Consider the following 119685-nt stretch of genomic DNA (forward strand, 5'->3'; position numbering starts at 1 on the left):
ATAAATAAAATTACATCCAATTAAATCAATTTGAATCTAATTACTAAAATTAAAAAAAATAGATAAAATTATAAATTCATAAAAAAATTAAATTATTTTCATGATTAACCCTATTTTTAATATAATAAAACTCTGTATTTTCACTACCAGAGTATTGATTATGAATTATGAATTATTATTTTAGATGAGAAATATGATTTTAATAAAATTTTATTTTATTTAAAAAAGGAGAAGATATTTTAATTTAATTTCCACCCACCCACTGTATTTAAACCAATTCCTTTCCTTATTTATTTTTATTTTATTATTCCAAACAAAGCCCAAGGGATTCCCCTGCGATGGCTCACTTCTGAGGTCTTCGGTTTTGAGTCCCCCTCTCTCTCTCCTCCATCTCCGATGAGAGAGAAAGAGAAATAACAAAAAAGAGGAAGTGAAAAAGCAGTTGAGAGGGAGGACCTTCTTCTCAGTTGGTTTACCAATCTATATATGGTGGAAAATCCACTACCATTGGAAGGGGCATACCTGTCATTCTCTCCATGCTCTTTCCCTTCTTCATCTCCGCCGCGAATGGTGTCACCGGAGGCGGGGGGTTCTGGCTCGACAAGGCGGTTTCCAATTCCGGAGTAGCTATCGCCGTCACGGCCTTGGCCGGACTCGTCTTGGCGGCCGCCGTGTTCTACACTACTAGGTAACACACAAAAACAACGAGAACAAAATTGGCCTAGGTAACCACAGCATTTGAATCCCTAGAAATCGATCGATTTTTTTGCAGTAAACAGTAGCTTTATATATTAATCGATAGATGAGAGCCCTCCGGCGAAGTCACACTTCGTCTTCTTCGTCGTCTTCTTCAAATTCTTCTTCACCGTCTTCGTCTTCGTCTTCGTCCTCGTCCTCATGGATTCATTTGAGATCGGTTTTGTTCGTCGTTGCGTCCTCCTCACCGGCTTCTTCTTCTTCTGATCGGTGAGTTTCTCCCTCTATTTCTCCTTCCTTCGCTCCTTTACATTGATTCAGCTCTTAATTTAGTATGTTCACTGTTTTCAAATTTAGATCTCGCTCTCAGACTTGTCGGACTCGTTTTCTGTTGGATCAATCGTTAGCTCAATACAATAATACTGTACAGCTTCACTTCGTTCTCTCCTCGGATTTTACTTGTTTCCTATCCTTCAATAGTGGTTTCTGATATATGGAGGTTTGACAAGGTCGAACAGCTGAATGGTTTGACGGAGTTGCGCTCGTCTTATTCTGTTTATTATTATTATTTTATGAGTTCATAACTTGTGTATTTCGCTGTTAACAATTTCAATAGTAGTCAATTTCTTTGTATCACTTAGTTGCTTCTAGATGTGTCTGATCAATTTCACTCTGCTGCGTACTGATGTTTTTTTCTTCTTTTTTTTTTTGGTGTTGAATATGTGATCAACTGATTCAGCTCTTCCCCTGCGGAATTAGTACTTTTTCTTTGCAAAGTAATGACATAAGATGTAGGTTTTCCAGATTGACACAATGATATTAGTGTTCTTTTGGAACTAGACAAAGAAAAGGGTAATTTTATAAAGCTGTATTGTTTCTTTACAAGTTTAAGCTAAGAGCAATTTCCAATTGTTTACTCTCAGTTTGATGACTGGAATTTATATATACCATATGATGTTCAGTACGCTGGTGGGACTCCTGTGTTTAATGTGAAGATATGTCAATAGTTTTAACCTGTGTGCCTGGATTTCATAAGATAGACTAACACTGTAAGCAGCCTCTGATGCCCAATGTGTTTCAGTTGCCTTGGTTTTACGAAGAGTATTTATGCATTCAATTTGGGGCATGGGGTGCAGAATTTGTATTAAAAACTATTTGGGTAGACTTTGATGGAGTTGACCCCAGTATTTTATTTGAAAAACAAAATGTTTGACCGGGATAATTTGAGGTATTATTTATAGCTCTAGTCCTCATTGATTTGCAGTAATGTAAACAGGAATGTTTCCAAATCCTGACTGTAGAGACTGGTACATGGTGGTGAAGTATGACCATGACTTGTCTTTGTCAACTAAAGGAGTACTCATCCTACTTGACATGGCACACACGTAGTCCTAATATGCATCCTCTGCATTCCGTTTTTGCTCTTTTACCCCTTTTGAACTTCTTTTTCCTCCAAGATTATTATTCATTGTAGTTGCCAGTTTGAATTGCAATCAAAGAGTTTTCAGCCAAAGAATCCAATGTTCGCAAGCAATATCGATTTTAGATTTCTAAGGCAACTGGAGCACTGCATAAGAAAAGGTTGAAGGATGCACAGGTCAAATTCTATAATCAAAATGTTTTATTTGAACAGTAAATTTTATGTTTGCTATAAATACCGACTCTCCCTAAAAGAAAATGTAGGATGAAACTGGATGGTGAGAACCAGAAATCTAAAATATGTGATTGGATTTCCTTAGTTCTAGTGGGATCAATTATGTTGTAGTTGTACTAAATGTATTTCTACCCTGGCTCTTAAGAATAGGGGTGTATCGTGAAGAAGGTTGTTGAGTAGCATTGTAATGTAATTTTAAGAATAGGGGTGTATCGTGAAGAAGGTTGTTGAGTAGCATTGTAATGTAATTTGTTTTTCCATGAATTTACAATTATCATCAGTACATTTGTCTTTGTTGGAGTTTTGGGGCTATGGAACTTGTTAGGAGATTTTGGACATGCTTCTCCCCAATTCATTTCTATGTCTTATTGATACTTCACATTCCTCTTCTCTATGTTAAAGTTACATGTGATCATTTAGTTAATTTAGTGTTATATCAATACCTGCTTCTTGCTTATAATGATAATTAATAGTGCCTGTTTCTTTGTTTCCAGGGGCCATCTAAAATCACCATGGTCTCGCCGGAAAAGGAAACATGCCCTTTCACCTCAGCAATGGAGGAGGTTGTTTACTGCTGATGGAAAGCTCCGTGATGGAGTGAAATTCTTGAAAAAAGTTCGAAGTGGGGTGAGATACCATTTCATGAAAACTTAAAAGAGTTTGTGTTACTCCATTTTGAAAATTTATAGTTATCCCTATTCATGTTCATGTCCTTCATTTTGTTGTCTTTGAAAATATTGGAATTTTTTTTTTCTGTAACTAAAATATTGGAATTTTATCTGTGCAATTTCTTGTGTAGGGCGTTGATCCCAGTATCAGGTCTGAGGTTTGGCCTTTCCTTCTTGGAGTGTAAGCATTTCCACTATTCATTTGTCCCATGAATACCTGGAGTATCTGATATGGACTCTTAAACTTTGATTGCTGCTGAATTCCAGATATCAACTGTGATTCTGTTTGTCCCATGCTTTGAAATTCTTGACTCATTTTTCTCTTGGGTAAATTACAAAAAAAAAATAATAATAATAATACTGAACTTTTAGGTTTGTTATAAGTTTAGAATGAACTTTTAATTTTTACAATTCACTAACTAAACTTTTAAGTTTGTTACAATTTTATAACGAACTTTTAATTTTGCAATTCACTTACTGAATTTGTAAATTTGTTAGAAATTGTACAGTGTTTGAAAAAAGTTAGTTTTTACCTTAGAAAAAACACGAAGATAAGTGAAGAAAAAAACAAACAAAGCTTAAAATCATATCACTGTTTGCGACATGTTTAGTTCTTTTTTTTTTACCAATAAAAGCTATGGGTTTCTAGTGATGTTCTATGATTGTAACAAACTTGCAAATTCAGTTGGTGAAGTGAAAAATTTAAAAGTTCGTTATAAATTTGTAATAAATCTAAAAAGTTTGGTTAATGAATTGCAAAAATTAAAAGTTTGTTAAAAAATTGTAACAAACCTAAAAGTTCAGTAATTTTTTTTTTTGTAATTTACCCTCTCTTTTTTTTGTAGGATTTATTTCTTATGAACTTTTATCCAATTAATTACCCTTGATTGCATTATTTGCATATTTATTCTTATGGAATCACAATCCTCCTTTATCAATTTCTATTTTCTTTAATTGTCTGTGCTGTTTCTTTTTCTGTTTATTTGTTTATTTATGTTTTGATGAGGGCGGAAGATATGACAAATGTGTTAAGGTATTACTAGGAATGAGAAGAGGGGGGTGGAGAACTGATAGATTTTCTTTTAGATTGCCCTTGTTATTTTCTCCCTATGCTGCAAAATTTTGACAAGTCCCCTTAACATTTGTGGTAGATTAATTGATGGCATCATTGTTTTCAAGGAATACCTGGTAGAGCTTCTAGTATAACAAGAACGCTAAGTAGTCTTCTTAAGATGTTGATATCTGTTACATTATTTTGGATTAATAACATCCTCTTGCACTTTGAGCTGTGGTTTTGCTCATCTATCTTTATAAATTATTGGCATTGTTGATGAGTTTTTCTGGTTTCAATTTCAATCTTCACTGGGCTGCTGACATGAATTTTTATCCAAATTATTGTTATATGCTCGGTGATTTGAATAATCTTGAGGAAAAGTTCAACTTTGGGATATATTTCCCATTCTTGCTCAATATATGATTCAAGTGCTAAATGTTATATATATATATAGGATAATGCTGTATAGGATTCAATGTGTGTGTATGCTTGTGGGTTTGTGTGCAATTCAAATTTAAAATTGGTCGAATCCTGTGATGCCTAAACATATATATTGTTGCCTTCATATTGAGGTAGATGCATCAAAATTCTCTTTGATGACTTTTTTTCTTTTCCCAACAGCTACAACTTTAACAGTTCCAAAGAAGAAAGAGAAGTTATAAAAACTGAGAATAGGTGAGTTTTAGAATTCTCTTCCCAATCCTGTGGTGCTCTCTCTCTTGCACACACACACACATACACATACAGGTTGCCCATTAATGTATATTTTCCTTAATGTCATATGGATGTTTCCCAACTAGATTGTTTTTTATTTCAATATGTGATTGCAGAAAAAAGTACGAAATACTTCGCAGGAAGTGCCGGCGCCTTGTAAAACATGGCTCTGACAGTGCAAAGTTAAAGGGTACTTGTGGAACAAACAGTAAAGGGGATAGTGGGATTTCCAATCAAGACATAGATTCTCCCGACTCTGAACACGTGGTCAGTGCCAGGGAATCACTTTCTAGTGAGGAAAGGGGCCCGTCCTTTGAGTATTCCAGTAATCCCTGCAGTGCATTGTTGGATGAAGATGCTGGTTCCAGACAAGTCACAGATTCAAATTCTCCTGCATCCGTCACAGAGTCATCAGATTCAGACTCCTCTGAGGACCCAGAACTGAGTAATACATTCCCCTTTACGGAAAGCAGGGAGGAAAGTGATCCTGCCATGCTTTCTAAGGAGGATTCTACCCCCTCCGGGGAAGAAGTCCAGTCAAAACTCTGCAGCACTGAAGATTTTTCCACATGGCAACGAATCATCCGTCTTGATGCAGTTCGTGCCAACGGAGAGTGGATAGCGTTTTCTCCTTCTCAGGCTGCAGTATCAGAGGAAAAGGCAAGATGGTCTGCTGAGGTTGTTGGGCTGAGGGATTACGATCACCTTGAACCCAGCAGGATCTTCCATGCTGCTCGTCTAGTTGCCATCCTTGAAGCTTATGCACTTTTTGACCCAGAAATTGGCTACTGCCAGGGGATGAGTGATTTGCTCTCTCCAATAATCACTGTGATAACAGACGACCATGAGGCTTTCTGGTGTTTTGTTGGTTTTATGAGGAAGGCTAGGCATAACTTCCGGCTGGATGAGGTGGGAATCAGGAGGCAACTGAATATCGTTTCCAAGATAATCAAATTCAAGGATTCCCATCTTTACAGACACTTGGAGAAGCTTCAGGCAGAGGATTGCTTTTTTGTTTACAGGATGGTGGTGGTACTCTTCCGAAGGGAATTGACCTTTGAGGAGACAATGTGCCTCTGGGAAGTAATGTGGACTGATCAGGCGGCGATCAGGGCTGGAATAGGGAAATCTGCCTGGAGTAGGATAAGGCTGCGCGCCCCGCCAACCGATGATCTGTTGCTCTATGCAATTGCAGCCTCGGTGTTACAAAGGAGGAAACAAATCATAGAGAAGTATAGCAGCATGGATGAGATAATAAGAGAATGCAATAGCATGGCTGGGCATCTTGATGTGTGGAAGCTCCTCGATGATGCCCACAATTTGGTCGTCAACCTCCACGACAGGATCTCGTGAAGAACACTTCCAACGCCACCTGCTAAATTCGTTCACTAATTTATCGCCTTGGGCAGTATCATCTATGAAGCATTCATTGGTCGCAACTAGTTTACTGTACTAGTTTAGTTTTCTTAGCGCTAGACTCCTTAATTCTAAAGGTCTGCGTAGTATAGCGTTATTGAATACAAACAAGGTCGTGTCGTGCCAAATTGCTATCACCAGGACTCTCAAGTGTACCATACTGGTTCGAGAAAGATCCTTCTGTTTGGTAAGGACATTGACTAAATTATCTTCTTCCTGTATTTTCTCAGTGGGTTTGGAAACTTATTTAAGTAAGCCATTACTGATTTAAGAAGTGCCCTTCCTTCTGTGCCATGTTGATTGGTTGCATGTGTTGTAGTAATTCACTCCTGACAGTGTAGCTTGGAATAAGCAGTATGGATTAATTGTGTTGAATCAGAATGGCCCAAATTAACAATGGACAGGTGAAGAAGCCGCTTGCGAGGTAACTCATCTTGGGCTTTGTTTGGGAGAGGAGAGAAACGCAATTTTTTTTTTTTTCTTATATTCGATAAAGGAGTCTGAAGATGAAAAAATAATGGAAAGTATTTTTATTTGTTTGGAGGAGAAATGGAAAAAGTATGGAATGAGAAGATGTTAAATAGTAAATTACCACTATACCCTTTTAATAATAAATAGCATGTGATTAAGTTAAGAACAAATATGAACTTTTTAAAAAATATTAAGATTAGTGTTGTCAAAAATATGAAAACAATTTTTTTTTTTTTTCCATTCTCCGGAAATTAAAAGCTATTCTCTCATTGATGTGCTAAAGAGAATGGATGTAAAAGAGTCGAGATCAATACAAGTTTAAACGTTAAAAGGTTATATACAAGCTTAAAAAAAAGTTCATAAAGACTTGGGAGACTTTTTGATAGAAGAGGTCTTCAGGTGATAATTTTCTGGCGAGCTTGCTTTTGGGGTTGAAAGAGAGGACTCTTGAGTCTCTAAGAGACCCCTTCAAATCATATTTCATTAGGAATGCGACAATTCATCTTTAAAATTTTTGCCTTGAATATTAGAACAGACAATGACAAATCTCAATTTCAAAAGAAATGAAAACTAACTCTCACCTTTATAAGTCGTAAGTGACTCTCCTCTCTCTAAGTATGCCAAAAAATCTACAATAACTCTTTACATCCTCTTATAATTTTTGACTAAGCTGAATTATGCATGGAAAAACTTGTACAGGAGACATCTTGCGCCCTCTAATTATTTTTTATCTTGTAAGCTTATGAAGACCCAAAGACAATTCCCAACTAGAAATTTTATTGTCCTATTCAACAACACCACTCATAAATGGCAAAAACCTTCTTCCATCCATTTCCATTTCCATTTCCATTTCATGGTCTCTCAATTAATCACACGCTGGGCTCAAGAAGGGAAAACAAAAAGGAGCAAAGTTGATATATCAAGCAAAACAAAATAAACCATTATCCATACTGATGCTCAATCACGATGTGCCCAAAACGCAAAGGAACTAAAAACAACTAAATTGTTTGGAGACAATCACAATGTGCAAGAAACATAAAGCAACTAATAAGAAGGGGACTAAACCGTTCTTTTGACTCAGCCCACTGACGTTGATGACCACCTAACCAAGTAAAAACGGAGGCCCTAAAAAGATGGATTGTAATTGGCTAATTCTCTTTGGTGTAGTATCGAACAGTAACGGCCAAGGCCAGGATCAAGAGGGGCAAAAGGAACTGCAAAATCTTAATGATGACATCTGGGCTCTTATCAGAATTGTGGGCTTGGGGAGGTGGAACGTAAGTGCGCTTCAGAGGAACCGTTGATGGATCTACTTCACCAATGCAATACTTTTCCATCATTTCCCTTGCAGAATCACTGTGGCCGACATCTTCAAAATCGTTTGTCGCATCTTTCCCTGCAAAATACAAAACAGCATGCAGGCAGGCAGGCTCGTATAAGAGCATGTCATGATCCCCCTCCCTTGACCGCTCAAAGAACAGTAGAAGTGCCATTTAGCAGTAGATATGTATCGTAACATTTTATTACCTGTTGCCGCTATTAGAACTTCGTCACCACCTGGATGATCGTCCATGAATGGGGTAACGTCATACACCTGATAAACTCTCGTTGTAGTTATTTAATAGAAGAATACAGAAATGGAACAAATGCAATTATTTCTTCTTGAAACGAAAGGAAAAAGAAGATAAAAGAAGGCAAGGAGAAAAAGGAATCAATGATACATGATAAACTCTCATTGTAGGTAACAAATAGAGGAAGTTCCAACAATAACAACAGTAATCACAAACCTTAACAGGTGGAGTTGGGTACATGTTCGAGATAGAGAGAGTTCAAAAAGATAAAAGAAAAATCCAGACATTTCAATTATGTTACAAAAAAATACCTAGCTTCTAGATTGTGTAGAACAGGAGGAATCTGTGCTTTTCTGTGTTACTATTTGACATGACCAGAAAAGAAGAGAAGACTAAGGAGCACGAATAAGGGTGAGGCATTAAGATTACATAACTGATAACTTGCCAAAATTGAATGAAAAGCTCTTTTCAATTTTTAACTTTTCGTTTGGTTTTGATTTTCTTTTCTTTTTTTGTTTGTTTAGTTTTTGAACTAAATATGTTATTTGATAACTTTGTTTTACTTTCAAAACTTGATAATGAAAACATAGCATAGCATTTGATACAAATTTAACTTATTTTATGAGGTGATTAAATATATGTTATTAATATTGACAAAAGGCACTTCTATATGAAAAAAGGAATTTTCCCCTCTTCCTCATCACTTCATAAGCTACAGCAAAGTGAAGGAGAAGATGGACCGTTGCCTCCCTGCACCTTTTCCTCAAGTTGTTAGCTGTGAGAACAGTCCAAAGATCCAATCAAGTAAAGAAAGCCACTGTAAGATGAGGGCCTGCTTTCCAGGGGAAGTGAGACCCACCCACTAGCAAAACAGACTAAAACAGGTCCACACCCCAATAAAAAGTCACTTGGGTGCCAAACACATTGAGGCCCCCTCATCACCAGAAATGGAATGATTATAGAGAAAGCAATAAAAAGCTATCATGGAATCCATATCTTAATCATGGAAAATTTGCCTAAATTGTCACTCCATTGGTGATCACAAATGAAACAAATCAGACAAATGCCTCATAAGGAGGTCTAAGGCATCACCGTCTATCCAAAATTTAATTCTACTCCCCCTTCCCACTCGATAGAAATCCTTCCAATGAACTCTTCCCATAAGCACATAATGCCTATCAAAGGCTAAGCCCATAATTAAATTTACTCCTGTAGATAGACCGACCCGCTTATTTATTGCCATATTTATCCCTTCCATAACTTTCCTTCCAATTAAGTTCCCCTCCCACACAGCAAATCTCCACCACTCACCCAACAAGGCCTTGCTAAACAGACTAAACCTCTAAATGACCAAGCCACCAGTGCAATAAACCTCGCCCCAGCCAATCAAATAAAATTTGAACGGAATTCCTAGATATGGCTATAGATAGAGATGATTGGTAAGCTAGAATCCATACAGCCAACCCCACCCAATGGCATTAAGCTTGATCTATTGTGTTGCTGTTGCTATTTTCTAGATCTCCCTAGTGTTCATTGCTATTTTTTCCTAGACTTCCCTACAAGAAATCACCCAATAACACTTCTCAAGACAATTAGCAACTAAGAATGAGATAGTAAACAAATACTTCTTAAGGGTAATACAAGAGGCGGCACTTTTGGTAAGGTAAACTTTCCCTTCTAGATAAAATATTGCCTTTCCAAAAAGAGCTGTCCCCCTCCCGCCCAGCCCCCCACCACCCCCAATTTTTCCATTCGATTGCCCAAAACCGAATTGAAAGGGGATTCAAGTGGGAGACCTAAATATGAGGAAAGCAGACAACCCATTCCACAGCTAACACCTACATCACCCACAAATATAACTTTGCTTTTAGATAAACTAATTCACAAGCCAAAAATCACCTCAAAACATAAGAGAACACATCTTAGTAGCCTAAGTGTAATGGATCTTAGCCCATGTGGGATTCAGACTTATATATTTGGTCAAATTTATTTGGTTTAAAAGACCAAAAGGCCCATCAAAAGAGAGATAAGAACCGAGAAAATCAATTCAAATCAACATTAATTTAAGAATTTCAAATCCAAGTCTAGACGTCTAAGTGGTTATAAAAAAGTGAAGATAAAAAATCACATGAAAAGGAAAGCGAATGAGATAAAGGAATTGGTTGCTCTGTAGAGAGCAATCAAGTGCTCGACAAGATAGCAATTGGATGCTCCACATAAAAAAGCATATTTTGTAACAAGAGCAATTGGGGTTTCCTCCTATGTGGTTTTACAGTATATTGATCACCAATAATAATTATACTCATTATGAGAAGCAATATCTATGTTATAACTTCTTAGCCCAAAAAAAAAAAAAAATTATATGATAACTAATCATTGTAGGTCTCTAATTTCGAATAAAAACTAGACATAAATATTGGAACTTTTATTTTTATAGCCCCAGATTCTTGCAAAGTGGGGAACTACGCACAGGAGATGCCTTTGTTTTAGTGAATTTTGATACAAAGTTGTCCTGTGGTTCTTTTATCTACTTTGAGTTTTAATGTAAATTGGTGTTCCTCTTTTGCTACAATTTTCTTTTTTTGGTTGGTAATTTTGAACACAATTAGTGTTATCAAATCTTAAATCCAATCCTAAGCTCCCTACCCACTGTGACAGGAACAAATTCTGATTAGGTTTATATTTGAATAATTTTGTATTTAGGAAACATAAATGTTGCAGGATTAGGATCCCAATAGTTCGTAAATTATGTTTATCATCAACAAGGAGCAGGTGAGATGCAGATAACCACTAGGCATCAGTTATTTTTTTCTTCTTTCAAGAAAATTGCAATGGGGATTGGTTTTAGGATTAGCTTTGACAAAGTAGGCCTTCAATAGTTCTGTTTCCTGTTAAAATCAATTCATATCATAATATAAACTTTGAATGTGACTAAAATTTAGATGTTCTGCTGTCCTGCCATCAGAGAGCCGCTAACACCCAAATCCCCAACGAATTATCCTTAAGTGAATTTCAGTACAGTTTTAGTAGGCAACACACTCATTTGTCCATGTTGTGGCCTATTATGCGAGCCAAAGCTGTACATGATAGCCGTGGACTTCTTGACTTGCACAAATGATACATGATTTTTAACACTCAGAACCAACAGTAAATGCATTGCTTGACTAAACTTGTACGTTTAATGCCTAATCAGAGCATAAACAGTCTGTGTGTAGAAAAGGCCCATAATTAGTCTATCAATTGCCAGAATTACCATCAAAATTAACCATAATTCTAACAAAACCATTAAAATTCCTAAAACCTACGGAAAACGCAACTCTAAATTCCAACGGCTCCTCCAAGTAGTCAAACAAAGCAAAAGATGAGCAATCATCATCAAGAACTTGAAGCCAGAACCAAACAAACAACTAATGAATAAAAGTCAAAATAATCTTAAAGAGAACAAATGTTTATACATATGCACAAAAATAAAAATTACCAAACGGAGGTTATCAAATCAGAGAAGATCCAACCTTTCCAGATATAACAAGCCAGCAATCCTTGAGTTTGTTGTGCTTGGTGACCTCTTCAAAGGGGTGAACCTTCGGATCTGAAGCCATTTTTCTGCACGCAAAAGCACCGACAGAAAGGTAAATCATCAGAATATCGAAGCATCAGAAGTACATAGAGATTCTCAACCGGAAATCTAACAAAAGAATCGAATTTTCGTCTACCAGTTATACGGTTGCGAGAGAGAAAGTACGGCGCTTGAGCGAGACGATCCTCTCTCCCTCAATCTCCCTCTCTCGAGATTCGCTTCTTTGTCAAATCACTTCACGAGCACAAGCTAAGCCACAGCCCACGCTGGCCAAAGCGTGGGCCTTCAATTTATATACGTGCAACTCGTTGATGATTCAGCACAATGCACATTGACCCCTCAGATTTCACAAAATTACAAATTTGACCTGCTTTGAGCTGACCCGTTACTTGCCAAAAAGAAACAAAGAGACGACCCGTATACCAAATAGAATTATTTCTTCTCTTTTGCTAGGTCGCCGATATATTTATCATAATTTAATAATAATATTTTTTTTATAAAATAAAAAATTCGAGGAATCTCCCTATCAGGTTAATTTTCAATGCATATTTATCTATTTTTTTTTAAAATTTACGATTTACATACTCCACAATCTTAAATAAAATAATAGATTTATTACGAATCAAAACTTAAGAGTTTAGTCTTTTAGGTAAACATAATTAATTATATATTTTTACATAAAAATATAATTGAACCTACGATCTCTCGATAATAATTATTTTTTATTTTTTTTATATATTAAAATTTTAAATATATAGTAATTGTTAAACTTAAATTTATATTAAATTTTAAACCACTAATTGTCACATAGGATAAATAACAAAAAAAATCTAAATATTTTCATAAATTTATAAATTTATCCAAACATTTCAATTTTAACAATTATATTCCAATTGACTCAATTAAATGTAATTTTATCTAACATTGAAATTAATTTGAGAGCTATATATTATTACTGATGTAATGCACTATTTGTCATAAAAAAATATATAAATAAGACTTGCATATATACATAAAAAAATAAAAAATAAAATTATATATCTGAGTCTCACTCATATATATATATATATTATGACATGTTGCTTGTTAAGTCAATACTGACACGTGCATCATAAATTGATTTTAAGTATTGAATAAAATTGCATTCAATTGTGATATAATTGACAAAATTGAAACGTTTAATTAAATTTGTAAATTCACAAATAAGATTTTGAATTCTTTTTTTTTACTAATTGTCTCATATTTAAAATCTAAACACATAATAGATGGTTATTAAGTCATGATATTAAGTTACCATAATGAGTTGGTTTCACTATTATATTAAATACCTATTAATTACAAGGTTGCGAATCACATAATTTAGTGAATTTTTATAAGTAAAATTCATAAAATCTTATCACATGCTAAGATAGTCAACAAATTCCTTTGATATTAAAATAAAGTATATAATTTTCCCAAAGAATTTAGTCATATAGCTAAGGGGATAAAAGTAAATCTCTTTACATGTTACAATAAACGTCTTTTTAAATTTTTGTCAGTTGTTGTTAATCGAGGGACCAGAGCACGAGTTTCGATCCAAACTTACCTGGCCCGACTTGTTTGTCAGTGTGAATTTGATCCGTGGTTTATAAGAAGGTAACTATTCTTGTCAAAAATATTATTTTTTGGAACTTTTTTGATTTTTGTGTTAAAAATTTTAAAATTCTTAAAATATTTTTTTTTAAAAAAAAATATCAAATTGGTAACTGTACATCGATTTAGGATCAAATTACACATTAAACTTTAAAATGAATCAAATAAACTACTGAGGAGTCACGTTACCCAACCCATTCAATGATATATTAAAATAGAAACTTTATAGTTGACTAAAGTGGCCCCCACCTACGAAAATTTAGTGGTTTAATCGACCCATTTTTTAAAATTTAATGATGAATTTAATACCTAAGGGAAAATTCAATGTTTAATTTCACTTTTTCGTATGTGAAAAATAATACTATAATAACATACCAAATGGGCAGCCCACGTGAGCTATTTTATAACATAATGGCATAATAATAAAAATTTTCAAGCCATGAGGGTGTGACTACCAATCGGTCACAATATTCCACATGAAAGAGAGAGACAGAACAATAAATAAATAAATAAATAAAACACGAAATCAAAATCATGACTCTTTTTCTCAAAGTGGTACCATAAAAGTAAAAGACATGAACTTTACAACACTATGGTCCTGCCATTTGTTGTCACGGTTGTTGGATAATAATAATAATAAAAAAAAATCATTACCCTTCTGTATGAAATGGATAAATTTTATATTTTACTAAATCAAATTCTATCAAAAGAGGTAAAATTCAAAAATAAATTTCATAACTTGAGAATAAAATTTATTTATGACAAAAATGCCCCTTTCTCCCTCTCGGTCACTGATCTTTATATTTGTTAACAGTCGTTTTCGTCAACCCTCACCACTCCAACATCGCTATAAAAAATTAGAAGATAAATCTTTTTTAGATATAATAAAGTTTATAAAATGTAATAAGGAAGATTGAATCTATTAAAAAACTGCCGTCTAAATTAGAATGAATACAGTTGACTTGACCATCTTGATTTATCTGCCCAGATAGATAGGGGTTCTATGGTTCTCTTTCAAACTGCTTTTGCCTGTACATATTTGGGATTGCAGGGGAACCATCAATTTTTAGCTATAAGCTGCCAGATATTTGCTCCATTTACTCTCGTTCCAGGATCCAGTTCAAAATTTGGTGGGTTTGAATCTGATTGCCATAAAAAAGAAACTTTTCCTGTTAAAATTCCAATTCTCAATTAAAAACGGAGAGGAATAAAAAGAATACAAAAAAAAAAAAGCTCAAAAGAGTTTCAAATACTCAAATCTGATGATTAGGGATTCAATTCACTATTGCTAACCCAAATTCACCGTACACATTCAAAAGTTTGGATTATTGCAAAATCATAAATTTGTGTCTACTCCATGCAAGTTGTGATAATTTATGTCTATTTGAAAAATCATGTCTCAAGCTTCCACCCATAATTCACTTGCATGTCTGCTTGGATCGTGAATTTTAGAGAGAGTAAAACAATTCCAACCGAAAGATATGTGTTATTCAAATACCTTGAGTTCCCATGATAAAAAAAATATATATATATATATATATAAACTTAGTTTTGTATTAGTTTATTTTGTGATTTTTCCTTTGATTTATTCAGTTTTCTTTGTGGTTGCTTAAACTATTCCCTAATGTAAATTGTAGACACTTTACGATTTTTTCTATTAATATACACTTACTTACAGAATACATAAGAAAAAAAAACTTGATTTCTCTTTCACCTGACAAAGTCAAGATTCCTCGAAGGCCTGGCAGAACAAAACAGTAAACTGGCGATTAAGATGAGATTGAGCTCTCACTGTACTATACCATGCAAATTGCAGACAAAACAACTTTAGCCCTCTGTTTTTAGGAACATGAGCAGGGATTTTGTGTCAAATCACAACGAACAAACCCTTTGCAGGTGTCAAGTGCTCATATTTGTCTCCCCATTCATAAGGACACCAATAAGCTCACTTTACCAGAAAACTGCTAGCAGATATTCCCAAGTTTCAGTCTAGTATCTTAGTCCATTCACCAAATTCACAGCCATATCCACTGATCTAGCCAATTCAACCGCTGCTCCAACGTATGTATGTGGGGTTAACTTCAAGAGATTGGCTTTTGCCTCGGCGGGTAATTCCAAACCTTCAATGAAATCCCTAATCCTCTCCTTGGTAACCGTTCTTCCTCTTGTTAGCTCCTTCAGCTTCTCGTAAGGCTCTGGGATGCCATATCTCCGCATCACCTAGATATAAAGAGAGGAAAATTATGAGAACTATACACAAATATGGGAGATCGTACAGATAACATCTCAATTGGCGGCCACGTAATCAAATGTGGAGGCAGCTAAAAGGATGACATGCATACAACAAGGTCTCCTGCTATGCAATGCCAGAATGGAGGCCTTGGATAAGCATGTGAGAATACAACAAATAAAGCTGGTGAGGCACGGCACTAACTAGATCTGACTAAGGAGATCTTAGAATGCGGTGGCACATGCCCAGGGTCCTTTATGTTGGCCAGCAAATCCCAAGAATGGGCTTTCTCACAAGGTTGTTCCAAGAGGGAAGGAAAGATAAAGCAGGTGATGGATTAGGAATTATAAATGGTTTCACATTCAAAATAACCTCAATTCAAGTTATGCCAATCCCTAAGCCATTTGATAGTGTCCAAGAATGACTCATGAATCAAAGCACCTAACTCTTAACAATTGGAGTTATCAAACACATTAAATACTACTCAAAATTCTGTCCTTTTGGTAATTCTATGTCTGAACATTACATGTCAGCAGATGTATTCACAATCCTGAATAGTGGCGGTTTCATTACAGATGTGTAGCAAGATCTTATTTCAAATAATAGTGCACAAACGAAACGATATGAGTGATCCACCGTCTTCAAAATGGTTGAGGTGAAACTGGACTTCTACATGAAGATATGGACCACCACTAACATCATCTCCAACCCTAAATCAGCCTACAAAACATGATCTTAGAATGGCCAAATTTCAACAACTGTCAATAAAATAAAATAAAAAGAACAAACTCAGTCAACCAACTATCCCTAGCATTCATAGGACCAACACCGCATTCAGTAGGAAGATTATTTTTAGCAGCCACAGCTAATTCAGCTAAATAGAGAAAACAAAGTCAAATCAAATAAACTATTATACATAAATTAGGAGGTTGGTACGTACAGTTTGTATTGGTTCTGCAAGCACCTCCCATGTGTCATTCAAGTCTTCAAACAAAGAAGCTTCATTAACCTATTGCAAAATTAATTCAGCAAGGTTAGGTGCCCATATTATGCTCAGATAAAAAAAAGGTTAGGTGCCCACATTTAAGTAAGCTTCCTGCTCCAGACTAATATTGCTCCAGATATGAATGGTACAACTGAAAACAAGGCAGGGGCAAAAGAAAATGCTGCCTGATAAAAGTCAAGAGGGAAAAAAAAAATTCTCTTACCCATACTATTATATGTATGGAGAATAATAATTTGGTGTATCCATAACATGAAGTTGTGTCACAAATAATTTGGACAATTATTGCATTTTATTTGCTACAGTTTTGCATTTTAGTTGTTCACAACTTTACTTTTTAAATAACTGCTTTAAATTATCTTTCAATTTCTTAACTTTCTTCTTCACAAAGAGAGAAGCCTGAAATTCAAAACAAAAATGATAGTATTCAAGCACACAGAAAGTGTGTGAACAACGCCAGAGTGATTTGATGTAATACTCTAATTTAGATTATATAATCAGATAATTTCTACTACTCCTTTACCTTTGACAAAATGAAAACTAGATAGCATTATGCACCCTCAAGAGAGGAACATAATGTATTTCAAATTTGATATTTTACCTCAAGCTTTGCTATTCCTTGTAATGCACTTCTGTATGCAAGAAGGGAATGTCCAAATCCATCACCCATGTTCCTCAGAACTGTTGAATCAGTTAGGTCACGCTGCACATGACATAAAGAACAAAACAGTTAATTTGCCAAGACAGCTGGCAAGTCTCCTTCTATCCCTACTAAATCAGATGACTAGGCATTACTAGAAAAACCCATCTTTTAAGACACTACTCAGTGACATAAAATTTCATAAACTGCACTTTTGGAACATGAAAACTCACATAGCCTGAAAATGCTAGTTAGTGTGCCATGTTGTATGAAACTACATAAACATGCACGCACACACAGTAGGCAAACAGAGTAGGAGGTGTGTTTGTGTGTGCGAGAGAGAAAGAGAGGGGAGGGAGGGTGGAGGAGAGATACCTGCCAACGGGAAATAGGCAATTTCATGCTTAAATGGGATAGACCTGCATTAGCTTTCCCAAGATTGCCCTCACTGTTTTCAAAATCAATGGGATTTACTTTATGAGGCATAGTTGAGGACCCAATCTCACCAGCCTTAGTTATCTGCTTGACATTTGAATGTGAAACATCATAACTTACAGCAGAGGCAGACCAATAGTAAAATAAAGAAAAAACTCAAAAAGCTCACCTGCTTGAAGTAGCCTAAAGATATATAGCCCCATAAATCTCTATCAAAATCAATTAAAATGTTGTTAAACTGGATAATTGCATGGAAAAGTTTTGCCATGTAGTCATGAGTTTCAACCTGCACAAGATGTTCAAATAATATTAAATTTTAGAACAGATAAATGCAGCGGAATACTATTTGTAATTTTCAATCAAAAAGTACCCAGACAAGACAGCTCATTAAAACAGATTTTTGGACATTGATAATCTTGAATTCCTGAGGAGCAACCTACACTATATGGTTAAATTGTGAAATTATTTTCTTGAAGATAATGAACCTAGGTAGCAGGACTCCCCTAGTTTCCTGCTTGTTAATTTTTATGGAGTTCACCCCCTTAACAGTCTTTTGCTTTTGTACACTTGCTTATTTATCAAAAAAGAATACAACCAACCAGGATAAAACTTCCAAGTGAGGTCTTCTATCACAGTTTGATAGTTTTATAACTGTTTGAATGCAGAATACTATAATAGCAATCAAATACTATGCTACAAGCAATGAGCAAGGATTGGAGATACAAAATAGTTATGATGGGTTCAGCATTGAAAGATTATGGTCTGTAGTAGCCAACAAAGCTATGCTAAATGTGATATTAATGTAATTACAGATTTTTAAACTTAGAACTTATGCCGATAAAACTTCCTCCTCTGGCATGTGAAGAATAATAGCAGAACCTGATTAAACGGTGAAGCAAGAAAAAACTTGGTGTGTGGATGATACCTGAGTCACATAGGAATTGAAGCTTAATCCAAGAGATGTAACAAACTCCTCGGCAACTTGAGGCCAGCTAATATCAGGGTAAGCAACAATATGTGCATTGTAATTTCCAACTGCACCAGCAAACTTTCCCATTATATCAACTTGCGAAATTTCTCGCCTTTCCCTGCTTAATCTAACAGCAAAGATTGCCATTTCCTTCCCAAGGGTGGTAGGTGAAGCTGGCTAAAGAATAATAAACCAAATGAGTGATGTATTCATGAATGAATTGGTTGTAGAACCTAAACGAAGTTGATTTGTCTAATTATCTTGTTACCATTATTTGCCAGGCAGATGACAGTGTACACGTATCATTTTTCATCCAATCAACTGTAATTTATGCATTCAGTTATAATAATAGTAAAAAAAAAAGGATAGTTGCAGTGAAGTGATTATGTGCGGTCTGTAGATCATCAAATGTACGGCAAATACCAGTCAGCTGCAGCCTTTTAGTTTTCAGTGTGGGGGGTAGACTTAGAAACTTAAACCTATTGTCCTCAATGATGACGCAATTTAAAGTCTACACAAATTTTCCTCGAGAAATGTATTATAGAAAAATCTACAGATTACAGAAACAACCCATCTACCTGTCCATGTGTGCGAGATAACATGGGAACGTCAGCATTAGCTTTAGCCATGCTGCAAATGGCCTTAATTAACTCATCCATGACAGGAAATATGACGGTGTTCAAAGCTTCTTTCAGCATCAAAGCATGGGCAAGATTATTGATGTCCTCAGATGTGCAGGCAAAATGAAAAAATTCAAGCACCTACAATGAAGATAGAGAGGGTTACTAATGAAACAACAAATCAAATAAAAATAGCAATAATGGAAGTCACTGCAACCAAGATCAGAGAAAAGGGTAACGGTTCAATAACATCAACAAACTCAAGACAGTCATACTCATATATAGAGCAACTGAAGGATTAAATTCAAACCAATTATATAGAGCAAGGGACAGACAAGTTATGTGCTCAAAGGGTTTGCTCTGGCAGTATTATCATCATGAAATGCACCACAGGTAAACAAGACACTAGAAGTTGAATTATGTCAGAAGTACAAAAGCCGGTTACTTTAACATCATAAGAAGCTGCAGGAGTAAGTTCAAACCTTTGCAATCTCTGGATTTGATTGGCATTTTTGCTTCAAAAAGTACTCCACTGCTTTCACATCATGGTTCGTCACTTTCTCTATCTTTTTGACTTCCAAGGCATCATTTAAAGTAAACCCATCAATCAATCCTTGCAAATAAGACTGAGCTTCAGCACTAAAGCCTGGAACCTCAGTAACTTCAGGAATTTGTGAAAGCTTTAACAACCATTTGATCTGGAGGGGGGGTTCCCGTTGTTGAGAATGAATATTTCAAAATTTAAAAATAAACAAAAAAATAATAACAAACAAATTAAAAGGCAGAAAGTGAACAACTTCCATGTAAAACGGTAGTGGATATGAATAGTAACGACAACACGAGATCTGAGAAATAACAAAACCAAAAAGAATAACTTCTGGCAGAATTATGGGTAGCTTAATATATCAAGCTACATGATACCAGTCATGCTAGGACATTTCTCCCCAACTTATTGCATTTTGTCAACCCTTCGGCCAGTCCTATAATTGATGAAAGAAGGATTAAACTAAATAACGATTAGAAACCATACATTGCACTGAACAGTGACACTGATCAGGTATATGCATCATATCTTTCTATCCTTTTCTTCAGTCCACTCATAACTACAACTTCATAGTTTAACAAAGAAGAGAACAAAGTTAATTGGTTCAAAATGAAAACGATAGAGGAATCAGCGGTACCTCAACCATAACTCGAAAATAAATTAGGCCATATTCACTCAAACAAGGAGCCAGGTCCTTGACTTTAGCCCAATAACGACCATCCAGAGGTGACAAAGCTGTTAAACTTGAGAGCTCAAATTCACGTGAATATACTCCAGACATCTTCTTTACCTAAAAACATCCATAAACCCATCAATATAGCATAAAATCTCCTTCCCTCCCTCCCTCGCTCGCTCGATAAAAAGGAAACCAACCATGCAAGGCCAAAATGGCAAATGCACCAGAAGTTGAGAATGCTGTAGAGAGCAGAATTACAGAGATGATGAACGAGATTACCTTTTCCACGGAGATATTGCTGTCGGAGTCTTTGACGACGGCACTGCAACAACAATCTCTGGCAGGAACTGGTTTAGAAGAGAAGAAGCGAAACGAAGCATTTGAAGAAAGGTGAGACGGATTAGAGAGGCCTCTGAGTGGCTGAAACCTAATAGCTGGGCTGAAACAGGGGGCCTGATTACTGCTTAAAACCCTCGAACAAGCTCCCAACTCCATGGCTGGGCAAGTTCTATTCTTCGGAGCTGTAGCGGCGGTGTTCGCAGCGGTCTTCCCTCTCTCTCGCTCTTTCGGCGTCCGCTCAAATTGTAGCCCTAGTTTTGATTGGCGGCCCAAATGGACCGAACTCGGTGAAACAGGCAAAGCTCCGGTGGACCATGTTCTCCAACCCGGGTGGGTCTAAGCTTTTCCTCGACCCGATCCTGTTGTCGTTGTACAGCAAAAGACGGGGTCGACTCGGATTGGATCGGTTCGGTTCGATTTTGCATGCTGGGAGTTTTTTTCTCTTTGTTTTTACATTTTAGTGTTGATTTTCAATTTTTTTCGTTCATTTTAAATTAAAAAAAAACTTAACTTAGTGTTTGATTTTTATTTAAATTTTTCTAAAAATATGTTAAAATAAATTTAACAGTTTTTTTTAAGTATGCTCTTAGTATAAGTAAAATTTTAATTAAATCAAAATAATCAAATCAAAGTAACTCGTTCAACTCGATTTCTAAATTTGAGTTTTTTTTCTATTATTTTGGTTAAATTTTGTTTGATTTTCTTGTTGAAACAAATAAAAATAACCAAACTGATTGAAATTTCTATGATAGAATTATTAATCGATTAAATTTTTTTTAATCAAATAATGTTATTTTTATTCAAAAAATAAATCTCTATAATTAAATAATATTTTTAAACCGAAATCTACTTATAAAACTTAATGGAAGAAAAATTATTCTTAATTGGGTAATATTATTTTTATTCAAGTAATATTTATTTTTATTTGAGTAATATTTTTTTTTCAAATTACTTCTATCTATTTGTATTTTGTTATTTTTAATTTTTTTCGATACTTTCAATTTGAGTAATTATTTTGGTTGGTTTGGTTCAAATTTTAAAAAATATTCAATATTGGGTTCAATAAAATTTGATATGAAGTGTACGGGTTAAATAAAGATATGACAAAAAATAAAAATATATGAAAATCTAAAATTTATATAGTTGATCTTATATAATTGGATAAATACTGAATATTTTGTTATTTATATTTAATATTAGATTTAACTAATTCAGCTAATTCAGTATGCTCGCCCTATCCCTTATTAATAAAAATTCAACAAAAGATAAAAAAATATAAAATTCAAAAAAAGTAAATTATGCAAAATCCAGAATACTAGGTTTGGCAAAAATGAATAAAAATATCAAAAGAACTGGAAAAGAAATAAAAAAATACAACTTTTTCATATTCTTTGACGGAGAGTGATCACGTCTGCCAGAGACTAAGATGACAGGTGGCACAGTCCCAATTTGACACATGTCCTTTCCAACAAACTGCCTGAATAGCACGAAAATAGAAAACCATATCTTTCCCACGAAACGAAAATGCTGAAATGGTATTTTTTTAAAAGGTAAAAAATAGAAATGTGAGATAAATTATAAATTTAAAAAATAAAAAAATATATAAATATAATTTTTAATATAAAAAATTATACAAAACAATTCAAATATAATACAAATAAACATAAATAATAATCATAGATACAAATTCATATACAAACACATACAAATCCTTAAACCAAACAAAGAGCAATATAAATATGATACAAATCAAAATAGAACACACAACACGTATAGAACACAAGAACAATAATGAACACACACATAGAACACATACAAATTCAAATGATAATAAACACACAGAACACATATAAACCAAATACAAACACAAACACAAACAGTAATGAATATATATATATATAAAGAGAAAAAGAGACTTGCAACGACCTAAGAATGAATGAGCGATGGTGAACGACGACGAGAGTTCGAGGTCGACACCAAAAGAATGAGTGACGTCGGCAATCGATTGAAAGAACAACGGATGGCGGCGAAGCTAGCATGAGGAGCAACAACTTAACCAATGTGTCTGAGAGATAACAGAGGAGAAACCCCCCCCCCCAAAAAAGAAGAAGAAGAATAGAGGAAAAATGGGCATTGGGCAGAGGTATTTTCGGGATGCGAGTGTCGGGCAGTTGGCTTTTCACCTCCAGATTGTGAGGTTGCTAGTCGTCGGAAACGTATTTCTGGCTGGAACGCGTTTCCAACAAATTTAAGTAAATTACGAAACGGCTCCCATACGTTTCAAAATTTACAAAAATGCCCAAAAATTCATTTCTAGGTGTTCTCGCTGTCACTGAAACGGGAAACAGTTCGAAAACGTTGAAATAGTGTCTCGAACGCGTTTCAGTGCTACCTAGCAAACTGCAATGTGTGACCTTCTCTCTCCCCTTCTTGTGATGGCCCTTTTTGTGAGGGCTCCAATACTCAACCCTTTGATTTTATTGAAAGAGATAAATTAAATCATGGGATGTGACTAGGAGAGATTAAGATTTGAAGTCACGATCCACCAAAATGACACTTCACATATCATGATTCATTTTTTACCATCCAAACTATGTCTGAGGAGACAGTCTCTCTCCCTCTTTTGGTTGATAGGGCACATGATTTAAAATGGATTCAGAAGCATAAAACAACAATTAGTTAAGACCATACTCATAAGAAAAGATTTGGCAAGAATCATGCTTGAGTCATTTTGAATCAAATTATATATTATATAAACACTATCTTTTTTAAAGATAAGCAGGGTTAACCCTAATCTCTTTAACTCTTTCTTTTGAAAATAAAAATAATGAGAGAATTAACAGAAATGCAAGAGAGGAGTATGAGAATTTATACTTAAAAAGAATACTAGGCCTTATGCTTAAATATATATAGTCATAGTCAATGTTCACATAGTTAGGAGTCATCAACAAATTATACTTATATTTATAGATGTAATATGTGTCACTTTTGGGATTGTAATGCTTTTAAAGTAATAAAAGCGGTATGTAAAATACCTGGATCGCAGCGGAATGATTGAAACTAATTTGCCTAACAACCTCCGTGGAAGAAAACTATAAAAACTTCCTTATACGTCCACCCCTTGTTCGTCCAAGACTCGAATGATGATGCCGAAGACAGTATATGAGCGATCAGAAACTAATTCTGATTGTCGTTTTTTTCCATTAGGCTCTATGTCTATTTATAGGTATCACACAGATAAAGATAGACACGTAGGAATTTGAATCTAATTCAAATTCCAATTACTTATCCCATCATATATATTGTTAAAATTCAAATGTTAATGAATTTGAATTTGTTTCAAATTCATAACATTTATCTTATCATTAGGAACTTATCCCAATGTAACCGCAATTCTAACAATCTCCCACTCGGGTACTTGGGATAATGCTCAACTCATCTTCTCATACAGGACGTCAAGGGGTGCGACCTTGATGACAATGATAAGAGTACTATATCAAACAACCACCAATGCCAACATAGTACTGCTGCAAAAGGAAATAACCGAGGGCAATGCCATCTATGCCTTAGATGATAAATAACACATCTATCAAATGCTTCCAATCTCTCAAGATGAACTCTGAACAGCATTTGATCATCAACAGAAGTTCTTGCACTCATGATCATCACACAGATGATCGTCCGGACTATGAGTTGCAAAACTTACATGATGTGGTATAAATTATCTTTCCCAAAATTCGAAACAATCCATCTCTTGGTTCAACCACTTGCCCAGACATGGCCCGCCTAGCTGCTTTCTTGCTGGCCAATTGGGTGACATGCTAAAGTAGTGTAATTGAACCTCAACTTCATGAAACAATTTTAGGTCAGAAGGCATATGTGAATAGGGTTCCACGCAGTGACAGAGAGAGAACAATCTTGTCACTTCCCTATAGCGGTCGTACAACCGCATGCTGTATGATGTGCATGCTACGGTGGAGCTCCCACTAATCGGGGATGTCACACTCAAAACACCGTACAGATATCGGTCCAGTCACCACATAGGCACTAACCCAAGTCATTCAACTTATGAGTACTCACATCCTGCTTTTCTCAGGCTTAATATGGAATTCAGAATATATCCATATTCGACTTCTTCCAATAAGTCTCATCTTAGCCGTACTAAGGCGACAATAACAACCTTGGATACCCCTCATGTATCAAGGCACTTACACTGACCACATAGGTCCAAGAGTCAGTTGTCTCATCCTGCACACCACACAGGTGTCAGGGCGATCGTCCGCGTGATTGGACCGATCTAAGCCTGGTGACATTCACGAACATGTGTAATTATTTTCATGTTTTCCATATCAACAACACAATGTCATATAATGAAAACAGAAAGAAGATAACAAATATCCATCAAATAAGATAACAAATATCCATCAGTATAAATCAAAATGAATGTCGTAAACAGTGATCAAATGTAGAACTCAAATTCTACGTAATCCCATACGCCTCACATGGGATTCAAATACATTCCTGCTAAGTGGCTTTGTCAATGGGTCAGCCAACATTTCAGCACTAGGAATATAACTTAAAATCACTTCGTTGTCCCTGATCAATCCTCTAATGTAGTGATATCTTCTTCTTATGTGTTTTCCTCTATCATGGAATTTGGGATCATGTGCGAACTGCATCGCAGCTGTGTTGTCGATCCGAATTTCGACAGGTTCATCAGCCTGAGCTGTTACCCCAAGCTCTCGAAGGAAAGCACTAAGCTAAGATGCATGTCTTCCAGCTTCTGAGCTAGCCACATACTCTGCTTCCATGGTCGACTGAGCAACACAATCTTGCTTCTTGCTTCGCCAAGAAATAGAGCCTCCACCAAGGGTGAAAACATATGCTGATGTGGAGACGCTATCATCTTTATCTCCGCCAAAATCAGCATCAGTGTAATCATGTACTTTCATATCTCCACCTTGGAAAGCTAGGGCATAATCATGAGTACCACGTAGATACCTCATGATTCTTTTGACAACTTTCCAATGTTTCTCACCAGGATTACTTTAGTATCGGCTTACTAGCCCAACGGCGAAGCAGATATCAGGACGAGTACACTTCATAAGATACATGAGACTCCCAACAGCACTGGCGTATGGTTTCTTTTCCATTAGTTTCCTTTCTTCCTCTGATTTAGGGCACTGACTAGTACTCAAGGTGCAACCCTTATCAACTGGAGTATCAACAGGCTTTGAGTTATCCATATTAAATCGTTCAAGGACCTTACGAAGGTAAGTCTCTTGAGACAAACTCAAAAGCCTCCTTGAGCGATCCCTCGAGATCTTAACTCCGAGGATATAACTCGCTTCCCCTAAATCCTTCATCTCAAAGACAGAGGATAGCCATTCCTTAATGGTGTTGATCATCTCCAAGTTGTTTCAAACCAATAAGATGTCATCTACATATAAGGACAAAACCAAGAACCCATCTTTTGTCCGTTGGATATACACACAATGGTCTTCCTCCATCATGGTCAAACCAATGGAGGTGACGGCTTCATGAAACCGTAGATACCATTGTCTAGACGACTGCTTGAGACCATATATGGATCGTTTGAGACGGCACACTTTGCGCTCTTGCCCTTCAGTAACAAAATCGATGGGTTGATCCATATATATCTCCTCGTCTAGTTCTCCATTGAGAAATGTTGTCTTGACATCCATCTGGTGTAGCTCAAGGTCTAAATGAGCGACAATGGCTAGAATCACGCGAATAGAGTCAAATCTCACCACCGGAGAAAATGTCTCTAAGAAATCTACACCCTCTATTTGGGTGTAACCCTTCGCGACCAATCGGGCTTTATACTTGTCGATCGATCCATCAGCTCGGCGTTTGATTTTCAAGACCCACTTGTTACCAATCGCCTTTCTATTTGGTGGAAGATCAACAAGTTCCCACACCTTGTTCTTATCCATCGAGTCCATTTCCTCTTTCATAGCGATCAACCATTGATCTCGGTTTGGGGAGGTTAAGACTTCTTCGTAAGAAGTCAGCTCACTGTCATCCGACATGGCACACATAAGTAGCCTTCCCTCAATATCATCGAAATGACGACGAGGGATTAGCCCACGCTGGCTGCGTCGAATTACTTGAGTCTCCAAAGTATTGTCTATGGGTTCACTCCCACTAACTGCAGGAATTCTCCCACTGACAAAAGGAACTTCCTCTTGTAACTCATACAATTGGGAGTCCTTATCAACCTCACCAATTCTTGGGAACTCATCCTCAAGAAACTCTACATCCCGAGATTCTGTCTCAGTTAAACCCCCATTAGAATGTTCACCATACATGACGTATCCTTTTGATCCTGCAGGATACCGAATGAACACCTTCTTGCTGGCTCTTGGTCCAAGTTTTCCATACTTGTGGGACGTGCTATGAACATATCCAGCTGATCCCCAAGGCCGCAAGTGATCCAAGTTTGGACTTCTTCCAGTCCATAACTCATAAGGGGTAGAAGGCACGGACTTGCTTGGAACACGATTAAGAATGTATGCTGCAGTCAACAACGCATCTCCCCAGAAACTAATCGGGAGATTCGCCTGCGCTAACATCGATCTAACCATTTCCAACAAAGTTCTATTCCTACGTTCTGCAACACCATTTTGTTGCGGAGTGCCAGGAATAGTTAGGTGTCGAACTATACCTTTTTCCTCACATGGACTTCTAAACTGATCAGAAAGGTATTCACGGCCTCTATCGGTTCGAAGAGTTTTTAAGCTCTTATCGATCTGATTTTCAACCTCATGCACAAAGCGTCTGAAGCAATCTAAAGCTTCTGACTTATGAGAAATCAGATACACGTAACCGAAACGTGAATAATCGTCTATGAAGGTAATAAAGTATGATGCACCATGACGTGCCCTCACATTCATAGGACCGCATATGTCGGAGTGTACTAACTCCAAAGGACAAGATGCACGAGAAGCCTTACCAAAAGGTTTCCTCTTGGCCTTACCAGCTAAGCAAGGCTCACACACAGTGAGTCTCACTTTATTGAGAGATCCCAATAGACCTTCTTTCGCCAGCCTTGCCATCCTTTCTTGACCCACGTGGCCAAGTCTCTTGTGCCATAAATCACAACCAACATTTATGTTAGAAGAAGTAGAAGAAACTAAAGCAATAGAATGGTTATTAAAAACATGATCCAAATTAAGTTTGAAAAAACCATCTACTAAGAAACCACCTCCAAAGAATGTATCATCCAAATAGATGTTCACGCCAGTATCACGGAAAAGAAAAGAATAACCCTGTCCTAATAAACATGCTACTGATAATAGATTACACCGGACTCCAGGAGCATACATAACGTCCTTCAGGAGTAGAATCTTGCCATTCTTCATCTTGAGCTGGAACGAACCAACTCCAAGAACTTCTTCTTGTGTGCCATTCCCAAGCGTGACGTACTGAGTTCCCGCTGGCACCCGGTGGTAATCCACAAACCCTTTTTTCTCAACACTTATGTGTCGTGTTGCTCCTGTATCCACAATCCACTCAGGACGTGAGTATGCAACTAATGCATGTGAGCAAACATGAATCAAAGGGGAATAAGAAGAGAAATATACCTTCTTCTGCTCTGGACAATCCCGAGCGAAGTGACCTTTCTTCTTACAATTATAGCATTTCAATTTTGGACAGGTCTTTCTTTCCACGTGTCCCTCTTTTGGCCTTCTTATTCTTGCCAACATTAGGTGCAGGCCCTGATGCCTTCGATCCTTGTCTCTTGCGTTTGGGCCTGAAGCCCTCACGTCTGTCGACTTTGGCTACAAAAGCCGCCTCACGGTTCGCTTCAACGCGCTCCGCCTCAAGCTCCAAGTGACGTGAAATATCATCAAAAGTTTTGATATTTTCACTGTGTGTCATAAGGAGCTTCATCTGAGACCACTCAGGGTCAGGCAAGGATCTGATCACCCCTAGGAGTTGCTGCTCATCAGTAAGCGCTATTCCCGCACTCTGAAGATCTCTGATAAGTGAACCCATCACTCTCAAATGCTCAGCCATGCTGTGCCTCGGGTCTTTGACATACTGTTGAAATTTTAATTGCAAAGCACGAAGCTTTGTCGCAGATGTCTGACCAAAAGTGATCTTCAACTTTTGCCACATTTCCATGGCAGTCTGGCAAGACTCAAACTGGCCCATGAGATCGGCCCGCATGCTAACAAGCATCGCAAGACGAGCATAATGGTCCCTCTCAAGCCATTTGTCATAGGCCCGCTGTGTCGCCAAGGAAATATTTTCCCCTTGCGGCACGGGATGTGAAGTCTCCAATACGTCCCATACTTTCTCCATCTGAAGTAGATACTGAATCTGCTTCTCCCATGTGGAGTAGTTGGACCCATCCAACTTATCTATCTTGGTCATGCTTCCAGCAACTGAACTGGTGGCCATTGATCACTGAATCAGGGATAACAAAAGACATTCAATGCACATGTTCAAAGCAAACAATTAAATCAAACATTTAGCTATGCACTTCGGGATCAACAGATCGTCAGGCTTCAAAGTCATCACCCTTAATGCACAACTAATATGTTATGATTCAATTGTTTATGTAGAACTAATCCACAATATCCAATAATATATTAGGTCCCACACAAGGCCCAAATCGGTACTAAACCGAAATTAATTATCAATAAGCAAATAAAACTAAATATTTGCAGACAATAGATAATTAATGAAGTTAGCAAAATGCCACATCACATCTATTTATAATTTTAGACTTAAAATTAAACTCATTAATTTATGGTCTAAAAGAATAAATTAAACAAATATCATGACAATATTAAAACACAAAATAAAAGTCATGAAAACAATTTTTTTTTTTAATTCAAAAATGGATTTATTATTTAATTTATAATTTTAAGCACAAAATTAAACTAATTAATTCATGGCCCAAAACTATAATGTAAATAATTAAATAAAAAACCCAACATCATGGCCCAATACAAAATTAAGCCCAACTAATCTTAAATTAAAAAAAACATACCCAATTTAATTAAAACAAATGGCCAAGCCCAAAGCCCAATTTGAACAAATCAATTGGCCAGCTTTAGATCCACTCATGGATCTGCCTATGGATCGGGTCTGACCCAATTCGGATTTGACCCAGCACAAAATGGGTCAAGTCTTCTTCTTCCTGCACATAGGGTTTGCTGGGCTCCTTGAACCAGCGCCGCCTTCTCTTCCTTGCTTCGCCGTCGACCGCCTCTCCATCCTCTTCGCCTCTCATCGCTGCCGGCCACTTCTTCTCTTTCTTCTCCCCTCATCGCCATCTCCAATGGCAACCACAGAGGTTGCCATTTAACAGCAAGAAGAGGCCGCAACCATGGCAAACCGTCGGCCATGGCTATGGTAAAATCGATCGGCCCACGGCTGAGAGGAAAGCATCCACAGCGAGAAGAAACGCCTGAAGCGATTGGACACAGCGAACCCACGATGATGCAATCGACCCATCCCATGTCAAGCACCAAGCTTGAAGCGTCGGCCATGGCAGAAAAGAGAAGGTCTCGGCCATGGCCGATTTCAGCCTCCAGCGACGGATCTCCCACTGGTCGCGACATACGCGACCGCTAGAGATGGCTTCAGCCATCGCGAGGACGATCCTCGCTTCAAACCTTTGTCTTCGATACCACAGCATTGCCCACGAACCGCGACATACGCAGTCGTTCATCATTCTGGAGTTTTCATAGAAAACCCATGGAGAAGACCCACGAACAGCAAACCCAGCAGCTGTGACAAACACGGCTGCTTGCGATGATGCCTCATCCATCGAGAGGCTGACCGAGGAGCAGTAAGCCGAACAGCCATGACGAACATGGCCGCCAGCGACTCCCTCTGTCACGTCTGGATCGCAGTGGGCAGACAATTTTTTTTTTTTATCGCAAAAAAATTAATTACGAGTTACCAATTAAACATACTTAATCGAAGCATCCAAAGAAACTGAATTATTTCACACAGAAAAAGATCACGAGTTACCAAAACTGTGATTGTCAACCACAACGGTGTAGGCAAATAAACAATGGCTCTGATAACACTGTAATGCTTTTAAAGTAATAAAAGCGGTATGTAAAATACCTGGATCGCAGCGGAATGATTGAAACTGATTTGCCTAACAACCTCCGTGGAAGAAAACTATAAAAACTTCCTTATACGTCCACCCCTTGTTCGTCCAAGACTCGAATGATGATGCCGAAGACAGTATATGAGCGATCAGAAACTAATTCTGATTGTCGTTTTTTTCCATTAGGCTTTATGTCTATTTATAGGTATCACACAGATAAAGATAGACACGTAGGAATTTGAATCTAATTCAAATTCCAATTACTTATCCCATCATATATATTGTTAAAATTCAAATGTTAATGAATTTGAATTTGTTTCAAATTCATAACATTTATCTTATCATTAGGAACTTATCCCAATGTAACCGCAATTCTAACAGGGATGATCGCCCTTACGCGGTTCTCGTCATTTGTGTCCTTAATTTTGACAGAGAAAGTGAATAGCAGATGGAGACTTTGTCTTATTACGCAGGATAATAAATCGAAATTATGACCTAATAGTGCGAATCTCAACTTATCGTGATTCAATTACTTGACCTCTGGGGATTCAATGTGCTGGAGAACTAATATGTGTCACTCTTTATTATCTAGAAATGACGAAGTAGTAAAAACTTTATAAAGGAGATATGTTGTTTGGGCTAAATTTATATTTTTGTTTTTGTATTTTTATATTTTTTTTTATGTGTCTACTTGAATATTTCATTATTTTGATTACACTCATGTATATATATTTTTTAATCAATTTAATTTCTATAGTTTAAACTTTTTTTTCGTATAGGAACTCAAACTTTTCTTTGTCTCGATTACACTATTATACCTGTATTTTTTAGTTAATTTAACATTTATATTTTGATATGTAAAAAAAAGATTAAATTAATTAATCTTACTTTATTTTTTTTTACATTAAAATATAAGAGTTAAATTGACTCAAATATATAAATATAAGGGTATAATTGAAATAACAAAAAAATTGAGTTATCACAAAAAAAAATTATAAGAATTAAATTGAATAAAAAATATAAATTCTTAAATATAATTAAAATAAAAAAAATTCAAATGACTATACTAGAACAAAAATATGAGTTTCACAGACATAGTGTTAAGGGACCCATGTGTGGCGACCCAAGTGCAGTAGCATACCTACATGTAAGGGAGTGCAATCCAGTAACCGATTAAATTGAGTTGATAAGCAAAATTGAACCAAATGGATCAATTAATTTAAAAAATTGAAATAACTTATAGCTGAAAAAATTAAACCCCAATCATATAAATTGAAAAGAACTGATTAAATCAAAGAAACATAAAGAAAAATAAAGAAAATCAAAATAATTAATAGAAAACATACAAAATTAAAGAAAATAACATCGTTTTATAAATATCAAAACAAAATCGTTTTAAAGTTTAATCAGTTCGATTAGTTCGGTTCTTCGAACTAAAAATCAAATTTTTGAAAAAGAATAATCGAACTGAAGTGATGTAAAAAAAAAAAAAAACAAATCAAACTTATAAATTCAATTAGTTTAATTCAATTAATTCAGATAAATTGAAGTTTTACCCTCCCCTGCTTACATGTAAGATTGCTTGAGAAAATAACGGCGGGCATCCCTTTGTGTAATATATGAATGCACGAAGGAGCTATATATGGTAGGGCGACTAACCATATCTTCGGATTACAGAACACACCTGAGCCACATAAATTGAACGATGGAAACAAGCCTCACCCGGTAGCCATCTTAAGGGCCAGTAGACAACCCACAGCCACGTGGCAGGAACCCATTAACTGATCCGCCATGCCTGTCGCCTCATTCGAAGTCTTAGAAGAGCCAAGAGCGAAGCAAAAGCTCCTTCAAGTTCAAGCTCTCTGATTCAACTTCCTTTTGCAAACTTAACGAGCATGGAGACTAGCATCACGTGCTGCGCACGGGGCGCTTTCCTTCCTACTGTTTCTTCCCAACATTCCACTGCAGCTGCTCTAGTTTCTCGATCCTTCAGTTACTCAAAGGTACAGTTTAATGTCTCTCTGCCTTTGCATTTGTTCTGCTCCTAATACTTGAACTTGTACCTTTTATTGCACTCTAGAACACAACAAACTAAATATGTTGAGCCTTAATCGCATTATCTGGGATGGTCTAGCTCGCTAGTCATTTATATCTCTCATTGTGAGTCAAGATAATGTTGTAAAGATATAACGGGGATTCGCTTGTTAAATTTTAAATTGTTATTGAAATTTGGTACAAAAATGTCATTAATATTTAATTTATAATCAACACGTTACTAAATTTCAAATATATAATTTCATAACTATCGTCAATTACCATTAATGAGATTAACGAGATATTGGCATGGATAATAATGTAAAAGACTAAATAATACAAATAATCACTAAATTTTATATAAAAATACAAAATTATCCTTGAATTTTACATTAAAGTACGTAAATATTAACATTTCATTAGTCTTTTTTATTGACGTTTGACTATAGTTATAGAATTATATATTAAATTAAAGTTGAGTGACTTTTTAGTTTCAAATTAAAATTTTATAACTTTTTATATCTTAATACAAAATTTAGTAAAGCGACAATTTATGCTATTTAGCCAACTGATACTCATACTTGGAATGCATTTGCAGGGTTTGAGATTAAGCTCGTTTTATGGGGAGTCATTGAGAATCATGCCCAAGGCATCATTGAAGTCGTCAAAGACAAGGAATTCTTCTCTTATAACCAGATGTGAGATTGGGGATAGCCTTGTAAGTGGCACTTCCATTTTGGCGCTCACAATGGTTTGAATGTGAATGGGAAAACTATGGAGAGGATTTCATGAAAATGGGTTTGTAATTGCAGGAAGAGTTTCTAGCAAAAGCGACGCCGGATAAGGGACTGATTGCACTGATGATGTCCATGGGCGAAGCTCTTAGAACCATTGCCTTCAAAGTGAGAACTGCTTCTTGTGGAGGAACAGCCTGTGTCAACTCTTTCGGAGATGAGCAGCTTGCAGTTGATTTGCTTGCCAACAAGCTCCTATTCGAGGTTAGACCTTTTCTTACCTAAGCAGCTAAGCAATTAATCAAACAAGTTTATAATTGGATTTTAGGGATTTGAACAGTTTGAATGAACTTTTAGTTGTTCTCTACAACTTCTCCAAGGAGGGTTGGCCTTACAAGTATCCGAACCAGCAATGGTACTTCAAAATTTGGAACTTATAACCCTAATGCTGATTTGCTCAATGCAAATTTAGTTTCACTCAAACACTCTGATTTTAAGTAAAATCATTTGATGGTCAATGCAGGGTCTTATTTGGCTAGAAACCCTTATTGAATATTCAGCATTTGTGCTAAAGTTCATTTATAACAGCCTCTCTAAACTGTAAATTTTGTCTGCCTATTGATGCTTAGGCGTTGACGTACTCCCATGTTTGTAAATATGCTTGCTCTGAGGAAGTCCCTGAACTCCAAGACATGGGAGGTCCAGCTCAAGGTTTGCAATTACTATGCCCCTTTAGAGAGCTGAATCAATTCAGATGATAATCATCATTTGAGAATCACAAGAATAACCGTGTCAATTCTTGATCCTTTTGGCTTCTGAAAAATGAACAGGTGGATTCAGTGTTGCTTTTGATCCCTTGGATGGCTCTAGCATCGTGGACACGAATTTCACAGTCGGTACCATCTTTGGGGTGTGGCCTGGAGATAAATTAACAGGTGTAACAGGTAGAGATCAAGTTGCTGCAGCCATGGGGATTTTTGGACCTCGAACTACTTATGTTCTCGCTCTTAAGGACATCCCGGGCACCCATGAATTCCTCCTCCTTGATGAAGGTCTGCTTTGCTTTCAACAATATCATCAATTTCTATTGAGCAGCTACTTGATGATACTAATTTTTCTATCTGTCAGTATGAGATTAATGTCCTTTTGAAAGGCATTCAATTTGTGGGAAATAACATTCTATAGCTGTAGTTTTCCAAAATATTTCTCTTATTGTTCTCTCTGGACAACTTTCGCGATGTGGTCAGGAAAATGGCTGCATGTCAAAGACACAACAGAGATTGGCGAGGGAAAGATGTTCTCTCCAGGAAATTTGAGAGCCACATTCGACAACCCTGACTATGATAAGGTTTAATCTTCTTTATAAACTTGTAACATGAAAGTTTCGATCTGTTTTCTCTTTTCAAATGTTCGAGCTGTTGACACATTCTGGGATTCGACTGATAAACCAAGACCTTTTGAACTTCTAACTTGCACATATGACAGCTAATCAACTTCTACGTAAGAGAGAAATACACATTGCGGTACACTGGAGGAATGGTGCCGGATGTAAATCAGGTCATTTACAACTTCGATTTACAGTTTCTTAGGAGATCAACTATGAGTAGGGTTAGTTGCACTAAAGCTGCCATTCATGTTCTTCTTCATTGTATATGTCTTGTTCAGATCATTGTGAAAGAGAAAGGCATATTCACAAATGTGACATCCCCATCTGCCAAAGCCAAGCTCAGGCTGCTCTTTGAGGTGGCTCCTTTGGGATTCTTGATTGAGAAAGCTGGGGGATACAGCAGCGATGGGAAACAATCCGTGCTGGACAAGGTGATTGAAAATATTGATGAAAGGACTCAAGTAGCCTATGGGTCCAAGAATGAGATTATCCGATTTGAAGAAACACTATATGGCTCCTCCAGGCTGAAGGCTGGCATGCCGGTTGGAGCTGCTGCTTAAAGCTAAGCTGCCTCGGTTACATGTCTTCTCTTTCTTCAACAAACGAAATTAAGGTGGTTCCATTAGGAATTTGTATGATAGTTTCAAGGTGTATTTGGATTATCAACAATTCACAAGATTCAATTAAGCAAACAAGTTTTACTTGATTGGCATTTCTATTTCTGGTAACTATCTTACCACATATTCATCTTGTTGTGGTCTCTGCATATTGTAAATACCTAAGATGTTAGGCCTCGGAGTATCCCCTTGTAAGGCCCCACCCCCTTGTCTTACTTAGGAACTTGAGGAAAAAAGAAAAGAAGAAACAAAACAGTCTCATTTATATTCTGGAGGACACTGTTTCTTCAGAAGAAGTGCTATCAGCACCCATAGGAGGAGATGAACATGGTAAGCATCTCTAATTATAGGTTTGCTTTGTCCCCTCTGTTCAATCTATGACATATTAATCTTCTTCTACTTGCTATTCCTTCTTCTGCAGGCCTTTGATCAGGGAAACAAGAAATGGCGAGGATCGGTTGGAGGCATCGTGGAAGCACCCATAGACCAAGTCTGGGAGACGGTCTCTCAAACCGACCAGTTACCAGAATGGATGCCAATGGTTGAAAGGTGCACCAAGCTAGCCGGGGAAGAGGGCAAGCCGGGCTATGTTAGGCTGGTTTCCGGCTTCATGTACCCCCAAGACGATGGAGATAGGTCATGGGTCAAGGAGAGGCTGGTCTGCATGGACCCTTCTTCACATAGTTATGTTTACAGAATGGAAGGAAGCAATGTGGGCTTAGATGGCTCTGTAAATTCACTGAAGCTTATAGGTTATGGCGATGATTCAACTCTGGTTGACTGGAAGTTTGAAATAGATCCTGTTGAAGGTGCATCCGAGGACAGCATAATCGATTATCTTGGTTTTCTCTATAAATCTTGTATCAATAGGATTGAGGGTGCCATACAACCTTCAGCCAGAAGGGTTGAGTAACAAGGCTAGCTAGCTGCATTTTAATGTAAATAAGGCTCTTCACATCGACATATCTTTCTTGTCACAAATTATGCATAGAAATTACTGAAGAATAACATTTTGTGCAGAAATGCAGCTGGAATTATGGGATTTACAAATTAAAAAACATTTCAGTTATAAAGTACCATTGTCACATTGTTCTTTTCATAATTGGGTGTTGGCTATGTAAAGTTTCAAAAATACCCTTCTTTCAAATTTTATAAATGTGACATATATCCTTAAATATTTAGATCAAGGTTTGACACTAATTAAGATAAAAGACTCAATTCAAATAATTAATTAGATTTATTTTAATCCCTACCTCAATCTCCATTGATCTAGATGGACTTATGACTTGAGATTTGACTATTCATATGACATGATCACGACTTTTTCCTGCCGCACAATATGTTTACACAAAAATATAAATTTTAAGAGGATTTTGGCTCTAAAATCATAAAAATACACCATTTAATGAAATATTCCCGCCCGGGGGGGGGGGGGTGTTGAGGATTTTGGTGGCTATACAAATTACAAAAATACTGCTCTTTGAAAATTTATAAAGGTGACATGTGTCCATAAATATTTATATTGGAATTTAGGTGTTGATGAGAATAAAAGAAAGATTCAGCCCAAATAATTGGAATGCGATTTTGTTAACCCCCTTTAATGGGGTGAACGTAACCCCTGTCAACGGGGTGAACGTAACCCCTGTCAACGGGGTTAAAAAAATAACCCTTTAACTGAAAAAATATTGAAAAATTGTTTCAAAAAAATTAATTATGTTTAAAAAAAAAATATTTTTAGAATTTAATTGAAAATGTGACAGGATCAAAATTAGATGAATTAGAACTTATAAAAAAAATGACAGACTTATAAAAATAATTGATAGGATTAAAATTGAGTCAAAACTGGAAAGTGACTGTTTTCAACAATTAATTTGTTTGAGTGGCTGAAAACGATTTTTTTCTAAAACATGACTAAAAATAATTTTTTTTTTAAAACATAATTATTTTTTTAACCCCTATTAACAGGGTTACGTTCACCCCGTTAAAGGGGGTGAACAAAATGTGCATTTTGTTCACCCCCTTTAACGGGGGTGAACGTAACCCCGTTAGTGGGGGTTAAAAAAATAATCTCTTTATGTTTATGCTGGAAATTGTAAAAATTAATCATGTTTTAAAAAAAAATTATTTTTAGAACTTAACTGAAAATGTGTCAGGATCAAAATTTGATGGATTAGAACTTATAAAAAAATGACAGCTTTACAAAAATAATTGACAGTTAAAATTGAGTCAAAACTGAAAAGTGGCTGTTTTCAGCAATTAGTTTGTTTGAGTGGCTGAAAATGATTTTTTTTAGAAAAGTGACTAAAAACAATTTTTTTTTTGAAACATGATTAGTTTTTACAATTTTTAAGAATAAAATATTATTTTTTTAAAAAACGATTATCTTTTTAACCCCCACCGACGGGTTCCATTCGCCCCGACGAACAAAATCACACTCAAACAAAATCGCACTCAAATAATTGGATCTGCCTTCATCTCAGTTCCAACCTCCATTGGTCTACGTTGGCATATAAGTTGGGATTTGACCCTACACATAGTACGTTAGTGGCCTTCTCTTGAGTGCGATTTTGTTCACCCCCTTTAACGGGGTGAACATCACCCTCACAAAAATTGTGAGGGTGAAAAAGCAACGGAACGGCAATCAATTTTTGTGAGGGTGATGTTCACCCCGTTAAAGGGGTGAACAAAATCGCACTCCCTCTCTTGCCTCACAATATATTTACATAAAAGCCCAAATTCCAAAAGAGGTGCATCATTTATTGCATATAATTACTTTATTTCATCTTTACCATCAAAACTGACTTGATTGACCGGAAAATATACTGTGAAATTGAATTTTACTTTTACAGATTGGGTGAGTTTTAGACAATCGAAGACAACTACTCAACACGCTCGACTTTAAACAAAATTAATAATTATCGACTCCAACCATCATCAATTATGTAAACGAAGGAAGAACGTTGATTTAGATGGGAGTGTAAATCAATGAAGCTTGTGGATATTATGTGATGAACATTGCTTGCTTAGTTGGACCCATATGTTGCATAAAGGTGAACCTGCCGCATTGCCTCACCATATATGACCAGACATAACATGCCGATGCTGGTGGGGGCACAGGCATGCTTTTGGGCAATAGAATGTCACTAGCTGTGAACTTGAAAGGTTATTATTTAGGCCATGCTAAGTACATAGTGCTAAGTAACCCAAATAAACACATTGATTGAAATTTAGTGGGCTTCCAAAGGCAGCTAGGGTGCAGTAAATATTAATTGAGTTTTAATAAATTTAAGATTTATTAGACCAATTAAAATATGACACCTAAACTATCACATGGGTAAGTTTAGAAACTCACTGAGTTTTCTAATTATTATCTGACATTTAAATCTATCTTATTTTAGGAATGTCAAATTAAGTACAGTGAGTTTTCTAAAATTTGAAACAATTTTTTTTTTTTTTTTTTTGCTGTAACTGAAAATATATAAAATAGAGAAAGAAAGACTGTATATAGGCAATGTTGGGACATATCCCAAGCACAATACAAACAAATAGAAAAAAAAATATTAACTCATAATGTGGCACAGAAAATTAAGCCTTCACAACATAGAGGTTCATATTGTAGCACTTAAAAGGACTCTACTGAAGAGACTAGGGAAATATAAACTAAATCCAACATTTGAAGAGACTGGAAAAATTAGAGAGTGAAAAGGCGGTTCTAAACCATATTTTGAATCAGATGTGTCATCTAAGACTATGCACGTTTTTGTCTACGAAAGCACTTATTGTTGCGTTCACGCTATTAACTATCTGCCACGAACTCTTACTTTTCGATCCATTAGAAGCCGACAACACTCTTTGATTCCGTTGTTGCCAAGGCCAAGTGAATTTGGCAAAAATATTGGTGGTTCTTTCTTTTGAATTAGCAAACTAAAATTCACATGGCAGATTCCATAATTGAGTGGGATTAGTTAAGGCTTAGACTTAGTCGGCGGGGACCGGCAGGGAGAGTGGCGCCATGGTGAAGCTGATGGCCGAGCAAATGAGGTGAAATGTTACAGAACCGTACCAAAACACGCACGAGTTTGAAGACCATGAGGTATATTGAAAGCAGCGAAGACCAGAGAGAGAGAAGTGGCTAGCTAGGCCTGTTGTGGAGCCATCAGAGAAAAGAATATCCCAACTTAACTTGTCCAATTCCTCATTGACATTTCATCGAGTACATTGTGGACGTCTACCTACCCCCATTTCCCCATCCCTTCTTTCTCCACGCCCCCGTCCTTTCTGCAAGTGTCACATTTCTAGCTACAATGCTCCTTCACCATCAAAGTAGTGGTTTAGTGGTTGCATAATATCTCATAATTATTTATTAAGTTTAAGGGATGAAAAAAACGAATGATAGAGTTCATTTAGGCAAGATCAACACTCTAAAAAATCTCAGATCAACAGCATAATATTTTACTAGAATAATGTCGTAGTCCTTATATTCCATTACTTCAAAATAATTAATCATTAAATTTGGTCAAAATGATCATTTCCATATCTTTCTTATTTTCCATGATTTTAATACAAAATTACGGGTTAGTTGGCTACCTAAATTATATATTAAAATAAAGCATAGATGAATCCTTAAGCAACTACACGTTAATTGTGCAGTATATATGATTTAATTAAGTAGAACTTATATAGTAGCATTAATTAATGGTACCCATTAATGAAAGAGTCCTTATTATGAAAAATCAATGATACCAAAGAAAATAATTGACCAACATAAAATTCATTTAGTTTGATCATAGCATGCGGTCTATGTTTATGGGGATAGAGAAATTTAACAATCATCAAATTTTATAAAATAAAATAACAACAAAATATAATGTTCAACTTAATCTGCGTTTATTAGAAATGTTAGGCCTCGAGTTTCGAACCGTGACTCACCTCTTCGTTTGCTTAACCCAAAAATATGTCGAGACATAAGTTTTCGAAAAGACAAAATGATCTTAACAGAAGATTGTGCATTAATCGGAACCCCTCAAATTTCCCATACCAAAAAAAATTAATCACTAAATTTGGTCAAAACTATCATTAATTTCCATATCCTTCTCATGATGATTTGAGTGTATATATATATGTATGTATATCAATTGTAATGGAATAGTATTCTTTAATTGATGAAAAAAACAGATGTTATTTTCCATGATTTTTAATACGAAATTAAGGTTAGTTGGCTACCTAACTAGTTGATCTATTAAAACAAAGCATTGATAAATCCTTAAGCAACTACACATTAATTGTGCAGTGTATATGATTTAATTTAAGTAGAACATATACAATAGCATCAATGGTACCCATTAATGAAAGAGTCATTATTGTGAAAAATGAACTATGCAAAATAAAATAATCATAAAATTTATTTAGTTCCATCGTAACATGTGATTTATGTTTATGGAGAGAGACAAATAATGTTATTATACAATGGGTCTCCAACACATCCAATTACTCGATCTCTTTATCATGAAAAAAAAATTGTCTAATAGAAACATTATATATATATCTGTCCGAATTTTTCTCAAATCTCGCTACCATCAGAGCTCCTAAAAAAATTCACATTTGGATTTTCTCTCAAATTATCAGGTCGAGTTAAAATTTGATAACAAATTTAAATGGCCAAACCTATATTTTTATTCTTGTATGTTCATGTTTTTTTGTCTGCCCATTGAAATTTTTTGTTATTTTAATTAATTACACTATTGATTCTATATTTTTTAGTCAATTTAACTCTTGTACTTTGATTTTTTTCGTGTGATAATTTAAATTTTTTGTTGTTTCGATTACACTTATGTACTTGCATTTTAAAGTTAATTTAACCTCTATATGTCATGTTAAAAAAAAAATTACAATGAAATGAGTCAATTTAAATTTTTTTTTTTTTACACTTCAAAGTACATGAATATAATTAAAACAACGAAAAGTTCAGGTTGTCACATAAAAAAAATGTCAAAGTATAGAAGTTAAATTGAATCGAAAATGCATGTACATTAATGGTGTAATTGAAACAATCAAAAGTTTAAATTGACACACTACAAAAATATAGATTTGGCGAATTTAAATTTAAAAATCAAGACATAATTCAATGGTACTTATAATTTAAAATGTGCACACTAACATATGACTCAGCGTATATGAAATGAACATTACTTAAGCACAAAGTTTAGTCATAAATCTTCTTGCTGCGATCTTCTTCATCTTCTAGCTAGAGAGAGAGAGAGAGATAGATGCAGCTGAGATGTTGGTTTCAGGGTTCCAGTCAACTGAGAGAGGACAGAATTGCATGACATTAACGGTGGCTTTACTTGAAAATGTATACTTTGTGTAATAAGTAAGGAAGGTTTGGGAGATCGAGATGATCGGCAAATGGCTGGGTGGCTTTACTCACCTAACTGAGTAAAACGACTTGTCATCAAAATGCCCTCTCCTTTATAATCCTTGAGAGGTCGCTGCTTCCCCAGCTGTGTTTGCCATAAGAGAATAATCAATATACAGTCTGAGAGAGATATATATATATATATATAGAGAGAGAGAGAGAGAGAGAGAGAATGGCTTATCGGGTTGTGGCGGCGGTGTTGGTGGCAGCTTGGCTGTTTCCGGCATTGGCTGAGGGGGCCGTTCGCCATTACAAGTTCAGTGTAAGTATATTGTATATTCTTCTTCCATATTCTTTTAATTAATTAACAATGGCATGCATGGTAACCTGCGACGGATACACTTTAAGCAATGGCATGTTGGTTGGCAGCAAGCACTTAGTATGAAACTTTTTATCTCTTGCTACATTCTTGGACAGTCAAATTAACACTCGGTATTTTGACAGTGAGCAAAAAGACAAGAGTAGCGTGTAAGACCGAATGTACCTCATCCCACCTATCCTATTGAGAAAATTAGTGCTTATATATATATATATATATATAGTTCAATCCGAGTTAACTAGTCCAAACATGATTCTTACGTACTGAGACCTTTACAATGTGATCTCTGGGTATGATCTCAGGTGATACTCAATTCGTGATTTTTAAACTGTTATGATGACCATTTCTCCTGATTATCAAGGAGAAAGTATATCTCACTTGACGCTTTCTTAATAAGTACAGATAGCACCTTAAGATTAAGAACTCCTCACCACTGCTATATGTCTTATTATTAGATGGTTCTGAAAAATCTATAAAAGGATTGATAATTAAGTCTGTTTATATATCTACGTATATATATGGTATGGCTGTTGTTTTTTATTAGGTGGTAATGAAGAACATGACAAGACTCTGCGCGACGAAGCCTATTGTCACTGTGAATGGGACGTTCCCGGGGCCTCCTCTCTATGCCAGAGAAGATGATACCGTCATCCTAAGGGTTGTCAATCATGTCCAATACAACGTTACTATCCATTGGTACGTACATATGTTATCCAATCCAACGCCCGCCCAATTATACTTCACTTAGTTAGCATTCGTCAAAATGAGCAAACTAAAGTAATATTAAAATAAAATTAAAATACTTTTCAGAGTAATATGAGAAATAGTCACTATAAAACTGAGAAATATTATAATATTTTTATATAGACGGTTGAGAATTAAATTTTTTTTATATGTTTGTTAAAACACATACGATAAGTATTGAGATAAAAAAAAATTATCAAAAATTTCTCTTATTATCAAAATAAATAAATAAAATAATATAAGTGGACATACAATTTTTTTTTTCTTATTTGTAAAATCCTATATAAATTGGAGAGAGGGGAGATTTGCTTATCGAACTTTTAACATATAAGAATTTATGTGACTTAGTTTTAATGTGTTGACAAATAAATTTAATAAATATAATAAAAAATATTTTTATTTATAATATTTTTTATATTTTATTTATTTCAATTCATATCATGATTATCAAATACCGTGAATCTGCGTTATATACGCAGGCACGGGGTAAAGCAGCTACGGACGGGATGGTCAGACGGGCCGGCGTACGTCACGCAGTGCCCAATCCAGCCGGGGCAAAGCTTCATCTACAATTTCACGCTCACCGGCCAGAGAGGAACCCTTCTTTGGCACGCCCACATCAGCTGGCTGAGGGCCACCGTTCACGGCGCCATTGTCATCTTGCCCAAGCTCGGCGTTCCCTATCCTTTCCCGAAGCCTCACAAGGATGTCATCATTGTTCTAGGTGATCTTCTTTGGCATGCCCATATCACCATTATTATGAATTAAGGACTGCAAATTAAATGCAAATTCATTGGTGTTGCAGGTGAATGGTGGAAATCGGACACTGAAGTGGTAATAAACCAAGCTATGCAGTCCGGGTTGGCACCAAATGTTTCGGATTCGCATACCATCAATGGCTACCCAGGACCTTTCCCCAACTGCACTTCTCAAGGTACTGAAATGCGCTACACACGTTGATACATATATGTATATATAGTCTTGTGCCACCGATACCCAAAAGCAGAGTTCAACTTAAAAATGAGGTAATTCGTTCATGAATATCTTAGTGTTCCGTCGGGATAAAAATTGATTTGTTAAGATAAATGAGTTGAATTTAAATTTAGTTTTAAAACTTGATTTGTAAACGAAACGAAATTGAACTCAATGAAATTTAATTCTTTAAAATTCGCAAATATATTTGATTAGAGATTCATGAATACTAATAAAATCAATTAAAGACTTATAAACATACTTAATTAGAAGTTCACAAATAAAATGTAATCTATCTCGTTTATAAATATTTTAATATATTTATTAATAATTTATAAATATATTATTTAATATAAAATTATTAAATTTTAAATTATTATAATAATATAATTAATCATTTAACATAATATAATATACGAATATATAATAAAGTAAAATAATAAATTAAATTTAAGTAAAATAATATGTTCTAAGAGGCTCAAATTTCACATGAATTGAGCTTGAGCTTAAAAATTGGCCTGTAAGTTAAAAGATGAACTCAACAAAACTCATATTTGGTTTTATTAAATTAAATCTTAGCTAAATAATATTAATTGTTTTGTTTATAAAATCAAATAAATTAACTTCAATAGATTCGGTTCCATTAGTGCATTAAATTAAAAAAAAAAAACATTTTGGGTTGTTTTGATTAATTTGGATAACTCCAATTAAATCTTTTTTGAAAAATATGTAATGAATTCTATTTAATAAGATTAAGGGTTTATACGTGGCACAGGATACACGTTACACGTGGAAGCCGGCAAAACCTACAAGTTGAGGATCATCAATGCTGCAGTCAATGACGAGCTCTTCTTCAAGATCGCCGGCCACAACCTGACCGTCGTCGAAGTGGACGCCAGCTACACCAAGCCCTTCACCACCGACACCATATTCATTGGCCCCGGACAGACCACCACCGCCATCCTCACCGCCGACCAGCCTGTCGGCAAGTACCTCATCGCCATCTCCCCTTTCATGGACACCGTGGTGGCCGTGGACAACTTCACCGCCAGCGGCTTCCTTCGCTACAAAGGCACTCACGCCTTCTCCGCCACCGCCCTCACCGCCATGCCTCCGCAAAACGCCACTCCGGTGACCAACACCTTCACCGAGTCCCTCCGCAGCCTCAACTCAAAACAATACCCGGCCGCCGTCCCCTTAACCGTCGATCATTCCCTCCTCTTCGCCATCGGTGTAGGAATCAACCCTTGCGCCACGTGTGTCAACGGCTCCCGAGCTGTGGCGGATATCAACAATGTCAGCTTTGTGTTGCCCACCACTGCTCTCCTCCAAGCACATTACTACAACATCAGTGGGATCTTCACCGATGATTTTCCGGGAAACCCTCCAATCCCTTATAATTATACTGGAAACACAACGACGAATTTTCAGACTACAAATGGGACGAAGGTTTACAGGTTGGCTTTTAATTCCACGGTTCAGGTTGTTCTCCAAGGCACTGCCCTTTTGGCTCCGGAAAGTCATCCGGTTCATCTTCATGGATACAATTTCTTCGTGGTTGGAAGGGGAGTTGGGAACTATGATCCACTGAAAGATCCCAAGAAATTTAATCTTGTTGATCCCAGTGAGAGGAATACAGTAAGTGTGCCAACTGGTGGATGGACTGCTATTAGATTCAGAGCTGACAACCCAGGTAAAGGTCATGAATCATGATTCATATTCTTCTTCTTCTTCTTCTTCTTCTTCTTCTTCTTCTTATAATTGATTAGTCACCAACTCTTCTGCCCTTAATTTTGGAAAACTCATCATGGTGTGATCGAACAATTAAACCCTAATCAACTTGGCATCGGACACTCGCTATGATTACATGCACGCTTGTTGTTCTGTGCAGGGGTGTGGTTTCTGCATTGCCATCTGGAAGTACACACGACATGGGGGCTAAAGATGGCATTTTTGGTTGACAATGGAAAAGAGCCGAACCAGTCTATTCTACCGCCTCCAAGTGACCTTCCACAGTGTTAGAGAAACCCAATTTAATTATTTGATTAATTAATGGCTAGCTTTTCCACTCACGAATCTCAATCTGTGGGCTCATTGTCATGAATATGGGTTTAATTACATCAGTAATTATATATGGAACATGGAGGTAAAGAAGAAAACAGAAAAGCAAACTGTGAATGCTTCGTCGTCGACAGACAGAGAACCCACAATAAATGGAGTGAGCAGAGAGCTAGAAGGCTGATGATGATTGCTTCTTGATTATTGCAGAGCTGGTCAAGCAGATTAAACTCAATAAACATGGGAAGAAGATCATGGATATCACTCTTAGTTAATCATGTTGCAGAATTAGTTCATTTAATTTGCTTATTTTAACTCTTGTGATCAATTGTGTTTGATTATTGATTGTACACCCACTCTGTGCTTGTGCTGGTGTTGAGCCACTTTCCGCAATCAAATCAGTTTTCGCTGCAAAAGTGTTAACTTGGCTTGAAAGCAAGAACGCTGGATTAGTTTGCTTTTGATATTATTGCTTACAAAAACATGAACTATATATAATTACATAATTATTAGTGCTAATTATGTCATATAAAAAGGGAAGCGCGCCAGGTAGGGGTCGAACCTACGACTTTCTGCTTAGGAAACAGACGCTCTATCCACTGAGCTACAGGCGCCCTTAATGCTGGGTATCATAATATAAAGTATATTTTGTTTTACATTGATTAAAAAATCTAAATTAAGATGGGTTTGGCAAAAGATGAGGGGATAGATAACATCGTAATTGAACTAAATTTGGCCGAGTTTCATTAGGGAAAAAGAAAACTTGAGCTTGAGTTTGTCATAAACTTTTAAGAAAATAGAGCAATAGTACAGAGAAGGCGGATTCATACATGAGTTGTCTGGGCCTCATAATTAAAAATAATTTTTAATGTAAAAAATAATAAATTTTATTAATAATCCAGTCAAACAAAAATTCTAGCTTATCCCAAAATTTGTAATATGTAATTTTATATTTCAAAAAAAAAATTTAGCCTCCCTTTACATAAATTTCTAGATTTGCCTCTGAGTGTAGGTGGATGGTAGAGGCTACAATAAAAGTAATAGGAAGGATGACAATTGCAAAAAGAAACAAGGAAGACGAACAAAGAAGGATGCGAGAATTGTGAAGAATGATAGTATCGATGGTGAGAATGACAAGAAGAAAGTGTCAACGACAAGGAAGATGGACGATGAAAGTGACATCATTGACAAGGGGGACGGATGATGGAGATGACTAAGACAACCTAGGGTTAGATATGTTAAACAAATCAACAAACAAACAAAAAAAAAGAGGAGATTCATGATTAAACTCGAACTAAGCTTAGAGATAAATATTTTTCATCTTTAATTTTGTCTTTTAAGATAGATTTTTTTTTTTAGAAATGAAAAATTTTCGTCTTTAAATTCATTTCTAATGCATATTTAATTAACGAATAATATTTTGAATAGGAACAAAAAAAATCTTCTTTATTCGAAAAATTAATATTAAAATAATAATAAAAATATTTATTTTGCGACTTTATTTACAAACTTATTCACAAGCAAATTCACAATTTTATTCATGAGTTAAATTTAGTCGAGACTTATCTTATTCAAACTCAGCTCATCTATAACACAAGTCGAACATGAACAAACTTTTACTGAGTCAATTGTCGAATTGCTCCCGAATGACTTGACTCATTTACAATTCTAATTCTAGGAACAAACTTAGATGGTGGCCTTTTTTCTTTTTTTAATTTTGTACTACTAATAATAATGAAATTATAATTAATTGAGCTATGGTTGAAATTATAATTAATTAATCCATACTCAAATGAATGTAATTTGTACATCCATTTTTTTCAAAAACATCATTTTGCATTGACTATTAGACTAAACAAAAACAACATCGAGAGCATTCAACAATTAATTTATTTTTTGCTATATTTAGGTGCCATTAAATGAATTAATAGTATAACTAATAAGTCTCAATGGTTGCATTGCATAGTTAATCTTTTTAATTTTAAACTCGAGATAACCTCACAATGAGTGATTAACTAACCCAAAAACAAAGAAAGATTAGACTGTTAAGAGAGAACTGTTGAAAAATATTTTTTTGTGGGTTATTATTAATTAAAATTATTTTATTTTATTAAAATTAAACTAATAATATGATCGATTATCTTTTAAGAAATAAGTAAGATAATTTTGCTGTTGGTTAATAGTGGTCAATCTAATTGTTATTGAGATGTGTAATAAAAGAATTATTAAATAAATATTTTATTTATAATTAGTTGTCTCTCCATTTATTTTAAATAATATTGTTGAATTATGATTTAAGGTTTAGGATTTAAAGTTATAATTTTTGGGAATTATTATTCTTGCGCAGTCCCTCATCGTTCGTATTCTTAATTTTGATAAAAGAAATAAATCATAAATAAAGACTTTATTTTACTGTTCAGGACAAAGAATCGAGCACACGACGTATTAACTAGAATTTCAATTTATCGTGGTTCGATCGCTTTTAACTTGTATCATATAACTTAAATTATAATTTCTTATGCAAAAGAAGTGGAAGCAGGTCAATCAGATATCTATTTTGATCTGAGTTTGACGTTAGTATTATTGTAAGATCGATTCATTCATCGATTATTCCCGTTTTGACATAAAATTATTGTAATCAGTTAAATTTATGAGGGGACTTTGATCTTCATGTGAACACGAACACAAACACGGACACGAATGCTGGCTCCGCCCGGATCCTTGCTTGCTCGGAGCGGCCGTCGATTCATATTCACATACACGAATCACCGTTATCAACCCGCAACCCCGATTGCTGTGTGCCGCCGGTTCCTCTGCAACTCGAATCTTTCTCTGTCCCTCTCTTTCTCTTTGTATATGTATATATGGTTGTTTGAATCTCCTCTGTATCTCTCTCTTTATATATACACATTCATACATAGCTTAATATATACATATATATTCTGGACAACGCAACTGGAAGCCATGGCTGCCGGCGGCGAGGGTCTAAAGCGAAAGCTTCGACAGCCACGGCCTCACCTCGTCGCCGATTGCTCGCTTGCCGTCTCCGATTGCTATGCAACCCCGATCTTTTTTTGGGTCGTTTCTTGGTGTTTCGCCATTCTTTTTCTTCTTTCTTCTCTGGCAACGGCGACAGCAAGGTGGACGACGGCGACTGGGGGTGGCGGTCCAATACAAAATTATTAAGTGTACAAGGCCCCATAAAAAAAAAAAAAAATTTAAATCATTTTTTTATTTTATTTTTAAATGGCGGGTTAATGGGCCGGATTAAACTAATTGGAATCTGGTGGATCTAGGCAGCCAACAAAGCGGATCCAAGAAAGGATCCGATTTCACCAAATCCGCCGGCCAACCGACCCACACCAGATCTGGATCTATTTTTATTTTATTTTATTTTGTTTTGTTTATGGGGCCTGGGCATATTTAATTTTCAGTTTGAAAATTACATAAATTAGTGTGAGCATTTATTGTCAAAGTGATTTGTTCATATTGATTTATGTGTTTTCATTTTGTTACAGAAAAGTTCTATTTATTGTATTATTATATATAAAACTTTTGTTTAATGCATATAATAACCTGCCGAAAGGGTTGTGACATGTCAATTAATTTTTGAAGTGGATGAAACATGTGGAGAAGAGACACACTAGTCTTAGAAATTTTTCACCCAAAGAGGATAATTTTTCAATACTATTGTGTTCTCTCTACTGGCTGTACCTGTTTCATGTATCTATTGTATGCTCTACCCAAAAGGGAGTGTGCATATATGTACCTGACACTTGAGATATAACTTTTTTTCTGATCAAGTTATTTTATATCTATGTTGCCCATTAAGTCTAATAAGTTACGTTCCATTTATTTTGTGTACAGTTTCTTTTGCTGTAAACAACAATAATGCTACCATATATAGAAGTTCAAACTTTAAACAATGAAAGCAAGATATTGAATTTACCATGGGTATTGATGATATTGATTTGGTATTTCAAGTGGAAGAGCCTACTAAACCCATTGATAGAATCACTACTGATCATAAAGAGTATTATTCCAAGTGGGAGAGATCCAACTGGCTTAGTATGATAGCTATTAAGAGGTCAGTTTCTGAGCATATTTTGAGCAGTCTGCCATAGTTCCACAAATGCCAAAGCCATACTTAAAACTATAAGTGACAGGTACCAAATAATCCAATAACACTGAATCTGGATATTTGATGAAAGAACTAACTACTATGAGGTATGAGAATATTGGGGGTGTTAGGGAATATATCCTAAAGATGGTTCACCTTCAATCCAAGCTCAAGGATCTTAAAATTGAAATGCCGGCCTGTGATTTTCTTGTTCCTCATGTCTTGAATTCTTTACCTATTGAATTTACCCAAATCAAGACAGTTTATAACACCACGAGTGGATCCTAGAGTGTGAATGATCTCATTACAAAATATGTTGCTAAGGAAGAAAAACTTAAGAAAGAAAATAGTCTACCCTCCTAACTCATTCTTTCAAACCCAATTCTAACAAGGGTAAGAAGAATTGTATATCTCATCCTGCTCCTAAAAAAGACTCAGGACATGAAAAAGTATGGTGACAAGTCTGAACAGTCTCACAATTATGATGGTTTTAAATCTGCCACAAAGAAGAAGCTAGATTACTTGTTTCCACTGCAAGAAGAAGCGCCATAAGAAACAAGACTGTTATAAGTTTAAAGCTTCGTTAGAAAATAAAATTAAGGAAGGAGGTAAGCCTTTGTCCCTTGTTTGTTTTGAGTCTAATTTAGTTTATGTATCCATTGATTCTTGGTGGATGGACAGTCGTGTCTCAAACATGTGTTGCTATTACTTTACAGGGTCTCATGAACAAAAGGAAACCAAGTTTGAGGGAGGCCAAGGTTAAAGCTGGAAATTATGCTAAAGTGGAAGTAGAATTTGTAGGGGTAGTTAAAGTGTCTATAGAGACAGGTTGCGAAATTATTCTGAATAACGTTTTCTATGTTCCTAGTCTTAAGAGAAATTTGACTTCTGTTTCCTCTTTAGCGTGAGAAGGATATAAATTTTGTTTTAATGATGACAAAGTTGAATTAATCTCGAATTCCAATATTATTGGCCTTTGGTGTTTTGAGTGATGGTTTATATAAAGGACCTTGCTATTTGGATAGAATCGGTCCAGATAGAATTGTCTTTTTTTGTCATTTCAATTATTGATATTAGGATAAGAATGTCATTTAACATTTTATTTACCAACAATACCCTCTTCAGTCACAATTCAAAATTTCATTCTCTCTTTCTTATTAAATTTAAATTTTAGTCTCTCACATGATGTAATGAATTTTTAAAATTTCAAGAGTCATAATGACTTTAAATACAAATTATTCTTCTTTGCTTGGATTGATTGACACACAAGATCATTAAAGACATCAAATAACAAAAATATCAATAATGAAACTTGTCCAATAATTCAGACAACTCTTAATTTCTAACAAATTATATCTAAATACAGTCCGCCAGATACAGTGCTAGCGAACTACATCTTAGATGCAGCCCGCTAGCGGGCTGCATGATGCGCAACGGATTGCCTGTTAGATGTGCATCTTAGATGCAATAGCAGATTGCATCTTGTGCAGCGAGCTGCTACATCAACAAGATGCAGCCTGCTGCTGCATGATGCAGCAGCATGCATCTTAAATGCAGTAGCAGCGACTGCTACATCTAAGATGTAGTCCGCCCAATGTGGGCGGACTTCAACACAGAAGAAGTTCGTCTGTTTATGCGTCAATCAATTTAGATGAAGTAAAATAATTTATGAATGAAATAAAATAGAAAAAGAATATAAAGAGAATACATTGATTATAGTCAATAGTGTGCTACCACTAAATGTCATGATTGTCATTATTTATTTTCATAACTAATTTTTTTTGCTTTGGAAATGTGTAACTTTAATATGTTGGGCAGTAGTTTTAGGCGGGAGTTTTAGACAAGTGAAGAGTTAGAATTTTTATAAGGTTAAAATTGTCTTTCTCTTTTGTTTAATATAATTAAAATATTATAAAACAAGCATTAAATGTCTTTCTATTCGGATAGATTCTATCCAAATAGATTTATCGTTATATAAATTATGTTTGACTCGAGACTCAGTTTATGCTACTTTAAATGTTGAAAATTCTGTGTGCAAGAGATCCAGAATTAAGGATAATTCCTATATCTTATGACATAAACGTTTGGGACATATTTCCAAAGAAATGGTGGAAAGACTAATTAAAGATGAGATTCTCCCTTCCTTCCTTAAGTTTCGAAGACATGGAAACATGTGTTAACTATATAAGGGGAAAATCAATCAAGACTAAGAAGAAATGTGCAACTCGCAGTTCTAGTCTCTGGAAATAATCTACACTGACATTAATGGCCCTTATTCTAATACTATTTGTGGAAATAATAATCTTCATTGATGTTTTCTCTAGGTATAGGTATTTTTATTTAATTAAAGAAAAGTGTGTAGCCCTTGAGAAATTCAAAATTTTAAAAAATGAGGTTGAGAAACAATTGAAAAAATTTATCAAAATTATGAGATATGACTGAGGTGGCGAGTGTTATGGCAAGAATGATGTTCCTGGTCAATAAATAGGGCCCTTTGCAAAGTATTTGCAAGATTTTAGGATTGTTCCCCAATATATTATGCATGGTAGTCCTGAACAAAATGGTGTGACCAAAATACGAAATCGCACTCTTAAGGATATGATGAGTAGATCTAACTTGCCAAAGTTTCTCTAAGGAGAAGCCATCAAAACTACCTTATACATCCTCAATAGAGTTTCCAAAACTTCTTTTGAATTGTAGACTGGTCGGAAACCTAATCTTAAGTTAAAATTTATAACCCTCTAGAAAAAGAGATTGACCCTAGAACTAGTCGTCGTTATTTCATTAGATATCCAGACCATGCTAAAGGATGTAGGTTTTACTCTTTTCGGAGAGGTAGAAAAGTTGTGGAATCCATAAATGGAAAATTCCTTGAACTTGATGTTATTGATGCCGAACTTTCTCTTACTTGTAATGACAATGTGCAATCAGAAACTATTTCCATCCCTTTGCCTGTAATAAATGAGGGCTTTGCACTTGTCGTTGTTGATAGAGTAGAGCATATGGATGATTTTTCAACTCTAGTTGAAAATTATCAATCTAATGAATATGTTCAGAATATACCTATAAGAATGTCTACAAGATCCAGAAGGTATGTTATTTCTGATGATTTCTACATCTTTCTAGAGGAGTCTGATTTCAATATTGGACATGTCAATTCTGCACAATCTGATATGTGGATTAGTATTATGTAGGAAGAGATGTAGTCTATGGATCATAATAGAGTTTGGAAACTAGTTGAGCTTTATAAAAATTGTAAACCCATTGGTTGCAAGTGGGTTTATAAGACCAAAAAAGACTTGAAATGAAGAATTGAGCGCTTCAAGGCAAGATTAATGGTAAAAGAGTTCACTTAGAGAGAATGCATTGATTATACCAAAACTTTTTTCCCTGTGTCCTTCAAAGATTCTTTCAGAATTATTATGGCCTTAGTTGCACATTTTAATTTAGAGCTCCATCAGATGGATGTGAAAATAACTTTTTTGAATAGAGGTCTAAGTGAAGAGGTTTACATAAAACAACTTGAAAGTTTGAGGTCAAGGGAAAAGAACATCTGTTGTGCAAGTTGCGAAAATTCATTTATGGGTTGAAGTAAGCTTCATGACAATGGCACCTGAAATTTGATGAAGTTGTGTCGCCTTTGGATTTTGTTGAAAACAAGATTGATCAATGCATCTATTTTAAAATCAATGAGAGCAGGTCCACTTTTCTTATATTGTCTGTCGATGATATATTACTTGCCAATCATGATTTTGGTATGTTTTTTTTAGACTAAGCAAATGTTATCAAACAATTTTGATATGAAAGGCCTTGGGGAGGCTTCTTTTGTTTTGGGAATTAAAATTTGTGGGGATAGATCTCGTTCTTTATTGGGTTTATCTCAAAAGGCATACATTAATCTTGTGCTTAAGAGATTCAATATGACAAATTGCAAACCCAGTAGCCGCTTATTGCCAAGGGTGATGAGCTCAAGGGCTTCTACGAAAATCTTCAACTTTCTTATTACTTGAATTACTTACTAGTAACAAAATGCTTGGGCTTTAGTGACCACTTAGTTGTTTGTTTGTTTGTTCATATATATCTCAAGGCCGAAAGGGCAAAGGCAGCCACAAATGGCCGTTGCAGCGGCGCATATAATGCATCCCATCATCATCTCAACAGGGAAGGCTGAGCCTTCACCCACCCATCAAACAGATACGAGAAAGTGAGTGAACTCAATTCACTCAGCGTTAATGCTTTATTTCTTTTATGCCCAGTTGCTGACACAAAAGTATTTGATTGCTACTCATTGCCTTTTGATTACTTAAACCACAGCGCAAAAGCGGCCATTAGCCAGGGCCAAGGCTCCCCCGTTGATCAATCAACTCTTTATAATAAGCCCATAAGAAACAATTTCATGGAACAGCAGACCCATCACACATCCACATCCTATCACAATTGGACAGCTTCGCCCAATTTTCTGATTAATTTGATCACCCTTTTCTTCTTTGGGTTCACCCGAGGCTAGAACAGAGAAGGCGGCGCTGCTTCTGCTACTGGATTTTGGGATAATCCCTTCTGTTCTACGTACGCTCTTTGGTTATCTTTTGGGGGTTTAGCCTCAGATTGAAGCAAAGAAAAAACTACTTTCCCGCCTTTTTTTCTTGTCTGATTCCTGGGAATCAATATCTTTTTCTCAACTGGGTTTGGTTTCTTCCCCATGGTCTTTTCAGTTTCTCTTCAGTTTTGGAGTGGTTTTGCAGCACAAAATCCCAGCTGGGGCTTCATTTATTGATGACTTTGCTGCCATTCTCTTCAATTTGAGTAAATTTTATCTGGTTTTGGCACTGGACGTGATTGGCGGAGTCTTGAGGTTTACATGCCAGGAGAAAGATCAGTTTCTTTTCCGATTTTCTCTCCAAAGATTCTTAAAGGGTGGGTATTTTACTGATTCTTCCATTGATGCTATTTTGTGTTTTTTTTTCCTTCTATAGTGCAATTTGATTCCCTGTAAATGATTCTGAGTTTGATGCCTTTTGGGTCATTCTGAATCCTCTCTTTTTCAGCTGGAATGGTTGAATCAATTCCATGGATATAAATCGTCAAGTCATATTGAACTGAGGATTTCAGTCCTGAGGAAGGTAAGGGCATGGAAACTCTGCGTCCATCATCTTTGTACTTCTCTAATTTGAATCTGTCCATGGAAGAGAGAATGATCACACAATGGACTAGAGAAGAGAACAAGAAGTTTGAGAAAGCTCTGGCCATATACGACGAGAAAACGCCGGATCGATGGCTGAAAGTGGCGGCCATGATCCCTGGCAAGTCAGTTCTTGATGTGATGAGGCAGTACGAGGAATTGGAAGCAGATGTTAGTGACATAGAAGCTGGCCTAGTTCCAATTCCTGGCTACTTGAACTCCCCTTTCACTCTGAATATGGTGGATAATCGCGGGTTTGATGTGTTCAGAAAGAGGCCTTTGACAAGTAGATCTTCTGATCAGGAGAGGAAGAAAGGTGTGCCATGGACAGAAGATGAGCACAGGTGATGATCCCTCTCTGCCACTCTGCAATTAATTTGGATTGGAATTAGCTTCATGTTTGATTTCAAATTCATATGCAACTTAGCTTTCTGAAAGGCCTTTTCCTTCGGCTTTTTTCTTTTCCCCCAAACAGCAAGCTCTAGCAGTAAGCCCCTTTTACCATTATATGCTGCATTCTCACTCTCTCTAGTTTCTGTCTTGACTTGAGAACTGGCTGGATCACAACTCTCCTAATGATGATTCTTGAATAGAAATGCTTTCTATAATGCAATTGTCTTCATCCAAATAACGCCCCTTCCAACTTCAGTAATTTCAGAGAAGATACAACTACTGATAGAAATGACTAGCAAGTTAAGACTCGATATATTGTTGTTGTTGTTGTTATTGTTGTTTGTTAAGTACGCCTGTTGAACTGTAGGCGGTTTTTGATGGGCCTTGAGAAGTATGGTAAAGGCGACTGGAGAAACATCTCCAGGAACTTTGTGATCTCTAAAACTCCCACTCAAGTGGCAAGCCACGCTCAGAAGTACTTCATCAGGCAAAATTTGGGTGGAAAAGATAAGAGGCGGCCCAGCATCCATGATATCACGACTGTCCATCTCTCAGATGCTGCTCCAGCCCGCTGCAATGGCGAACCTCCTTCATTAGACGAGTCTAGTCTTCTTGCAGCCCCACATAAGAGCCCTGGCACCCCCAAAATACTGATCAACTGGAAGAAATCGAACGATGGAGCAGTTATCGTGTTGGACTCAAGCCATCACAGTCCATTACCGCAGTATCGGTATGAGATTGCTTCACAAGGGCTTAAGCTGCAGAGGGGTGCTCATGTTGGGACTCTCAACTCATTGCTTCAAATGCAGCCTGCAATATATCAAATTCACGGATGAGGCAATGTACTGTGAAGTCATCAATGCATTCAATTCTGTTTCTGGTTGAGCAGAGCCTCAATCACAGTGCTTGAGTCATAGTATTATGTAATTAGAATGATATAATGAATCGGGAAGTGCTAGTAGAAGACAATAGGGAGATGGGATCGTGTCATCCTTCAACTTTCTGTCTTTAGATTTTTTTCAACTTTGAAATGAAAGTAACTCTTAAGAGTTTTGACTCTCTTTCATCTCTTTAGAATGGTTCTTACTAAATGAATAAAGGCAACAGTCATATAAGCTTCTCGTCTGTTCCTTCATCATTTAGCTGTAAATCAAACTAACATTGTCCATTACTCATCCCCTATATCTCTCTCTTGTCAATACAATTGAAGAAACTAAAGTCAATTTCATAGGATTCCAAGGTAAGCTTCAGTTTCCAAACAAATGGTCAGCAAAGACAGATAACAACATATTATTGGATTGCTGTTAGAGTGCACTTCATTAAACTAAAAACCCAAGTTAGGGGCCATGTCATTAGGTGCTGTGGCCGAATTAGCTGACTCACTTACCACTAATAGTGACATTCCAGAGTATCTGATTGCTTACTTTCCACTTCAGATCCTTTCCACCCATCCTTGGTTTTGTGTGCATCCAATTTGGCCAAGTTGACCCTGCTGGATCACCATCAGTTTGACGAGGCTGAGTCTGCATTCCACTTAATTAAGCATATACCGTGTACTAACCCCGCGTACAACACAAAGATCCACACACAATTGCCACTCTGCCCATGTTTTTTTTGAGTTGTCTTTCTATCTTTTCTTTCACCCAATACAATTTGGACAGATTCTGTTGAATCTCACTCTCCCCAATCCCGTTGCCAGTGGTGGCAGCACTGTTGCATTAACCATTCTACTTTCTTTTAACACCATGTCTTTGGATATATCATTGCTTTTCTGATTTCACATTTTTACTCTCAGTTCAAGTGAAATCACAGAATATAATGATAATTGTGGCTTTTCCTTGACATTGGGATGTTATCGATTGAATATTGATTTGATACTGTTGCTAGTCTCCAAGAGGGCTTCAAATAAGTTCAAGTCCTCGCAGAGAAGATCCATGAAAATGGAATAAAGATTCAAATCTTCACATAGTTTTCCAAATAAAGAATACTGTTTGTTATAATGACATTATGGGTACCAATGCTTGATTGTGTCATGATGACAGCTTTATAAATATTACTTATCAAACGGAAAGAAGAAAGAAAGGACCTTTCAACTTGCTGCTTTAAGCTCAATACATCACTTTTGAAGAAAAAGAAAAAGAATAAAGGCAGCAAGAAAGCATAAAAGATGAAATCTAACCAAAAAAATGTTAAGCCTTGATGTTTTGATAGAGTTAAGAGATAAGTCTGTCGGCAGAATAGTTAAATAGTCTTCCTGCATTTAGCCTGCCAGTGAGATGGAAAAAGAAAAAATCGAATAACAGAAGCCCATTAATCAAAACCATAAGGAAACTAATACCATGTCCATTGAAAGAACACTACCATTCATCAGGCTTTTTCTGTTTGTTGAAATGGAAGAGATAGCTATCTCTATCTTTCACATCCTAAAACATGACAAATTAACTAAATAAATAAATGGGTGTCGGGGTATTGCTCTAGTTACTGTGTTTTCCCTTTTAGTTGCTGTTGCAATTGCTAGAACCACTATGCTTGTTGGGACAACCAGCCATCACTGGAAAAGCTTAGTGGCAACTGCTCATGTCATGTTGCATATATCACCTTATAAATATCAATCAAAGATCCCAAAGAAAAATGATTAATATGATTACCATGATGTACACTTTTTATGGTAAATGACAAGCCTATCATCTTCCTCTCATTCTTCTACAAGACCTGCCTTTCTTGCAAGTTGCAGAGGAAGCATCATGGCCACTTTATTCCAATTTTGATATTAATGCCCCTAACATGGACATAAAGTTTCTTTCTCTCCTCCTGGAACTTTTACATAATTAAAACAAGAGGGCAGAGAAAAGGAAGGAAAGAAGAAAGAAAATGAAAGAGAGAAAAATCTTCATGAAGCAATCAAGTTAAGCACTCACCAGAAGGGATTGACCCCATCTTCATCAAGAGATGTCCAGTCAAAAGGGGTAACTTCGAGCCTCTGTAACACTTTTCATTGGTCCCTTGGATCCAAGAATGATTATCCAGTCAGTGTTCACATATGAACGAATTGTGCACTCAAAAAAGTTTAAAACTTCAGTGAGCAGATCCATGCTTTCCATCCTTTAAAAGAAAACATATTGTTACAACGAAGTGAGAATCAAAAAAGCTTTGATGCTTCGCCATACATGCTTGTTCACCAACTGTAATTTCATCATCCTACTTGTGTTTCTTCTTGTGCTTTCATTGAGCAGTACCCCTGAAAGGAAGAATTGTAGTGGATTTTACAATGGATTGGACCGGATGGATGGCCTTCTAGCCACATAACAATAGCAATAGCAATAGGAATGACCTCTCTCTGTAGCACTTTCCATAGGCCAGAAATACTAGTTAAGTTACCCTTCTAACAATGTGTATGTTAAAACTCTCCTGGTGTTTTGTTATTCACTTCTTGGAATGCTACTACTACTAGGATGGACTGGTTAGCTGCTATGCTGAAGAATAATAAAACATAACTTTGGGCAGAAAATAATGGAGAATTTTGTAGCCCGAGTGATCAAAGATATTGATTACTACCCTTTAACTAAGTGCGAGCAAACAAGCTAGCCATCCTAAGACATCTAGAGAAAAAAAGTTTCATCCATTCATTAATTCTCAAACATGTGACAAACTTTTAAACTACTAGAACTCGTTTAGAACATATCATGCCTAAATAAGATTTAAGAAAAACAAGATCCTTCCAGAACTAATAGGGCTTCATCAAAAGTTCTAGCGGTAGAAGAGCACAAGTGAAGATGGGCAATTACAGGCAGATACATGTTTAGTAGTAGAGGGGAAAGTCCAGGCAGCTGTAATGATTATGAACATAGCAGCAAAACCATGTAATTTCTCATTCAAATGTACAACCCTATGCAACTCAGTGTTCGAAAAGGCTGCCTAGGTGCTAGGCGGCCCCTGGAGGCCGCGATTAAGGCCAACTCAGCACCCCTAGGCACGCCAGGCCCAATAGATTGCCGGCAGCAGCGTCTAGCCGCTTGGGTCGTGTGCGGCTGGTTCCCCTTCCCCTTTCCCTCTCTAGTTGTTCATCGCCTGGGTCGTTTCTCTCTCTCGCCACCACTAATCTTGTCTCTTGGCTGTTCTCTCTTGTGGCCGATCTTGTCTTCCTCCGATACGTATGGATTGCTGTTACTGCTCCTTGCTGCAGCAAGCGTCACTGTAACAGCTGCTTGCTGTTGCTGCTACTTGCTGCAGCAAGCAAGAACCTTTTTTCTAGGCGCCCTAGGCGCTAGGCGCCAGCCTGACACCTGACTAATGCTTAACGCATTTTAGAACACTGATGCAACTTCAAGAATTCGTCATTTCACCAAAGTAATGAGTTACCAAACATACTGGATCATGGAAAATTAATACAGGTTAACAGCAAACTAAGAACTAGGATGAAATTGCACTGAGCAGTGCAGCCAGGGAGAAGGTTCTGTGAAATCACAGTACAAAGCATTTTTATTACAAACAGTCCTGAAATTCGATCAAAACTAATTCAGATGAAAGAGAAAATAAAAGTGAAACTCTCTTACCAGAACATCAAAAATACAACAAACTATTAACATGACATGAAACAGAGGCAACACTAAAGAAAGAGGTGAACCCTTTGATATGGGGCATATATACAGATCTACGCATTTAGAACTGCAGCTGTATCCAAAGGTATAACTGTATCAGGAAAATCTGTTCTTTGTCCGACAAGGGAGTAATATGCCAGAATATGGGCAGGATGCTCAACAGTTGGTCCCCCGAGATGACCTGCAACAACTACTTGTCTTGCTGGGATTAACTCAATATTCCAGAAGGGGCGAGTCATGGCTAAAAGATCATGACCGGTTGGAGATGGTCGATACCCTTGCACCCATAAATACCTTAGAGAAGGTAGCTGCAATACAGCAATGGCCAAAGCATGTTCACTAAAGCAACAGGCCCTCATTTCCAGCTTCTGTAGGCTAGGGCAGCCCTTAGAGAACTCAAGAAGCCCAACATCAGATTCACCAACACAACCCAGAAGCATCCATCTAACATTTGGACTATACCGGCCAATATAGCTGAGTCCCACATCAGTCAGCCCCCCTGGCCGAAGATACAGGGCAAACCTTCTAAGCCTATGGCAACCTTGTAATAGGGCTCTAACTCCATTGTCAAGTGGTAAATCTGCGACTCTTTGTTCATTATCAAGTAGGACCAGACGGAAGTCACAAAGGTTTTTCAAGTGTGTGCCAAAACATTCCAGAGATTGATTTGTGATATCAGACACATACACAGCAAAGTATTCCAATTCCAAGCAGCCCTGTGCCAAAGCAATTAATCCACGGTGTGAAACTAATCCCCCTTCATCCTCCATGGGTTCATCAGCACCTCGTTCAATCCGAAGCCTCCTCATTCTCTTGCAACAACGAGCAAGAACTTCCAATCCTCTGTCTCCAATAACATTCCTAGTCTGTTCACATGAGAACAAACGAAAAGAAAGAGAACAATCACACACCTCCCCAACAATTTACACTATTTATCCACACAATTTTTTCCATATCGGCATCCCATACACATTTCAGTTCTTAGTTACTGAACAATATTAAAAACAGGCATAGATTACTTGATCCAGTATCTCGGGATCCCCCTTTCAGTCAGTTATTTGGGGATATTATAAATTTCAGCCAGTTAATATAAATGCTTTGATCAGATTCCCCTCTAAAACAAAGGCAATGTTTGGATTGAGGGATGGAGAGGAAAGAGAGGGCAAATGATCCTGTTGTTTGGAAGAGGTTTCAAAAGAAGAGGAGAAGGGGATCAGAGAGGACCCAATCCCACTCCTTCATCCTCTTTCCTCCAAAATCTCTTTCCCCAAATCAGCGGGAATGGGAATTTTTTTGACTTTTTGCCCTGTTGACCTATGCATAGGAATATAAAACATAAGGGCTATGTTAGAAATTTAATGTCATAACCCTTCCCTTCCCTTTTTACTCTTGAAACCAAAGAAAAATATCACTAAAACAATGAAAACAATAATAGCTTGATGATATGTTTCCACATGAATATGCAAATCATTAATTGGCAAGGGATTAAAAGAAAACATAAAAACTGCAGCATGGCCTATAAATGAAGATAGAACTAAGATGTCATAATAATAAATACAAATACAAAGAATTGGATTTGTAATATTACCTCAAGAACTTCCAAGTTAGGACATTTTTGAATTAAAAGACAATGGTCATCTGTATCCAAAAGTGCATAGAGGAGATCCAATCTTCTAAGTGAGGATGCAAAAGGAAATACAATGGACATTTCATTACGCCCCATGTAAGTTAGACCCAAACAGCATAATCTTCGGGGAAAACTCATAGAAGAGTATCTTTCTGGCAGCTCACTGAAAGAACCCCCACCAAACTCTTCTAGTGCATCTGCAGCACGAAAAAAACCAACAAGATCCAACAGTTCACAATCACTAATTTTAACTGAAACTAGGGAGCGACAATTTCTGGCTATGAGTTCGAGGTCTTGGAATCTGACTTTGACAAGATCTGTCATGTAAAAGTTCAAAGTTTCAAGAACTGTGTTGTTTAAAGCAAGCTGATGTAGCCATTCGCCATCTTTCTCCACGATAGAGCTCTCTTCCAGAAAAAGGGTTTTTAAACTCCTGGGGAAGGATGAACAGAGCATTAGATAAACATCTAAGAGAAAATGAAGCAATGCTATTAACTCAAAAAAGTCAACAACAATAAATTAGATATCTTTTATTGTCATCTGCAGCAACTGTTTTTCTCTTTCCCTCGTTCTTTCCACTAGTATAATAAGTTTTATTACTTGAAAAAGGCATTAAAGAGAGAGAGAGAGAGAGAGAGATTTGGATTTTCTATAACTAAAATCTACTCTACCAACAAATGGTAATTTCATAAAAGCATCAGAAATATTAATGCACCATCATCGTAAATATTAATGTTATACAGTTTGGATACTACTTTCATGTGTTGATCAATGAGTGGAAAAATACATATGCTCCAGATACACATGAATTGGGCATGGTGGGCACCACAAAATCAGTGAAAATTCAAACCATGAACATGCAACTCAACATAACTCTGTCTCAGTTCCTATGGCATCTACATGAGGCAATATGGTCAATTTGCCTTTTTAGAAGGAAAGCATTTTTCATGACATCAACTACCATAACAGACTCCAGTCTTTTATAGCTCCTGGTTTTCCAACTGTTGCCCAATCCTTAAAGCTCCCTTGTAGCTTGAAGAGGGGAAAGGACAGTGGCCCAATATAGACAGGTCCTTTAGAACTACTAGTTCAAATACTAGGAAAAATGAAGCCATCATGATTGTCAAAAATGAATTATGGCATTAGCAATCTATAAAGGACAATCAGGCCAGGGTTTGGAGTTGAATATAAAGTGCTATTTGAAGCACTAAAACAGGGTCTTCAGGTTAAAGTCTAGCCAATATTCCAAAGAAGGCCTACCCGCTTCTTTCCACACGGGGGAGTTAATCTCATCAGCTTCCAGGACAATAATTAGGCCCTCTATGTGGTGTCTCTGGATGCTAGAGAAAACCAAGCTTAAAAAAGCAAGTTTGGTAAACTTCAACTAGATATTGCTTGTGAAGCAGGTGTTTTGGTTCAAGTTGGATGGCTTGATAAATGAGTCAAATGATGAATTTACAAACAACAGAGAGTTGGCTCCAAGGTTGAAAAGGCTATATAAGTATGTCGAATCATGAACTTCTTCAGCCAATTAGTGGTGATGAAGAAAAGCCTTGAAGTAGAACTCTGAAAAGTTAGGAAAGATTGGATTAATTTTGATATGATTTGGAACTTTTTTTAGGAATATTTTGAGTAGTTGAGACTACAAATAAAGTGACAATAATAAGTTATCAATTGAACCAAAAATGAAATGGTCCATCAATCCTTTTAATATGTGGAATCTCAACAGCAGGATAATCAAGCCTTGTTCCAGATTTGCAAATGTTCATTTTCCTCTCCAAAAACTTGAGTATTTACTTTGTTGACAATGACGTCATCAACACTTCTCTATGATGCTTCCATTTCCACCATATATTTCTTCTTTCCTAATCTCACCAGTTCATGGTTTGCTAATTAGCAGTCTTGATTTCACGTTGCTAAGTTATCCACATATCATTCTTTTAACAAGCATCCAACGTTACTTTGCTTAACTTTGGTTTTGGCCACAAAAAGTTCCAGATCTTATCCTATTCAACAGTTCTTTCAAAGTCAGAAGTAATCAATATTCATGTCATTTAAGATGTCCACATGTCAAAAAGTTTGACAAACCATTTTATGTTTGACTAAAACTGTCCAAATAATAAATTATCACTGTCTTTGTGTACAAAATATTAATAGGCAATTATTTGACCTCTTACAAGCCAATCAGTAAGCTTAATTTGATATTCTTGAGCACGTACATGCAAGGCCTCCTTCAGCTTGAGTTTGCCAAACATCTCTAATCACCTACTTAAGGGCCCAACAATCACTTTTGCAGCTACTGAGACCACAAGCAGAAAAAGATCTTAGGCCTCTGTTTGAAGACCCACAAGACTTTTACTCGAAGGGCCAGCTCCAATCCTCCTAGTAGAGCTTTGACAGTCAACTCTAGCTCCTAGCTATATCTTTAAGGTAATCTAAATTGGCTTTCACCCTGATCATCAGAACACAATTGCCTACTTTGCTCCTCAGGGAAACCAAAAGTTACCTGCATGATTTATTTTTATATTTTGGTTGTAACATCCTCACATATTTTGACCTTCACAGGAACCTAAAAGAAACTACATGATTCATTTTTATATTTTGGTGCTTAGGTACCCAAATTTTCTATTAGTTGTTAACCAATAATATTATCAATTTTATCATCAGGTCAAAGTTCCCACAGGTTTTGATGGGAGTTAAAATACCAACCTCAGTACAATCACCAGTTTATTAGAATTTTTGCTCTTCGCTATTCTTGATGTGTTGTAGAGGGTCCTCTTATAAAGAGAAGATAAAAGAGAAAGTGGTTGTTGCTTAATGCAAAGGTAAGCAGAACCTGCCTGCAGCAACTGAATGAGAAAAATATATGCCTGAGGGATAAAGAAAAACAAGACCATGACATTCCACAAGACAAAGTTCGGGAAAAATTGCTCTAAACAGTATGCCACCTGAAATTTGATACATGCCACCTGAAATTTGGTATCACAAACTTTAATTTTGTAATTAAAAATAGAAAAGAGTTTTCACCAGTACTGACAAGGGACACAAAATACGGAGATTTAGAAAAACAAAAATGATAGAGAACACAAAATATTTTTAAAAGAACTATGAATCCAATATGAAGATGTTCAATGAAAAAAAATAAAGATATCATGCAATTTACAATAATGATAATAAACAAAACCATTAAAAAAATACAACTAATCTAACATAAATATGCCATTAAATCAGTAGTAATGATAATATCAACATCATTCAACATTCAAAAAACAGAGCACAAAGCTCCTCGTTCTGAAAGGATAAAGGGACAATTATTTTTGCATGCAACCTTACCCTTACTTTGCAAGGAGACTGTTTTCACAACTCGAATGGGTGATCCTTCTAGTCATAAAAGAACAACATTACTGTTTCTACTAGGGGATTCAAAAAAATAGAAAAAAAAAAAAAAATCAGATGTGTCTAATCCAAAAAGAAGTCCCAAAAAAACTTTATTAGAAACCCCATCTTGTCCTCAAACCCATAAACAAGAACGTTTGTCGTGTTTCCTAGATCTAGATGTGTCTAAAAATAAAAATGATAATAAAAAACTAAGACCCCATTTAGCATGCCCTCCACATAACCCCAAGTGTCTAAATGTCTTCTACATGTAAAACATGGATATGATACCCAAATTATTTTTGTGCTTCCCGAGTTGTATTTAATTATCAATTGAATCATCATACAATGAAATTGAAGATTCTACTAAGGCCTATAAAATCAACCAACCTAATTTAAATTGAATGTTGTTCAACACTTTAGAGCAGTAGAACTCACTTGAGCTAGACTAATTCTCTAAATGAAGAAATAAAACTACTAGAGCACAGCCAATCATGCTCTAGTAAAGATTGTTTTGAGATCAATTTGAAATTTGAGTAAACCAAACTTGAAGATACCTTCAAAGTTTGTTAAGAAATCAAACCAAACTTGAAAACCCCACTACTTGTCTTAGGACAGTTGGCTTACAATCCTAACTAGGCAACATTAAAAATTATCTTATTCATTATGTACACTCCACCAAGATGACCAACAAAAATAGCAAAAAACCATCAGGTTGGTACAATGAAATTCTACTTGCAAAAGGAGCTAGTCCTTTGAATAGAGTTCAGATTCTAATTGACACTTCACTAAGTCCCAATGCTGACTAAAATCGTGTATCTCCAAATATACAAAATTCTTCATGCAAAATTAAGGGGTTATTTTCATAGTGCAGGTAGGAAGAGATTATGCTTAGAAATATCAGGAAAAGTTATGGATGATCATGAATACATATTTCGAGCAAACCAGCATATCATCCAAATATGAAGAACAACCTAAGATAAGTGTTGCAACAACTACTTTTATGTTGTGCCAGGCAAATGAAGGCCAGTAAGAGTATAATGAATTCAAAGAGAGAAGAAAATCCCAGGGCAATTTTAGAACAACAAAGCAACACATGACGTTATGTTATAGTCTGGAAGATCAATTCCAATGGTTCTCGTAAAATTCTTCCCTGAGAAAAGGAAAAGAAAGGAAAAAGAAACCTTCCCTCTTTGGAGATAATTAGTGTAGATGATCATTTCATATGCAAAAGCCAACCCCACCTAGTGGAATTAAGGCTTGTGATTGTTGTTGTTATTGATCATTTCACACACAAAGTTGGCTAATCAACAATCCTCCTCAATAAGGTCCAGAAAGAAACATCTCATCATGTTATATATTGATTCCTTTTCTCAGTAGAAGTTATTTCCCTAATAAAACAAATATGTACAGAGAAGCTCATCACAATTAACAGGTTCAACAGATCCTCGTGCTTAACTAAAACTTGTATTCTCTTCCCTAAAAAGCCACCTTTTTTTTCCAAATTAATTATTTAACCATCAAAAAATGTGAATCAATCGTAGACTATATTCATCAATTCAGATTAAAATTTGAATACTGAAAATCAGGAAACAGTTTGGCAAAGAAGAGTACCAAATTAGACAACAGCACAACCGGTTACAAACATAACACGCAAGTCAACAAGTTCCACCAATCATCGGAATAGAGCATTTCGACTTCACATTTCTCAAGGAAGGTAGGAACAGAAGTAGAGAGATAACTAAGTCGCATGTGGAAAGGTAGAAGAAGATACCTGCAAGAGCTGCCGATATGCAGAAGCCCATCAGTGGAGAATCCAGAGCATTTATCAAGCTTAAATGCTTGTAAAACCCGACCACGCGACTGAGATAGGAGCTCGAGATCAGAGTCCCTAACAATCATCCGCCGAAAATGAAGCGCCTTTAAGCAAGTGAACGACCTCGCAATCTCCTCCACCCAGGGAGTCACGTACCCTCCCCAATCCTCCGGTATCAGGTTGAACATCGCAGCCCTAGGCTTGCCCTTCAGTTTCAGCGACTCAAGGTGCCGAAACCTCCGCCACAGCTGCTGCGGCGTGGAGGTGTAGCACAAGGCGATTGTCACATGCTTCCGAGTCGACGCGTCGATCTCGCACCAACGCCGGCACACCAGCGAAACCGCGTCCCGGTCACGCGAGTCTTGTATGTAATTGATCACGCACTCGAGCACGGTGTCTGGCATTCCACCAGTCACCTTATTCACTTTTCCATCCTGCATCACTTCAGCTTCAACAGTCTCCAAATCCCGCAGCCTCAAATCTCAACGATCTAGCTGCAAGCCAATCACAAAAGCCTCAAAAACACAAAACTCTTGAAAATCGATTCAAACACAGAAGATTTCCACGGCGAAAGCCGATCGAATCTCAATAACTGAGATGAACCTTAGATGAATTCCCTAAAAATCGGAGATTCTGCAGATTCAAACAGCGGAGAGCGAATCTCTGACACGATCTACCGCGAAAACTCCGAAAAACGGCGATTGGCGAGACTTCCACGATTTGTGGTATCAAAACATGGGAGAAATCGTCGGATCGACCAAAAGCGGAGCTAGTGAGCATCGGAACTTTACCTTCGCGAAACACATAACCGTTCGTCTTCCGAGAGAGAGAGAGAGAGAGAGATGGGGGGGGGGAGGGCGGAAGGAAGGAGGAAGTTGAATCCCAACACACAGAGGCGTGATATAAGAACCGCAGAGAATCTACGGTGGAGATGCGTCGGAGTATAAGATCAGACGGCGACAGTTACAACAGTTTCGATTGGGGCGCATCCGACCCTAGCCATGTCTGGGCAAGGCAAATGCTCCTCTCTCTCTCTCTCTCTCTCCCTCAGGCGAGACGAAATTAATGCCGTGGAGGCCAATCAGTAGGGTAACGACAAATACGTACAGCGCTAGCCAATCACCGTCCTGGACGTCACGATAAGGCAGGCTCTCGTTGCAAAAAACAAAATCCCGCTAAATTACGGGAAGCTCCCCCCCCGCGTTGCCGACGTGGCGCGAGGTGATTGGAAGCTCCACGCGGATTTTCGATGCCGGTCGCACCTGAGTCTTTACTCCGCTTCTCTCAGTTACTGCAGTTGGATTTGTCGGTTATGGCTAGCACTGGCACCGCCTACCGCCCACTAAAGTTACATAAAAAAAAGGAATAACAAATTAACAAATCCCAAAAGAATAACTAAATCGAATTACCACTAATTATTATTATTCAATTAATAGGGAATAGATTAAGTAATAATTTGTTCCTAATTTACCCCCTCCCTTTTATTGTAAAGGATTGAGCTGATTCCGTGGGTCCCTGAACGAATATGCCTCCAATCAAAGCAAAAATGATGAGTTTTAGCTAATACACATTTAAATAATTATAATTATATGAGATTGTAAACATAAAATTTTTGATTTTTTTTCTAAAAGAATAACAAACAATTGTATTTTGACATGCCAATAGGGGTAAGCGTTTGGTCTCAAATCGAAATAGTTGAATATGTGTAAAAAAATTAAATTGAATCAATTGAACAAATACAAAAACTAAATAGGCCAAAAATTGAACAAAACATGACCAACTAAAAAAAGTCCAAAAAAAAAACTAAGTGTTGTTCAAGTAAGAATAAGTGTTATTTGAATAAAAATAATATTATTTGATTAACAATAATTTTTACTCAATTAATCTTGTGTGAGCTGATTTTACTCCAAAAATATTATTAAATTAAAAAAATTTATCATTCAAATAAAATTAAGTGTTATTCGCATAAAAAGAATATTAATCGAGTAACTTCTGAGAATAAATTTCACTTCAAAAATATTATTCGATTAAAAAGATTTGTTACTCGAGTAAAAATGATATTACTCGATTAAAAATTTCTATTATTCAAGTAAAAATGATATTTCGATCTGTTCAATTATTTTAATTTTTTTTTATAAAGAAATCGAACTAAATCAAAATAATTAAAAATTTTAAATTTAAAAAAGAAACTAAACTAAAGTAGTCTACAAATTAAAGTAAATCAAATAGTCAATTTCAACCCATTCAATTCAATTATTTGATTTAACTAAAATTTTGCTAGCCCCATATAAACATATATTCCACCAAATGGAGGTGGGATTTGTGAATTTTCAAGCAATGAATAATGTTAAGCACATTCTTTATCCCCACTAAACAATAAGAATAGAATCTTTTTATCTCATTGTTTATTCTAATAATAAGAGCCGAATCCTATCCCCAATCCCCTTGTATAGTCTATTATTTTGATTTTTAGATAGTGATTGAAATATTTAGTGGGTGACTTAATTAAAATTTGATTAGCTCGATACAAATTAAAATTAAATATTAAATTTAACCTATAAAATATTATTAATTAAGTAATTTAATAGCTCACTGAACCCAAGGATTGATTTATTTATTATGGCGTGAGCACAACAATAGGTGCTTTTATGGGTAAGAGCGTGTGAAGTTTTAATTGATACATCTAGTTCGAAATACAATTTGAATTCATCTCTCCATTCTCTAATTTTTCTAGTTTATTTAGTGGTTGGTTTTGATTCACATTTGACACCTCCATCCAAAATACATTCGATATAATCCTTTAGGTGTTAGAGTGTCAACCTCTATGTCGTGGAGATCTAATTTTTTGTTCCTTATTGTGAGTTAGCCGTTTTTTTTATTTACTTGTGTTATGTCAAGGTATGTCTTAGTATTGTCTGTACATAATATTTTTTTTCTACTTTATATATTTGTAGTTAAAGAAATAAATTAAATTTAACCTATAGTTGCTGTTGATTTGAGTTGTAAAAAATTAAAACAATCTATAAAATTATTTAATTACTAAAATTGAAAAGCATATGGACCCATGGGAACGTGCTTTTGATGAAAAAGTAAACTAAATTTTAAATATTAAAATTTAAATAAGTCCATTAATTAATTAAATAGTTCAAAATATAATATATTTATTATTATTATAAAATCAATCCACCACACATATTCAGAAGCTTGAGATATCACGAGATTGTAGGTTCATTTTGTCTCTGTACAGAACTATGCAATCAACTATGTCAATTTAATGGGCCAAGCTCCTGATTTTTGTCTCACGATTAATCTATCCAATCACCTAGAACTGTGGAGCAGACAAATCGAAAGTTTTAAAAAAGATGAGATAGGTTCAGACCAAAATTACTGGCTATGATCTAGATACCTTTTGAGTTTCTTATGTTATAAAAAAAATTATTTTCATCATTATTGATCAATAAAATTATTTAGATGTTAAAAATAAAATATAATAAATACACCTAATTTAAAAACAAAGTGTATTTACTATTACCCTAGCAGTAATGATTGACATTAACCTATAAAAATAACAAATTTTACCCCTTTTTTTTTTAAAGAAAATGGACGTAAAAATATATTCTGTTATGTATTGTATTAATACAAAGTGTCACTTTAAATATCAAAATTAAGTATTTAAGTAACATTTTGAATTCTTTTATATATTTATTTAATTTTATTACCATGTATAATAATATTAATTAATAAATAGGAGCCCCTTTATTCGGGAGGTTCACTTCGCCCTAATCTATTCAAACAAAGCGTTAATACTGTAATACATGACAGAAGGAATTAACGATAAACAAACGAGGAAGAAATGGTGCCGACGTGGCAGCAAATGGACGGACAGCTGTGAGCTATTATTATAAGTGACGGCTGTTCCAATTCCATTCCACTTGCCCACAGATTTCAACTTGCGCTTGGAGTTTGACAGATAACTCCCCATTTAATTTGTTTTTTAGTTTTTATTTTTTAATTTCAAAATTAAGAAAGAAGTGGAGGTAAATTCATATTTTTGGTATTGTACTTTTTTTTGTAGCCTAATTTTTTATTATTTTAATTATATTCATGAATTTAATTTTTTATTCAATTTAACTCTTATATTTAATTTTTTTTGTGATAATATTTGTTTCAATTATACTCTTAAACTTGTATTTTCAACTCAATTTAACTCATATATTTTTATGTGTAAAAAAAATAAATAAAATGAGATGACAAAGTACACATTATACTCTATTCACGTCAAAGTATAGGGTTAAATTAACTTAAAAATGTAATCTAGAAATATAATCGAAATAATAAAAAATTTTAATTCTCACGTAAAAAAAAATTAAAGTATAAAGGATTAAATTGATTCAAAAATACAAAATCTAGATATGTAATTAAAATAACGAAAAATTTGAATAATCACATGAAAAAAAATATGAAAGTTTAGGAAACAAAAAAATAGATTTGACCAAAAAAGTGGTGTTTGATGCATATTTTTATTTTAAAAATATTATTTAGACATTCACTTGTAATACTTTTGATAATATTTGTATATTAATATATTATTTATTTACATTAATATAACATAAATAGTAACACATCAATATAAAATTATCATAAATAAATGTCTAATAACATTTTTATTTTAATTTTTTAGTAAAAATTGAGTTGAGTCACTTATTTTATTTTTTTTTCAAAAATGTTACTTAGACATTCTAGAGTGACATTTGATTTGATATCCTTACATTAATATATTGTACACCTAAATTGATTAGATATATAGTATGATGTATTAATATAAAAATATCACATCAAATATCATTCCACAACGAAAAGATTTACGTTAAAATTATATATTTACAAAGATAGTATCATATTTCTTTTACAATAGAGTCAATGCGACACATATTTTATTCATCAACAATGACTATCACATAACACATTATCCTATCATAAAATTGCTCGTATCCTATATTCTTTTCTACCAAGTTTGAGAATTTTGAGTCAGTCATTGTTAGAGATCTCATCCAAGCATCATAAAAAGATAATTTCACGAAAAATCTCGCTATTCTGTCAAGAGTCAAAATATATAATCAGACCAACCCAATGCAAACACATTCTTAAACTTATTCATTACTTTGATGCTCATTTTCTCTTATATTGAGTATTAACTTGACCGTCAAAATTATTAATTTTTTTTATAAAAAAAGTCAACAATCCAGGTGTTATGAAAGTAAAATTATTGTTAATACTTTATTAGGCTGAGCATCTGTCATTACTTAATACATAAGATGTGGTGGCTAAATCAAAGTAGGCTTAAGGCCAAAGCATTAATATAATATATATACATATATATATTCCAATCTACTAAACCAATTTTATAAAGAAAATTTGTAACTTTACTGTCTCATAATTTTATAATAATATAAGGACACGTATTTATGTATTTATTTATTTGCAAGAAACCCAATGAATGAATTTCATGCATCTACAATGTCAAAGGGAATGATCAATTGTTTTGGGGGGCTCATTTTGGACTTTAGGTATTTGACCCAAGTTTAAGCATAAAAATATTCTATCACAGATAGGCTCTACACAATGTTTACGTCTCCTTTTAAAGGTCAATTGTAAGACTCATCGTGGGTCGATGTAAGGATGCACAATGCACAATTGTAGGCCACCAAAATCAACAGCAAGAGACTATTGTTAATGATGCACTTAAATAAAGCTCCTTAAGCCATTCATGGCATTGATTTGGTTGGGCTCTCTCTCTCTCTCTCTCCTCTGATCATTCATTCTTACTGTTGAAGCATTTCTAAAGCTTGTGTTCCACTTAATCATGTAGGGCATGAATCAATCACCCTTTAAGCAACAGTACATTGTGCATTTATTCCAAAAGGCACAGCTACCCTCGTAAATTAATAATTAGATGCATGCACCAAAAGTCCACCTGCTAGCACATAGTAATATTATGAGTGATAAAAGAGTATTGATGTGTCTACAAATGAGTGGCCTCAAGTTGTACTCCCCATAGTTTGGATGCTTGGTTCAGCTCACTGGTTTAGTAAGAGACTAATGGTATCACCAAAGACGTAACCCCTCCCCGTTCTTGAAAATGGTCCTTCGGGTTCACATCACTTCTCCCGATTGGACCGGCTCAAGCGCTAGGGGACCGTAAGTCATTATTAATTTAGGGGCTCTAACTCCTTAATAAAAAATAAAAAATTAATAAATTTAAATAATTATTTATTAAGCTGGAGGGGTTGGACCCTAGGCAATTGCCTTACCAGTCTACCCCTTCAACCGACCTGACTCCCGATCCGATCCCTCAACTGATTCTAGCATGGAAGTTAAAGATAAACAATTACCCTCTCTTAAACACAATTTATAACTTTTATCTTGTTGTGTTTTTCAAATAATAATTCTTATCAAAATCTCACTCAATGAGTGTTGATTTTTAGTTTTATAGCGATTCAAAATGAGTTAAAAAATTTTAATTGAAGTTACATGACGTAATTCTTATTATTACTTCCTATTTTACTCACGACTTGATTAATAATGGGGAGAAATTGGGACCAGATTTGAAGTGGAGTAGCTGTGTAGGACTGGGTGGTCCTCCACCCACAAAACACCATGGCCCCTCCTGTGCCTCACCATTCACCAACACCCTTTCTCCTTTCTCATTCCTCCTTGCCTGATGATTTATCACTTTCCAAACCTACCAATCCATTACTGTCTCTACTCTTCCTTATAATTATAATAATTATTAATATTTTTAGGGTCATAGTTAAATAATAATAATAAATATATTTTATTTTTTTAAAAATGTATTTCTCACATTTTTTTAATTTTTAAAAAAATTATTAGTTAATTAACCATTAAAATTATTTTGATGTTAAAGAAATACAATAAATATATTTTATCTAAAAATAATAAATATTTATTGTTGCTTGGATAATAATTAATATTGTCCATATATATATATATATATTGATATTACCCATTATCAATGTCAATGTCTCTTGGTCCATTTTATGGATAACCTTACAAGTTTTCATTTTGTCTCCACTCAACAAGAGATTCCAAGAGGAGAAGGGAAGAATAAGGAGAATTTGTGAGAAACCCTAAATCTCGACTATCATATAAAAAATAAAAAATAAAACTTAAAGTCGTATTGAGTATTTCATTTTTGTCTTAGCTGGATTAAATTAATGAATGATTACTTCTATTATTACATTTTGTTAGGTGAAAGAACACAAAAGAAAGTGGAAGTAGCAAAACAAAATCAAGAAACCCCAATGCAGGAAGCTTCAGTTGCTGCAAGCTCTAAACCAAAAGTAGAGAGTTTATGTTTACCTTCTTTACTTTGAGAAAGTTGTTCTTTTGCCAAAATTTGTTCATCAATGGGCTTGATCTTTCAATTCAATTTCCCTCAAATAGAGTAGTTTTTTGGAATTAAGCTAAAATGGTTAATAAATCAAACTTAATTAGCATGATTGTATAGCAATTAATCACAAATAATATGGTAAGAGGGTGTTAGTAACAATATCATAGGAATAACGGTTTCGAGTTCAATTTGTGAAAATAATTTATTTATAAAATAAGGATAAAATAATGTATAAAAATGATCGACTCTTCTTTTGTCCTCTCAAATGAATAGGCTCTTATTTTATTTATTATGCATGTCTGTGTATCTCATTTCATGTCACATATTTTCTATTATTTGTATTTTGATAATCATTTGACTCTATCGTTTTTCATTTAGAATTTAAAATTTTAATCTATCGTTCGAATACATACTATTAAAAATATTTAAATTTAGATTCAAACACATCTTAATTTTAGACCCAGTAAATAAAAGAAATTTGAATAGCTTCTCATAAATAACATTTTAAGTGAAAGAAATACAACCTTACACTTGTTCTAACTTTTCTCTTTTAGAGCTTTCATGGCATAAGGGAAAAGGTTGAAGTTAGTGGGAGGGAAAAGTGAAAAACTATTAAGTATTCAAGTGTTAGATGATGAAAACCATTAACTCTAATTAAGAAGTGATAATATTTAATTAATTCTATGGTATTGGCTGCAATTTTAGAATTGTTTGGTGTAAATTCAAGTCAAATTAACTACATGTGAATAGTATTTTTCAGTTGAATTATTAGAGATTATTATATCTATCATGATACGTAATGGAGTCTTTGAGAGTCTACGCATCATGTAAGTGACTTAATACTTTACTCATCATAATATGTAATGTAGTGTAGTCTTTATAACATTATAAATCTCTTATAATTGTTGTGAGACTCTACAGATCAAGTATTCGAACACTCCCCATATTATGCGAATGATTCAACGCTCCGCTCATTACAATATATTGTGCGATTTGTGTAATAGTGCGTGCCTCTTATAGTTGTTGTGGGGTCTCATAGGTCATAAATGCAAATACCCCACAATATAAAATTTATATATAATATAAACTATGTTATCCCTTCTTATTCTCAAACAAAAGCAAAGTTAAAAAGTGAGTATTATAATTTTGCTTTGAGAAAACAATGTGGAAAGGGAGAGAATAATAAAATAATAAAAATAAAGTGACAACTATAAATCTTTTGGTTCATAATAAATTTAAAAAAAAATACATAAAATTGAATCTAATTTGAGTGCTTAGAATTGAAGCTTGCAGTTGGAGATGATGGATTTTTAGTTAGGGATTTACTTACAATCACAAGCTTGAATAAATAAGAAGGATAGGGACAAATAAATATTGCGAATTCTAGACAAATAATACAAGAAATGAGTTAAAGAGTTAATAATAATGTAATTGATTTCGCTTACTAAAATTAAGGCTTGATATATTATTATTATTATTATTAATAAAATTTTAATTTGCAATTCCATTTTTCATGGATACAAATGGTGTTAATTTGCAACGAGAGTGGTACATTACATATATATGGTGTGTAGGAACGAATATGCAGTGAAGACACGATGGGATGATGCTCACACTCCCAGTGGCAGTGGGTTCCAATTGGGAATGCAGTTGGATTATGCCCACAAGTCTTCTGAGTTGAGTGGCCGTCTCCCAGACTCCAGATAATAATATTATTATTATTATTATATTAATTAATTAATTAATGAGCGGAGGCAACAGTGAAGAGGGAGGGAATTGACGTTTCAAGAGCCGTCGGTTGCATCCGATGCTTACGCTGGAGAAAGTCTACGGGGATGGGTCCCTTTGGGTTGAGAAAACACAAATTTCCTTTGTCTTTTGTAAATAGTTGTTTTTTTTAAGGTGGAATCTTCTGCCTGCCGGAGGAGGAGCTGAGGACGGAGGCGGCCTTCAGACACCACCACCACCAGCACCCGCCCTTCGCCTTTTGCCAAGTGTTCGTTTGCATCTTTTCTTAATATTGGGAAATGGAAGAACGAACTTTTATAAATAGTAAAACATCAAAATATATATATATATATTTTTTATTTATTAATAATTTTTTATTAATTAATATATATTTAAGTAATATTTGTTAATTATTATATAGAACCAAAAAAATAAAATATGAAAAATATATCGACCTTTTTAGTTTTCTAATATATTTATTAAATTTATCTGATAATATCTAAAAAAAACCTCTCTCGTGAATTTTATTTGACCATTTACAGTCTCAGATAAATTTATCTAACCCCCTAAATAAATTTATTTGACATTTTACAAATAAATCCAAATTAATCATATACCTTTATGTAAAAGCTTCACTCATTTCTTTTTACATCTTCATCTTTTTCTCGTCCATTTTTTTTCACATCTTTATCTTCTTCTTGTCACCAAACCTTTCCATTCACCGATTTCATTCTTCCTCATCTTCTTTTTCATCTCCTCACCGATCATCCCCTCTCGCTTTATCGATTTTTTCCCCTCACTTAATTGTCTAACAACGTTGGTCTTTTTCATTGGCTTCATCGTCCAGCCACCAATCTTCCAATTCTTCTCCTTTATTCAATCTAAGCCACCAATCTAACAACGTTGGTCTTCCTTATCTTCTTTTTCATTCTTCAATCTTTGTTTGTCTTTTTTTTTAATTTTATATTTTATTATTTTTAACTATTTAAGTAAAATTATTATAATTCACTAATAATTATTTTTACTTTCTAAATCTTTTTAGAATTTATTTTTAAACATAAATTTAAAAACAAAACATTATTTTTATTTTTAACAATTCATATTAATAATAAAATATTACTTTAATCATAATTTTCTTATTGTTATTAATATACCATTTTAAATAAATTTGATAATAAAAATATTTTAGTAAAAATCACATTAAACAAATATATAAAGAGAAAAAGTATAATTTTTAATAAATATAAAAAAATTAACAATAATAAATATTTTACTCGATACAATAAAACTATATCATACATAATGGCTGTTTGTTAAAATTGAGGCCTGCCGGCCCAGTCTTGAAAAGAGAGGAGAGAGAGAATGGGAGATGGCGCATGCACCACCAGCACACCCAAGGCAAGGATGCGGAATAAACAAAGAGAAGGCGCGCCTACGCGTAAATTGCTATGGCTGAATTCAAAAGGGTAATTACAGCTCAAGATCACAACAGCGACATTACATTCTAACCCCATCACATATCAACATTTTTCATGGCAAAAACAAAATAAACCCCCCCCAAAAGAAAAAAAAAGACTAAATAAAAGCCTAGCATAATAATAAAATCATCATCAGTTCACTCTTCCCCCCATCATCTTAGATGTGGAGGAGGAGGAACCTTCATCTTCATCTTCATCCTCATTAGCACCACTACGTGGTTTCTCCATTCGATCCTCCAAACTTCCTCCTCGGGTGACGCATCTCTTGATCACACTGCCTACCACTGATTCCTCCGGCAGTGAAATCAATCCCATGGCGGCTATGCTGGTTGCAATAGCACCAACTGCAACATCCCTCGACCCACTGTAAAGGCCCCGGCTTCCAGCTGCAAGAATGCTAGGGTTATCATAGCTATCGCTGCCTGCCAGAACAGAAGGCAGCACACTCATCAAAGGCGGGTTAGACTGGCTAGAACCACTGATAAGCAGCCGCAGAGTCTCTCTTGCCCCCTCTTCAATGACAGAATTACTTTCTGGGATCAATGGGTTGACAAGTTTCGGGAGTAGAGGTGGAAGGGTAGTCGAGATAGCAGGACCTGCACTAACAAGGTAGCCTTGCCCAGAGGAGCACACATCGATGACAGGAATGTGGACGATAGGGTCACAGATTAAAGGTGTGAATGTCGGGATCTGCTGTGAACTTGACCTAGAGATGGGCAGCCGGACTAGTGGCTCCGGAAGCAATGGCGGGAAATCAATAGGCGGGATTTGGGCAACATTGAAGGGTGATGCTGGCGTCAACACACTCGAAGACCTGGTAGGTGGCAGCATCGAAGAAAGTGGAGGTAGAGAAAGTGAAAGTGAATCACTCAATGAAATGGGCAGCTGTGGAGGTGCAACTGTATATTGCAGTGTCGATGCAATAGGCGGGCACCAGCAGTAATAGGGAGATAACAGAGTTGAAGCTACGGAATTGACTTGGGACGTTGGGCTCAAAAAGGGTGGGAAGGCAGATTTCCCAGGTGAACCAGATAAATCTGCGAAGGAGTTTTTTATGGGTGTTTCAGGAAGCTTGTCCTTTCCACTAGAACTAGGAGTAGAAGCATCAGAGGCAACGGGTGAAGCAACGGCCAGCTTTTCCGCAGCAGAAAGCTGGCCATCACATCGCTTTAGTATTTCTCGGGCAACATTTCTCAAGGAGGAGAAATTTCTTGGCAGGCCCTCTTTAAAAGAACTTGACCTTGGACTGAGGCTGCCTTGATGCATTGAATTACTCTTCCTGATTGACTCCCACACGGTCGAACACGCAGAGATTTTGAAGCCAAGGATGAGGATATGGTGGCGTTCCGACAAGGTGCAGAAATATCTGATGACAAATCTGAGGGAAGTGTAACTGTGACAGCAGAACTGGCCTGTGTTTTGGTCACAGATGATCCAACAAGATAAGCTTTGAGATGAGTTGCAAAAGAGTCAAGGCGTGACTCGCTAATTCCAGTTAGTTCAGCAAGTGAGGGCTTCTTTTTAAGCAGATCCTTCATCTATATCAGCAGCAATGAAGAGCAAACAAATATTAATGAGTTTTAGCATTATGCTGCATATTATATATATACATATATATATATGCTGATCATTAATGGACTTGGATATACCTTTGACAGCAGCTCATCACCCAGAAGTTTTGACTTCTCTGAACACCAAAAATAGAGCGTCTCTCCATTAGGTATCTTAATGAGGAAGGACCGGCCAGATTTGTCTGCTGGGATTCCTTCAATTATCACAGCAGAACACTGAGAGTCACTGCTTAAAGTTGACAGTCTCTCAGTATGGCCACTATCCGCAATGAATGAGATGCGCAAATCAGATGTTGGCAAGAGAGTGAGATTCAAAATCCCCCTGTTTCAACGAGGAAAAGAAGAGAGAGGGAGAGAACGTGAGTCTAGAAACAATAGAGAAAACAATCAAATCAATAACCAACAGAAGGAAACTGGGAATAGTAGCAGTAGTTAACATCTAAAAGAAAACGTGTATACTGATAAACTGAATAGGTAGAAATGAACAAAATAATGTGTCTGAATGGTGAATTAAACTTTAACTTCATATTACAATTGAGCCTTTTTTTTTTATTGCAACAAACATTGGCCAAAGAGACACAGTGGTCTGAAATTTCATCTAGCCAACCCCACCAAGTGGTATTAAGTCTTGTGGTTATTATACCCATTGGCTCCATATTACTTCTGATTGCACAGAAAAGAATTTTTTCCCACACGGGGCCTAGGGTTACCTATTATTAATAAATCTTAAAAGTATTCCTGAACTGTGAAACCCAAATGGCCTTGAAAGAACATCAAGATTAAAGCAATGCAAGGAGACCAAACACAAAGGGCTAGTTCACCAGCAATTTGAATGAGTTAAATTTATGTTACTTGGGAATGCACTATTCAAGTTAAGTACATTATTTATAAGCTTACCAGGAAAAAGAGCTAGAATAAAGTTGACTTGAAAATTGTGTTAGCATTTAGACATTTTCTTTCCCTCTATTGGGGATCAGTACTGTTGAATTTAACCTCCCTAAATGGACAAGCCAAACAAGTTCCATTTAATATCGCATATACCTCTTAAGAAGCTGATTCATCGTGGATAGGTGAAGAAGTTTCTTAGCCACTAATTAACATTCAAATGATGGAATGTATAATATAAGCCAAAAAGACATGAAAATCACAGTTTGTATGAATAACAATAATGTAAAGAAAAATTTTGCTAGCCATAACAAAATTAGACCTTAGGCAGCAAAAACAGTAACACGTATCTTAAATTTATTCATTTCAGGACAAGAAGAATATTTGAAGGATAATGATGAAAACAGAAAACAACAAAGGACCTAATCATCAGAATGATATATCAATATACAGAAGAACAATTAAGACAACCTTGCACAAAATCAGCCACAAAAATAGACATTGGGTAACCAAGAGTTAAATAATGAGTGAATTATATAACATAAGAGCATGAAACTACCTTTACTTCCTCTTAATTCAGAGACATAATAGATTACGCCCACTTTACCTACAAGTAAAAAGACGCATTCATTTGGAATGATGAACATTGTCACCATCAATAACTTAAAATATAAAGCCCTGCAACTTCTACTTGTCATCAACTATAGCTTGCTATAATGCAGCTACTAAATAATTAAACTGCTATCCATATAGAACACCCAAAAGAAAAGATGTAATATAAAATATTGAAAAAAACAAACAACATTGATGCAACAACATGGCCATAATGGGTCAAAAGCAAAATATGACAACAATTTACAAGGTCTATTAAAGTAGACAAATATGTTCATCTGGAATAGTTGTAAAATCACTGTTGCAGCAAATTTCAAAAATGTGATTAATAACCTCATAATTTTCTAAAACAAATACTCACGTCTTCCATAACCAATATGGCCATATATATTCATAACACCAACCTTCATGGTGTCTCTCCCAGATAGAACGCACCTCCTAGCTATGAGACAGTCTCATACGGTGATGCAGTGGTCTACAACTGAGCAAATAAAATCCAGCATGAAGTGACGGGGGTGAGATCATTAGGTTGAACAAATATGTCTGCAATTCATGTACAAGGCACTCAAATATGCACCCTAGCAAGTTTAGGGATCAAATAATGAAAGGACTCCCTAGGTTCATAAAATCAGTCATAAAAGAAACACAAAATCCAGATTACCACTCAGAAGAGGCGCCAAATAATCCAGTTCTTTAGATAATAATAAAAAATTAAATAGAATATTGAAAATTCCAGCAAATGGAACAACATTTCTCAGGGAGACGCCATCATCATCAAAAGGGATTACTGTACCAGTCCCATATAAATGGATACAATCAAAAGTAAAATCCACAATTCAAATGTCTGGTTAAAATCAAGAAGTCAAATCCCTTCCAAATATAATATATGGTAGATCAACCTCCAGCTAAGAGCCAAAGCAATAAAATTATTTCTGCACAACAAAATAAAGAGCTATAAATCTGGCTGATGTGCTCTATTTGATCCTGAAAATGTAAGCATAATTTTGCAACTTCCAGTGTTATAGTACATGGAGGGGAAAATTACATCATCTGTGGAAGCACTAACATACTAAGAATGATAAACTTAATGTGCCACAAAGAGTACTACCCTACACGGATTAGGAGGGAGCCTAGGCCATTCTTCATTTTTCATGTCCTTAATCTAGAAGAAGGTTTCCACTTTAATCAAACCAGAAAGCACAAACCGTAAGACAGAGTAGATAAAGTTTATTTACCAAACATTATCAGAAAACCCCCAACTGATACAATACCCGAAGTACCATTGACTACATAAATATGTTTATGTCTCTATAGCAACTTGGTTTACAATTCCTATTCAACTATAAGAGGCCAAATTAGACACATACAGCTCCAATAGTATAAATTATCTAAAATGTACTCAAAAGGATACAGAGCACTATATTCCAATTTCCAACAGTGCACGCATTAGTAAACCAATATTACATGGCACCGCAGCACCAAACAATGGTACCACAAAACTTAAAAGGAAAATTATTTTTGGCATATTGGTTTTCTGCTAAGCTGTTAAACCGAGAAATGGCAATGTTGCCAATTAAATATACATAATAAGGTATCACCACTCAGTTACAAGCAAACTTGTGAACCTGCCAATGTAATAGATTGTGCACAGTTACAAACTGAGCAAAACAGAAGAATTGCTATTGATTGAAATTAAAAACCAACAAAATGAAAAACAACAAATCCAATATCCCAATCACAAATAAATGTGGAGGACGAAATTAAAAAGCTACAAGTAACCACACAGTCATACAAAGCAATGCTTTAGTGTTCTCGATTACCTTGTTGCGGTTGGGCACAACAGCGTTCCTTGCTTGGTAATCTTTCCAACACGAATGGAAACAAGTGGAATGCACAGGCACCTTGCTAGCATGCCAACTTCAGATGGCTCAAAGTGCTGTTAAGCGAAAAGTATACCGATTAGTTCAATGAATCATAATATACATCGAATATACATATACATAGATATATAATAGCCCTCAGCTAATTGGATTTAAAAAGAAAATCATCTCTCTCAAATGAACATATTCAAGTTTCAGAATACTTCTTCAAAGAAACCGCAAAAAAGAAAAGCTAAGTAGACATCAGATTAACTACAAAAATATCGAGCAGCACGTATTCTTGGTTGATTTGCGCATCTACCTGACTTAGATGAGCCAACAAGCGGTCCTCGGCAGCATCGCACGAGACGTTCAGCTTCAGCAAGGGCTTTAACCTCTCATCGGCGCGACATGCCCCCAGAATCTGCAAATCCAAAGCCTGGAGAAACTGAAGCACCCTGACTTCTGGACCGCTCTGTGCAAGTAACAGATCTCCATCCCCTCCGGCCATAAGAATCTCCGTCAAACGCTCCGCAAGCTCACCATCACCAGACCTTCCCGATTCCCCAGAAGTTCCAGCCTCGAAGGCCTCCACATCGCTTGAATCATCAAAATCACCGCCTTCGGCAAGATCCACGAGATCCACGTCCTCTATCTCGCGGTCACCGAGCGATTGCTGTTTCTCGTAGTTAACCATGTCTGAAACTCAGAAACCCTAGAAAATTCCTCGCGCTATGGACGGAATCGCTACAAAATCGATAAATCAATACGGATCGAACACTGAATTTTTCAGAGAATCGATCGAAACCGAAGAATTCAAGAAGATGAATTTGGAGAAGAACAACCAAACCAATCAGACTCAAAGCAGAAAGAAATGAAAGAAAGAAAGAAAGAAAGAGAGCGTCCTCCAATAAGAAGATAAGGAAGGAAGGGGAAAGGCCTTATATAGAGCACAGGGGGACACCCTACGGACCTGAAACCTGTTAGGAATTCCGGTTTTGTGGTAGGTTTGGGATCCGCGTGGCACCCGCCAGCTTTCATCTATGGGGGATCCAACGTGGAGATAAAAAATCTAATGCCATGTCAGCAATTAGCCGACTATTTCGCTTCTGTTATTAAAACCAAGTCACACTCAATTTCGTCAATTTTTTTTTTTTTTTATCTTCAATCAAAATACATTAATTCAAAAAAATGGTGTCTTAATCAAATGGGTAATTGTCAGATATTAGCAGTCAGATTAAACTTATAAACACATTAAATACTTCATTTTTTAGTTAAATATAATAAAATAATAAATAAATCACTAATTTAAGCACCGAAATTTAATGTTTATATCATATTTTCAAGATATAAAATAATTTCTCTCATAAATTCCAGTTGCTCATATTTTAATTTTTATTTTAAATTTTTAAAATCGAGAATAATTTATCCAAGTATGCTATTTAATAATATATATTAATCAATTAAAAATAATTTACAAATACGTTATTTAGGTTTTATTTGGTCAAAAATAAATAAAAATAATTTTAGTTAAATCAAAATTACCATTCAATTCGATTCAATATATAGCTTGATTCTATTCACTTTGTAAGTTTGATAATTTTTGTCATTTTGATTTAATTTTTATATTAAAAAACTTAAAATAACCAAATTGATTAAAAAGTAAAAAAATGATGTCATTTTTACACTTTGTTAATTTAATTTTTTTTAATTTATTTAGCCTGTTTGATTTTTTCAATTTGAAAATCTATTCAACCAATCCAAGTCCAATTCGATTTTTCAATAACTGAACGGATCGAATGCCCATCCCTAGAAATACGATAAAAGATATAATAAATATATTTAATTGGGGAGGAGGAGGAGGAAAGAGTGAACCAGCGCAAGAAGTTGGTCTTTGGATAAATGCAAGGCATTACAAACAACAGTTGTTCCTGCCCCTACCCTAAGCATTGACACAATATAATGGCGAAAAAATCATAGCACCATTGGATAGCTAAGTTTCATCAAGAGTACAGACAGATCAAACTCCAAAGCAACCATGCAATCAGCACTAAATCAATAAGAACATTGGCAAAACAAACAAGAAAGGTAGCCAGCCAGCCAGCAATATGCTTTTCCTTCTGCTTCTGCAAAGAACTTAGTAATCATATCAACCGTGAGGTCTGTATAAAAATTAACACTGACCATCAGAGAAATTAAATAGCCACCAAGATGGATGGTAAGCTGCCCATATTTCATCAGCCAGAACAATTAAACCATAACTTAAGTTCTCCTTGCATTTTCTATTGCAATGTTGATTCAATAGTTTCATTTCAAAATCCATCCAAGCAAAGAAACTATAATTTAAGACTGTCTATGTTCAGTAAAATATTACTGGAGTTTCTCACGTCAGGAAAGAATCCTATCAAAGGGAATCTGAAGCTCACAAGTCTCATCACTTGCTCTTTTTTGATTCTCTTGCATAGTCACTTACTAGTCCCTCCACATCTTTCCAGAAGAGGCCCTCCACCAAAATTCCATCCTTGGTGAACCTGCATGAATGTGAAATTTCAGAATATAGCTCGATTCGGAATTTTCACTAAGCAACATAATTTATGAGAAAAGAGAGACCACTGAGTGACACTCTTGGTAAATTCCACAGGTGGCTTTGAAGATATTGATTTGGGATCTGCACTTGCTATGGTGAGAGTATACATATCAGAGAACCTTGGCAACTTGGAAGAGACAACCAACCCAGTGCTGTTAAATGATCCCTGAAAAAGAAATCAGATGCCACTGAGAAATGAAAACAATAGCATTACTTCAGCCAAAAGATAAAAAAATAAAAACTACAGCAGCAGCAGCAGCAGCATTACTTTAAGAAAATAGTTCTTTTTTTGTCAGTGTTTATAAGCACATAAACTATTCCTAATATTTTTACAAACTCTTCTAAGGGTGGTTTTAGGGAAGCAAGCCATCATATCAGGCAAGGCATGACTTTTATACAAACAATTTCATACTCCAGTAGTAACAATAGCCACCAAGCTGTTAACTAGTGAAGTATGGGATTAGAGAGGAGGCACTTTATGGGTCACATCTAGTCACTATGTGCAGTACAAAGCAATGCCCACGGTTTTGTGCTGTAAAGACCAATGCAAGGAGGTGTCATTCCATGAGCATCTAGTCCCTGCCCTTGAATTACTTTGTTTATATAGCAGAATTGTCTTTCAACACCTCCATTCTCTTGTGGGGTTGAGGTAATGCAGAGTGGCAGAGGTTTTCCTAGTTGCGGAGAGACCATGGTTGAAAGCAATGCCAAAGTAGATTCACAACCTCAAAAGCTTTCTCCTGCTTGCTCCTCCATTCAAACATCCTCCTTTATTAATTAATAGAAAGGCTGAGTGACCTCCACCAATGCAGGAAGTTGATGTAACACAAAACATAAAAATTCTCCTACATTGTCCCAAATGCACATTTGAGTGCATTCATCCAGAATTGACAATGGCAGCACCTTTCCAACACTATTTCAAAATGTTCAAACAGTTTCCTTCAAGACAAGCTATGACTACAAGATCATATATGCAAAACTCCAAACTTTTAACAGAATATGTCATGAAATAAGGCAGCCATAGCATGCTATTATCTGACTCAGGCATTTTTCAATCCAAATGGTATGATCTTATAATAGGAGTCCTGAAACTAACTTGGGCGGTTACCCCAGTGACCATTCTAATTTGGTTGACCCAACCATGAAAGAAAATGCTTGGCATCCTATAGCTAAATTATTAAAGAATTATGTACTTGGAATTCATCTTTTGGGCAAGATTTATTCAGGATTTTAAACTCAGCATATACCCACTTTTCTTCTTTGTTCATACAGGCATACAACATTTTCTATTTAGAACTGATAATGAGAACTCACCAAACCACAGGACCACATATGGAATTCCACAAGAGTAAGCACTTTGGAATTCCACTCATGGATATAAGTGTATGTTACTTGGGACACTCCTCTAGCTTGATCGATAGAAGGACTCTCTCAACAAAGTGGAGGGATGCTTAGGTTTTAGACCCAAGCGAGAGGACCAAGGTTGAATGGCCTAGGACTTGAGTGGGTTGGTCAAAGTAGAGTGACCTCATACCTAAGTGCGTGAAACATTTACTGAATTGTTAACCACCATCTTATGTAAAAACTTAAGTTGTTTGACAAAGAGCTAATTTTGTCTTTTAAATTATTATTTTTACTTTCAACATGCTCCTCACATGTGGTCATGCTTCAATATCTAACTGATCCAAACACGTCCAACAATTTAAATATTGGGTTAGCAATGGGGGTTGAACTCAAGACCTTTGCTTGCTTTTATACCTTGCTAAATAGTTAACCACTAGCTCATCTAAAAATTTAAGTTGTTAAATAGAGGGCTAACTTTATTGTCACGTGCCAAGGGTAGCTGTTGTAATTTTGCTTTTTATTTTCTGTTATAGATATTTTCTCTTTTTGTCCTGTAGCTAAGGCAGTTAAAAATTTGTTGTATCGCACATGGTAATGTAGTGGCTGTGAGCCTATATATTGAGCCACAACATAAGGATGGGGCAGGAATGATATAAACTTGAAATATTCTCTCCACCAATTCTCTTGTATCTTCTTCTCTTCCTTTCTCTCTCTCTTTTCTCTACCTCTCCCTCTTCTTCCTTTCTCTCCATTCTCTCGTATCTTCTACTCTCTCCCTTTCTCTCTTTTCTCTATCTCTCTCTCTTTCTCCTTTTCCTCAACTTCTGTTGGTTTCTAGAGATTTCCCCTCAAATACCCCTTGTCAGATTTAGCGATTTGACAATTGGTATCAGAGCCTAGCAATTCCAGACCAACAATTTATACATTCCAGTGAGCCGCAAGTTCCAAGCAATCGGAATTCAATGCAACTTTAGTCGGAAGAATACATCGATTAAGATCAAAGAGTTGGAGATTAACTAGGCGAGTACGACCAATTATCACCGACAATCATTCCAGCAAGTGGGTAGCAGGTGCAACCAATGATGATAGAAGGGACACACATGAAACAGATGGAATCACAATTGGATGCGATGGAATTGGGCATCGACAGAACTAGGAGTAGATCGAGGAGAGACTGGAAATGATGGAGCTAGGCCTCCACCAGACCCAAGAAGAAGCAAGTCAAGGCTGAGCGAAAATGATGGCGATGGAGAGAATCCTGAGAGAAGATTTTTCCCATCTTCGGGAGGAATTTCCTAGGTTCGAGCGGCAGCTAAGCACGATCTTGACCCTATTCTCTAGATTGCCTAATGCGAGCCTACCGACAAATTTTCCACCGAGAGCCAATCTGACTCCAATACTTGCTGGGGGTTGAACTAGGCAACACAGCCCAAATCAGGTGGAAACAAAGGAGCGGCCAAAGTTGGAGCTGGAACCAATGATAAGTGACGCTTATATCAATCCTAACATGATTCCAATAACGAGACTTGACATCCTAGTATTTGAAGGAAAAAACCAAGATGGTGAGTAAGAAGGTGCGAACGTTTCTTTTACCAATATCGAGTATCCAAGGGAAACAAGGTCAACATGGCAACTGCTTATTTGAACGATGTGGTTGATTCATGGTTTCAAGGGTGGAGCAAGCAGAGAATGGAATGGAGGTGGCTTGAATTAGTGGAAGATTTATGTATGCAATTCAAGGAAAAAACTATGATGGACGGCATTAAAGAATTCAATAAGCTAAGGCAGGAAGAGTCGATACAAGAGTATCAAATCAAGTTTGAGGAGCTGAAATCATTAGTTATCTTATCCAACCTTGAATAAAGCATATTTTGTGTCTAGTTTCGTAAGTGGGTTGAATGACGAATTAAAACCAATTGTGAAGATGATGCAGTCGATAACAGTGCAACAAGCAGCTAAGAAGGCGAGAATGCAGAGCATAGTTATTAAAGGCGCGCCTAGGCGCAAGGCGCCAGTTTGGCGCCTCGCCTGGGCTGAGGCGAGGCGGTTTCAACAAGGCACTCGCCTTGCAAGGTGAGGCGCGCCTCATGAAACCCGTGGCCTACATCCTCTCTTCCTTTCCTCTCCAGCCTCCCCTCTTCTCAGTTCCAGCATGCATACATCACAACTTATTTACATTTCTTTAGTTTAAGTAAATGTCCACATTTTCTTTTATTTATATTTTACCTTCCATTTACTTTAATATATAAATATAAATAAGAAAGTACCCCCTATTTCGATTCAATAAAAATATCTAAAAAATCAAAATCCATAACAATAAAAAAATAGAATTTTGGTTTTAGTACAAACTCAGGATTTAGCGATTTTACCACCCCCAAAATACATACCAACTATTTCTTGAAAAATTCATTAAAAATCATTTTAACAACAATGAATATTACCTATCAAAATACCGGGAGATAGTTTTTCAAAATGAAAACATTTTCTTATATGTCTCCTTATAATGCGCTAATCTTCCAGACTTAGAAAAAATGCGCTAATCTTCCAGACCTAGAAAAATAGCATTTTTCAAAATGAAAACATTTTTTTGATTGTGGACTTGTAGTGTTTATTGATTATGAAAAATACTGAAGCTATTCCAAAATGTCCTCCATCAATAAAACAAGAGATTGGAGAGTACATGCAAAAGAAGAAAAATAACAGAGATGAGCAAATTGCATGATGAATGAATCAACTTTGATGTTGTTAGTTTAGAATTTGAAGATAATGAAACATTAATGATATGCATGACTTATTATTGATAATTTGATAGTTTTTTATGATTTTACAAGATTTTGAGTTTTTTTTCTAAAAGGCGCGCCTCGCGCCTCAGGCTCCAAGACCTTTTGCACCTTGCTGCGCCTCGCGCCTTTCAGAACTATGTGCAGGAGCTTGCACTGGAGGTTATTTTTAAAAGGAGCGGAACTCTAACAGAAGGTTATCCTCTAAGCAATCAGGAGGTGGGAGAAAATGCTCGTACGATAGCCTCAAGTTGGACTCCAGGAAAAGAGCATCCTAATGCAACCAAACCTCCTATTATGGAGCCAAAGAGAAGACTCGAATTATGCTTTAAATGTGGGGACAATTTCAGTATGCGCCACCAATGCAGAAGACAGTTACTGAATATGGAAGGTTTAGAGGAAGACGACGAAGTAGGAGAGCTAGCCAAAGTTGGATAAAGGAACAACGGATTGATGGTAATAAGTTTCTTAGGGACAAGAAATATTTCAATGGGGGCAATTTGTCATGTGACAAGGGTAGCAATTGTAATTTTCCCTTTTATTTTCTATTATGGATATTTTCTCTTTTTGTCTTGTAGCTGAGGCGGTTACAAATCTGTTATACTGCACATGGTAGTGTAGTGGTTGTGAGCCTATATATTGAGCCACAACATGAGGATGGGGGCAGGAATGAAATGGACCTGAAATATTATCTCCAATTCTCTCGTATCTTCTTCTCTTCCATTCTTTCTCTCTTTTCTCTACCTCTCCCTCTTCTTCCTTTCTCTCCATTCTCTAGTATCTCCCGCTCTCCCCTTTTCTCTCTTTTCTCTATCTCTCCCTCTTTCTCCTTTCTCTCAATTTCCATTGGCTTTTGAAAGATTTCCCCATCAGATTCAACGATCTGACACTTATCTTTTATATTATTATTTTTACTCAAGTAACAAACATGTTAAAACTTTAGAGAAGCGGGCTACTATTCTATAAAGGAGGGACCAAATCATTATGTGTTGCTTGATTGTTAACAAAAAAAATACAATAACAAGAGCACTACAATGCAGATTTAACAGAAGCTATAGGAGTCAACTCACTACAGGCTAAAGTAAGATGAACCAAAGATGAATGTCATGATGTCATCCTTATGTTGCAACATAATCAACAAGCTAGAAATTGTAACAAAAGAACGCAAACTAGAAGATAGTGAGAGTGGAAGAAACCGCCCAATAACAAATTCGCAGTCTTCAATCTTCATCAAGTAATTAACATGAGAAGCAGCCAGGAAGCACAAAGTTGAGAGATAAGATCTAGCAAGCACAATGGTATGGTTTCTAATCCATGTGGATAATTAAATATGTGGAATGTGAATGAGTGCACATCAAAGTGACAATACACTAATTCCAACTTAAAGAAAATTAAAAATGATATTGAAAACTAAAAGATATATGGGCAAAACATATACTCCACGAAGCAGTAACATATGACAAAATAAATTCAAGAGTTTTAGAGAAGATGCATTCTTCAAACTCTAAATAATGCTAATTTTGGCAAGAGAAGAACCTATAGTTCAGAAAATGCAAAGAGTAATAGTGAGACTATCTCGAATATCTCTTTTATCTTCAGTTATGCAAGCCCAACTAAATATTCAGTCATCCAACAAGACTTTTGCACAATAATTGGTAACAACTAGCATTAAGCGGCCAAACACAACACACATTATATTGAGATTGAGTTGTATCACATGATGAACTAGATTATCTTGATCCAAATTAATAAGACAATAACAACAACGACGACAATCATAAGCCTTAAACCCACCAGGTGGAGCGGCTATATGAACTCTAGATCTCCAATCATCTCTATCTATGATCAAATCCTCCGTAAGTCTATTATATCCCATGTCATGTCTAAGGGTTTTCCACTAAGTTTTCTTTGCCCTTTATCTCCCATTCTTGCTACAAGTTTCCTCCATTTCATCCACTCGCCCTTTCCAAATTATTGATTCAAAGAGGAAAAAACTGAAAGAACAAAAGCCATGTAGAAAAAGGTATAAACTGATTCTCGTCATATCTGAATTTAAGAAATTCTCAACTGAGACACAAGTGCAACTTACAGGAGGAGGATAAGTAAACAAGATCGCATTCTTTTCCTTTGTATATATGATCAGCTGCAATATGACATTGACTAAAATATACTTGCCAGAGTCAAAGAACAAATTATGAAACAAGAATATCATTTTAAAAAGATAAAATCAGTACATACTCAATTCGGCTGGTAAGGTCAAAAGTTCAAAATTTTCATTTTCCAGCACTAACAGAGCTGAATACTCTTCATCAGATTTGAATTTTTCAACTATCAAAAAAATATAGTTCAACATGAACTTAAACCTCACGTGTCTATTACGGCTTCAATTCCCAGGGAAGCTTACCAGACAGGAGGGGGAAAAAAAACAAAAATTCAAATGGATTTATACATAAAAAAAAAAAATTTATTTTTTTTCAAAAAAAAATCAAAAAAGAGAGAGACAATGGAAGGAAGCAAAATATTGCAAATCTCAAAACGCCAACATTTCCATAGACTGCTATCGCACATCTTTCTTTCGGCCTTTCAGCAAACAAAATATCAAAAAATAAACTAGTTTACTGAATTGTTTCTGGAAAGTAAACAATCTTCAAAGGCAGCGAAAAGGCTCCTATTTTTAACTGTTCTCACTGCTAACCCTTCGTCACCAGCCCAAAGTAAAATGAGAGCTAAACAGAAATTAGGTCATGGAAAAAAGGATATAATACGATGCAGCCGATCAGAAAATTCCTGTTTTCAGGAAACTTCTTAGGGTAAAACTGAGCGGCGAGAGCAATGAGGATGATGACGATCCCCAAAAACAACCTTGTGTTACTCATCCTGTGATCTTCAACGTATCCACGGCTGGTAACGATCTACTAACCAAAATAAATTCCACAGATCAGCAACAAAAACCTATCAATCTAGGAACTGACTGCAATTCGCACAAACACATATACACATCTTGAGGGATCTGAAGTGAACGAATCGGCGAATATGAGTTACCTCAGTGACGGACTCGTCGAGGATGGATTTGATGGAGTGATGGTCCAAGAGATTGGCCTTCTTAGGGTTCTTGTTGTTGGCCCCCATTTCGCCTTTGATCTTCTCCTGCATTTCGGAGGGGTTAGGGTTTTGTCTGTCTGAACGACTGAAACCGCTGCGTTCGCCGTGGATCGCCAATACAGCTGGAGGCTACAGTCGTCGTTCGGGATTAATATTTTGCGAATATCTATTTTGGTAATTTCTTATTAATGTATTATATATTTATACTAATATATTATTTAAAAAATAAAAAACTAAGGTTTGTTATTGAGATTTATTGGATAAATTAACTATTTTATTTAATAAATAAAAATTGAATCACAGCACGTGACCGTAAACAGTCACGTGTTCTCTGTGGGCTGGGCCTAAAGTGGATTCGGCTTTCCAAATGGGCTAAGTAACTTTGAGATTAGACCGCATCGAGAAAATGGGCCTCTTTTGTTTTTTGTTTTTTTTGTAGTAATTTCATAAAATATGTTTTCAAGAAAATTATTTTTTAAAAAATAATTTAGCATCTAACCCAACCATCAAAAATTATTTTTAATCTTTAACAATAAAATTATCCTAAAAATATTAAGAAAATTATGTAATTAATATTATTTAAAATAAATTTAACTTACCACTCTTAAAATTTGTCTAAATTAAACTAATTATTCATATTTTTAAAAAATGACACAAATCTCCCATAAATCGGATAAATCCATATTATTTTGGGCTTGGGTTAGTGAATATAGGTTTAACCTCAAGGTATCTTTAAACTCAAATTTATAATTATTGTTTAATGAAAGAGAAGCTTATTATTTTCACTAAATTTATTATTACTATTCAACTTTGCAAATTTATTGTCATATCTCTATTACGTCTTTGTTACTAATTTAAACCCTAAACCCAACTAATTGAAACCTTAAACTCAAATCAATCACCGATTGATTTCCAATCAAATAAAAGAAAAATAAAAGGAAGAGAAAAATAAAAAATGGTAGAGATAAAAAGACCATTTATAGTACTAATTACAATCCAAAGAGATTTGTGTCATCTATCTATCTATTTATACTATAATATAAGTAAATACCATGTTTTGATATTACAAAATTATGTAAGCATTTTCCTAATATACCATTTATATATATATATATATATATTACTTAAAAACAAAAAGTAATTACACTAATAAGATTTAAACTTGTGATATCTAAACAATAATTAATTCTTCTAACACCTTTACAATTATATTGCTTATTTTATTTAAAATTTTGCTTAAAAAATTAACAAAATAAACTTTAGTTATTACATAACCGAGTTACATCTATAGTTTTAAAACCATAAGAATAATCAATACAATTTAAACAAACTTTAGATGTGATTTGACTAAATTTACCCTATTTAGTCAATGTAGTATACACCACACCATCATTCATGAATATTTGAAACTTTGAACGGTACAATTACTTGTTCTTCAAGATGGAGAACACAGCATATGCCATTACAGTTGAAGCCGTGGTCTCATCTATTTTCACCATGAAATATTATATCCACCATAGAGCACACCTAATCTATTGTGGGTCACTTTGCCTCACAAATAACAATCATATATCACTCACCCCCCTATAAAATCAATGAAATCTCACTTGTTAGCAGCCAGAGGGCCTGCTATAATCCTGACCCAAAGCGTACATTTCCGGTTATGGCGGCCTTGATCTTCTGGAATGGACTGAATTCTTCGTTAATAACCAGCGGGCGCCTCTGACGAGTTCTTCCTTGACCATGAACAAGACAGCCGCTGCAAGAACACTTTGCACGATTTTTGTACTCATTCCTTTGTAGAAGCCATGGAATCCCTCGTATTGTATCATCTTCAGGATAGCATCTGAGGTGCCTGCACGGCCGGAATGCAGTATCACGAGTCAATAACGTATAACGAAAATTTAAATAAACATACTCAGATTGGCACATCAAACCCCAAAGAGAGAGAGATGGAGAGACGGCTGTTTAAGCAATTCAATGTCGACTTGCATTCGCCTGTGTATATCTCACTAAAACGACACAAACTATGTCAATTGCTGGTATTCCCAGCATAGACACGGTATGCTTGCACAGTGCTCTACTATTGTGGAACATGAAGCAAATACAAACCTTTATAATGAAGCCTTTTGTCTCCGCCTATAATTTGCCTTGCTTGAAGTCTCGACTGCAGATCAAAGGAAAAGTATTACCAGAAAATTTGAATGGATCCGAAAAAATGCTAAGGATTCTCTCTCTTTCTCTCTCTCTCTCTCTCTCTCTCTCTCTCTGGATCTGGAAATCCCAGCAACTGAATCTCCTAGAGCAGCTCTAAAGGTTGCATTTGTTAAACATCATACTGGGTTTTTTAGACAATGAATGTCAGCTGCTCTTTGAACTAAGTCTTTTGACAACTATTGAATTGGATATGGACCCTTTTTCTCCATTCTACTCTTAGAAATTAGAATACGTAGAAGCAAAATCTACTTTCTCACAAATAAAACCAGCCACACTTGCACATGCACAAGACAAGAAAGATCAGGTCATAGGCAAATAATAAGTGAGACCTGGCATGCCCACTTGGCCCTTGCATTTTGTAATATATTCATAAAACCAATGCAACCTTCTTTTTATTTTAGGTTTGACTGAGACGAAATCATGAAGGAGAGAGAGAGAGAACTTAGATATAAACTGTCAAACCATGGTTCTTTCACAAGCTTGTCACTTGCCTTTACAACCAGAAGAGGATAGGTTACAACGGTAGCTCCAAGTTTTGCCAAAGCTCCAAGCAAAAATATCTAGGAGAAAGGTAAGCAAAAGTGTTTTAGGGTTTAAAGTCCAACACAAAGTGAAAGATTCTTCCCACCCCCAGGGGGGCATCTCTTCCAATTTTTTGTCAGATTAGAAATTTACCTCCAGAGCAGTTATAACATTATCATCCTTCTTATTCGCAGCACGTCTCTGCTTCAACTTCTTTAACATGGTTTCATACAGCATGAACTGTATGGAGGGATTGCTCACCTGTAAGCAACAGTGAACAATCAGCAATCATCCAGTAGCACATGTTATTATTACTTGCAACATACCATGATCAATGTTGGCAAAACTCCATTCCAAAACCCCCACACTCCAGCTTCATCATAAACTTCTTGAATCTGTACAGTAAAAACTACAATTTAAAGGGATAACATGATGGATAATTACAAGAAAATTAAAAAGAAAAGAATAACTGACAAGTGTTCCATGGACAGACTTATATCTAATCAGAAATATAAAGAATCCCTTGGGGCGTCTGCAAGGGAACTTCATCCCAAGAAATATAAAGAATCCCTAATAAAACTCTACTTATTTACCCAACTGTTTACCAAGATAATACTTGTTAGGCATGACACAACTTGCTCAAGTAATTTCCAGTCATAGATCTTACGTCTAGTCCATGGGGTCTGCACTAAGTTCTTCCAGAAAATATACAAAATAATTATACTATTACTAATAATAACAAGTTTTCAAAAAACATTGACTACAGGTTATGCAACATAAACTTCAGCCAAATTGACATTTTGTGCTGGTAGTTGTGGAAGAACTAGGACGAGTGTACCCACCGCATGGCTGGTTCCATAGAGAGGGGGCTCCATTGCAGCAAGAACGGGAGTACAGCTTGGCTGGGATTTCTTTGTATGAGTCTGCATGACGAGCATGATTTCCAAGGATTTAGTATGTTTGTATGAGCCTTAAAGTTAAAATCTCTGTCAACAGTTGTCATAGCCAAGTCTAGAGAGAGAGAGGGAGAGAACCTATATGGTAAAATAATGTCCAAAATTAAATTTCATCATATGCATTCCAATGGACAGAGAAGTCAAGAAAATGTCAAATCCCCCCCCCCCCCCTTCTCTCTCTCTTTCATATTTTAAATATTAAGAAAATCTCAAAAATCTATAAGTGAATCTCAGTAGCAAATAGAAGTAGTACTCTGACCAGATTGAATAAATTCAAGACAAGTGAAAAACATTAGCAATGAGATAAAACCAGTGATATTGTTAGGATTCTAGTCTTAAGGTCATGAATTGAAACAACAATAATAATAGATGACCATCTCCATAGGCTAAGCCCCCTTAAATAGGTAACACCAGTAATGGAAAAGAATGCATCCTACAAAAATAAAATATAAGCGAAGTACTCTGACCAGATTGAATAAATTCAATACAAGTGAAAAACATTTGCAGCAATAGAAAGGAGTGACACTGTTAAATTCTACTTTTAAGGTCATGAATTGAATTGAAACAACGAGAACAATGGATGACTATCTCAGAAAGCCGCCTTAAATTGGGATTACTCCAGCAATGGAAAAGAATGTGTCCTATGAAAATAAAAAGGTGGGTAATGTCATATATACAGAACTTTATCCCACTGCGGGTGGTCCAGGCCGGTCCACTCAGTAAAACAAAGCAAAAAATCTGGATGGCTCCAGCCGGAGCAGTGCAATTTCAGAAAAATTTGACCACCCTGTGGGTTGAACCTAGATCAATTGTTTAGATGACAGTTTGCCACTAGTCTGAAACTGCTTTGTCATAATACATAAGTAAATATATATACAAGTAAAACATTAGAAAAAGGGTAAAATATGTTTGATTTTTTAACACCAGTTGAATCATAAACCAACAAGGTTATTGATTCAGTATCCAGTTTGGTTCTGATAACTACACTTTATACAGTATCCAGTTTGGTTCTGATAACTACACTTTATACAGAAAACACAACCCAAAACCTTTCATGTTGACTAATAATTTCAAAAGCATTGCCATATCATTATGGCAATATCATTTTCCTAAAAGACAATCTCTATCTATGAGAAGAATGAACCAACAGACTTCGAATATTATTAGTTACAGACTTCGAATATTAAACTTTTGGAAGAAAGAATTGGAAATCTGAACAATGAGCCAAAACTGAAACACTAGAGTCTACATGGACTTTAAGATGTTTCTGAGACTTCAGAGCGTTAGGTCAACTAAGATTGGTTGGTGTCCACTTTCATGTCTGGGAGCATCAAAGACTAGTGGCAAAGGGTAACCAGCTTTGTACCTGCATGCGAGTAACTACTACCCATATGGGATTAGTCATCAGCACATTTAAACACCTACAAAAGCAAAGATGTCAAACAGTTATTGATAATAAAACTGTCAGGACCAGGAAAAAAAGACTATTTAACAAAGAGAAAGTGTCCACATTGTATTCTGTACTGTAGAATTATATGAACTTGTGATTTGTGATGGATCAACAGATTATCTGAAAACCATAGGCATCCAGAATATATGGTGCTCTTTTTCGCTGATTGAACCTCACAACCAAAAGACTGCAAAGGTGAGGGTGGAGGCATCACAATCTGAGAGGTAGACACTAGATTCAAGCATCCAAGTGAGATAGAAAAGGCCCAACAGATTATTAAATTCAAGTGCAAAATATTCATCAGACAATGTGGAACTATCTTGAATAATCAATCTAGCACGCAACTTGAATGTCTAATTCAAAACAAAGGGACAAAATGGTGAGACAGAAAGAATACAAATGAAGTTTTACCACAAGAAAACAACTCATAATGGAATGATGTGGAATACCATTCATTGCAGAGCTGAGTTTCAGAAATCCTTATTTATCAAGTACTAAAATTAGCAAATGACTGACAATAACTAGACCATAGTCATAAATAAGAGAAGTGGGGGAAAAAAATAATAAAAAATTGCTTTGACTTGTCTTGGGAGTTTAACAGCAGAATACGAACTCAAATATGATAATATAAGAAAATCACCCAGAAAAGGCAGCCACCACAAGTGATGAGAACATTCCTACTGATCCATCACCAATCCCTTTTTTTTTATTTAGAAGTGCAATAGCTTCAGCCTTGTTCCTGAATATTTGATAGAAATAATAGTAAACACCCTGTAGCATAAAAATTGGGATTGCATAAGAAGTCAGAAATTAATTATGCAAATGATGCACATTTACTGAGAATAGGTGTAAAAAGTAATATTTCTCTAAAGTGGAAGAATCTGCGAATCTCTTGAGCATTGCAGTAGATTTAATCTGGGATGTAGAACCAGAAAGAGCAAATCTGAAGCATCAACCTATATATGGATATAAATAATACTGGTGCATAATAAACTAAAATAATTGTAATTATGCTAGGAATCATGTGGCACTTAGTTGTGACAATTCACTCACATACATGTTAATGAATCAGTATATTCATATATGAAATGAACTGATCTTTTAAACTTTTAGATGTGAGAAAATTTAATGCGTAAAGGCGGCTTTATGACTTTGACCCTTCAAGTTGAGGAGAAATCAAGTAGTGTGTCTCATTGTCTGTTATAATGGACTAACAAACTGTCTATCTCTAAGACATAAGTTAAAATTTTAATTGAATGAAAAAATGAAATATATAAGTTTAACTATTCATGTCATTTGGAGAAACATGGTACAAATAAAAAGAGAAGTAAGACATTATAATCCTGGTAGAAATAATATCCCACATTGTCCAAACTTAAACCAAATCAACTGAAAAACTATCATGTGTCAAAGTGCCAAATATACCATGCTTTTCAAAGTGTGGCATACTTAGAACAAAAAAGAAAAAAGAAAAAAGGTCCCCAATGCACAGGGCTCCCCGCTTTGCAAAGGTCGGAGGAGGGTCATTTTTGTACATGGTCTTACCCTTGCTTTGTGATGAAGCTATTTCCCAACTCGGTCCCATGGCCTTTCAATCACAAAGGAACAACCTTATGCTTACTGCTGCTACTAAGGCTGGCCTCACTGGCATACTGAGAAAACTACCAAAAGAACATAAACAACCTCCAACTTTGAGTGATGCTAATCCAACACTTATGCACATGTAGGTGGGCATGCGTGCAACTGTACACAAGCCTCCCTTAGAGATCTACAAAAAAAAATCAAATGCTGAAGAAGCTTTTTAGTCTAGTTAGGGCGAAATTCCACAATGCACAAGTTTTACTGCAATCTCAGAAAAATCTCTACTCCAGCATTAAGCAGTGGGTCACTTTGGGCATGTTGAATTAGAGAACTTGAAAGAGCCAAACCCTAGTTGGAGGAAATAAATTCCTCAACAAACACATACATTGTACACCTATTTATACTAATATTAAGTGAGTCATGACATAACCATAACATAAATATAAATCTAACACTCCCCCTTAAGCTAAAACATATGTAATTTATTCGAAGGCGCATGGAGGTGTTGTTGTAGGAGACGACCATTTTGGGTCACAGAGGCGGCCGACGATTGGAGGCTGCAGAGGTAGATCTTAACGATGGCGACAATGATGGCAGATTGGCAATGCAACGGCGATGCGAGATCTATGCGATGCACAAAATTCGGATAAAAGGCCATGACATCTAAGAGACGCGCTGGAAGAAGAAACAAGCGCGAGATTTGAAGGCACCCCAATCTAAGAGCCGAGTTGGAAGGAGATGTGATGTGCCCGAGATACAAAAGAAATACTAGCATCCCTTGATTGATAAGAAAGTTCGCCACAAACAAGAAAATATTAGTTTTGATTCGCCGCACTCTAAGATAGAAGAAGGAAGAGTGATAAAAATCAAGTAAATTCGCCACTAAACAAATAAATTGCTTAGATAAGAATTAGGATAAAAATACTCTAAGCACTTTCTTCATAAAAATGTTCATACCAAAACATTACAAGATCACACATATATATACTAATCTTAAAGACAAACCTAATAATTAAAGATAGACAACATCATTGCCTCTTTTGACAAAAGAGGGCCAATGATGATAAAAGACAAACCAAAAGCATAAAATAAAATATCATGATGCCACTTTTGACAAAGGGAATTACGATTGCCTCTTTTGACAAAATGGGGCTAATGATAATAAAAGACAAACCAAAAGCATAAAAAAAAAAATCATGATGCCACTTTTGACAAATGAAGTAATGATGATAAAACACAATGATACAAACAAGACTAAATACTCTCAAACATAAAGGACAAATGAAGGGTGACATCAGTTATGATATTTGGGCTTGTTGGAAAGACTTGGGTCTGGCAGATAGGTTGATTGCTTTGGCTTGATCATAGAGTGCCTACATTGCATTCTGGTCCTGGGCTTCCAAGCAAACAAGCAATGTGATTAATTTGGGCTTTAACTCCTTCACTTTGAATTCTAACTCTTCAAAATGGATTGGAGTCTTCCCAATAAAAAACTCAAATTCCTTTTGAAATTCTTTAGCCCTTGAACAAGTAATTGACCCAAGACTTACATGCTCCTGAACAACCCTTGCATTTGCTTCTTTACCATTCACATCAAGATGAGATCTGAGAAACAAACCATGAGATCTAAAATGTAGCCGCAAGATTTAAGACGAGGAGTGGTTGGATCTGGACGGGAGTGGCCAGATCTAGAGAATTAATAGCCGGATCTAAGAGATGATGGTTGGAGGGACAACAGCCAAGGAGGCAGATCTGGCAAGAGACTGAAGGGGCAAATCCGACGAGAGCCAGACAACGAGGGAGAGTCGGTGGCCGGATCTGAATACTGACGGTCAGATTTGAAATGAGTCACAGATCTGGGTGGGTCGAACCAGATATGGGTCTTGGTTGTGAAGCTTGATAAAAATCAGATATAGACAGCAACTTGGAAGAGCTAGATGAGTCACGATGACGGCGACGAGGGACAAACGACCAGCAACGTGAGATCGACCGATGACGAAGCGATCGACGGAGGAAAGGTAACCAGATAAGATAACGTCGTTGGTTGCAGAGGCGGTCGCGATGTAGTTGACAAGATCTGAAACTGCCGAAGGAGAACGTGTTGATGGTCACGTGATACGTTTTAGATCTGGCGGACGAACGATTGTAGAGGCCGAGGTCGACGGCAGCTAGCGACAATAAGGAGGAAGGTCGACGGTCGCAGAAGAATCAAATCTGAGGATGGTGAGGCAAAGTGAGTTAGATCCGGTTGGTGGTGAGGCAAGGCGACGAACGGACAGCTTTGAGGCAATGGAGGCGTAGCAACGGCGGATAGAAGCGATGGTGGTAGTAGCAATGCAAGCCGCGGGCTAGGCGGCAATGGGAGCGAATTTGGGCAATGAGAGAGGCACGACTAGACCTAGGTAACGAGTCGGGGCCGAATCTGGAGGCGACAACAGCTGGAGCACAGCCGTGATGGAAGGGTGAGGTGGCGGCGACAAATCTGGGCAAGACAGCTACAAACGGGGATGGCGCAAGGCGAAAAAGGATATGGCAGAACCAGAGGCGACCGATGGTGACTGCAAAGCGAAACAAGGGCCGCAATGGTGGCCGACGTCAATGGCGGCGACTAGGGGCTGCAGATCTAGACACAGCGGGCTACAGATCCAAAGGCGATGAGACTAATGGCAACGGTGCAAAGCGTCTACAGACAACAGCGGTGGTGGTGCCAGCGACTGGTTGCAACTAGGGTTTGTATTTTGGCTTTGATACCATGTTGAATTAGAGAACTTGAGAGAGTCAAACCCTAGATGGAGGAAATAAATTCCTCAACAAACAAATACATTGTACACCTATTTATACTAATACTAAGGGAGCCATGACATAAGCATAACATAAATATAAATCTAACTGGACATATCATATGGAACATGTCCAGACCTTGACTCATATATAGAGACGATGAGAAAATGCACAAACAAGGAAAATCGTTAACACAAAATAGTCATTTCTGTAGCAAGTTAGCTCCTGCATTTTAAAAAATCAAAGGAGTTTATTTTCAAAAATACAAGGTCAATTGAATAACAAAAAAATAGGTCAATCAATTTTGTTACTGTAAATGTGTAATGATGATGTTTCATCTGTACATATACATACACCTTCTAAGAGAATTCATATGATCATCACAACAAGCCTTGGATTCCAGCTCTTTGATCAACTTTATCTATGGCCATATTTTCAGACTTTCTTCGTAACATCCCGCATCGAGCGTTATGAAGGACCGGAACAACTTACCCTGATGGGCCTACGTGAACTTCCCAGAGGTCACCCATCCTTGAACTTCTCCAGCTTAAGCACACTTAACCCGGGAGTTCTTAGCTTACATTCAGCCCAAAAGGTATCCAGATGATGTTTCATTCCTTACTTATTCTCGATATATACTACCCTTCTTTAGGTTCTTGGGGTATTACATTCTCCCCCCTTGAGCACATGACGTCCTCGTCATGCGACCTTACAATTGGTCACAGCTCTCCCCCGTCCAGTGTCCCCGATCCAGTATCCCCGATCTTTGGCTAGTACACAGTCCCAACACACGATCTGGGTCGCTCTGTTATCACCTGTAACATCCCGTATTGAGCGATATGAAGAACCGGAACAACTTACTCAGATGGGCCTACGCGAACTTCCCAAGGGTCACCCATCCTTGAACTTTCCCAACTTAAACACGCTTAACCCAGGAGTTTTTTGCCTACATTCAGCCCAAAAGGTATCCAGCTAATATTATTTCCTTCCTTACTTATCATCGATATATACTACCCTTCTCTGGGTTTGGAGGGTATTATATCCATGCAGCCATCATAATATCCATATCTAGGTTATACTCAATTTTTACACTGTTAATACTTAAATGCCCAGCATTCCAAACCATAAAATAACTTCTCTTTTAACTTTGTATTTTACAATCTCATAAAATGCTAAAAGCACTTTTCCAATTTTCCACTTTAACCACCCTAAGTTGATTTTATGAATGGCAATCTCAATAATCTCTCCTTTAAAGAAAAAAATATCCAAGATATCTGAACTAATTTTTTCTTAGAATAATTCAATCTTCAAATCTCACCACAACATTGATCACACTTTTATTTTTACTAAACTTATATTCTAAATATTTGATTCTCAACCTATTCAACTTGAAGCCTTTAAATTCTAAGGGGTCATTTGACAAACTTTCAGTTTTCAATTTTCATTTTTTATTTTTATGCTAGTTTTCGTTTTTATTTAAAAAATAAAAAACTTAACATGCTATTAGAGAACTACATTTCATTTTCAAGTTTGTGTTTAATTTTTTTCTCCCCACCCCACCTACCACCACCAACCTCCAATACGTAGGGGGCAACTTTGGTAGTTGCGTGCCATCAATTGCCCAAACACCTCCATGATCCTGTAAATATATTCCTCATTTTCTTCTTCAGCTTTGACACGGATATCATTCCAAATATAGAAAGCTATGCGGCCATCAACCTGGGATTTAGTGTATTAGTGTATAGCTTGAATAATCTCCCAAGCACCATTAGCTTTGCAGCTCCTAGATTCATCAATGCCCTTCCTCTTGCTCTCTCCCTGATAATGACAAGGCCAACATCGGTAAGCTTTGCCATCAGCAACTGATCTTCCTAGGAACCAGCAGTCATCATTTCTTACTTGAATTGTCTCTTCAACTTTTTCTTTCAAGGAGACAATTTCAAACAGAGCTTAATCAGAATGATAATGTGCCCAGCAGAGAGGTTGAAATTCACGGCTTGCGGGAGATCCCTGGGAGGAATAACAGCGACTCCCTGCATCGCCAACTCTCCCAAGGGAGTAGCTCACAACAGGCAGCTCGCAGAACAGGGTCATCGGTGAGTATGAACTTAAAGAAATGCATAAGCTAAGTTAGTCATGTGGAGAAGTTGCAAGAACTTGATTTTGGTGTCCAAGCAAATGCTTTCTTACAGCTTGACATTAAGGTGTAACTTAGCCAAATACTCCTAATTGAAGAAGAACCAAACTCAAGGGTCAGATGACATGTGAAACTCTCAAATGAGATCACTAATATAACTCTTGTTCATGGGAAACAAAACATGGCACAATTCCCAATTACCTACACCAACATGGGACCACATGTTGTTCCCTCTTTTACTTATGAATCTCTGTGCCTGTGCCCCTACACACTCAAGGCCATGAGATTTTACCATTAGCTTAACTGGCACAATTCACTTCTATCTCACTCTGTTTGAAATAAAATTCAGTTGTTCTATGTTTCTTTTCAAGGGATCACACATTGTTCACTCTTTTAGTCATCAATCTCTGTGCCTGTGTCCATGTATACATTTTACGCCATGAGATTTCATCATTACCTCAACTGGCACCTTTCACCTCTATCTCACTGTATTTGAAATAAAATTCTATAGTATTCATTATCAGAGAAATATAATTCCAACACTAAAAGACAAAAATAACTGAGCAAGCATCACCAGAGCGCACAAGGCGCAAATAGAAGCGACAGGAAAGCAGGGCTAAAACGAGCTCACCTGAGACGCAGCCGTACCAACCAGGGAGGACATTAAGCCTCCGTATAACCTACTCCATCCTTCTTGCTGAACAACCTGCCGATCACCAATCATTTATCGATTTAAACACACAAAATCAAAGAATAAAATAAAATAAAAATCGAACAAATAAAAACTGAATCAAGTTCAGAGTTAATTTAAACAAATAAGCATAAACCTGACACATTTGTTCTATTGTCCCCACTTTTCTCCTCTCCTTCTTCAAATCTCTCTCCGTTTGTTGCCTCGTATTTACCTAGATCAGTAAAAGCATGTATAAAACCTACACAAATGTACAGTGCATATATAGAGAAGTCCGTAAGAACTATACGGTTTGGAGAGGATAGGTGATGAGCTGAGCAATGATTCCTCCGCCGGCGCCGGCGAGGCCATTGATCAAGGCGTCGGACATAATTTCCCCGGGAATTTTTGACGAGATCTAGTTAGTTCCGGAGAGAGAAAGTGAGAAGAGAAAGTTTTAGAGAGAGAGACGATCTCTGACTTTGGCCGTCTCGAACTGAACTTTTCAGAGGGCCAGGGCTATGAGTTTGGTGTTTCGTTCAAGAAAGTAATGTGAAATGACGCGAAGGAGCTTCCTATGACGAAATTGCCCTTCACGAGGGTATTCATTTTCCAGGATATCCTTTTATGCCGTTACATTATAACTTTTAGCAAAATTCTATTTAGACGCATCATCCGGAGTTACCTTTTATAATTGCTCTTCATAAGTCATTTATAATTATTATTTGTAGTAATTATATTTTAAAAATATCCTTTAATGTATACGGTCATCTCACTTTCTCTTTGCCCACACCATTATCGCACCCGACCATCATTGCTAATAGGTGTGTTCTCTCATCGCAAAGCTCGTACCAATGACCGCGAAGAGTATGGTTGCCCATCCTTACACTGCCAGCGGTCGTCATTGCAAAACTCTTATAGCGGTCGCATCACTCCCATCAACAGCTATGATGAACACGATCACCCATCATGGCACACTCCCCTAGTGATTGCATCACTCCCACCAACAACCACAATAAACACAGTCGCTCATCATGTCATTCAAACCCCATGATTTAGAGGCTTTGAAAGCACCCCCAAATCTCAGGATTCTGAGAGCTCTGCATTTGTCACGGACGGTGAGAATGACACAGCTGTCGATAGGAGTTTTGTGATTATGGGCAGTTACGATGATTAGGTTGTCAATCTCCTCCATTTATTCCCGAACTCTATCGTTCGTTGTCATCATGACCATCGATCTCTTCCATTCATTCTTTCTTAATGACCAGTAATGTAACACCCAAAAAGTTTGGATTGCTTTAAGAATGGTTAACTTGAGAAAAATACGAGTTTCGTGGAAGATTAATATCTAAAAAGCTCAAAAAATTAACTAAATCGATTACAAAGTATATTCTATAGCTTAGATACATACGAAAAAAGGTACGGGATTGACGAACATCTCGAGAAATAATTTTTAGCATCGAAATAAATCTGATCAAAAACAGTTTTCAATACAACTTCGGTTCAAGTTGAAAAATCGAATTATCGTAAGGAACTTTCAAGAAGTTAACGAAACCTTTGTAGGAGTCAAATTATGCATAAGGAACAACCCTTAAGTAATTTTGGAACGAAACAAAAAAGAGTTTATGGTCAAAATGTACATCTGGGCCTGAGTGTAATTTTTTTAAATTGCCCATAAGAGATTGAAAATATGTTTTTCTTGAATTTTTAGGGGTCAAATTAAAAGTTTAGAACTTATGGGTCATTATTGAATTTTTGAAAATTCAAGGGGTTGATCAGAAATGTGTCAAATGAAATTTCAAAAGTTGAGATGAGGTTATTGTGTAATTTTTCAAACTTGGGCATAGCTGTGGCCAACCAACCTCCAGCCCCACCTCTCATTGTCGATATCGGTCGCAAGAGACTCGAGGGAGTAGGTTGAGAGGCCTAAAGGTTGGCCCTAGGCCACCATGGTTGGTCCTTGGCGAAGAATCGACCACGTCGATGGCCAATTTAGTGGAAATTTTAGGCCGTTTCTTGGCCAAAATTTTGAGAATATTAGAAGCCGAATTTTGGGGTTTAAACAAGGGAAATGGGTCGACCTAGGGCATACATAGGCTTTATAGACCTTAGATTGCGTAGGGTTGATCGTTTGGAGGCTTGATTTTGGCTATAAATAAGGGTTGAAAGCCGAATGTTTCAAACAAAAATTGAGAGAAATTGCTCATGTTTTAGCTTGAATCGAGCATCAAGGATAAAGGGTTTATGTTCTTTGAGTTTCGGGGAGTAATTTTGGAAACTTTGGTGCGATTTGGTGTAGATTTTAGTGGGTTTTAAACGTTGGCAGAAAAATCTCGAGGGTTGCCATTAACTGATTTGACCTTTTTTGACAGGTGTTTCGGTCATTGGAATGCTTTTTCATGATTCCCTCAAAGAGTACTTCAAGACTATAAAGTCGGATTAGCCATTAGAGCATTGCCAACAATCGGAATGAGGAATAAGATAACCTACACATGGGCTTCACGCGCAAGCCAACCTTCAAGTGTGTGGATCCACACGTGAAGGTGTGTGAAAGGTTACAATTTTTTGAAATTTTTTAAAAATTCTTAGAAAATTATTTTAAGATTTTTGGTGCAAATATATTTGAAAAAAATGTTTGATTAGGTATTTATTTTGGATTTTTCAAGATAAAAATGGGAAGAAAATAAAGAAAAATGTGAATAAATTATGGAAAATTATGGTTGATATTTATTTGAATAAAATATGATGGATATGGTGCTTTTGAGACTTGAAGTGTTTGTGCGACTTTTGAGGCTTAGTACTAAAACTGAGACGGTATACGTTCTTCGAGGTGTTCTGAACTTTGTGCAAAATGTGAGTGGTGGTTTTTACCCCCAAAGACTTATACATGATGAGATTTCCTTTACTATGCATGTTATTTCTGAGAATTGCTAAATATTATGTAATTTGTGAGTATATTGTCATATACGTATATATATTCTTGCATTGATAGATATGATTTCTTCACATGACATGATGTTGTTGGTATATTGATATTTGTGCAATGGATGAGAAGTTGCTCTGATAATGTAGTTGTAATTCCCCAAGGGTATTACCGAAACAACGTATAAGAGTAATATGCTGCCTCGTGTGCAAGACCCAGGGTTTTGTGTTAGGCTGTTTGTCAGGGAAGTTACACTAGGGTATCGATTTATGTAAGTCCATGTATCATATATTTATGTTATTTTAACCTTCTCTTAAAAGATTCATCTTCTAATATTGGACATTTATCCATGGAATATTCTACGTTTCAGGCGGAGATGAGCGACTAAAAAGGCAATGACTTGATCGAGGTGTGAGCATGATGGAGGTTGTGATGGGTCTTAAGTCAAGGCTAGGACAAGTTATCCAGTTAGATTGAGTTGTTTTATTTTCAGCATTTGTAATGTTATGATGAACAAACGATATATATGAACTCATTTATATTATGATTTTCGATATTTCTTAAGGTCTCGATTATCGCTTATGCTTATGTTTAAGTATATTATTCCTCAATCATGTTTTAGAAGGTTAATCTTATTTACGTATATTGAGGATTTTAGTGTGATTTGTGTATGTATACAAAAAAATTAAAATAAAAATCCTAGCATAAAATACAACGCCCTAAAGAGACGAGGCGTTATAAGTAGTCTTTGTGGTCATTGTTAAGGAAGTAAATCGACACCAATGATAAAGTGAGAAGATGATGGGGCACTAGCGATTATAGAATAATAAACGAATTCCAAATCCATGATTGCATGGGAAAAAAATGGGTTTTTACTAAATGTTGTTTTAATCATATTAAAATATAGTTGTATAGATTAAAATATCGAACTGCAAATATAATTTTCTTAACTTTAATTGTGCATCGGTGCCTAATTTAGTATATTATTTTTTAAATTAGTTAAGTATTTAAATTTTTAAAAATTTATTAACTTAGTATTTAGTGTTAATAAATCACTAGCTAATCACTAACTTTGTGTTAAGTTAAATATTAAAGTAACTTTAAATTTTATTTAAATGATTATATAATATTTAATGGATTAAAGGATATTTTGAAATTGAGATTTAATATAATTATTATCCGATTGTTACATAAATTGACAAAATTATCATTTTATCATTTATTATCTCTCTTATTTCATCTCCTTCTATACCGTCTTTTATTTACATTAAAAAAATATAAAATAAATAATTTATTTCCATACAAATTTCATATTTATAATCAAACGCACCTTAATAGTCATCAATCACCAACAATCACTAGCTTCGACCCCCTTACATGTAGGTTCGAATGCAAATCGGAAAAAGCTAATGTAGATTCAATTAATCGCATGTAAGTTGATTTGGGTACAATTTTAGTTTAAATATAGAGGGTTCGGGGTTTCAATTGAACTCCATCGAGGTTCAATTGCTAAAAATTGAGAGATAGATAAAAAAAGAAAAAGAAAAAGATAAAGAACAATTAATAGTTACCTCGCATTAGACGAGAGTCAAATAATTGTTAGTGATGATTACACGAGTGATAACAATAATAAATGCAAGTAGATAACAAGAATAAGATAAGAAATAACTCTTTGACAATGGCAAAGAATTTGTGAAGGAGAGAGAGTGTTGAAAGAGAATTGAGATAACAATTATTGACTATAATGATCCAACAATTACAATTACTTTAAACCTCATGAGGTAATGTATGAAATTTTGCTTAAATATTATACAATATCCATATCTATAACATTTATGTGTAATTTGATCCATATGTGGGTTCAAATAATTAAATTCACATTGGATACAATATCTGATTAAACTAATTGAATCCAAGTTCGGGCCTAGTTCATTTAACAAGGTTAAAACATGCAAGTTACATTTGGAATGGTACATCTAGGGATGGCAATTGTAACCGAAACCGTGGGAAATCGAATTGAAACCGAATCGATCAACGCGGTTAAAAATCGTTTGACTGGGTAATGGTTTGGTTCGGGAAAAAATCGAACATTGTTTCAATGGGTATGGTTTGGTTATGGTTTTCACTAAAACCAAACCAAAACCGAATCGAATGATGGGTAACCGAACCGAACTAAATATATATAATATATTATATACAACCCCGCCCACCTGAAGCTAGCCCACCCAACCCAATTGCCTTGCTTGTAAACCCTTTTTCCCTTATCTTCTCATTCCTTTCTCAACCTCACTTTCACTCTCTCTCACCCTCACTGCCTCTCGCTCGTCCGCCCGCCCTCGCCCTTGCTCTTTGCATGTCTCTTGCTCTCGCTCGCCCTCGCTGGATCTCTCTTGCTCTTGCTAAGGCTCGGCCCCTGCTCTCGCTTGCTCTCAATCTCTCTCATATTTTCTGCCTCATTTTTCTTGCTCCTCCCTGCGAGCTCACAAATCGCCCTCGCTCTCTGCATCTCTCTTGCTCTCACTCGCCCTCACTAGATCTCTCTTACTCTCGCTAGGGCTCGGCCCCTCTCACCCTCGCTCGCCCTCGTTGCCTCTCGCTCTCTGCCTCATCTCTCTTCATATTAATTTATTTTTTATATTTATAATTTTGTTAGATGGAGTTGACTCATTCATTTCAGATGGATATGCATCAATTTACGAAGAATATATTAATGTTGTTGATGAAGGTATTAACTTTCGTAGCTAATTTTTTTTAGCTTAAATTACAATTTAATTATGCACATATTAATTTATTGATTTTAACAATTGTAGGTTTGGAAATGTGATTTTATATCCAATAAATTTTGTAACTTTATACAAGAATAAGGTAACTTTATTAGAATTTATCTTTGTTTGTTGTTAAATTATCAAATTTTTTTATGAATGCTATTTGTCTTTGTTTGTTGATATGGATTAAACTAAAAAAACCATGGTTAAATAGAAATCGAACCGAAACCGATTGGTTTGGTTATGGTTTTAAATTTTTAAAACCAAATGGGTAATGGTTTGGTTTTGGTTTTAGTAATTTAAGTTTGGTTTAGTTATGATTTTGGCAAAAACCGAAACCAAACCGAACCATTGCCAACCCTAGGTACATCCCCTTACCCTAGGATTTTAATTTTAGTTTTATATATTTACAATTTAATTTCATATAAGTAAGAAATTGTGACATTTTAATGCTTGAAATTTGGAAAGTGGGCTAATTTTATACCCCATTGTAAGTCAATTGTTAATTTGACTAATGACAGGTATTAAGTTAAAATAATTTTAAAATTGCAAATTCTCAATTGACCAAAATAAATAGATACTAAAATAGACATTTGCATATGATATAATAGTAAATTGACATTTTGACTTTTTTTTTTCGATAAATAGAAAACGATTAGTTGAATTATGATTTAACAGTTTTTCAAAATGTTTTTGGACAATTTTATGTCATAGAAACTCGAAAAAAAGAGATACACACCTTTCTATTACCAAATTATCATCAAGATAAGAGGTTTACTAATGCCATCAGGGTTTGCTTCATATTGTTTTGACAAAATTTGGATTAGTTAGATAACTTGTTGGAGATAGGGGTGAGTATTTTGGTTTATTCAATTACTGAATCGATTGAATAGATTATCAAATTGAACAAATCACAAATTAGAAAAAATAATATAAAATAAAAAATTTAAATTGATCAAAAAAATAAAAAAATATAAAAATCGAAATAACAAAATGCCAAAACAACATTATTTTTTACATTTCAATCGATTCAATTATTTCGATAAAAAGACGTAACTAAATTGAAATAATCAAAATTATTAAATTTGAAAATCAAATTATACCTACCTATAATTTGAATTCTCTATTTACCTACATTTTTAGTTTATTTTATTTGTAATTAGAAATTATGTTATTTGAAAAATATATAAATTTTTATAAATATATATATTTAGAATTATATTTTTTAAAATGTATTTTTATGTGATGTAGAAAATATAATTACAAAATAGTTTTGTCTATTTTTCAATTATTGGAAAAGTTATTGTCATTATTAAAAATATAATAGTACCATGTGTAATGCCAATTAATTTTAAGGACATCAATCCAATATAAGTTGCAAACTGTGGTAATCTCTGAGCCACTTTTTATCAATCAGGCTTGAGAATCTCTAAGCCACTTTTTATTAATTAGGCTCAATCGAGCAGGTCGACGTAACCTCCCGAAATTCAATGGGTTCATAATTGAGGACATCTCAATAAAATCACATATTGGTGAAACTCGAGGTCAAATCGTAGGAGTAAACAACTCCCAACAATGCCTTTAGCTCGCTGACCAATCCGATCAGTTCACAGGATAAAAAATATTGTGTAATAATCGGAGACAATGTCCACCTGTCTTATCTGAAACAAACAAAATCCCTAAAAATGTGGAATCTATTTCCGATTTTGTGGAATTGATAAGGACAATATTATCCTTCTATATTTATAAGTCATTCAAATTGTAAACACCATACTCGATAAATAAGGGTCGAAAACTATTGTTTGGACATGATCAATTATATATTGATACTTTGTCAAAATTATCAGAGAACAGTTGTGGACTTAAGCATCATTATGGTTGAACCACATAAAATTTTTTTGACGTATTGTTTGTTATTTGTGCTATTTGTTTATTCTCTTTGTATTCGTGTTTATTTTATTAGTACTTGCTGACGAATTACGGTTAACCAATTTTGAATTTTGGCATATAAAAATATAAATAAAAATAAATACGATATGAAATGATTTTTTTTAAATAATAGAAAATAAAAATTATGAGAAAATATGTAAATAAACAAATAGAGATTTATTTTATAAATATAATTTTTAATATAAAAATTATAAAAAATACTTATTTAATTTAAAAATAAACATAAAATTTATAATATATTAAAACAAACATAAATTTATGATATTTTTTAAATCATAAAACAATCATAAAATATTTTTCAAATTATAGAAAATATCTGATTTTTTTTGTGTTTTTTAATATTTTAATATAAAAAATATTTTTAAAATGACAAAATAGTACACTTGAAACGTTTCGTGCATTACAAAATGCAATTATCTATTTAAATAAAAATGCAATCAAAAAGTGGAAAAAAAACAAAGGAGTAGATAAAATTGGATTTTTAATTTAAAAAGTTAAAAAAAAGTTTGCTTTCGCTTTCCAATTTCAAAATCGAGGTGAGGAGTTGAGAGATCTCGCGTGAGTCTACTACCGGTGCAGAAGGCTACAAATGACTTTTCATGTTTTCGGATGCTCATCTCTGGACACGTCATACAATCAGGAGGCCGACAACCGTAGATCAACCTCCCTTATCAGAAATAAAGGGTAATACCGTCATTCTACAGTTCGGTATCCTTTTTAAATTCTCCCATACCTTTACCAATTCCATGACCTCTCCGCAGGAGTCATTTCTTCTCTATCGCACCGCCAATCTGCCGCCGCCGCCCGCTACCGAAAATGGCCGCAGCCTCCCATCCCCCGCTGCCGGCGTATCCTTCGTCATCGAAGCATCTCGATCTCGACGTGACGGTGGTCTCCGCAAAGCACCTGAAGAACGTGAACTGGCGCCATGGCGATCTCAAGCCCTACGCCATCTTCTGGGTCGACCCGGAGCGCCGAGTCGCCACCAAGTCGGACGAGTCCGGATCCACCCGACCGGTCTGGAACGAGCAGTTCGTCGTCGCCCTCAGCCACGGGCTTCAGGACTCCGTCCTCACTCTGGAAATCTTCCACTCCAAACCCTCTGAGGCTCCCCGGCCCTTAGTCGGTACCGTCCGGGTCGCCCTCAAGGACTTATCCGACCCGGAAGATTCCAACCTGATTCGGACCTTTGAGGTCCGTCGTCCTTCCGGTAGGCCGCAAGGTAAGATCCGGCTCAAGCTGTCTGTCAAAGAACGCTCTCCACCGCCTTTGCCAGATTACCCAGTTACCCCTCCACTGAGCTATCATTACAACAATGACACTGCCCCTCATCCTCGCGATTACAGAGGCTATTTTCACTCCCATTCGGCGCTCACCGGTTCTATGCCACCTCCGCCGGCCCCGGCGGCCTTTTCGCCCCGGCCACCGCCGATTCTGCCCGACCCTTATCCATACGTTGCGATCACTCATCCTTCAGTGGGGTACTACCCAGCATACTACGCGCAGCTCCCTCAGCCGCCTAGGCCATGGTCATCGAGCTACGGTGGGCCGAGCGCGCCGGTGGATTACGCGTCGTATGATCAGAAGCAGAGGACTGGAACTACAGCTGGGTATAGATCAATGGGCGTTGGCGCGGTTTCTGGGGCGTTCGGAGGATTAAGTTTGGATGAAGGCGTGAAGCACGAGGAAGAGAAGTATGGTGATGGGGGCGAGAGCGACCTGGCTTCGCGGGATGGTTACGGCGATTATCGCGGTGCTTATGGATATAATTGATCTATAGTGTTTCCGGTTTTGCCGTGAGGTAAGACGAATTCGGTTAATGTTCTTATAACTAGCGTGGGAACTCTGTGTGGATGTATATAACGTATGGTGACTTGGATTTTCATTTAGAGCTTTTTATGGTGGTTTGATGATCCAAGCAGATAAATAGTTCATTGGTTGGCGCTCTTTCATATATGTGAATCTTCTGCTTATTAAATAAATGCAGTTTTTTCCGTTCAAGGTCTTGTTTTCACGGGGTCTAAACTTGCTCTCTTAAAGTTCAAATGGAGGTGAATCAATTTATTGTGGAATCCTACTTTGCGTCTTGAGTAAACTACTGGAGTACTTAAAGCCTTGGAACCTGATAAGTCACTTTTTTGGGGTGCGTGCACCAGATTAATTTTTTCCCAATTTGTTTCTCTTTAAGAGTATAATATAAATGATTTTATAAATAGTTTGGTCTGATTACACTTGATTATTATACTGTTTCGTATAGGTGTTTATTGCTGAGCCCATTTGCAAGATACTTTCCTTTTTTTAATGAATGATTAGCAATTGGAACGGGCTAAGCAAACACTGAGCAACCCATAGATAGGTTGGATTGTTACTTGGTTATGATGATTTCAGTTCTAAGTTATCCAATATGATTACATGAATCAGTGTGGATTTACTAGTTGGATGATGTCACGACCCTAGGGTTTAGCTAGGGTCTAGGAAGGAAATGGGAAGAATTTGGGAGAGAAACGGAGTAGAATTGGAGGGAGATATAGAGCAGAAATCAAGAGAAATGAGGGATAACAAGGAAGAATGAGAGAGAGGAAATAAAGAGGGAAAAATATGAATTCATTATATTATTTCAGCATACATTTCTCTACATGCTATGGCCTATTTATAAGTTGTTCAACTGATAGAATATTGTAGAACAACTAGCACCCATGTGCACTTTAATAGAATGAATAGCATCTCCTAACAAACAATTGTAACTAATGACAACATTGCCCCTCTAGTTTCTATTGGGTGATGACAATTCCCCCTCCTTGAAAGGTTTCTTGTCCTCAAGAAACTTATTAACATTGAGTCATTGTTATTCATCCGATCCCCATCTTCACCAATTGGTTTCTTTTTCGCCTTTTCTTGTTCTCCTCTCGTATTACCCTTTTCTTTTGCTTTCTCTTTCCTTCTTCCTTAACAGTACTACGACTAGCTATAACCCTAAGTCCAGCCATCCGCCTCTTCTTTATTGCCATTGAAAATGGTTCCAATGGAGCTGTCATTCTTGTAACCATTTCATTTCCAGTCATAGGAAGAAATTCAAACTTCTCTTTAAGCAAATCAACCCTTTTTGCAGCTGTTGTCTTGTTTTGTGTGCCTGTGCCGATGACATATGTATGAGATGTCCTAGATGTCCCAAACAAGGTGCTCAGTGCAATCCTTTCCTTTGTCTCCTCAAGTACTTAGTAAAGAGGCTTTTCAAGCTCCTTCCTCTGCTGCTTTTGAAGATCAATAACATCAGGAGTCTCAACACCAGTGGGAGTGCTTGAGAGGCTGTCAACTGATTGAATGCCACCCTCCAACTCCTATTCCTCAATCTCTTTTGCAGCAATTGCCTTTTATTTTTTGTGATTCTAAATTGCCTGATTCAATTCAGATTGTTCCTCATTCTTTGTAGCTACCATTCCCATTCTTAGGACCTCATCAGCTGCATGAACACCATTTTCCTCTTCCATTGCTACTTCATTAGCTTCCTGCACTACTTGACGAGCAGCCTTGGAAGCTCCTTTGATAACATCATTTTGGTCCTTTCTCTAAACCGGGTACACAAGTCGATCATAAACTGTGGCCAGCTCAATTCCACCCTCCCGTGGCTCCAATTCTTAAACCATGCATTTGCAACGCCCTCCAAATAAGCTGCAACCATGTTCACTTTCTCCCTTTCAGCTACTCAGTATTGGTAGAACACCCGTTCACATTGCCTAATCCACCATTTAGGCCTATCTCTTTCAAATGCAAGAATGTTCATCTGCGAGCCCAGGGGTGTGGAGTGAGTTTCCCCAACTCCTCGCCCCAAGTTTTCATTCGTTGCATCATCCATTCCTAATCTTAGGGACACATTAGCCTTAGGAATACCTCTAATCTGCTAACTGCTTTTAATATAACCTTTAGGTTGTAGCGCATGTTTTTCGTTGCAACTCTTATCTCCAATCTGACTTAAATAGGCAGAATATTCTTTTGAAAAACATTAAGCTGGAATACTCACCTGGAATTCCTCTTCTTGTTGCAGCACATAGTCCTTCGGCCATCTCCTCTGTTCAAGTCCCTAAAAAATTCACCACTACAACAGCCTCTTGATCAGCTTCCAAGGACCACTTCAGAAACTTATTTCGGTACTCAAATTTAGCAATCTTAGATTCCCAAAAGGCTAGATCTGAATCATCCTTTAGCTGCTGCTGATGGCCTCCAAATCAATTACCCTTCAAACAACCTACTGGCTTTGGATAATTTCACAAGACAACATGTTCTAATCAGCTTCGAAAATCTGTCCACAACTTCTGAAACCAACACTTGCGCTGTGCAACTCTAAAACCACAACTTATGTTGCACAATTACTTTCGAAGCTTGATTGAATCTGTTCGGCCTCCAAATTCACCAGAATTCAGTCACTGGAATAGATTCGATAAATCGCCAAGGTCTACTGATAATCGATCGCTTCCAAATCCGCAACCTTAACAGTTTCAAGTTCAGCCAACCTAATTTTGCCTCAAACCAAATCCACTGAGATCTGCATTTGCTTGATTAACTCAAACAAGAGTCAGTGGCCAAGGAACTGCTCGATTAATTCGATCAAGTCAGCTAAGGATTTCTCCAAATTGAATCGCACTCCGATGCACAACGATTACTCTATTCACTTTCGACCAAAGCTTCTTTCTCACCTTAACCTCACTTTAGCAATCGAGGATCGAATTTGTTTGGCCTTCAAGCTCGCCTACCCACAGCTTCCAACTTCACCAGAATTCCATCACTGGAACCTCACAAATTTGCCACAATTACCCTAATTCGCTTAACTCCCAGGCAGCAACCGAGATGCAACCATAGTTATCAAAGGCGTGCCTAGGCGCAAGGCGCCTTAAGGTGCCAGTTTGGCGCCTTGCTTGGGTCGAGGCGAGGCCCTCGCCGTGCGAGCCTAGGCGCTGGGTTTTGGCAGCCCAATCGCTCCAGCCTCTCCCGACTCCAGCATCCAGCAGCGCCTGCATCCTTTCCAGCCTCTCCCGATCTTCTTCTTCCTCACCTGCATCCTCTCTAGCCTCTCTGGATCTTCTTCTTCCTCGCCTGCATCCTCTACAGCCTCTCCCATCTTCTTCTTCCTCTCCAGCCGCGACCCCCTCCTCTCTTCCTCCTCTCCAGCTCGGCCCGATCTTCTTCTTCCTCTCCTTTCCAGCCGCAACCCCTTCCTCTCTTCCTCCTCTCCAGCTCGGCCCGATCTTCTTCTTCCTCTCCTCTCTAGCCGCGACCCCTCCTCTCTTCCTCCTCTCCAGCTCGGCCCGATCTTCTTGTTCCTCTCCTCTCCAGCCGCGACCCCCTCTTCCCCTCCTCTCCTCTCCAGTTCGGCCTGATCTTCCTCTTCCTTTCCTCTCCAGCCACGCCTGCCTCCTCTCTTCCTCTCCTCCCCAGCCAGGCCCGCCTCCTATCTTGTTAATTTCCTCTCCAGCTTGGCCTGCCTCCTATCTTGTTAATTTCCTCTCAAGTTGTTAAGTAGTTAGCTGCCATTCTCGGTTCCATTCCAGCCTCCCCTCTTCTTGTGAGTTCACCTCCTATCTTGTGAGTTATTTACTTGTTTTTTATTTGATTATTTCTTGCATTCTTGCTTAATTTTTCTTGTTGGTTGCTGCTCTCTCTTTATAGTTTATACGGTTGTTGTTTTCGTGTTTGATTGGAGAATTTTATGGACATTGGAACTATGTTGCAGCAGCCCAATAAATGTCGTCAACCACTTCCAAAACTGACCCGACATGAAATTATTTTGAAGCTGATCCTAATGATAGAAATACCACCACATGTAAATTTTGTCGTAAAGTAACAAAAGGTGGTATATTTCGGGCGAAACAACATCTAGTGAGTGGTTTTAGGAATACTAAAGCTTGTCCAAAATGTCCTCCATCAGTAAAAGAAGAGATTGGAGAGTACATGCAAAAGAAGAAAAATAACAGGGACGAGCGAAATATGGTACCGTTAGATGATGATCTTCAATTTGGTGAAGGGTATGATGATGATGATGTGCTGTCGCCTCAAAGTAGAAAAAGACCCAATGTGTCTACCAGAAGTGGAAGCGGTATTGGTAGTGTTAAAGGGCCAACACAAAAGGGTTCATTTGATGTTTTTCTTAAAGACCCAGAAGTTAATGTGTTGAAAAGCAAGGGCAAAGGAAAGCAAACAAGGTTGGGTGAGAATGATTTTGCAAAAAAAGAGTTAAGAGCTTGAGTTTGCAGAAGCTTTGCACAATGGATGTATGATGCTGGCATTCCATTCAATGCAGTGACATATGACAGTTTTAAAGTATTTATAGAAACAGTTGGTCAGTATGGTCCGGATGTGAAGTTGCCTAGTTACCATGAAGTCAGGGTTCCCCTTCTCAAACAAGAGGTGGAATCCACTAGTGAAATGATGAAAGATCATGAAGAGGTGTGGGCCAAATATGGATGTTCCATTTTGTTAGATGGCTGGAAAGACAAGAGGAAAAGGACATTGATTAACTTTTTAGTCAATTCTCCTAAAGGAAGTATGTTTTTGGAGTCTGTTGATGGTTCTAGCTATTCAAAGACTAGGGAAAAGATGTTTCAATTATTAAGTAAATGTGTGGAAAAGACTGGAGTAAGAAATGTGGTGCAAGTGGTCACCGATAGTGCTTCAAACAATGTTTTAGCAGGTATGAAATTCATTTTTTTAATTTGTATTATGTTTATAAATAAAACAATCTGAATATTTATTAGATATTTATTATTTACTAATATCTTGTTAATTTCACTCTAAATAATAACATGAAGATTTTTGGAGGCAAAATATCCTACGTTGTTTTGGACACCATGTGCAGCGCACTGCTTGGATTTAATGTTGGAAGATATTTTTAAGTTGCCTAATATGAAGAAGACATTTGAGAGAGCTGTTATGGTGAATAGCTACATCTATACTCGTTCGGGTCTAGTAAACATACTTAGAAGGTTTA

The 119685-nt window shown here is 36.2% G+C and overlaps 12 protein-coding genes and 1 non-coding gene across 19 annotated transcripts; 6 read left to right on the forward strand and 7 right to left on the reverse strand.

Annotated features, from left to right (window-relative positions):
* The first annotated feature begins 324 nt into the window (after window positions 1-324).
* Window positions 325-6496, forward strand: LOC127803383 (rab GTPase-activating protein 22). 3 transcript variants are annotated; one of them, XM_052339564.1, is made up of 6 exons: window positions 540-688; window positions 773-966; window positions 2845-2977; window positions 3150-3199; window positions 4694-4747; window positions 4903-6496. In XM_052339564.1, exons 2-6 carry the CDS (start codon window positions 803-805, stop codon window positions 6137-6139), a joined length of 1638 nt encoding a protein of 545 aa, XP_052195524.1. In that variant the 5' UTR covers window positions 540-688; window positions 773-802; the 3' UTR covers window positions 6140-6496. The 3 variants fall into 3 exon arrangements, with proteins under 3 accessions (XP_052195535.1, XP_052195524.1, XP_052195543.1); XM_052339575.1 differs by lacking the exon at window positions 773-966 and having other exon boundaries at window positions 325-688; XM_052339583.1 differs by lacking the exons at window positions 540-688; window positions 773-966 and adding an exon at window positions 1077-2293.
* A 1067-nt stretch (window positions 6497-7563) lies between these two features.
* LOC127803394 (cytochrome b5) lies at window positions 7564-12101 on the reverse strand. Its single transcript, XM_052339595.1, has 4 exons — window positions 11958-12101; window positions 11757-11847; window positions 8201-8267; window positions 7564-8069 (listed from the first exon to the last, which is right to left on the reverse strand). The coding sequence occupies exons 2-4, from the start codon at window positions 11841-11843 to the stop codon at window positions 7822-7824; spliced, it is 402 nt and encodes a 133-aa protein (XP_052195555.1). The 5' UTR covers window positions 11844-11847; window positions 11958-12101; the 3' UTR covers window positions 7564-7821.
* A 3034-nt stretch (window positions 12102-15135) lies between these two features.
* On the reverse strand, window positions 15136-21196 carry LOC127791748 (uncharacterized). 2 transcript variants are annotated; one of them, XM_052321754.1, is made up of 10 exons: window positions 20851-21194; window positions 20533-20685; window positions 19834-20049; window positions 19310-19492; window positions 18687-18908; window positions 17931-18047; window positions 17702-17845; window positions 17288-17389; window positions 16624-16692; window positions 15136-15673 (listed from the first exon to the last, which is right to left on the reverse strand). In XM_052321754.1, the coding sequence occupies exons 1-10, from the start codon at window positions 21064-21066 to the stop codon at window positions 15443-15445; spliced, it is 1653 nt and encodes a 550-aa protein (XP_052177714.1). In that variant the 5' UTR covers window positions 21067-21194; the 3' UTR covers window positions 15136-15442. The 2 variants fall into 2 exon arrangements, with proteins under 2 accessions (XP_052177714.1, XP_052177723.1); XM_052321763.1 differs by lacking the exon at window positions 15136-15673 and adding an exon at window positions 15727-16403 and having other exon boundaries at window positions 20851-21196.
* An 11580-nt stretch (window positions 21197-32776) lies between these two features.
* LOC127794863 (sedoheptulose-1,7-bisphosphatase, chloroplastic-like) lies at window positions 32777-35880 on the forward strand. Its single transcript, XM_052326131.1, has 8 exons — window positions 32777-33012; window positions 33642-33761; window positions 33856-34041; window positions 34407-34488; window positions 34608-34829; window positions 35025-35125; window positions 35263-35334; window positions 35443-35880. The coding sequence occupies exons 1-8, from the start codon at window positions 32905-32907 to the stop codon at window positions 35722-35724; spliced, it is 1173 nt and encodes a 390-aa protein (XP_052182091.1). The 5' UTR covers window positions 32777-32904; the 3' UTR covers window positions 35725-35880.
* Window positions 35881-35962: 82 nt separating this feature from the next.
* Window positions 35963-36863, forward strand: LOC127794872 (uncharacterized). The gene is made up of 2 exons (XM_052326141.1): window positions 35963-36111; window positions 36203-36863. Exons 1-2 carry the CDS (start codon window positions 36103-36105, stop codon window positions 36692-36694), a joined length of 501 nt encoding a protein of 166 aa, XP_052182101.1. The 5' UTR covers window positions 35963-36102; the 3' UTR covers window positions 36695-36863.
* Window positions 36864-42298: 5435 nt separating this feature from the next.
* Window positions 42299-46716, forward strand: LOC127797211 (laccase-4-like). The gene is made up of 6 exons (XM_052329920.1): window positions 42299-42458; window positions 43060-43211; window positions 43739-43983; window positions 44065-44193; window positions 45007-45924; window positions 46123-46716. The coding sequence occupies exons 1-6, from the start codon at window positions 42369-42371 to the stop codon at window positions 46251-46253; spliced, it is 1665 nt and encodes a 554-aa protein (XP_052185880.1). The 5' UTR covers window positions 42299-42368; the 3' UTR covers window positions 46254-46716.
* Window positions 46717-46830: 114 nt separating this feature from the next.
* On the reverse strand, window positions 46831-46903 carry TRNAR-CCU (transfer RNA arginine (anticodon CCU)). Its single transcript has one exon. It is a non-coding gene; the product is annotated as a tRNA-Arg (tRNA).
* A 7664-nt stretch (window positions 46904-54567) lies between these two features.
* Window positions 54568-57041, forward strand: LOC127802041 (transcription factor DIVARICATA-like). Of its 3 annotated transcripts, none has more exons than XM_052337704.1 (4): window positions 54568-55323; window positions 55455-55529; window positions 55596-55932; window positions 56349-57041. In XM_052337704.1, the coding sequence occupies exons 3-4, from the start codon at window positions 55601-55603 to the stop codon at window positions 56815-56817; spliced, it is 801 nt and encodes a 266-aa protein (XP_052193664.1). In that variant the 5' UTR covers window positions 54568-55323; window positions 55455-55529; window positions 55596-55600; the 3' UTR covers window positions 56818-57041. The 3 variants fall into 3 exon arrangements, with proteins under 3 accessions (XP_052193664.1, XP_052193657.1, XP_052193648.1); XM_052337697.1 differs by having other exon boundaries at window positions 54570-54975; window positions 55122-55323; window positions 55455-55932; XM_052337688.1 differs by having other exon boundaries at window positions 54570-55323; window positions 55455-55932.
* Window positions 57042-60349: 3308 nt separating this feature from the next.
* On the reverse strand, window positions 60350-68454 carry LOC127802031 (coronatine-insensitive protein 1-like). 2 transcript variants are annotated; one of them, XM_052337675.1, is made up of 4 exons: window positions 68189-68454; window positions 67356-67891; window positions 62168-62639; window positions 60350-61445 (listed from the first exon to the last, which is right to left on the reverse strand). In XM_052337675.1, exons 2-4 carry the CDS (start codon window positions 67835-67837, stop codon window positions 60633-60635), a joined length of 1767 nt encoding a protein of 588 aa, XP_052193635.1. In that variant the 5' UTR covers window positions 67838-67891; window positions 68189-68454; the 3' UTR covers window positions 60350-60632. The 2 variants fall into 2 exon arrangements, with proteins under 2 accessions (XP_052193635.1, XP_052193627.1); XM_052337667.1 differs by having other exon boundaries at window positions 68001-68454.
* A 9494-nt stretch (window positions 68455-77948) lies between these two features.
* On the reverse strand, window positions 77949-83860 carry LOC127801799 (uncharacterized). Its single transcript, XM_052337211.1, is given in 5 exon segments — window positions 77949-79274; window positions 79277-79552; window positions 79664-79907; window positions 82903-83018; window positions 83264-83860. Coding segments are annotated over 5 exon segments (2139 nt in total). The 5' UTR covers window positions 83639-83860; the 3' UTR covers window positions 77949-78146.
* Window positions 83861-85191: 1331 nt separating this feature from the next.
* Window positions 85192-92899, reverse strand: LOC127805604 (signal peptidase complex subunit 2). Its single transcript, XM_052342356.1, has 5 exons — window positions 92695-92899; window positions 92413-92564; window positions 91742-91823; window positions 85552-85694; window positions 85192-85472 (listed from the first exon to the last, which is right to left on the reverse strand). Exons 1-5 carry the CDS (start codon window positions 92803-92805, stop codon window positions 85376-85378), a joined length of 585 nt encoding a protein of 194 aa, XP_052198316.1. The 5' UTR covers window positions 92806-92899; the 3' UTR covers window positions 85192-85375.
* Window positions 92900-94129: 1230 nt separating this feature from the next.
* On the reverse strand, window positions 94130-105597 carry LOC127810696 (peroxisomal nicotinamide adenine dinucleotide carrier). The gene is made up of 11 exons (XM_052350305.1): window positions 105379-105597; window positions 105226-105303; window positions 105030-105104; window positions 98540-98670; window positions 97816-97870; window positions 96336-96416; window positions 95820-95888; window positions 95647-95754; window positions 95463-95531; window positions 94867-94921; window positions 94130-94609 (listed from the first exon to the last, which is right to left on the reverse strand). The coding sequence occupies exons 1-11, from the start codon at window positions 105457-105459 to the stop codon at window positions 94416-94418; spliced, it is 996 nt and encodes a 331-aa protein (XP_052206265.1). The 5' UTR covers window positions 105460-105597; the 3' UTR covers window positions 94130-94415.
* A 7849-nt stretch (window positions 105598-113446) lies between these two features.
* Window positions 113447-114707, forward strand: LOC127798765 (uncharacterized). Its single transcript, XM_052332366.1, has one exon. The coding sequence runs from the start codon at window positions 113523-113525 to the stop codon at window positions 114477-114479; it is 957 nt and encodes a 318-aa protein (XP_052188326.1). The 5' UTR covers window positions 113447-113522; the 3' UTR covers window positions 114480-114707.
* The last annotated feature ends 4978 nt before the right edge of the window (window positions 114708-119685 follow it).

This window comes from Diospyros lotus, chromosome 1 (assembly GCF_014633365.1).
Source record: "Diospyros lotus cultivar Yz01 chromosome 1, ASM1463336v1, whole genome shotgun sequence".
In the NCBI taxonomy this organism is placed as follows: Eukaryota; Viridiplantae; Streptophyta; class Magnoliopsida; order Ericales; family Ebenaceae; genus Diospyros; species Diospyros lotus.

Coding starts and splice junctions, on each gene's coding strand:
- LOC127803383 (XM_052339564.1), top strand. CDS start 803: ATGAGAGCCCTCCGGCGAAGTCACACTTCGTCTTCTTCGTCGTCTTCT. Junction 2,978..3,149: donor TGAAAAAAGTTCGAAGTGGG/GTGAGATACCAT, acceptor TTTCTTGTGTAG/GGCGTTGATCCCAGTATCAG. Junction 4,748..4,902: donor GTTATAAAAACTGAGAATAG/GTGAGTTTTAGA, acceptor ATGTGATTGCAG/AAAAAAGTACGAAATACTTC.
- LOC127803394 (XM_052339595.1), bottom strand. CDS start 11,843: ATGGCTTCAGATCCGAAGGTTCACCCCTTTGAAGAGGTCACCAAGCAC. Junction 8,268..11,756: donor GGCTTGTTATATCTGGAAAG/GTTGGATCTTCT, acceptor AGAGTTTATCAG/GTGTATGACGTTACCCCATT. Junction 8,070..8,200: donor AGTTCTAATAGCGGCAACAG/GTAATAAAATGT, acceptor TGTATTTTGCAG/GGAAAGATGCGACAAACGAT.
- LOC127791748 (XM_052321754.1), bottom strand. CDS start 21,066: ATGGAGTTGGGAGCTTGTTCGAGGGTTTTAAGCAGTAATCAGGCCCCC. Junction 20,050..20,532: donor ATTTTCGAGTTATGGTTGAG/GTACCGCTGATT, acceptor CCCCCCCTCCAG/ATCAAATGGTTGTTAAAGCT. Junction 17,390..17,701: donor TGCCTATTTCCCGTTGGCAG/GTATCTCTCCTC, acceptor TGTCATGTGCAG/CGTGACCTAACTGATTCAAC.
- LOC127794863 (XM_052326131.1), top strand. CDS start 32,905: ATGGAGACTAGCATCACGTGCTGCGCACGGGGCGCTTTCCTTCCTACT. Junction 34,042..34,406: donor CCAACAAGCTCCTATTCGAG/GTTAGACCTTTT, acceptor ATTGATGCTTAG/GCGTTGACGTACTCCCATGT. Junction 35,126..35,262: donor ACAACCCTGACTATGATAAG/GTTTAATCTTCT, acceptor CACATATGACAG/CTAATCAACTTCTACGTAAG.
- LOC127797211 (XM_052329920.1), top strand. CDS start 42,369: ATGGCTTATCGGGTTGTGGCGGCGGTGTTGGTGGCAGCTTGGCTGTTT. Junction 44,194..45,006: donor CCCCAACTGCACTTCTCAAG/GTACTGAAATGC, acceptor TACGTGGCACAG/GATACACGTTACACGTGGAA. Junction 45,925..46,122: donor ATTCAGAGCTGACAACCCAG/GTAAAGGTCATG, acceptor TGTTCTGTGCAG/GGGTGTGGTTTCTGCATTGC.
- LOC127802041 (XM_052337688.1), top strand. CDS start 55,538: ATGGAAACTCTGCGTCCATCATCTTTGTACTTCTCTAATTTGAATCTG. Junction 55,933..56,348: donor TGGACAGAAGATGAGCACAG/GTGATGATCCCT, acceptor GTTGAACTGTAG/GCGGTTTTTGATGGGCCTTG.
- LOC127802031 (XM_052337675.1), bottom strand. CDS start 67,837: ATGCAGGATGGAAAAGTGAATAAGGTGACTGGTGGAATGCCAGACACC. Junction 62,640..67,355: donor CATATCGGCAGCTCTTGCAG/GTATCTTCTTCT, acceptor ATCCTTCCCCAG/GAGTTTAAAAACCCTTTTTC. Junction 61,446..62,167: donor CTAACTTGGAAGTTCTTGAG/GTAATATTACAA, acceptor TCATGTGAACAG/ACTAGGAATGTTATTGGAGA.
- LOC127805604 (XM_052342356.1), bottom strand. CDS start 92,805: ATGCAGGAGAAGATCAAAGGCGAAATGGGGGCCAACAACAAGAACCCT. Junction 92,565..92,694: donor TCGACGAGTCCGTCACTGAG/GTAACTCATATT, acceptor TTTGGTTAGTAG/ATCGTTACCAGCCGTGGATA. Junction 85,473..85,551: donor ACCAAGAGTGTCACTCAGTG/GTCTCTCTTTTC, acceptor ACATTCATGCAG/GTTCACCAAGGATGGAATTT.
- LOC127810696 (XM_052350305.1), bottom strand. CDS start 105,459: ATGTCCGACGCCTTGATCAATGGCCTCGCCGGCGCCGGCGGAGGAATC. Junction 98,671..105,029: donor TTGGTACGGCTGCGTCTCAG/GTGAGCTCGTTT, acceptor TTTATGCTACAG/GGTGTTTACTATTATTTCTA. Junction 94,922..95,462: donor ATCCTCTTCTGGTTGTAAAG/GCAAGTGACAAG, acceptor TTTGATCTGCAG/TCGAGACTTCAAGCAAGGCA.
- LOC127798765 (XM_052332366.1), top strand. CDS start 113,523: ATGGCCGCAGCCTCCCATCCCCCGCTGCCGGCGTATCCTTCGTCATCG.